The following is a 112053-nucleotide window of genomic DNA, read 5'->3' as shown; positions in this document are numbered from 1 at the left end:
GTGGGCCGGGCCCGGAGAGTTGGGGGGGGTGGGGGGACCACGGGGCGCGGGTTGGGGCCGGGGGCTGTGCGGTGCGGGCTGCTCTGCCCTCCCCCTCCTCCTCTTCCTCCTCCTCTCCCCCCCCCGGCGGCTCCGGCAGTGCGGGCGGATGAGCTCCGCGCTGCTCTGCCCGGCAGCGGTGCTGATAAGCGAAGCGCACCGATCCCCATCCACACACGGGTCGGGTGATGGGAAAAAAAAATACAACACAACTTCGATCTGTTTGGTTTTGGTTTTTTTTTTTTACGCTTCCCTCCGTTCTGTGCTGCGCAGCCCCGGAGAGCCACGCGAAGAGCCGGGAAGGATGCGCTGCCGTTGGGAAGCCGAGGAGGAGCCCCAGCTTTGCGGTCAGCTCCGCTGCTCCCATCGCCAGCGGTCTCCCTGCCCCACCCCAGCACTCCTGCGTGGACGGTTTCGTGCGGAAAATGCTGGAAATCGGCATATTTCCCTGCCTTGTAGGGCTGCGTGTTTCTGTCTGAGGTCTGCTCAGAGTCTGTTCGGGTGTTCGGAGTTAAAATCGGTCAACGCCAGCGGCAGCAACCGTGGGGAGCCGCTCACGGGCACCCCGAGGAGGTTTAACCTCATGCAGGGTCCGGGGAGGGCAGTTGGTGCGGTGCCGCTCGCAGGATCGAGCTCTGAACCAGCGCGGTGCGAGGGATGCTGGGGGGGGGGGGGGGGGGATTGGGGGCCGCCACGTTTGGTTTGGCAGCTCTTACAAAAATAAAGGAGTCCGTTGTTTCCCAGCAAGGCAGGAAGGACCTGCGGAGCGGGGCCGGGGTGGGCTTCGGGGGATGCAAACCCGCGGGGGTGGGGGGTGGGCAATTAAGCGCATCAGCATCTGGGCTGTTGGATTGTTTGAGTCGCGGGTTAGTTTTTAATTGAAGCAGCTCTGCCCTTCTCGTGCTCTGGGGGCCGCTCGCTATATCTCGGGGGGAGGAGCACATCGCCTCAGGGTCAGGCTTGGTCCCTGCCTTGGGGTGGGACGGGGTGATGTCACCACCCGAGGTGCCATCAGTGGGGCGCGATGGAGCTCTGAGCCCCACGGATGGGTCCCCCCCCCGCACCCGACAGAGGCCAGGAGGTGAATCCCACCAGCAGGAGGGGCACAGCAGATCCAGACGGCCCCGGATCACGCGGAGCATCACCGCTTCCCGTCCTCCTTCAGCCCATCTCTCGCACCACGGCTGTGTGCATTTAGAAGATAATTAGCACTTCCTAACAACGAATTCCACCCCCCCCCCCCCCCCCCCCCCCCTTCAGGCCGACAGCTTCTTACTTACTCCTAATCCCGTTTAGTACCGGTTGAGTTGTTACCCGTCGGAGCAGACCTGGAGGAAATGCCTTTTTCCCTCCCCCTGGGACACTTCCAAGCTGTCTGACCCCGCTGCCCCCAACGCGCTGCTGTGGCTGCACGCAGGGGACAGCTCTGGGGAGAGCTCTTTGCGCCGAGCAGCCGCGGGCTCATCCCAGCTGAGTCAGCAGTGGGAGATGCCAGGCTGCAGCCGGAGCATCCCCGCCTGTCTGCTGCTCGGGAGAACGAAAATCAGCGCTGTTTTTCGAGGTGGGGATGGTCGCAGCAGAAGGGTCGGGTTGAGGCAGATGCTGTGCTCGAGTGAAAGCGCAGAAGGGTCTGAGAAATATTTCCTGGTCTCAGTCTGTGCTGCGAAGCCGCCTTCAGCTGGAGGGCTGGGGCTGGGGGGTGCCCCACGGGCTGGGAGGGAGATGTCCCCAGTGAGCCGTGGGACCCGCTCTTACCCAGCGGTTTGGGATGGGACAGCAACACTCTCAGCCACCCCGTGCTGCCAGAATGCGGAAAGGTTCCTCGGGAGTGGTTTTGCTAATGAAAGGGGATGTGATGGCTTCGGGAAACCGCTTCAGAAAGAGCCATGAGCTGGTCTGAAACAGGCTGAGGGATTCAAGAAAGCTCAGGGTCACAGAGGTCTACGAGCACGTGGATTTGGCTCCAAAAAGGGGCTGAGCCCCACACCATGCTCACCATCCTCTGGGACAGACCCCTCCCCTAAACCACGCTGACCCTCGGCCCTTTGCCCTCTTTGGGATGCCCTCAAAGCTCTGTATGCCATTCTTACACCAAGGGGCTGCAGCTGCACCCAGCGAGTGGGACAACTCAGTGCTGCTCCCACTGCTCCCATGGCACCATTGGCCACTGTGGCTGCTCGAGGGGCTGCTCTCCCCTGCACCCATCTCAGCACCGCCTCAGCCTCCTCCTCCGCGTGGGGCCATCGGGCCAAGATCAACACCCACCTGGCATGTGCTGCACTGAGGTCACTGCTGAGGGAAGAGGCCGTCTCGGCGTCTGCTGGCTTCTCTCTTTCCCCTGCGCTGGGGAAGGGAAGTCCACGTCACTCCCGGCCTGCAGGAGTGAAGGCTGTGGGGTGGGGGCTGCATAACTGCACCCACTCCGTCCCAGCCGTGGGGAGATGCAAAATAAGTGAGGGTGAAGGGATGCTGGGTGTGCACATGAGCATGGTGGCACTGCCCGGGGGAGCCTTCATCCCAGGAGCCCTCACATCCTCCAGCACTGGGACCAGGCTCTGAGGGCTGCATGCTGGAGTAGGGGTGGGGGTGGGCATGAGCAGGGCTAACCGTGGAAATGCCACAAAGCCCTGTGATCCTTTCAGGTCCGAGGCTTGCTGAGGGCTCTGCCACCATGGGTTGGGGGCTTTGGCACGTGCCCCTGCTCAGGGCTGGGCAGGGGATCAGCCCTCAGCTCCAGTTTGCACCCTTCATAGATGAGCCCAGGGGTTCATGGTCATGCTGGGTGCCAGGGCTCGGCCACGCTGGGGACGCTGGCCACCAGCCACGTCCAAGAGCTCTGTCAGCCTGGCTCTGCTCAGCACCCAGCTGCGTGCGGACGGATGCTGGCCAAGAACGGCCCTGAAGTGTAAGGCAAGTTCAAGCTGCAAATTATTTATTAAAACCAGATGTGCTTGCTCAAAGCTGCCACGAGGAATTTCAGGGCGCTCCAGCCCTGGGAGGGCCAGTGCTGAGATCCCTGCCCTTCCGCCGCGGGGGTGAGACGGGGCCGGTGCTGTCTGGGAGGAGCACTGCACCGAACCCTCTGCTGCTGCTTCTTCCTCCCGGGGCACCCGGACAGGGGCTGCGAGGAGTTCCAGCCACTTACCAGAAATCCGACTGATAGAGAAAAACACTTTCTCCTCGCTCATGACTCAGACACGAGTAAGCAGCGCCTGATGTGGGGCCGAGAGGGGAAGGCACCTGGAGGGCGGCAGAGGACAGCACACGGTGCGTGGTGCAGTGGGGGAGCAGCAATGGGAGTGGGGATCAGTGGGATCACCCTGCCCCATGGCCATGCCCAGTTGGAGCAGCGTGGGTGCAGGACAGCCCTAGATCCTTTATTTCCACCTCACTGCACAGGCACAGCCCCTTCCCTCACTGCCCTCCCTCTTGTGGAGGGGTTTTGGAGTCCGACCCTTTGGTTCGGGTGTGAGCAGGCAGATTTTGAGGTTAGCAGGAGCTGGGATGAGGCAATGCTGAAAAATGTAGGGCTCTAGCGATGGTCTCGATGCAAAGCTGAGGCAGGCCAAGGGGGAGGACACGACCAAATCACTGTCCTGTCCCCCAGCCAACGCATGCTCGCAGCTCCTGGGCTGCAGGCAGCTTCAGTCAAGCGAGGACAGGGCTGAGCTGAGCCCCGTGTTTTGCTTCTTGTGAATGCAAACCAGAACCAAGCACTGCTCAAACCCAGCACCACTGCTTGTGAGGCTGAGCCTCCATCCCGCTCCCCACCCCGCCATTATGTTTGCAGGTCCAGTCCCAGTCCAGGCCAGCCCTGCCCGTTGGGAGAGGATGGCAAGCTCTGCTAAACCTTTCACTTCAGACTTGATCGGCCCACCTCAGCACCCACCCGCAGTGACCCAGCTGTGGAAGCAGGCTGACATTCAGCAATGAGGAGCAATGGGAGAGGGAGAAGAAAGGCTGCAGCAAAGCGATCCTGTGGCAAGATCCAGGGCCGGGAGCTGCAGAGCTGCACGGGGAGCGCGGTGCTGGCAGCTCCTCACCAGACAGCACGCGCCAGCGGCTTTTCCCGTCCTTCACGCCCCCCACACAGTTAATGCATGAAATGAGAGCTTTTCTCAGCCCCAGCTCCTGCCCCCCCACCCCCCGGCTGGCAGACAATAGGGTCCTTGTGGCCAAGGCTCATGGCCCTGGGCGTGAATGTGTGCGGGGAGGCCGTGCAGAGCGGCGTTTGCTTGGCCTCCTGCCCCCGGCCCTACCCAGGGCAATCGCTGCAGGGATGCAGAGATGCTCCACGTGCACCGTGGGCAGCAGAAAAGTCACCTGCGTGCTGGGAGGGAGTCCTGCTTCCACGTGCTGCAAAATCTCTCTGTTCCAGGCGGTGCCGGATTCGAGGCAGGGCTGCTTCAGCACCCAGAAAACATCATCCTCCAGGAGCAAACCCCAGGGAGACACAGGCAGCGGTAGCAAACCCTCGTGTTGAGGGTTTGCCAGGTCACAAAATAAACCGGGACTGGCCTATTTGGCAGAGGGAAGCTCGTTTCATAGCGTGACGCCTAACTGCTAACGTCGGAGGCGAAGCATCCAGCCCCTGGGGAAGCCTCGCTGCTGTTGGCACTGAGCAGCACGTGTCCCAGTTCCAGGCATGCCACGCACATGGCGTGTACCTACCCCCTCCCCCCCCCCCCCCGGGCATCGCCCGGCACTGCAAAATCATCAATCGCAGCAGCACAGGAGGAGCTGCACCGTTCTCGGTGTTCGGTTTCATCCGTGCTTTGCTGAAAGCTCTCCCTGACCCCGAGCGTGAGCGGGGTGACTTCAGGGCTGTCAGGGCCGTCGGGAGCAGAGCAATCTGCACCCACTGCTGCCCATCGCAGCTCATCCCGGCTGCTCCCTGCCTGGCACCTCCTCGCCAGGAGGAGGCTTCAAACTGGGCCCGGCGGTGCTTCGTCCACCCCCAAGCGGTCACAGTGCCTTCAGCTGCCAAGGTTTTCTTGTTTTTTTTTTTCTTTTCTCCCCTTTTCTGTGTTATGGTTTAAAAGCCGCTGAGGCTTGGCTGGATGAAACGAAAGGAACTGAACTTGTTGTTGCTGCGCAGCGCGGTTATTCCAGGCCAACTGCTTCCAGCACAGCCAGGGCAGAGCAGGAGGAGTTGGACACATTTTCATCAACAGGCACAAGAAAAGAAAACGTTTCTTTGTGGCTCAAATGTACAGAGCTTCTAAAGGAGGCCACAACTCTAGCAGAAACGAAGGGTAAACTCCACTCTGATGTCTTCTTCCATCTTCCAGACCTAGATCGACATCAGTAATTAAATAACTCAGTGATTTTCCTTCTTTTGACCCAGAGATCATAGAATCACCAAGGTTGGAAAAGACCCACAAGATCACTCAGTCCAATCACCCAGATCCCAACAGTCAGAGCTGCTGAGCATCACCCCCTCCATCCTCATCACCTCACACCAACGCCACGAAGAGCAAAAGAGGGAGAGCCAAGCAAATCAGTTTCTTAAAACTTATTTTAATATCCATGTCTCATCTGTTGGGCAGAGCCAAAACAGTCTGGCCTGGTTTAAGTTACAAATTCTTCATACACTTTTCTTTAAGTAAATGAACAGTGTGGCAATAGGGTCTGTTATTGGAAGTGAAACCCGTATTAACAAGGGAGGTGTTGCAGCTGGAATTCCACCAGGGTTCTCCATTGCTTCAGCCCCAGCAAAGGCCATCGCTGTGCCCAGGCCCCTGAACGGGTGTCACACAGCAGGAATAAAAGCATGACACAAAACTCATCACACCCACAGAGATAGCACACACTGTATGGCCAAGAAACAACGGGGCCAGGATACAAAAAACCCTTTCAGAATTCTCCCTGATGCGGACAGACATCAGATCACCATGTCTCATCTCATCTCAACCCCAACTCTGCCCAACGGACAGGTGGAATCGCTGCTTGCTCTACAGTTAATTTCTGCAATAGACCAGCAAGGACAAAATTATGGATGAGTATTTAAAGATGCAGTATTTCTTGTTTCAAATACTACGGTTTAGAGACCACTTTAGTGCAGCTGTGATAAAAAAACAAAGCACGGTTTTGCACTTCCCAGCTCAACTGCTCAAACCTCTGTCTTTTTTTTTCAGTTAAACACGAGTTGCTGAACAGATAACGCACGTTTGCAGAGGGTGGCTTCCAGTAAGGCAGGCAAGCACGAGTTCCCTGTGAAAGTGCAAGGCTGAGAGCACTGCTTGCCACGAGAACAGCTTGCAGGGACTGCGTGCCCCCAACCAGCCCACACTGCTGGGATGATCCACAGGGGCCATCATAGCCCACAGCACAGCGGTGTGGGTATCGGGATAGGAAGCGTGCATGGCATCATCTGTTCTTGAAACAAGGCCCTGGATGGCAGTATGGGCACTGCCTCTCCCCCAAGAAAAACTCTGAACACTGCATCTTTAAATTTTTCTGGCTGGGGACTCCTGCCACATGTTAGGAATGCTCCAAGCTGGCTGCCACATGTTCAAGCGCTGCGCTTTGTGTGTGTGTGTTTTCAGTCCTCCTTCAATGCAGGGGGAAAGGGGGCACGGTGGGGACAACAGGCTGATGTTTCCCAGTAGGCAGATTGCAGCTGGAGGTGCAAGCAGGCTCCAGGCAGATTACAGAAGGGTGACAAAAATCACTGCGATATCTGTTCCCTTCTAAAACATTATCCCCTTCCCCTCCATTTGTGATCTGGTGCAGCAAGTTAGAAAAGTCAGTAAGTTTTAAAAGGAAAATGCTAAGGGAGAGAGGAAACTTTCCTGCCAGCTCACCTAACTGAGAAGAACAAGACAAGCCTTCTTCCTTCAGCTTTGGACTTCTGTAATGTGAAAGAGATATGTACAGTACTGCACGAGCACAGATTACACCTGTGACCAACTGAGCTGTGCTCCAGTTCTTTCCTGTTCGCTGCCTGCCTCCTCAACAGCCAACAGATATCAGGCTCACGAGAGCAGAGAGCACATCCCGAGCACGTCAGGGTGTGTTTTCAAAAAGAACAGCACTCCAAATAAATTAAAAAGGTGCAACCGTTGACAGAGCTATGAAGCAGCAGCTGAAAAGCTGGTGGCAGTCTGAACTGTAATCCACTCTGACCACAGGAGATCCACGCAGGGCTGCCCATGAGCTTCACTGCACTCCTGAGAAGGTGAGTTATTTATAAGAGGCCACACCAGGGAGCAGAAAGCTGCACCATCTGCAGAATGCCACGAACCTGCTAATACGGGTTTCACTTTTGAGACCAGAAAACTGTTTTCTTCCAAAAAATTGTTATTTTTAAAAAACTGAAATTAATTAGGGGTAAAACACTAACGCTAGTGCCATGAACAGGCAGGATCAACATTTTTTCCCCTCCAAAGGGCAAAGAGTCATATACCATCCCCAGCTGAACCTTGGTGCTTCGAGCTTTTCAGGAGATGTTACCTAAACTTTATTAAAAGAAAAAGAACAATGTTTAAATATCAACACTGGACTCGACCAGTCTTTTTCCAAAGTCCACATTCTTCATATGAAGCACACACGGCGTCCTGGATTCCCCAAGGCTGCATGTTCAGAAGTTCACAGTACGTGGAACCATGTCTTTTATTTTTATTTTCCTTGAGCTTCCCCTCCTTGTTCAGAGCAGCCACACTTTGTGGTCATTTGCTGGACAAACCTCAAGCCACCTCCTATCCACATGGCTTGGCCTAGATGCTGAAGGTTTTCTTGATGAGAATAGATGTTGTCATGCTCTATGGATGGAAAAAAGCAAGAGAAAAAAAGCACCTGGTACAGGTTTCTCAAGACCCTTGCGGATTCCTCTATTCCAAAGCTGTTTCTGAAAGTCTTCTTGCCGGTTTCTCAAGCAGTTTTTGGCCTATTACTGTGTCAGTTTGAAGAGCTGTTATTGGATGATCCAGAGGTTGATGCAATCGCAGCTCCAGCTGGGCTGCTTGTGGATACAGATTTGCGGATGTGAGGCAGCAAGTACGGGTCACAGGCCAGCTGCTGGACATCTATCCGATCCTCCTTTCGGTAGGCCAAACAACGCCTGATAAATGCCTGCAGATACCCCCCAAGGCAAAGCAAGAATTAGCAGACTGACAGGAACAGGAAGCTTTCTAACTCTTTGGGAGCTGGGCCAATCTGACAACCCAGTGCTGAAACTCCTTCCCCAGTGACTTCGCAGACAGCGCAGCCGCCGTGCCAGAAGCACATCTTTTATCAGCAGAAAGTACGGGTAGAGAGACTCCATTCAACCCCAAGGCTGACAACGATGCAAAGCCACAGAGCACTCCACAGGAGGGAAGTGTTGAACACAAACTCCTTGCTAGTTTTAGGAAAACTGAGAGAAAGGAAGCATTGGTGTTGGCTGCTGAGGACTTACCTTTGCTTCTGGTGTGACTACTGGCTTTGGAGGGAACTGCACCTCGGTAGCTTTCAGAATCGTGTTCTCCTGCAGAATATCTTGTTGTGACTGGTTGTGGCCAAAGGGCTACCAAAAAAAAAACACCCCAAAACAGTATTAGTTAAAGACTGATGACAGGCCTTAAAAAGAAATCCCACAGTGCTTCTGTTAATCATCATTCAACATCAGCATTTTTCCAGGCAAGAAGCCCACGAGCACTGTGAAGGTGTTTGCAGATTCCAGCCAGATGAACATCTGACACACTGCTCCTGTTTCTGATCTGAACAAAAGGGACACCAAGCTGGAACATGTCCGGGGTGTCTCCAGCTCAGACAGGAAGAGCTCCATGTGCTTAGAGACCTCATAGGTCAGCTTCACCACATGCAATAAGACCTTCACCCATCTGAGCTGCCAGGAAATTCACCTCCTTCAACCCCTGCTGGGCTGTTTCCACTGTTTGTCTGACTGACACCGCAGTGTTTCTATCAGCCCAGGCTTTCACAATTCCTGGTTACCAAGGACTTGTAAACACAAGAGTTGATGGAATCCTTTTCCTGCCCAACCACCTTCTGTTGTCATAAAAAAAAAAGTAAGATTGCCTTTTCTCAGAACAAATCACTTCTTCCTGAAATAAGACTCATCCCTTTCCAAAAGACTTTCTAAAAACATTTAGAGTAGGTCTTTATAGCCACTTTTTATTTTAAAACACTTGCAAGCTGTTGAGCAATATCAGTCCTGACGAAGACTTTGCACTCACAGAATAACATCAGAGCACTGAAAGCATGATAAAACAATGTCAAAGCAAGAAGTCAGGTGCCTGGCCCTGAACAACACATTCATCCTGCCCATTACTGTCTCACTGGAAGTACAACCAGCAGAAAGATGTTCTGAAGAACGTTGCTTCTGAAAGCACTGCCATGTAGAACAAAACACAACCTAGCAAATTATCCTCACTCCATTAACATGGGCTCTGTCTTGGAGCTGGTGGCAAGGAGACAAGGCAGAAGCACACTCTAGTCTGGCAAGGAGAAGGGAGCAGAAGCCAGGGCTGCCTCCCAAAGGTTTGAATCACTGCTTGGAAAGGAGTGACTCCAACATGCTCTCTTACCTTTCTTCCATAGAGACACTGATAGAAGATGACCCCTACTGACCAGACATCAACTTTATTTGAAATCTTTGGAGGTTCCTTCCCAACCACGAAACATTCTGGTGGCAAATACCTGATTAAGAAGAACGGATGACAAGTTGTGAGTATTTTCTTCACATACTTTCAATCATTTTCTTCAGAAAAGAAGGAATAAGCTGCTGTGATCACATGTTGGCTTGGGATTCACAGAACCCAGTTTTGTCCCTGCACGTCTAAGATCACTATTGCATACCACTGCATTTCTTGAAAACCACAATCCCAAGAACTCTCTAGACATCGGTGGTCTGAGTTAGTCAGCAACAGTCATTTTCCTTTCAACAGAAGTACATAAAATAACCTTGCTTTCTTTTCATCTTCAAAACTGGTATTTGTTGTCAAAAGGGCTTGGTCAACAATTTCACAATACAAATTCACAGCCAAAAATATGTATTTCTGGAAACACAAGCCCAGTTGGCAGGTCAAAGAGTCTCAGCTTCGCTCAAACTACAGCTAGCTTTACTTCTGGAAAGGAACAAATCTAAACATTTTTCACACAATACAGAAGGCCTTAACAAACATTTGTGTACAACTGATGCCCACGGTGACATGCTGTAGCTTGGGTAACATCTAATAACGACATCCCGTGGTATCTGCTGCAGGTCTTGCTCTCAGCTGAGCAATACAGCAATGACATCTGGCACTTGGAGTCAAGCATTACTGCAAATATCTTTCATATGACACTTGGAAGTGAAGCTTCAGCTATATATAAGGTGATGCTTACCAGTAAGTACCAGCCCCCTGTGATGTCAGCTCCATGCCATCAACAGAGTTGTAGCTGTCATCGTCCATGATTTTGGAAAGCCCAAAATCTGTGATTTTTATCTCCCCACATGCAGTACCATTGACTAGAAGAATGTTACCTAAACAGAGGAAAGAAGCAATCTCTTAGAAATACACTTAGCAGGGAAAAGCGAGAAAAAAATTGCATTTAAGTCTGGTCCTCTACACAAGAAAACAAGCATCCTACAAAGCACAGCAAGCTGCAGCAGCCTGGGTAGGTGTTTTAAATTCAGTAGACCAACAAAGGCAACTCAGCTCCCGTTGAGTGCTAGATGTGATTTATCCATCCTCAAATGGCTCAGTCGCCCAACATTACTTGGAGCCTTCAGACTACAAGCCCTATTCTCCACATCAGCTTGATGCCCGTGCTGTTTTGACCCCTCCCAAAGGTCCTACTGGAAGGGCAGGTCAAAAAGGAAGACTAAGGAGAGAAGCAAACATACAAAGTTATGACTCATTCTGTCCAGAAGTCCTGACTTGCCCCAGTCTCTCAACAGCCAGAAACTCTCTCCCTTCCTGGCAGTGCTCCCCAGTGGCTTTCTAAGCTCAAAAAAGACAATTACTGCTTAAGCAAGAGTCTTTCATAAATCCATCAAGGATCAAGAATTCAGATCATCACTGTTTTTCTCAAAGCATACAATAAAACAGCAGAATTGTGTGTGATGGCAGCGGATGAATCACAGCTTTAGACAACTGCAGGCAGAGCTGTGCTGCATGCTCAGACCACGTAAGAACAGACAACAGCTGGGAGAAGAAATACGGTCACTAGAACCAGTGCAACAGCACCACCTCCTGTACAGACTCCTCTTGCTGATGCAATAAACCACATCACATGGAGTTACACAATACCGAAGAGGTGCCACCAGCAAAGGAAGGCAAACCAGAGACAACAGTCTGAAGAGGTGGTTGAATTTTACTGGATTAGGAAAAAGCAATGTAGCCACTTTTCATGACTCTAAAGCGAGCATTTCCATTTCTACTACTCTTTTTCACTACTCTATGCAGTGCTAAATAGAGCCCTGCAACATTTTTCAAAGGACCTTCTGCTTGGTAGATGCTAATGAATTCAAAGGAAGACCAGAGCATGCGTGTCCTCAGCTCTGTGAGCTGCCACGAGAGAAAAAACAAACAAACCAAAAACCTGAACACTTCCCAGTTATCTTCTGACCCCAAGTTTTCAGGCAGATGATTACAGAAAGAATAAGCCAGAAGAATGGGAACATAAAACACAGTAGTAATTATGGGAACCTTTCTGAAGCAACAACAGAAGCTCTCAACAGCAGAACACAAGCAGGACATTGAGAAATCAAACATAGACATTTGGTGGTTCAAGAGCTCTTTCTGAATAAGGCAGCTACTTCTGCTGGAATGTTACTTCCTTGTTTATGTTGCAATTCTGGGACACAATACCCTTTTCACAGAATGTTCTATGCATTATAGTTTTTTTCTTATTGCAAGTTTATTTTCCCAGGCAGGACCGTCTCCTTTTTGCTGTCTGACCAAAATAAACCCCTACAGTTTACTTATAACCCATTACTTTCAGTTAGCATCCTTAAGCACATCAGCTAGCAGCATGGCATACCTGGTTTAAGGTCATAGTGTATGATGGGAGGTTTGATTTCATTTAAGTATTTTAAAGCATTCACAATCTGCATGATGATGGATCGTGCCTCTTTCTCTGACATTAACTTGTGCTGTTTCAGGTAGAAGTCCAGATCGTTTCCCTCACAGTATTCTAACACTGTACAAAACCTGAAGGAAAACAGGAGCAGCTGTAATTAAGGCATCTGATAGAAACCAGACCACTTTGTTGTTGTTTGTCTGCAAGTCTCATCTACTCGATCAATACATTAAGAGTCCTCCAGCCAACTAACCTCTTTCCAAAATCAGGGCACCAGGATCCTCAAATGCTTAAAAGCACAAAGGTCAGATACGCCCCATTTAGCACCAGAGCAGAAACAGAAAGCAGTACTGGCTGGAGCATGTGCCCAGGTCAACAGTAAGGATTTACTAGCAGAGCATCACATCTGACGTAACAGGGCACGTGAGTCAGCATCTCTAGAAAATCTGTTCATGTAGGAACTGCCCCAGACAGACATCTCTGCAGCACAGCCTGCAAGGTGTGGATGTAAGAGGGAACTGGGCTCATTTAGCTTGGAGAGGAGAAGGTTCCGGAAAACCTCACTGTGGTCTTCCAGAACTTGAAGGGAAGGTACAAACAGGAGGAATGACTCTTAACATGGGTTGATAAGTGGCAGGACAAGGGGGAACAGTTTTAAATGAAGATGGGAGATTTAGGTTAAATGTTAGGAGGAAGTTCACTCAGAGGGCGGTGATGCACTGGAACAACCTGCCCAGAGAGTCTGTGGATGCCCCAACCCTGGAGGCATTCAAGGCAAGGCTGGATGTGGCTCTGGGCAGCCTGATCTAGTGGCTGGTGACCCCACCCATGGCAGGGGGTTGAAACTAGATGACCTTTGAGGTCCTTTTCAACCCTGGCCATTCTATGATTCTATGATATACTTTGGACCCTGCAGTAAGATTATGAGAGGTCAAAAACTTTGCAGTGGATGTGTTAAACTGAGTCAAAGCATACAGCAACACAACTTACGAGTCAGTATCCAGAGAAAAGTAGTCATATAGCTTAACTATTCGAGGATGATCCAGTTCTTTGTGAATTCTGTATTCTCTACACGCATGTCTGAAAATAGGAAAGTGTGAGCATTAGTCATACAAGTGACAATTCTAAGTTCTGCAGAAAGAGAACCCAGACATATCACTTGGCAGTCCAAGTTCAATCACAAACCCATGCACACCACACTGCTTAAGAAAAGGCAAGCAAATGAGGAGCTGCTCAGGATAGTTTTTGAGAAACACAGAATCCAAGTGTATCAGATTCCCAAATGCTGGCAGCACTACAAAATAACTTAATCCTGATTAATGGTACTGCTTGCCAAAACAGAATTATCTCATAATAAATTGCTATGGGATCCAAGATAGCTGAATGCAAAAATCAGCAAGTTCTAGAAAAATTCCAGGTTGCTGAACAGCCCAAGCTTCAATTTCAGCTTAGCTTATACCACTGACACGCTGAGGAAGTAAGATCACAGTTTTGTCTTTGAAGTTCTGTCAAAAAGAGTTTGGCTGTGATTCTGCAGCACTTATCTAATCCATGGCATTAGGAAGCAAGTGTTACCAATGCTGAACAGGCTTCCTGTAGTCCTCCTCTGGGCCATGACACAAGTTATTCCTATCACCTGTGAATAGCTCAAGTATTGTAGGAAACAAAAAGAAGTCTTTCAGGGAGCAGCACGCAGGTATGTACCTGGAAGATGGGCATGAGCACTCTTTCTCTGCAAGATCTTACACATTTTGAAATGAAACCACTTCAGCACTTTCTTTTTAGAGCGCTACTTGCTCTTTAAAACCTTGTGCTGCACTGCTTATACAAAACTGGGGGTGTGTGCACACATCAAAGGCATTTCTAACATGAATATAAACTTTACAAGTAGATTCTGGGATAGAGAGTGGCTCTTGAAAAGTGGCAAAACATAGGAAAAAGTGGCAGCCTGTTCACAGACAATGAATAACTAAATACAACATGGCAATGTGTCTGTCTGTTTTACAACCTTACTTACTTGTGATAGTTTTCTTTCTTCTCATCTCTCCAGTTTTTATTTAACTGGTGTATTTTCACAGCTACGTATCTCTGTTCTGTTAAATCAAATGCCTGCAGAGAGAAGAGCTGAGCATCAGTAGGAATTACAGCTTCAAGTGAATGCTGCACAAGCAGACAAGATCTAACAAATCAATCTCTCCACCCAGGAAATCAGCATTACAACACACCGAGCGAAGAGCAAACCCACATTTTGATGTAATTAGTTTCACTAATGAAACCAAGCAACTCTGAAAACAATTGAATATTCTGTGCTTTGATCTGACCCTCCCCTATGGGATTCAACTAAAGCTGCATTTATTCTGACATTTTACTACCAGTGCTACAATGGGATCAGAACGGCCAAATTACTGAAATAGTCACTCAATCACACAGGGAAAGACTTTGTCATTATTCCCCAAACCAGTTAACTTATTTTTCTACACTAAGTTAAAAACAAAACGAAAATCATGCAGAAGTTCTTTAATACTTTGCTTCATGCTGGTAGCTCAGCTCTCCATCTAGAAGCAAAATGTTTCAGCTTGTTTAGAAGCCACAGAATTCAAGGGCTGAGCTGTGTCATTCTGGTGCTGTGCCTCCAGTATCTTGCTTTTTAGGCAGCCTTTAAAAAACAGATCACTAGAATTGTGTTCATGGAGAAATGAAGAAGTCTGTTAACTTCATCTGAGGGCAGAAACAACTAATAATTTACAGGATTGGGTAAAATCCTATTGTAAGCAAACAAGGATAATCTGTATCCAGCTGAAAAGCTGGATACTTAACTCCTAATGCTTAACAGATCAGCACAGACCGTGGAGAAGAGAACTAAGCATTTCTTTGTTTTAGTAATATAATTATAACTCTTAAGCACAGTCAAGTATGAAGCATTCCTATCCCCTTGCTTTCACCTTTCACCTGTGGAGCTTAGGATTTCTACTGAGTCATCAGAGACTCCAAAGAGAAATTCAGAGCACGTGCAAGCAGCACTCCCTCTTGGCTACCTAAGCAGTATGCCCCCCTTGGTTTAGATACCTATTGTTACTATACTGCATCAAAACTATAAATCATCATGATGTTTCCAACATTTGCATTGGCGTAGTTACGTTAATTCTATCCAAATTCAACATAAATTAAAGACTACTGGGTGTAAGTGGAGAATATTTAGCGCTGGAGAGGATTTAAGTGTAATAATCAAACAGCAAGAAGCTCCAAAGTCTTGAGTCCTGGCTGCGCAGAGTGCTGACACACAAACAATCCTCAGTTCCAAGGACTACACACACACCCAGCCTGCTACTTCAGAGCGTAAATGAAGAAAAAAGCCTTTTACCCCCAGGAAATGAAGGCTTTGCTCTTATTATTTGAGTTGTTTTCTCTTTCATTTATAGCAAAGTTCAGACTTGCTATGCTATACTCAGTAAAACTCAGCCACATTCAGGTACTTGTGTGCAGCACTTGAATAAACGAATGCTACACTCCTGTCCTGGTGAAACCTGCAGATTTAGTACAATGCTTTCTTGAAACGTACATTTGCAGGATATTTGACTTCTGAGGACATGAGCAGAACCTAAAGATTTCAAGCCTGCTGTCTAATACAAGCCAGATGTAACACATTTTGTTCTTCTTCCTTCCACAACCACACACTCCACAGTGAAAATGACTGCAAGGTTCTGCTTACTGGGGGATTTCATTGCAAGCTCAGATTACATCAGATTGGCACCTTGAATTTACCTTATATACTTCACTGAAGCCTCCTCTACCCAGAAGATGTAGCAACAAATATCTATCGTTTAGCGTTGGATGGTCTTTAAATCTGGCAAAAAAAAAAAAAAAAGACAGTTTAACAACACTGACAATTATCTCTACTGCACAATAAATTACAGCTCTTATACTGCTTAGAAACAACATTTTTTATATTGAGACTGGAAATATCAGAACTGGCAGATCAGACCCTATTTAATCGTTTTGTACTGATAGAAGGTTATATAATGACACTTTGATGCACCCAGAAGCCTTTGTCCTACCCCCTAGACTAGTGAGGCATCAAGGTGAAACACTAATTTAAAAAAAACACAGCATTTGCCATTATGAAGGGGACAAATCAAGATTTGCACTACACTTTCTATGACTCCCATGGGCTTACTGTGAATTATCTTCATTGTGTATCCTTTTCAATTCCCTGATATGTAGATTTCTAACCCTCTCTAGCCGTTCCAGCTCTGCCTGGATCTCTGCTTCTTCCTGTGCAAGAGAAAACCAAAAGGAAAAGAGATAACAGTCAGCATTTCCACCTGGAACCACAAATATAACAGATTATTGGCAAATAACGTATTTGGGAACTTAAAAAGCTGCTCACAGTCAACTTAAAGAGTCAGATAGAAGGTGAAAGGAATGAAAACCAACTGAATAATTCTGTTTAAAATGGCAGCCATTATCTCTCAAAACCCCTCTCCCCTTCTGCAGCCGTGCTGTGTGATAAATCTTTTAAGATTGCATCTTCAAAAACTGGGACATGATGTTTTAAGAAAGACACACTATAAATATAGACTGGTGTCCTGGGCTTCGACACATAATTACAAAGATAACAAAAGTAATTGAGATTTTTCTGAAGAAAGTACAGACTTTGGACTCTGAAAGCCATACGAAAGGAACGTTTGAAGGATGCAGGATTATGTGGCCTGCCTGACACTATGGCTTACCCATTACACGTGCATGGTTCTAACTTCACGTTATAGAAAAGGAGATTTCCAGTACCAGATCCCATTTTCATCTTACAGACCATCACTGTGAAAACTATCACAGCACATAAATGCTGCAATAACCTTCCGACACATTTCAGGGTATTGTGTTTTCTACCCCAGAAATTTAAAAGCCACCTTAACCAAAAAATGGAAGTTACAGCAAACAGCTTCTGTTGCGAGACATCATTTGAATGGACAACGTGCACCACTTAACAAAGGCAAGGCAAGTAAAGGCTTGTCCAAACAGCAGTAACAGCTCTGACACCACACTGAACCACAGTGCAGGCCAAGTTGAGAAGCAGGAATAACTTAACACACATTTCAGTGGTCAGCAGGTGAAATTAAAAACAGCAGAACAGTTTAGTGTAAATTTGATGGACTCTTTAGTCCCCGGGTGGTTTCTTGTTTAACACCAGGCTAAAAGCCACGTCACCCTGCAAGCAGGGAGACCTCTCCCTCAGAGCTCTTCACTTTTAACTGAGACTGATTTCTTTATCATAGGGCAGGAGTGACTGATAAGCCAACATAAAACCTGAGAGAACTTTCAGCTGTTACTCACTAAGAAAGAGCAAAGAATTTTTCTCTGGATCACAAGAGATTTTACTGTTCTTAAAAGATTTGTTTCAGACCTAGAAACCAAGCGAGGAAGTGCTGAGAGGCTCTGCCTCCTGTAGGAACATGCTGTGTACAACAACTTCATCTCTGAGATGTGCAGCACTGCTGGTCTTGCCCTGTGAGCCATGTCAAAGTTCTGATGAACAACCTGTAGGGCTGGAAGGTCCAGTGCCCTCAAATACAAGACTCAAATTCACACTGATGAGGACAGCGTCGCAAACCTCAGTTAAAACACGTGCCATGAGTAGTATTATCTGGTACACATGACTCAAGGGACATAGTTACCCATTTGTCTTGTGACTGTTCCTTCCCTTTTCAACTTGTTCTATTTTTAGGCACAAAGAATGAGCCAGTTTCCAAAAGTGGACAAGGATAAGAACAGCTTCAGACAATGCCACAATCCCAGAACATTACTTCATTTTCCATTAAGGTCCATTTCCAAAAGGGATTCCTCTGTTCCAGGGTGGGACACTCCATGCCAGCACAGACAACCTGCAATTAATCCACTCCAGCAATGCGGAAGCTACAGAGCAAGAGTGCCCGTAGCATGCTCCTGCTCATATCACATATCTGTACTCACTGGACAATAAAATGCAATGGGCAGTGTGCCAGCAGATTCCATGTGCACTTTAACTTTCCCTCACCACTGAAAATAATGAGTACAGCAGCATTAATGAGGCCTTGCATTCAGCTGAAGTGTCAAGGTTACAGGGAAAAAAAAAACCACCTGAGAAAAGATGGAAGAGTAACAGGGTGTTGCATTTCCACTTTTCCTCTGTTTCACTCAGGAAAAAAGAATCTCTTTTGGCCTTAGTGGCCATAGCTAGCTAGGAAAAAGGCAGGCAGCCTTTGATTTTATTTTGACTTCATCTGCTAAGCATCCTTGAAGTTTTATTTATAATTTTTGCAATCATGTTGAAGGTAACCAGCAGCTTATTTAAATATAAGCTTACTTGCAGGTGTAACTCCTACTGAAGCCAACATATGTGAAAACAATCCATGCATTACAACTATCTAAACACTACTATTATTCAAAAGACTTTAAGGATCTGTTACTGATAGTGCATGACAACGAAATGGGAAGGTCACTGTTGCCTGCAATTTCTGTTTTGTTCTTGTCATTTCTCCCCCTTGGTCCCTTCCTTCATGTTCCCACAATCCCAGGAGCATATAGAGCCCAGCTCCAGGAAGCCCTATTGGCAGAATAAGATGCACTGAAACAGCAGAACTCCCTGCATGAAATCATAACTGTGAGGACACCATCTATTTGCTGAGGTAAAGAGCAATACTACCACCCTGGAAAATATGATTACAAAATCCTGAGCACCCTTTTCAAGTAATAAAATACCTCTTACTCAGCAATCTGCAGTGGTGACCTCTGCAATGAAATGCTACTGTTTGTAGAATACTGAGGCAGAAACCTACCCAAAACCCTTCTCTGCAGTTCTTACCTTTTTCAGATGACCTAGTCGGAGTTTGAAGATTTCCTCCTGCTCATGGTATTCTGCTAGCGTTAACCTACATGGAAGAGACAGATCCAACGTGTTACACTTCAGCACATGACTTGCAGCATACACCTCCTCCTATAGAAGCAACAGAGTACATCCACATCCTGCAATGGTGTTTTTGTTTTTTTTTTGTTAACTCCACAATCTGCTGAACAAGAGAACAAAAGCTAAACTTTAATAAAACGCCTATCCATTTCAAATTCAAGTCCCTAATGACACTTGTTCAGGACAGTGCCAGGATTGTAACACTACACCTGGCTACACTGACACTGCAAACTGAGCCATGAATTGGGATTCCAAACTACTTCTATTTAATCATGTCAGGAATTTTACTCCACTTTTCCACATCTTCGACCTTGCAAGCAGCTAGAGACAATGGGATAAGGAAACAAGCTGCATTTTACTGATGGCAAATAACATTCAATGTTTCTATTCTAAGCAGCAGGCAAAATTCAGCCTTACACCAGAACAGTGACAGATTCCATCACTAGTGAAATGTAGTGATGCCCTGAGATCTGTAAAGGTACAAAACCAATCATTATACTGATTTTCTCACTGCTGACGACATGGGTAAAGGCATCACACATGTGAACATAAGGTTATGAAGTCCACATCAATTGCATCTGTTTACTTTGTAAACAAGATAACGTGTGAACATATAAGTAACCTTTCTGAACCTAAAATGAAGTCTCAAGAGGATGGACCCTTGTTGCAGCAGTTATGCTCTGCACAGCACCCAGTACAAAAGTCAGCAAGAGTTCTCCACAGCATCAGTATCATGCTCAGCATCAAGAGAAGACAGAGCCCTCTGTCTGCAGGGCTGCACTCCCTCAGCTCACCATACAGCCAACTGAGAGAAGAGAATGCTAGATGTGCTTGTCTTGAAATGCCACTACTTCTCTCCACTGCTCACAATGCAGAGGGGCTGTACAGCTGAAACAACTTCTACTGCAGTTTTAATCAGGTAAATTTAATGTAAAACTCACAACATTCCCTTCGAAAGGATTTCAACCATAAGGAACTGCTTATTACAAATTAAAGGCACGTATAAAAACACCTGGTATCATAAATGTTTAGGTGATGCCTCACTTCATATGAAAGTGTGCTATTCCATGAGAAAAATAAGACAGTCTGAACTTGGATCAGATTTAGCTAATTTAAAAGGCTTTCCCAAATGTTTAGGTCTCTGGTTGGTGTAGCTGTACAAAGAATAAAAAGACAATTGAATAAACCAGCAACAAGCTTTCCACACGTTCTTGCGCACAAGAGAAATACAGAGCTAAACACCAACAGTCTACTCATTAAGCAAGAGACGTAATGAGTACCAGGCTAACATTGACTAAAACTGCCACATTTGCAACAAGCATTACAAAAAACAAGGAGGCTTGAAGATGAACACTGTCCTGTTTCAGAAACACGGCCTGAAAAAACGACTTCTGGTGCAGCTGAGACTGTAAAGCTGCCTGAGCTGTTCAACAAACCTCAAGAAGGTTAATCCAGCAGATAACACCCATGAATGACAATACGTATCTCATTCATTATTTTCAGAAGAGTGACATTGGGGTAGGGTATGTCTGATCCTACATCGTGAAACCTTCCCCTTCTTTCTAAGACACAGCAACAACCATGAAATTAAGAGGAAACAAAAACCAAATGAAATTATTTGGCCAATTATTCTTCATACAAGTTCTAGAAGCGTTTACATTCAACTCGCCTTGTAGACTCTGTAAGAATATCACAAAACAGTAAAACCTCCCTCCAAAATCAGACAGATGCTGTTCCTGAATCACATCAGTCCAACAAATGCATCTGTCTGCAAGTAGTCAGTTGCTGCAGCTGACTTACAAAACCAATATTTCATAAGCTAGAACACTCCACATGAACAGGCGAGAAGTTTTTAATCAAGAACACCACAAGCAACTCTTCTAATCCACAAAGATAAAACCTTATAATACAACAGGGAAGAATGACTGACCAGCAAGGAACGCTAAGAAAAAGACCAGGCAGCACAGAAAGTCTCACCAGCGTAACCACGTAGAGAAATCACACCAAAGCAGGCTCACTATGGGCAGAAGCTCACTGGATATCACAGATATGCATCATGACTGGCAGGCTACATCAAGATCCACGCTGCCATGCCAAGCAGCGAAAGTCTCCATGAAGCTGCAGCATTCTGCTAGGTAGAAACATCACTACAGGCATTGAAATCATTATGTTATCACTCAAGTGGGTGACCGTGTGCTATTTCCTTCTCCAAAATCCAACTGCCATTTAAAAACTCAACTTTAAAAGTGTATTCAAATGTTTTTAAGCTCTCTTGGCCAGAGTGAGGGGTCAAGATCTCTGTTCAAGCTATGTACTTGTAGAAAGCATATACTGCACTCCAATACAATAGACCCAATCAATCTGAGCATCCTACCTGGAGGTACCACTTTAGCAAGTGAGAGCATTTCCAACACACAGCTCACCCAGCCATGTGCCATCTTTGCTGCAAGTGGAAAAAAAGAGTGGGAGCTTTTGCTTCACATGCACTTTTCAAAGTGGAAAGTGCAAGAATTCAAAGGACTCCAGAACCTTTGAAGTAAGGCCATAACCAGGAGATTTAATAGTGCAAAAATGAGAAGTGTCACTGAGAATTATAGTATTAGCCAACAGCAATAAAATTAAGACTGAAAAGTAGACTTGTAGAAGCTACGGGAAAGTACTGACTGCCTGGAGTGGGGAGAAAAAGAAGAAAAGAGAACTAGGTCATGTGCCCTAGCAGCATGTTGAGAGTCAGTTTTATTTACAATAAGGTTACTTAATGTGATTTCCAACAAGAAACAAGCTGGTCAGGGTTTGGCTTCAATTTCTAACTTGCAAAAAAATTTTTAAAAAGGAATAGCAATGATTAAAAGCTCTCCTGAGAACCTTTCCTCTCTAAAAGCACCAGCATTCCTGAAGCATCAACAACGTGAAAAAGAAGAGAAAGTCTCCCGTGAGGTGAAAGTGTAGTATTTAAATAATGCTTCCATTTCCCTGACCCAAATATCTGGAAAGAACCTCTTTGGAGATACAGTTCTATGTCTTAATACACTGTCTCTACAGAGCACCTTCTCCCTCAGTATACCACATTTATTCTGTGAAAAGCCTCACCAGAAGGCATGGACATAAAAGCTTCTTAACGTTTGGTTTTTTTTTAAGCAGTGTTGAACAGCGACAGAAAAACTAAGGGTGAAGTCTTTTACTTCTTTTGCACATCACTTTTTCAACTCTCTCTTGCTGCATCAAGTTTGAAAATTTAACTGCGTTCCAAACAAATTAAGCTCACAAAAATTCTGGACTCAGCAATGATCCATGTTTTACTCCAATGAAAACTATTTAGAACTGCAGCCAGATGTTTCTGAATGCCAGGCTAATTCCACACTATTCATTTGTGTGTGTAGTGAAGCCTAGAGGCAAGGGCAAGATTCCATTTCCCAGTGGATATGTTGTGCTCTAATCAAAGCATGCAGCTTTGCAAGGCACAAAGAAGGCCACAGAACGTACGTTTCATTTTCTGCTCCGTTGGTCTTGTTCTTGCGCTGCTTCTGCTCGGTGCTTGCTGGAGGGGTCTGTCCCATTGCAGGTGGCTTCCGTTTCGCTAACATCTTTCGTTGCCTTTCTATTTCTTCCCTCTGGGAATTTATCCTTTCCTGTTGCCTGGAAAGATGAGGGCAGAAAAAACACAAAGCAGATAAACTAATGGAATGTACTCCGTTGTCCTCAGCATCTGCTTTTAAGAGACTTGAGCAATGAATTCAAATCAGCTGTGCTCTTAGATTACCAACAAAATATTCTTGTTCAGAACAGGGGGGGATGTGCCAAACATTGACTCAGATTTTTTTTTTTCCAAGGTATTTTTCACATAGAAGTGGATTATTTTCCCGGCCCACAGAAACCTTTTAAGTGAAAGGTTTTATTCATGCAGAGGATATCCAAAAACAAGGAGTTGCTAACCTCATGGAAAACCCAGGGATCTATGGTAAGTCACTAAGTTTCCACATGCTTTTTTTCCTAGAATACTCTGTTCTCAATCTTAGACTTTCCTGTTTGAACTGTTCCTGAAGTCTGGCACTGTCTGAGAAAGTATCCCTGTGCTTCAAAGGTACAGTTCAACTATCCTCAGTTTTCTGAAGTGTAACTACCACCATCTCCAGTTTCAGGAAGAAAATAATCTTTTTGTTTCAGAAGAGAGACTATCATAAAGCTGTCTTGTTCTTTTATAGTGATAAAAGCATTTGTGGAATTACAAACCTAAACGACTTGAGAACTTAGATGCTTAATTCACATTTTAAAAATAGATCGAGATTACAGGGAAGGATTCCAGAAGTATTTCTTCCATGTCTTCCAGTACAAACTAAGAAATCATGAACTTCACAATCTGCATCTAACAAGACCTGCACCTTCTATCAGCCCATAGAAAGTAAGATGATTTTAAAGGATCATACACAGCAATTAATTTGCCACGTCCTACTTAAAGGTCGAGCCAGGTGGGAATTTACTGGATCTTTCCATTAACATCCTGCATAAAAGGGTCTCTGATCTTCATTTCCAGGTTTCTACAGCTACTTTGATCACAGTTTCCAGGAGGCAAAAAAGTTAAATAGTATGGATTTTCTTTTTTAAGCTTTTCTACCCTCTTACTTTGAAAGAAAAAACGGGGGGTTGGGGAAGGGAGATAAGTAACTTTTCTGGAGTAATATAAGCAGGTACGCAAACCAAATCGATTGACTCAGGATATATGTGAGAATCTGGCCTCCCCCTTCCCCCCACTCTATGCACGGCACAGCCAGACAGGTGCAGAGAACACCTAACAGGGCAGTCTGCTTCTTTCCTATCCAAAGGCCAACTCAAACAATCTGACTCCAGCTTTAAGTCTCCAGAGCTAAGTGGAAGCATATTTCTCACTTCAACGCTAAAAGATTCCCCGCTGCCTGTAGCTGAGTCCCTGTCTGATCCTTTCATGCATCAATCACACCATTCTCACATTTTGACATGCAAAACTTCACACACAACTGCTCAGTTTTTCCTTCTCTGCCTTTGAAGGTAAAGAAAGCTGTCCTCACTTGATGAGGTTCTGGAAGGCATAGCCATCCGTCCACTGCTCGGTGAAGGACGCCCCGTGCCGCACCGTAGTGAAGTGACCTAGCCTCAATCGATCCTGCATGCTCTTATCTCTGCACGCCATCTTCTCCTGTTTTGACTGAAAACAAAACAAGTGTTCAAATAAAACTCACGAATTAGCAGTTAAGTGCTATGCCATGTCCAAAGTCACTTCCAATCCTTGACACCTTTTACTTTGTTCCAGCACTGCTTATTCGAAACCAGCTGAACTTTACTGGTAAAATTACTGATGGTGCTTCTGCAGCCTGACAAGTGTTCATTTGATAGCTTCTTTTCCAGCATATCAGCTTCGTCTTTTCTTTCCCATTATTGCTGGGGCAGCTCACCCATTCTAGCATCAGCTGAAACTCAATTTAGCAGTAGGATTAAAACTATCTCTGTATCAGCAGCTTAGCTGCACTCCAGATACATCTCTGATCAGGCCTTTATTCACTCTAATAGGAGGTGAAGGAGGAAAACACACCCCAAATCAACGTTAAGACTAAGATACAATGATAAGCCAACTCAATCCTAGCCAAGCACCACTCCCAGAAGAGACAGACTCAATTAGGACTCCAACACTAAAAAAGTGATGGTGGTGTCTGTCACAGAGTATTTTCAGTAAATGAAAGTAAGTTTCAAAGGCCTGAGATGAGAGCAGCAAAGCTTCAGTTAATTAAGATTAACGATGAACCAGCACAGCTCCTCACTGGAGCTACACACTACTTATCTTAACAGCAGATCTATATAACACAGCCAAGAGTTCAAATCATCCCAGAAAACTGAGTCCCATTCAGCCAAGAACAATCAGCTCTGTGACAAAAGCAAATCAAACAGACTGCCTATACTGGCCAGCACCCTGGTATTTGTGTCCATCCAGTGCCCACGAACAATAGGTGTTATTGGCCAGCAGGTGAACGAGCAATCAAAACCCCACATTATTGAACTAAAACAAAATTTGCAAATCGTTCAATAGCAAAGCAAGCTGGATGCTTGTAAACAACAGCTTGGCACTTTCTCAATGTCTTTATCATGTTATTATGAGTACTGTACAAAGCAATGATCTCCAACCTTGCCATTTGAAAGAAAAAAAGTTTTAAATCACTTGCCTATGTCACAGAGCATATCTGGCAATTTCGCCTCACAATGGGATACCACTCTTGTACAGCAAGTGCTGGACAATGGTTCTTGTCAGGTATACAAGTTTCAAAGCAAACAATGCCCGTTGCATTTACAGCTCAGACTATTTCACTTAAGCAAGGGAGATGTCTCTTTGAGACTCAAAAATAACTGAACTAAAATATTCTGAACACTTTCAGTTTCAGATTACGTTCCTGTTTGCAGAGAAACAATTCAAGACAAAATTCCAATTGTCTCTTATCACTAGAGGAATAGGAACAGGTTTTCACTGCCCGAACAGACAGAGAAGCTTTCAAGTGCACAAACTGTGACTGCAGAGTCTGCTGCTCACCTTTTCTATGAGGAGCTTCTTGCTCATCGTTACACATCTATTTAACCGCTCTTTGTACTTCTCCAGCATCTTCTGCTGTTCATCTATCTGCCGTCTCAAATCGCAGTTGGCCTAGCAGTGAACAGAGAAGACAAGCCTTTAAGTCACTCTGTAAGAGCCAACCTGAGTGCCACCTAGAAAGAAAACTAGCTCTAGGCATCAGATTGAAGAAAGCAAAGCAGCAGGATAGAGGAGAAAAATCAAAAATAAGGCTACATTTCTATTTGCTAAACATCCACGCAAAACTCTTGCATTTTTAACCCACTCAAATCTTAACACCCTATAGAACAGAGAAGTGCTATCACCCTTTTACATATGAAGAACTAAGGTACAAAGAAATGAAGCACAAGGATTTTATTTTATTTATTTTATAGCAATTGACACCTTGTCACAGCTACCAAGTCTCAGAATAGCTTAGTCATCCCTGGACTACCCTCTCCCTCTTAGCCACAACACAGTGGCAGTCTAAAAGGATGGACTTGGCATTTCCAATTAAGTTCTCCTTCAAGTACTGTCCATCAGCCCTGCTACACAGACTTCTCCCAGTAACACTGACATGGCAGTATTTGATGTGCCACCATTTTCACTGATTAAAAAGTTAAATTTAATCATTCCTTTTCTAACCAACAGCTTCTGATTTAACAGTGGATAGTAAAAATCCTGCTCCATGGATTGTTTTCCCACGAGGCAACGCATGCTTCCATGTATATCTCTAAAAGCATGTCTTAGTTTTTAGGTACTGACACCAGACACACACAGGGCCTTTGCTCTTCTCCCTTCTGTTTTCTAATCCTTTTCAATACTTCACAAGAGATGGCCCTACAGTTGATGAAACATAGATCAGCTAGAACTTTTCAATTAAGTAAAATACCTTTAAATCAAGGACCTCCTCTTTTACTGAAGAATACTAATGAGACCGAGAAGCTTTATTCTTCAGATTTGACCAAAATAAGTGCTCTTCATCTCTGTACACGTCACTGACTCATAAATCAACATTTCAGAATAAACTCTGTACTGAGAGGTTGCAGAACATGCTACTAAGCAAGCAGCAGTCAGCACCCCAACATTTAGAAGGGGATAATTTTGAAGAGAAGTATGTTAAGTTAGCTAACAAAACTCACAGCTAGAGTGCAACAGATCAGCAGGGTTGGCCTTTCTTTGAGGAGACAAACAACTGACCTTAGCTACAATGACTCCACGCCACAGAACCACACTGTTACTGCTGCACTAGTTGTGGATTCAAACAGGCCAGAACAGAGTATCTACTGCAAAGTAATTATCTCAAAAGGCATGACTGATTTGTGAGTGTTGGTTCTACAAGTGGTACAGTACATAAAATCCTGCACTGCAGCCCAGCTGGTGCAGGAATTCTGGGTATCTTTAAATAGCAGCTTTTAGAAGAGTTGTCCCCCTTCAAATACTTACTCTTAGTAAATCATCTATTCTCCCTTCCTTCTTCTCCAAGTCAGAGTTCTTACTGTTTTCTAGTGCAGATATTTTTTCCATTGTGAGGTCCGACTGTAGAAGAAAACCATCATAAACTACATTTAGTAAGAACAGCTGATATCTCAGTTCGCACATTTCATCACTGTGTAACCCTCTTGAACCTGAACAGATTTAAGAAGGAACTGATCCCCCCTCCATTTCTCAGGCTAGGGGATGTCCTCCACTCTTCATTTCCATATTGCATGATGGGGTCCCTCAGCATAGGAGGTTTGGACAATTAGCACAAAGGTCTAACAGTCTGCTCCAGAGAAAGGAAACACAGCAAGCTACAACCACTTCCACGTGCTGCCAATTTTGTTTTTATAGCTGAATTCTGCCCAGCCTGTGGTGGTCTCTATCACTCAGTGCCTTTTCCTGAAACAAAACATAACCTGCACAAGGAAAAAAAAACCAACAAAAAAACAACAATCCACTGAAACTCACCCCTCAGCTGGAATACCAAATTAATGGGTGTGAACAACCATTGGTGAGACAAAAGACTACAATATCTATGTGTTTCTGTTTATTTTTTTAAGACGTCTTGACCAAAAATGCAGGTTCTTATTTTAAAGTATAATAAATTAACAGCAGGGGTATTAGGCACGAGCTTTTCTTTCTGACAAACTGACGTGTTAGTGCCTGCTGGGGTCAGAAACTTTAGTGCTTTTGAGTGAAATCTGTTTGGAAAACTGTACCAGGTGCAGCACATCTCAAATACCTTCACCTCATGAAATGCGTTATACCCATAAACAAAATACACGCTATATTTTGCAGTAACAAGAATATTTCAAACTCAAATAAACTGGTAGGGAAGAAAAGAGGAAGAAGAAGTCAGTATGCACATGAATGTAACATCTAAAAAAAGCCAAGCCAGCTCAAGGGAATCTTGCTCCTTGTCTGCAAACACAAATTTCACATTTATAGCCAGCAACACACTATCCTGGTTCTGAGAAGAGTTAGCAGAGACTTACCTGCAGAGTTGTCTACAGCTGCTCTAAAATTTTAGGCTTGCCTGGAAGCTAACACCACGAAGCAAGAGACAAACTTGGCAGACTAAACTCTGTTACTTCTCTACCCAGTATGGGAAAAATGAAAATGAACACCTGCCAGCACTGCATATCAAGCAAGATGAGCCCAAATCCCACAAGATAAAGAGGAAGCTTGGGCAGGTCACCTCACTGCTGCCTTCACTTCATTTAAGCTTCCTGACAGCTCGCAGGAGGCAGGCAGGACAAAAGCTTTTGTCACTGAAGGCAATGAGAAGGCTGGCTGTTGAAAACTCAAGACTATATCCACCCAGCCAAGCAGCAAAAGTTTCTTCAGAAACTGACTATTCCATCCATCTGTCAGATGCACTCACACACTTGCACCGAAAGATGATGTCATGCTTCAGGATGTATGCTCTTATTTGCACAGTGATTTATTTCATCACAACTCACCTTGCCTCGGAGAACTTAGAAGGCCCTCACACTGATGGAAAATGCTGGGGAAATCATGTTCATGCTAACTTGCTTTTGGCATTGCCATGAAATTCAAGCTGGAAATCTCTGAATACTTTTTTTTTCCCCATCTATCAACCTCAAACAGTTTGAGAAAACATGAAAATGTACACATTCTCATCGCACAGGCAAGCAACTTTACAGATTTCTTGCCTTAAGCACCTACTACATCTACATCTCTGAAAAACACAAGGAAGCTGAGCACTGGCACAAAGCATACTAAGCTAGCATATCACCCTTCTTAGGGAAGATGGATGCGGATGTCGAGCACAGGAGATGATAAAAACATCTTGCTTGCTACAGCTGGTACCGCTATTTTAAGCAGCAGTGTTGGGACAGCAGAAATTGACATCTAAAAACTCTCTCGGGCAGGTACTTGAGCAAAGGCATCATCTGTCAGAAGTGCTAGCAAGACACAGGGATCTTCACAGACCAGCATTTTAACAATACACACAACAGAGCTGACCCCAGTGACACAACAGGTCTCAGAGACGTTAGCCAAGTCAGCATCCCCAGCTATTTTTCATGCACAAAGAACTTGTACCACCTGCTGGGGAAATGGAGAATGAACCTCCCCCAGCAGTGATACTAAATGACACAGACTGATGAGTGAAAGTGATTGACACAAAACTGATTGTTCAGAAATCGCTCGAGGGAAGGGTCACTGACAGAGAAATCAGAGATGAAAACCACAAGATTAAGAGAAGGCGTGGAGAAGAAATGAGCAAGATGCACTGTAGGTAAAGCTTAATGTCCTTATACACAACAGGGGAAGATGATTCAGCTAGAATTATATCTTGCTGTAAAGCCACGAGAAGAATCTTAACAGATTATAAAAGGAATCAAGAGACTGGCACAGACAAAACAGCTATTCCTCTCTTTGACTCCAGCTCACTGAACTTGCTGAGAAGTACCTTAGAGAAGACATCACACCCCACCTTCACAGGGTAAACGACATCACGGGTGTACTCCCAACAACTGCAGAGGACAAAGGACTTGCAGCTAGGCTGTGGGTATTCGCATTGTAGTCAGTGTGGATGCACCCATGATTGACAGCACTTGAACAGAGGTATCCATAATTATCACTTCATGTCTTCATTTACAAGGACAGGGAGAACATACAACACAACTGAAATGGACAGGGCAAGACAGAGCTACTCCTCCCCTGAGCATGCCCTCAAGCAGCTGAAGAACTGTCCACAATACTGACACAGAAAAGCCTCAGTAACAGATCAAGAACAGTCCAGTAGCAGCAACTGAGAAATATCCTTTACAGGATAAAGAACAAAGTTCAGTGTGATTCACCTTTAATCAGTACAGTTACAGACTAAATTGGTACCACCAGTCCTTTTGAAATAACTTCTATTCCAAGTGGTGCAGAAGACAAGCTACACCAAGCTTAAATGTCATATCCAAGAGATGTTATCATCTGGTAAGCTATACCTGTGACTGTTTGTGCTGGATGGAAATCTGTTTTTGGGAAGTGCAGGAATGCTCAGTGTTCCCTGATCCCGTAGAAGATGGGCTGCCTTGCTGGGCCTGCAAAAGAAAGTCAGGGTATTGTTATATGCCCCTCAACATGATTGCTGGTGCCCATGCAGATACACTTATCTTCACATGGGAGGTGTAGTCTGGCCTGGGTACCATACTTTTAAGGTTTAAGAATGCTCTACAGATTTAGTTTATTAACACAAGAGAATCAGCTGCTCTCAAGAAGTCTGGCCCAACCTTCTAAAGGACAAAGCTTTTAAAAAACCTAGCATAAGGTTCATTCATGCCAACTGAGATTAAGTTAGGCCAAAGTTTACTCTTCTAAAAGCAAGGCTATACTCCATTCTTTTTGATTTTCACAATCGAGTAGGCACTCATACTATCATTTTGATCCACATAAGATTTTTGAATTGTTAACTTAAAACTCAACTCATTTTATTAACAAAGCCTGGGACCTAGAACTCTTCACAAGGAAGAAGAACTTACCAGAAGATGGTAGACTTGGTCATCAATAAACCAGGCTGCACTTGAGCTCCTTCAAATGCCCCATCCCTTAACTAGAAAACATCCCCTGGCATTCAAGTCCTTTCAGAGCTGCTCACCGAGACAAAAGTAAAGCAGAGGCCACCTCCCCTCTGTGCCAGCTGCTCATTCTCTAGCCGCTGCTTCGCCAGCATCACCGACATCAGCGTTGGCAGAGCAGAGTGATCCTCCTGTGGTTCCTTTGCTGTGCTGCCGTCTACCCCATACAGCGGCTGCTCCACTCGCCGCTGTAACAGTCAAAAAAAAGACAATAAACTTTTTTTTTTCCTTTTTAAAAACTGACTCTCTGGCTCTGCCAAAACTGTTGTCAGTGAAGCAGCTGCTCAGGAACGGGCAGGCAGCACGGTGAGGATCTGATCGTTCAAACTGGATTCCCAGAGCATTTGTTCCAATGTCAAACATGAGAAAGAAGATGAAGTTAGCAATTTAACAAAACAACAAATGAACACACAGGACAGAATTCCTTGTCAGTTGACACACACCCTTCCTCCGTGAATAACTGTATTTTGGAGCCAGTGGGGCAAAATATGTCGGAGATGCAGTCGTCACAGTACACTGTAACTTTGCTTGAAGTTACAATACTTTGTTTATTGAGGACTCGTTTTAACACTATCAGTTGTCACAATAAATTGGTTACTCCGATGAAGTAAACTAAGTCATAAATGCTAAATGCAGCAACCTAACCATGCACAAGATCCAGACATCATGGTAGCCTCCTTTCTGTCATTAAGGCAGAGATAAACCACTTGCAAGATTAGTAAAACACTGACACATTCCTAAAAATCTTTACAAAGATGTAGAGCATCTGTAAGCGTCAGCTACCTACTCATACAGTGGACTCATTTTCCAAAGGTGAAGTGGGGTTCAAAAAGAACAAGAGTTATCTGAGCTACGTTGATTACAGTACTCAGACTTCAAAAGCCAGCCCATGACCACTGGGACCTGGCAACCTGGGTAACACTCATCTAAGTCATCCCAAGCCGTAACTCCAGGCCAGGCATACAGCACAGAGGAAGTAAGAAGTCAGGTCAGGCTCCAGTTTCTCTTCAAACCTAAATTACAACATGCAGCGTGTTTTCTGCCTAACATTACAAATGTCAAGAGCACACTTTCTTCCCCAACAGAATGTCTGTATATGAGAGCAACCTTACAAGAGGCTGAAGACCTGCACATCCTCCTTCTGATCAAAGGAGAAGAAAGGCAATTCAAAGCAGTCAAGAGATTTGAAGACAAGAAGCAACAACACCATGCCATTACAATTCCTCTGTAAGTTCTCCCTGCAGAAAATTTCCAGTACAGCATACATTAACTCACGGGTTTGGAGAAGGTTTGTCTCACTGTGAAGGACATTTTAACACTGCTCTCCTCAAATACCACACTGACACATGCAATGGATAAGATATTCCATCTTCTCCAGTTTTCACTCATTCCCTCATTTTCTGATCTTAGCTCAAACCATTGTTATTCAGCTTGTAAGAAGATGACAGACCTTGCAAATGCACATAATAGTTTGTTATGAATATGCAAACATTGCAAGATCAGCTCTAAGAGTAGAGAAGAAACACAAAGAGCACCTGCACAAGTGGAGAGAAAAACTGACCTAACTCAAACTAACTGTACCTTCAGCCTTCACCACATGAGAAATGTTCAGCTCAAGCTTTTACCTACTCAGTATATAGAAGCAGAGAAGAAGAAAGGCAAAGGAAGAATCATCTGGTCCCATCATAAATACTTGTAGTGTATCTCATCAGCTGGAATAAAGAGCTGTCCCTGCGTTCAGAGATATTCTTTCTTTCATTAACTTCTCTTTAAGGAGGAGTATTAGTGAATTACTAAGACAAGGATGATCACTTAAAGATCCATTTTATTCTTGCAGATATCCAAAACACCTAGATGCACATCTGAAACACTCCCATAAAGCAGCATTGCAAAGTTTCAGTATCTACTAACATATATTGAATTCAGGGTTGGGATTTAGTTCAGTACACATTCATGAGCTGTGCAAAGGTCTCTGCAGAATAATGTAATCAGTGAAGTCTTTGCATTTGGTTTTCTGGGTACTAACCTTTCCCATAATGCTCTGTAATTCTGTGACACTCAACAAATACTAACAGATTTTGAAGAGGGGCGATGGCAATGTTCAAAACTAGAGATGAAATACCACAGCCTCTGAATGCTGCTTTCTAGTTGGAAGAATTTTCTTTAGCTTGTGCTAAAACAGCTTAAAAAAAGTGGTTATTCCTTCATATTCAAATTGTGCAGAAATGCTCAGACAGCAAAAACAAATTATTTAACAAAAAATAGCAACAGATGTTCTTGTATACACATCTCCTTGCAAGCTTTTGCTAATGCTCCTCACAAGTCATATGCACAGACAGAAGGAAAAGATCTTCCCAATCTTTCAGTAGACTCAAAGGGTGAAATCAAGATCAGAAATTCCACTGTACTGCTGCTATACAAGCATGTGTGATACTCCCAGTTTCATGCGGAAGTTCACAAGTCACACCGGATTGCAAGGTAACTGCAATTATACTTTCTTTTATTAAGGACAGCAACCCATCCGTAACCACACAGTACATAAAAATACTGATTGGCATGCTTTAAGCTCAGATTGTCACATCATTTACAACTGGACTGCAGGATCCTAGACATCTAACTTTGCTGCCCAAACCCAGATTCAGATATAAAAGAAACCACAAAGCACAACAGAATACAAAACAAAACAAAAAAAAAACAACACACACAGAGAACTGATTAAAAACCAAGTGAAACCACTCACCAAGAGACCCTTCCTTCCTGTTCAGAATATTTTATCACCTGCCTGAAGCACAGCCACCAACATCAGCCATGTGCCACCCCCACCGTCCCCATGGAGAACACTTACCGGCAAGGGGTTGGATAAGGAATGCTGCGGTGATGATCTGGCAACTGGTGGCACACTTCTACCAGGACTGGTTCCTGGGCCACTTCCCCCAGCAAACTGGCCAAAGCAACAGATTTGATCATCAGTAATTCCACAGAGGTACTGTACTTAAGTAAATTTAACAGAGAAAGAAGCAACACAATATTAAAGATGAAGCCACGCAGGCTCCAGGGACTCACTTAAACAAACTGAAGATAAGCTGGGAGGAAAACTTTAAAATTTCATGTGCTGTTTTCAAAAAATAACAGCAGAAGTACGTACTTCAGACAAACATTTACATTTGCACTGGGTACATTTCTCATTTTAAGACAAAAGCCAGCTTGTTGCTAATGCTTGGCAGCACACTAATTATTTACTGTGCTGAATTAGGAATTCCATTCCCTGTGAGGACGTGGGACTGTGTACCATGGAAGCACTTGTGCCAGTCGCTGTCGAAGATGAGATATGTAAGCAGCTGGGCAACTGGTCTAGTCGGTACAGGAATTGTTCCTGCACTGCACAATCAGAGAATGGCTTGGGTTGAAAGGGACCCCAAGGATCATCAAGTTCCAACCTCTGCTATCTAGGCAGGGCCACCAACCTCCAATACACCTCACTTATCAAAATCTTAAACAAGGAAAGAAACGAGCACTAATAAGCAGTTAATTTCTGACTCCAGGTTAACGAGTAAGATAAACTGCTTGGGGGAGGTTCCAAGCACAAAACCTGTATTAAAGTAGGTTTGCAAACTAAGAACTCAAATATCCTCATCCAAGATCCAGGTGCCAGGGGAAACTGGCCCACACTGACATGACTGCTCTTTAAAATTAAAAACCAAAGCTGCTTTATCAACTGTTCAAAGAGAAACTAACTGAAAAACCAACTTCCAAAAAATCTCCCATCCCTTATCACATTTGAACGTATCAGGTTAACATCATCAATCAGTGACTCCAAACTGTTATTTAATATGATAGATCAGTAACAGCAGTTACATTACAGCCCTCCATCTGCAGATTATGCAAATTCAATCAGATTTCTCCAACTATCTAAAGATGCTTACCTCAAAATAGTCACTAATTTTATGTCCTCTAGGAGTGCCTTTTCCTAAAAAGAAAAACAAAGAATGAAAATCAAAGAGTTCATATATATATATATATGTACATATTAAGTACAGAAATTACGTAGTAGTTTTCTTAAAACTATCCTATGCTTTGACAGTCCACTCCCTGTACTCCTTTAGGTGCAGCATGGATTGTAACAGAAGCTTCTAAAGAACAAAAGACTGCCCCAGGGTAACAGCTCTGTGCGGTCGTTGGGAGGGTTTAGAGTTGACAATTCAATTAACTCTCAATTCCAAACATGACAAATCTAATCAAACATCATTTGTACTTGCTGAAGGACTCAGGAAACACAAAACCTCTTTGGACTTTTCACAGTTCTCCAAACTTTCCTTCAGGATGAGGGCAGAGCAAAGGGTGCTTTTACCTCTACTTTACTCCATCACCTTCATATAAATTACTGCACATTAGATTTCTCACAAGCATTCCTGTAAAAGTTAGAGATAACTAGCAGTGGCTTAATAGCACCTTATTAAAAATTAGCCCTTCTCTCTTATTGTAATATTATCAAAGCCATTCTGTCAACACAATCCTCAGTACTTTCTTTTGAAGAATAAAAGAAACAAATCTGCCCCTATGCCCATTCCCTACAAAATCCGAACTCGGACTGAAACGCTCTGGTTCTCCTCAGTACTTTGAGTCAGCACTGCCTGCTTTATACTCAAGTACAGTTTGTTCCCTATTTGTTATGGTGAGAACCTACTTTTAACAAAGCAAGCATACGTTTCAAATAGGCAAGAGAGAGTACATCCTGTATTTTGAAGTCTGGCTGCAGTATACGTAGTGACATGGGACCAGAACAACACTGCAGAGATGCCATATTAAGCCCTTGGGCAGTCTGTCCCATAAAAATCTAATCATTTGGGCAAATAAGCTGAAGATGAGTGTTTTCCTGCCAATAAGGACAACAAGGCTCCCAGAAGAGAACTACACCATCACAGAGTAGCTCACAACATGCTGCCTGACACACCCTTGAGAAGAGCCATCAGTTTCCTAAGGCACTGACTGTGCAAAACGTACACAAATTACCAACCATTCAGAAATCCTGCAGCTGGGTCAGGAGAATGGATTACCTTGACTGGTCTCATATGCTTCTGCTTTCCTTTTTCTATTCCGCTGGTCATTCTGTTTTTTCTCAGGAGTCTGTTAAACAATACTTCAAAATTAACATTTCTGCAGTTATTCCAAAGTTTAAAGAAAATGCCAAAACACAATAATCTGCTCCATATCCCCAGTGGCCATTTCGTTTCTCTGGTGCATTTGCTTCTACTGCTGGTACTTAAAGAAACAATAACTCTCAAAGAGCTGCTACCTTTGGATATAAGCACTGCAAAATGAACAGAAAGTGGTTAGAAATCAGGTTAACTTCCTCCCCACCTTTTCAGTTGCAGTATACCAACCTCACAGTTAACAGAATAAATTTACATTAAAAAAAAAATAATAAAACTATCTGTGCAAACCATTTCAGGGTGACTGCAGAAATGGCACAAGGGGTGTAGAGTGGCTGAGAACAGGACAATTCCCCTTCCTGAAGCTGCTTGCATATGGCTGTAAGAAGTTATAATAGCTCTATCCCATCCATTGGGGCACATCTGCAACCTTGCACAAAGGCAGAGCTCCCTGAGATAGCAGCAAGGAGAAAGCTGCCACAGGTGCAGCACTTCATCTGGATTTGGTTTGTTTTGCATCTGTTCTCAGTAAGGTGAGAGCAGAAGGGACCCTGGCACTGTGCACTCTGCATCATCAGTCACTTATGTGGCCAACACTGCTGATATCACTTGGAAGCAGAGCACTGGAAGCAGCTCACCAAGGCTGATCAAGGCTGGAAAGAAAGATGTTTTGTCATTTCCATCACCGTGCCATTAAAAAAAAAATCATTTGGGACCCTTTAGGATAAGAGATTTCCAAGGCTTTGCAATCGTTTCAGTCACTGCTAAACTGTAGCCCAGGGTAGGAAGAAAACCACAGTGTGCAAAACAACACTGGGGGAGGGAAAGGCATGGGCAGAAAGTTTGTGGTAAACCTAAGCTCCGTGCTCTTTGGAAACCAAAGTCCAAAGTACTCTGTTTAAGACCTCTGCCGAAAGACTTGTGCACAGTAAGCACAGAAATCAATCTACCTCCTTTAATAGGATGGAAAGAATAAAGCTGACACAGCCAGAACCCAAACCCGGCTGTGTCCCCAGGGGATGCTGGACACCTGCAGTCCCACATCACCAACCAGGCCATCACTGACACGTTATCTTGGTAAGATGATGGAAGGGCTGTTAAGACAGAGGTGTGGCCATTGTGACTGCAAAGCACTTTTTAAAATTGAGAGACTAAAAACCTCAGTAACAATCTAGAGACTTGCTGCACCAGCTCCTGCACGTGTACAAGTGAATGAAAAAGCCTCCTCAATGCTGAGTGAAGATCAACTCATGTTGGAGTGACTGTAACAACACAAGCTCCACATTACAGCCTCCATGGAATTCTAGGCGTATTAATGAGAGTCAGTTTCAGTTGTTTTTCCACTCAAGAACATTTATATAACCAAAATTACACACAACATTATCTTTTATAGACTGAAAAGCCAGGAATGGAAGATTTGATTATGTAAGCTTGGTCAATTTAAATCATTCCACGCAGTCTGATCAAAAATCAAGTAAAATAAGGCTTAATGCTCAATCTTTCACTCTCAGTTGTACTTACTTGTATGGATATTTTGTTCTTGAGAGACTTAGCTTCACCAGACACATCATATCAGTACTGCCACATAACAGGAGGAAATATGACCCACAACTTACCTGGCAATTGGGTGGAAAGGTCTTTAAAACCATAAGAAAATGGCCCATAATTTGAGACATCGCTATACAGACGTGTGATTTTAAAACACAAAAAATTAACTCTCCAATTCATTTTACTGCTGCTTTAGCAAGTGTTCAGAAATAGCTGACGCTAAAGCAGTGAGTTTAAACAGGGACAAAGGATCAATTTTCACCTCCCCACAATTCTACAAAATGATTCATAAAAATGCTCAGCTTCGTGCAAATCCACATTTTTGATAGGTAAGGCAAACTTTTCCATTAATGCTCTCCGACTTTTTGTTTGGCCAAAACTTTATCCAAAACCCACAAACAAATCACAATGCAGCTGAAAACAATTTCATAAGCTGAGTTTTATGAATACTGTGCTTTTGGGGGTTGGGTAAAATTTTTCTGCTACAGTGGGAAGCTTCAAGAGGAGCTGTTTCACAGCGTGGTCCAAAGGCAGCACTCACTCCCATAGAATTCCTTTTCCATTTCGAATTCAATCGTGTTTAACACAAACTGGATTACTGTCAGGGTTTGTGCCCACTTACCTCCAGTTCTTTATCACTGAGAGAACCCACGCTGCATAAGCTCTGGTTGGAAGACTCACTATTTAATGGACCCTAGTGAAAAACAAGCAAATAGAGTTAGAAAATTTCCCTACAAGGCAGATACACTCTATAACACATCACATCTCTGGGCAAACTATGCTGCTCTAAGCCACGTGGGTCAAATATCTACACACACGGTAGTGCACTAAAGAACTCCACAAGTCACGAGGAGCAAGACTGAAGCTGGGCAGCTTTTAGTATTTTGCCTAGGCCTTTGCAAGCATGTATATTTCTGAGTCAGTTGAATTCCCATTTAACCACAATCGCAAAGCAGTCAAGGCAGTATTCACAACGGTCTAAGACAACCAACTGGCATGAGAAACAATACTTCTCATCTGTTGGGCAGCATTAGTTCAAAGCTCAGTTCCCTGGGCAAGCATCTGCTTGGCCTTGGCTACAACTTTAGAGGCAAGGCATCCATTACTGATAGCACATGCTGGCAGCACCACCATTTTTAATTTTATCTTTAAATTTATTTTTTTTTCCTCTAGGAAAGTGAACAAGTGAAAGTTGCGTTAACAGCAGTAAAACTGTCACCCACACGACAATCCCTCTCCCTGGACTACTTTATGGGCCCACAGCTGAACTGCCATAAGAACAGTTGCTCCCACCAAGCTAAAGCACAACCCCAAGAGGCTGGAATAGATTTATCAAAACAGTATCCAGTTACCTACAAGAGTCTGACTGCATCTCTGCAGGCTCTGCTGGATACACACCTTCAGCTTTAGGTATCCAAGCATTTTTGAAAATTATTTTCTAAAAAATCTCTTACCAAAGTTGTTTTTAAAAAAGAAAAGTGAATCATGCAAAGTCACTGTTTTAGCCCAGCGCTCTGACACAAAAGTGTCCTCCCACGGACCGAACTTAAAAATCTAGACAAATTTGACAAAGATATAAAAACAAAATCCACAATTACCGATGGAATGTATTAACGGGAAGAATGACATGATAAAGCCACCTCTCCATTAATAACTTGCAAGCATCTTTGCCTGAAGATTCATTCTATTTTGGCATTCTTATTTTCGCAGTAACCACTTCCCACCAATCAACCCTTCCTCAAGGCAAAGCTGCTTCTCATTACATGCTTGACCAGAAGACTTAGGGGAGGGTTAGCGCAGAAGCCTTAGCACCCCCAGAAGGATCCCACAATAGATTATTTTTGAGGATAGCAGCTCTCTTCCTCACATACAAAGAAGAAAACCAACATAAAATGAAGCTTGTGACACAAGCTAGCTATTACTAATCCCTTTTCCAAGCAGGCATCCACACCAAGCAAAAGTTCTGTTTACCTTCTGTGTGACACTGCGAATATTAACTAGAAAATGTGTTCCTCTTTAAAGGACACACTTAGATGCTTCAAGGAAAAATAAAATAAAAAAAAGAAATGAAACAACCCAGCAACCTACACTTGAACAACTCACGAAGCTCCGTGCTCAGGAATCTCTTTCAAAAGCGAATTACTTCAGAACATGACAGATGATACTCTTTAAGCTTTACTATTACAGAATCAAGGGGGTTGGATAGGGGCCCTTGGAGATCATCTAGCCCAACCTCCTGCTAAAAGAAGTCCCATTAAAGTAGGCTTCAGGAACCAACTCCCTTCAATTCATTATACAATTAGCTCAAGGCACTACACCTTGTGTCCTCAGTGATACTACAGCCTAAAATTTCAATGTTTCCTACACTAACAACCAAGCTTTCCACACTACCCCATCCCCAAACCTCCCCACCGTGATGAAGCACAAATCTCACTGTCAGTACTTTTGGTTGTTCCAGCCATGTATTTCTTGGCCAACAGGACTTAACAGAAGTGGCAACACTAACCTTAACCACATCTACAGGAAGCCCTCATTGATAATAAGCATAACATCTTATGGCAAACATGACACGAAGTTCATCTTTTCACCCATGTAAAAAGATTGTTTACAAACTACACAAACACTGTCCCCTCTACAGTCCTTCACTTTCTCTCATGAAATTAAACCTCAGCAGCATGTCCGAGACATCAACCTTCTGTGCAAGTGTGAAAGCTTCATTAGACACAAAGCATCTCAGCCAATTAGCATTCGCTGGTCTCAGACGGACAGGCTGAGGCTCTGACACCACGAAGATGAAAGTGAAAGTTGTTCCCACGTTTGCTTCAATTTCCTTGCCTCCATTTTGCACATGGATAGCAAATGACAAGAACAGCTGCTCCCGAAATGCCACATTTGAGCTTTTGAGGAACACTGCGGTTGAAGGGATGTCCTGCATGGGGTTGACCTGCATTGCAGCATAACCTGTCATAATAAGCTGATGAGGCCATCTGTAGTTAGAAACAATCCTAAGATTTTTCAGAAATCCAGGTTTAAATTTGTGCAATGGAACACTATGATCTGGATCATAAGCAGCCTCAAAAAACACCTAACACAAAATCTCTTTTTTTCCCCCCTCGAGACAGCTATCTGTACTATTCCATGTGTGCAATCTACTGTTCTAGAGGAGTTGGAATGAAACACTTCTTTGCCATCAACAAAAGAGCAATTCCACTTTGATTACAGATGTGCCCTTTACTGTAGAACATCCCCTAGAAACCAGACTGACAACATCATAAAACTGAATTCAACAAAGAAATAGAAATGGTGAAAAGGAACTGAGTACTTTGTCACAGCATCAGGAAAGCAAAGTTTGAGAGCTGTCTGTAACTATCTGCAAGTTCACTGTCGTATTTACTGGTTCTGTGAACAAAGGCAAAATCCTCTGCAGGTGATTTTCATCCTAATTCCACCAAATGAGTTCCCACTTCCCTTGACTGCCTTCAAGTAGGCCTTCAGCTTTTATTTCTTTTCCAGCAAAGCATTAGGCCTATCTTATAGGCGAGAAGCTAAAGCATCTTCTTCATGTCAAACCTAGCAAAAAAGACTTGTTCTGAGGTATTCAGACTATGAAGACAGTGCTCATTAGAACGTGTTGCACTTGAAGCAATGAAGATGCAGTACCCAGGATGGTTAAGAAATATGGCCTGAACCTCACCGCTGCTGCTCTTCTCACACAGTTACACAAGATGGAGAAGGGAGTTCTCATGACCTTCCAGCTAGATACCTACTTTCACACACAGCCTCTCATTATCAACACTTTAAAGCAACAGGTTGAGGCACTGGATATGAGAAGCTATACATCTGCCCTTCATTTAGCAGTGAGGGAGCGTGTGTGCGTACTAAAAAAACCTTCAAATTTATGTTTTATCATTCCTGGCTGTTTATATTTAACTCAGCAACTGACATTGGGTAAATGTTCAGTACTTAATTTAGCATACCATTTTAAGTGGTCATGACACAAAAAGAATTAAAGGAATGAACCTGAATTTTGGAAAAAAGTAAGCAAGCAGTGGCAAAGAATACTACCATTGCAATATAGCTTGGGAAGTAGCAGTAGTGAATAAATATGCAAAAGTTCACATAGGAAAGGCTTATGAATTTTATTTCTCAAGTCATCTGCAGCGGCATCTGGCTTTTCTAGCAGTCTGCTTTAGGAAAACTCTGTGCTTCCCTGCTATCACTTTCAGCCCACTCCTCATCAAGGGAAATGGCAATGGGGGTTAGCAAAAATTTGAAATACATGGGTCATCTGAAAGAAGCTAATAGTTCCTATGGTGTGTACCCAAATAACAAGTGTAAGAACAGCACGCACTTCCTCCTCCGTGAGGAATTTTTCTGAGATAAGCTGGCATGCTCTTTTCCCTTGTGATTCACCTTCCAGCTGCTCTAAGTGGCCTACCTATGCTCAATAAAACCTCCATGTTGAGAACTGGATGCGGGAGCAGCAGGCCCTTTCAAGACTCCCACTCAAAGGCAAGATTTAAAAACCTGTCCACTTACACAAGCTACTCAGTCATTTCTCCCTTTGCAAGAGTCTTGGGAATGCCACAAATGAGGCACAATGGCTGACGGTTCAATACAAACAACTCAGCCTGATAATAGATCCCACTGCACCTCCTGTAACAAAGTTAGTCTGACTCAGGCCTCCCTTACCTACCTCCTGTTCAAGCCTACATACTACCTCGCATGACTTGTGCCTCTCCAAGCTCTCAGACATGATGCTTCAGGCTTGTCCACACCTCTTCCATTGGGCAGTCTCCATTTTGTGTTCTGCATCTCCTCATACTGGAAGAGAGCTCTAGGAATCCAAGCTGCCTAGCTGGAGTTTCACGTGTGGAGTTACGTGTGTTGCAGAACTCTCTTGCTAACTCAGTGGCGGAGATCTGCTTCACTACCTCAGGCCAATGCAGCCCAAATTATTCTGAATTCTGCAGCAAATCAAGAGATTTCAAAGGGAAAAAGTCAGTCCTTTGTCCCACTAGAAGTTACTGCTGACTCCACACAGGCTTACAGCAAAGTGAAATGGTTTTCCATTTCCAACTGTTTAAGCCAGGTTTAAGAAATGTTTTCATCTTATTTCAAGATTTACTGAAGTGTGACAATTAAAGCCTGCCTTATTAATGGTGCTTCTACAAAAGCTCAATGTTAACCAATGTTATGGCCAATAAGGAAGCCCCCGTATCACCTATACGTTGCAGGTTTTTCTTTTTGCCATGAGAAGTTAAGCTACCATCAGCTGTGCACAGCTACCCTTCCTTGTATACCACAGGTAAACAAATTCACAACAGGATTTGCTTGAGTTCCATTACATCTTGAGGGTTCTCTTAGAAAGAAAAGAAGATGGTATTTTTATTCTACTGACAGCAAATTGGACAGAAAAATCAAACAGCTCAACATGAACCTCAGTTCAGGGGCAAGAACAGAACTGAGAACTGCTTCTGAACTTCAGCAGCTAGACAAAACTTTTGAAATAAGTAATACTGCCCAAAGAAGCATCCAAACAATGTTCAGCTATCTGGTGCAAAGTCCTGGCACTTTCTGTGGTAGCTGATAAATTTATTCCTAAGGTTCAAAACTCTTATTAATTAGTTCATCTGGCAGCATGTGACACCTGTTGGGGACTATCACCATGCAGCACTGCTTCCTTCCAAAGAAAACAATTATGCTTTCATGGTAATTCTCAACTTGGTTAACTTTTGTTACTGAAAACATTGCTATGTAGACTACACAGCTGGCAGTTAATGAACTGACCAAGGCTTTCTATTCTAAAGCATCAGAGAAAGGGTAAAAAAAACACAAAAACAAAGCCATGAAAATATGCTGCTCTTTGTCATGAGCTATTCCCTTCTTGAAGGCAGATGCTCGGCAATATAAGTGACACTCTTCAGGTTACTTTCATTTTCCTCTTTGTGATACCTCAAAGAGGGGGGAGCTGGAGCAGTAGCTACCACCAAGACCAATGCTTCCTCAGTCAACCTCTAGAAACACTTCAGCCTTTCTAGGTTTGCACCACTTTGCTGTAACACTCAGCTTAGTTTGAAGATCATTTAACACTCAACGTGCAGCCAATTTTCACAATGCAGACATGATCCAGCCTGGCTAAGCTATACGTAAACACACAAATTCATCCATCACAGCTGCCTATTCCAAATCCTCAACCAGCACAAGTCTCCAAAAATGACACCTATCCTTGGGAGCTAACCCACGTGGTACCTTAAAGCCAGCACGCAGGCATGGGGAAGTGAGACAGAAGGTGAGAACAGGCAAAACTAAACAACGTCATCTCCAGAAACAAACTACTTTTTGCCTTCTGTTCCTAATGACCCAAGGAAGGTGCCCAAGATGACTAGTCAGAATGATATTTCAAGTGAACAGGCTTAAATTTCCCCTGTATATGTAAACACAAACTAGACCCAGATAAACAAGAATGCTTGTTGATGTCAGGCAGTCACATGTTAATTCAAGGTCTTGCTTCGTGAATTTGGGGAAGAATGGCACTCTACCATATGGCAGGAATAGATATCTAAAGCACTGCTGGCTTTCTGAAGCTATCTAGTGACCTGGATGCACCACAAGGACTATAACAGTTGCCTAGAAACATTCCTTGCTCATAAATTCCACGTTAACTCCCAGCTTCTAGAGAAGTATATTCTCCAAATATTAAGAGAATCCATCACAGTCTTGCAATGGAATTTTGAGGCATTTAGGACTGCAAACAGCCTCAGCCATTGGGTTGTGCCTTCAGTTACTGCAGGAGGTGACAGCACACAGCTGCTTCCAAAACAGTTTAGGATTTCTGTGCTCTACTACTGTTACTGGAAAGCGCTCACAGAATCCCGTGACTGATAGCTAGAAGCATTTTCTTCCTAGTTTCTAGACCAAAAACTTATTCTTGATCAGCTTCCTTTTATTCATTCTTAGAATTCGGGCAGATATTCTTTACTTGTAAACTCAACGGAAAAATAGGCTTTAAAGCTGCAGTTATAGTAAGGACACAAACTGCACGTTAGTTTTACGCAGGCTCAAAACATACCCTGTATTTCTCAGTATTAAAGAAACCTAACTGAGCACACTGAGCAGTACAACAAGGCAGTGGAAGGCAGGAAGCTCAGAGCTATAACTGCCTGCCACATTCACCCAATAGGAGAGCATCTAAGAGGACATTTCTTCCTTTTATGCAATGAACAGCAACAGAATACCTTCTATCCCAGGAGGATGTGCCAGTCCCAGTCCCACTAGATGGCACTAACTTACTCTACGCAGCTTTCCTTAAACATTTAATTGGAGAGAGCTAAAAACCTTGTTGAATCATACAAATTGTATCACAGCTTTCCCAACACATTCCCTTTAAGACAGTGACCTACCAATGCCAGTGCGGAGCATGACGGACGGAGACTTGGGGGGGTAGGGAGGGAATTTGAAGCACCAACCTGGGAGGGAATGTAGTATCTGAGATTAATATTGCAACCAAGACTTGCTGCAACATACTAGAGTCATGCTAATTCATACCAACGGTTGGCTGATCTATTGCAAATCAGCAAGTATATATAAATATATATTGTGTAATGTAACAGTTTACTGACCAACACAAGGTAATACACTATACTGCACAGTCACAGGCAAAAACAAAACTCAGTGAAGAGCTTTGCTCAAAGTGCGCTCTACAAGAAACGAGGACTTATCACTTGGATATGTTTTAATTTAAAAAATGACTTTTCAGTATTCACCCGTACAAAGAAAGGGTTCAAACTGTTTCTAGACTGTACATATAGAAAACAATTCAGGCTTGCTTTCCTATATCCTTTAAAGGTCATTCCTTTAACAGGAGTAGATCCTAAGGTTTTTCAAGAGCACTGAGTATGTTGGCACTCTTTTAAACAAAGGCAGTCTCTATGCTTTTAAGTCTCAAGAAAGTTGTTGGACTTCATTTATAATTTATACTGGTAGCTATGCTGGGGGGGGGAAGAAGCAAGAATCAAGCGGAAAAAGTGCATAAAAAGCTGCAACTTTGTATAAAACACCTTTCAAGATCATAACTATGTTATAGAGCATAGACTTGCACTTGTAAAAGCCATGATTAAAAGTCTTAACAGTGGGAAAAAGATGAAAAAAAGCCCACGCTCCTACGTCAGTAACTGAAGGAGTTACTCCTTAATGACTTTAGTGTTAATTACCCTCACTACACTGCTTCAAAACTGAATCTTTTACTTCTTCATGCTCTCTTTCAAGACTTAACCTTGTTTGAGTCCTGACTGAAGTACGTAAACTACGAACTCAAACTAAACCAATTTAAAGTTCTGATTTGCTATCATTTTTCTAATGCAAATTGACAGCTTCTTTCCAAAACATTACTAAGAGGCTTCCAAAAATTCCATAGCAAAGATGGTGCTTTACCTTCCACCTTTCTGTTGTTCAAAACCCAGCACCTTCATGAAAAATAAACTCCTTATCACTGACCTAGTTTAAAATGAGTTCTGCCACCATTTCATTGCTCAGAGAGGAAATCAATTAGCACTAGCAACAACATCTGGTGAACTAATAACTTAATGGTAGAATATTAAGCAGCCACACAACTAAGACACACTTGTTAGGTGTCTTAGTCAAGAAAATCAGCTACTGGATAGTTTTGAAGTTGCACATGAGGACAAAGATGGGATTTACCAGCAGGCTGTGGATCACTGATACGGGGTAAGTTTACCTTCAAGTACTTTTTGGTGTGTACCATGCAACCAAGTAAGCACACAATTTCAACACACTGTACCCATGAAGAACCGGATGAACAAATTCCTGAAAATATTCAGCCTGGTTACATGTTGTATTAAACACAATCAACTTGAAATTGTATCTAACAAGGGGCCAAATCCAATTCCCAAATGTGTACTTGGAGAAAGGAAGATACAGGTAAGATTCCCAAAGACAAAGCTGTCTGTTTTTTGGTGGAGTGCAAGCTACCTTAAGATGGAGCAACTCCTGAGAACTTAATTAGAACCCCAAATCTTCTGTACAGCAGTGCATCTGCTCATAGAGATCCCATTTTCATTCCTCTTCAACATACTTCAGACAAATTAGCAGTCAAAACAAAACTACTGATACAAACACATTCTGCTGGCAAAGCAAAATCAGCAAGGTAGGGAGGAAAAAAGGAACGCAGTGCAGATGTCATGCCTTTTAACTGAAGGCACTGTACTCACCTTTGCAACACCAACTCCAGTGAACCTGGCCTCCAGTAGTTCCTGCCTTCGTGGATCCAGGCTATGCAATTCTTCCATCATTTCTGCTGCTGAGGGAGAATAACATTCAGATTATGCAATGCAAGGAAATGAGAGATTTAAGATTCTGTGCCACTGACAGGACACAAAAGTGCCTGTATTAAAGCATAACCATGTAGAGAGCACTTCCTTGCAAGAGAAATATGAGATTACCACGCAATAACAACCTGATTTTGTCACCATATTACTGTGTATAAACCACTACCCTGATGGAGAGTTTCATCTTCTCTCTGTAGCACCAGCCATTTCAAGATCTCTTAATCCAAGAAACCAATTATGTCACATTCTCCCACTGGATGCTTTATTAAAAGGAAAACACAGGACCAGAGCGTTATGACTAAAGGCTTCACAGCTTTTCATCCATACTGCATGACTAGGAGAAAAGAAAAAAAAAGCAAAGATCCTCATCCCAGAAATTATTTTTGGCCAATTCCTAAAATATAAGGTCTCCCAAAACTCCAGATTTCACTGACAACAGCTATGGATCTTCTGAACACAGAAAGGGATTGTAAGAGGAAAATAATGTACGCTTACATCTCTTTATCAGAAAGTAGTGGATACCCCCCCAGTGTATCAGCTGCATCTATACACTGGATTTTAGTGGGGTACCTCTCTGCATTCTGATGCAACGGATGCCATCATTTGGAGGGTTCAGAAAGAACCAACCACACACGCACTGCTACGTAAAGAGGTTAAAAATCATAAAATGTAAAATGCAGATACTGAAGTACGAAAAAATGGGACAAATTTCAATTTTCATTTTAACTGCGAATCGCATCTTCCCAACTGCACCAATCAAGTCAGTCATTTCCAGAAATGTCTGTTCCAGTTTCATTTCCCAGACGAAGGTAGGGAAAAAAGAGACAGAAGATAAAGATTTGCTGTGTGAGGAACGTATGTGACAAGGAAAGTTCCTGAAGGGCAGCAAGTGCCCTCTAGATCAGGCAGCTTACAGTTGTTCCTTTTATTAACTGTCCATTTTGTCCCTGCTGTTTCCTCCAAATGCTGCAGCTCTAAGTTACAGAGGGCTCAGTGAATCCAGCCGGGGACATCCACAAGCACTCACCCCAACCAGCAACAAGCCTCAACAACTAAACGTGGTCACCGGAGGACCCTATTTCTACTATTAGCTCCAACAAAGCTATCAGCCTAGTTTTCAAAACAAGAAATCTGTGCACCGAGGAAAATGACAGACGAGCCCTGAAGGCGAATGTTTTAAAGTACTCGCAGCTCAGTCCCCCCCTTTATGGGGAGGGAACCACGGGGATGCCGGGCTGGGGAAGGAGCAGCCTGGCTGGGAAGGGGCCGCACCAAGCTCCCCCTCCCCAGATTCCATCTGCACGCTGGGACCTGGGGAATGCCCTCGGCTCGGGCACCGCTGGAAGTAGCCCCCCCCCACTCACTCACCCACCCCCTCCTCCTCCCTCCATCCATCCATCCCTCCCGGCGGCAGACGGCATTCCCTCCCTGCCCTCCTCCCGACGGCTCCGAGGGGCGACGCGCAGCCCCTCTCTCCCAACACGGGCACGCGTTCGGCGATCAGCGGGTGAAGAGCAGCCTGTCCCACCGCCAGCTGCTGCACCGCCTCGGCCTGCCTCCTCCCGTCACCGCCTCACTCCCAGGCCGGGGATCCAAAGGCCGTGCCCACCCCTTCACCTCCTCACCGCGAGCCCCGCGTTCCCCCGTGCCGGGGCCGGGCCGTCCCCGCTCTTACCCCCCCGCCAGCCCCCCCAGCACTCCACCGGAGCACGCGGGGCCTCGCGTTGCTCCGACCACCCGCGGCCCAGGCCTCGCTCCGCCGCCTCGGGGCACGCACAGGCCGCGGCCCTTCCGCCTGACCCCGGCCCGGCCCCGCCGCGGCCAACAGCGGGCAGCGCTCCACCGCACCCCGCCCGCCCTCCCCCGGGGGTCGCCGCCCGCCGCCCCCTCCGCCCCCAGGGCCCGAGGAGGGAAGGCGAAGGGGGAACGTGGGGGGAGGGAGATGGGGAAGGGGGTCCCCGCCGCCCCCGGGCTCTCTCACCTGGCGCTGCTGTTCGTGCCGCCGCCCCGCCGCTCCTCTCCCCTCCCGCCCGGGCCCGGCGCTCCCCGGGCACCGCTCGGATCCCGCCGCCGCCGGGGGCAGGAGGAGGAGGAGGAGGAGAAGGAGGAGGGAGGGAGGGAACCTGCTGCGGCGGCGGCAGTGGCGGCACGGGCGGGAGGGGGAGGCCAGGGGCGGCTCCGCGGCCTCTCGTGAGCCGCCGCCGCTGCGGGCGCCCGGGGGAGAAGGGCGGAGGGGAAGGGAGCGGCGGCGGCACGGGGAGGGGGGGGGGGGAAAGGGTGGGGGAGAAGGTAGCGGAGAAAGGTGGGGGCGAACCCCTAGGCGCGCTGCGGGGCGGGGAAGGGGCCGGGGCGGGTGGCGGAGCGGGGATGGAGCAGGCCGCGGATCCCCGGCCTCGCGTAGAAGCCTCGCCCGAGCGCGGCGCGCGTAGGCCGGCGGCGGTGGCAAGGCCTCGCGGTAGGACAAAGGCCCGAGGGAGGGCTCGGCGGGTGCGGCGCCCGGGCAGGTGGGGGGGGGGGGGGGGATGGGGGGGTCGGGGAGGTGGGTGGTGGCGGGGACCCTTCGCTCGGCGGGGGCGGTGCGGTGCGGGCAGGTGTGGGGCCAGTGCTCCCCCTCCCACCCCTCCCCCTCCCGCGGCGTTCGGCCCGGCCCGGCCCGGCCCGGATCGATTGGTGCACACACACTGGTGAAAGCGCGCCGCGTCTCGCGAGATTTGCACGGCGGCGAGAGGGCGGGGGGGGGGGGGGAGGGCAGGTCAGCACGGGAGGGGGGAGGGGGGAGGGGGAGGGGGGAGGGGGGGGGGGCAGGTCAGCGGGGGGCGTGGCCTCGGGTGGGATGGGGGCGGGGCTCAAGCGGAGGGAGTGGCCGGGGCCAGGCCCCGGGGTGGGGGGGCAGCAGGTACGGAGGGGGTGGGGGGAAGGGCAGGGCGGGGCTGGGGGCGGCCTATGGGGGTCAGGGTCTGCGATGGGGTCAGCGGGCGCCATGCGGGGGGTGAGCAGGGCTGGGGGTCAGGGCAGCCTTTGCGGGGTCGCGGGTAACCCTGGGGGTATTTGTCCGTCTTCGGCAGTGACCTGACCACCCCCCAGGGTGTTCCTAGAGAGGAAAGTGGAGGGGGGGGCTCTTTGAAGGGGTGTCCATGCACCAATCTGCACTCTCCATCCACCCCAGCCAGTAGCGACCCCGCTCCCAGGAGCAGCTCCATCTCCCGGGCTGAGGGCATGCCCGTGTCCCCCGGACCTGTCCTCTCTCCCCTTCCGTCTCCCTCGCAGCTCCCCAGGATGGCGACCTAATCCTAACCGCAGCCCCCCCCCCCCCCCCCCCCGAGGATCCAGACCACCCTTCGCATCCCCGCCTCGGGGCTGACGGAGCCATCAGACACAGCCCCGCGGCTCTGCGCTCACTGCTGCCTTTCTAAGGCCAAGGAGCTAGGATCGAATAAATAAATAAATAAATAAAAAGGGGGAGGGGGGAATGGGGGGGGGGGGGGGGGGGGGGGGGGGGGGGCGGTGGAAAGAGGAGAATCAAAATGCAAAAGGTTCATCCAGAGGCGGCGTGGCAGTGCGGTCGTCCCTTTGGCCGCTGGTGCAACCTGCTCGCCTCCAAGGCTGAATCAGCTTTCTGAAAAGCAGGCGGGGGGGTGGGGGGGGGAGGATTTAAAACAGAGAAAAAAAGGAAAAAAAAATAGAATAAAAAAGCGTCGGGAAGTGGCCAGGCCTGTCCGAGGGGAGGCAGGCGCGGATCGGCGATGGGATCTGCGCTGTGTTGGGCTTTGAGAGCGAGGTGTCACGCCCCAAAACCGCGCACCCAAACCAGAGCCCGTCCGGCAACGGGAGGGGTGAAGGGGAACTGCTGAGCTTCAGCCCTGGAGGGGGTGGGGGGAAACAACGCTCCTGCAGCGTGATGGGGGGGAGGGGGGGGAGCTCTATTATTCTGAACTTGTTAATTTATCGTGCTCCGAGCCCGGCGTTATTCGTTAAGTTCGCGTTGCAAATGGCTTTCCGAGGCGCCTGCCTCTCCTCGCAAGCTGTGTTTCCTGTACTTTAATCTGTTCTTCGGTACAAGAGCCACTCCAGTTTTCAGCTCCTGCTGCGTGATTCACGTTTCCAGCACGGCCAGCAGCAGGAATTTGTTCAATAAATAAATAAATAACCTTTTTTTTCCTGCTTGCTTTTTCTTTTTCTTTTCTAGCATCCCCCCCATCCCCCCCAAAAAATATGAATCTATATATAAAATAATAAATATATAGATATTCTAGAGTATATATTCCATCAGCTGCTACACTAATCACAGCCATTTAGGGGTGTGCTAATTAGTACCATTTGCACTTAACGTGGTTCGATGGATGTATACATTTCATTTGTGCATTTCTGTTCGATTTTGGGTGGTTTGATTTTGAGGAGATGCTTCAGGGGCTGTCAGACCCAGGAAGGGATCCCTGTGACCCACAGCTCTCCCGGACCCATGGCTGCACCTACAGGATGAGCTTTGAAGGGAGCAATTCGTGTCTTGGAGCACTGAATAGGAAGCAGATGCTGCACTGCCAAATCCACTGCGCTGTCCCCATCTTTGTGTTCTGGAGGAGATGGGGGACACTTTGGTGAGGACTCCTGGAGCACACATTTCAAACGCAGACATTTTCTCCAATACAGTCAGAGCTGTGGGTGGTTACTCCTGATACAGAATGCAATAAGCTGAGGTCACACCATCCTCTTGTAACTTGCCCCATTCCTCTGCACTGCTTCGAAAGGAAAGCATCGTAGAGCTGCTGTTTCCACGAATTGTCTTCTGTGTAACACCTACAGCTTCTTTCCAAGATGCCAAAACAGCTCCCATAGCACGAGGCAGCTCACCTTTCTATGCTGTGCAATGGAAAGGAACCAACAAGTAACCGCATTTATGGTTGTGGGCAGAAATTCTGGAGAACTCCTCTAAGAGCATTGTGTGCTGTCAGCAAAGTGCCCGGTAGGTACAAGGAATGGACAAGCTTGTCAGATCACCTCTGCAGGAGGTAAGTTATCAGACAGATTTCCCACTCAGAGCCTCTAAGTCAGAGATCCTGGAGGTTTTCCTGCTGTACTCCATCACAACACCGCTCGGAGCAGGGGTGCACCATCTGTCCCTGCATGGCATTTCCCTTCTCACTGTGCAAGTCTGCATGCCCTGGCACAGCAATGAGCTTCAATGTAAAAATGGATTTTCTGATGATAAGACACGTCAGTTGAGTATTCTTTCCCACAGGACTTAATACCCCAGATTTGGACTCAGCAGAGATATGGTGGGCTTTTTATTTTTTATTTTTTTTTCCTAAACTGTCATAAAGAATTAAAACTTCACTTACTGGGATGCCCTTGCAAGGAAGGGTCTGATTTTGACTTTGTTGAGCAAAGAAAGGTTTTGCAATACAAAGTGGCTGGGATGTGTACAAATCTAAACATTTTGTTTAAGAAGATTTCCAATTCGATTTGAAATTCTAGAGTTAAAGATACTACTTTTAAGAACATCTAAAACATAATAATACAATAGGAAAACAAAGTTCTGTAATCTCAACACTATATTCCCCATGGTATTCAGTGGATTTGGAGCCTCTAAGAGTTCTCATGCAATAAACCTTCCATTTTTCATGTAATAAACCTGCGTGGCACACTAACTCTTCACTTTCCCCCCATTTCCATGTGAGAGGCTGCAGCCCCAACACACCAGTCCTTTTAGAGGGGCTGCTTTGAAAGCTGGCGGGCAGGATGGTTATGAGCAACGCAGGACATACAGGGCTGACCAAACATTATCTCATCCGTGGGGGCAAGCCAGCCCTCCTACACCCTCATCTGTGCCAGATCCCTCCCGTACAGCATCCTGCTCTCCAGGTCTGCCATCAGCCAGCGGCAATGCTTCCTGCTGCATCCCCCGTGGCAGCACTCCCGTTTTCACTCCCTGGATGTCAGCAATATCTTTGGCATGTTGTGCTTCTCTCACGGTTTGGAAGAACTACTCGGCTGCCGCAGCCATTTTGTCACTGAATTCAACTGGAGCAGCCTCCAGCCAGCACCGTGCTGAGCAAAAGGAGAGCAAAACCTTTGCATCGCTGCTTTGCTGCGAACCAACGTTAGATTTGGCAAAAATGTGCTGAGATTTTAGAGATATTGTAACACAGCGTGTAACAAGTTCTTTGTCATGAATTTTGAACAGATAAAATATCAGAAGGTCGTTATCTTTTTTCGTGTTATCAGTGCTTTGCCTTTGCTTTCCAGGCTCGTAAAAGATTCTAACTGCATTTTTCCTCGCGTTTCTGTACAGCCGTGAGGTGTAGGAATGCTCTGACACAACGTAACACACAGAAAAAGGAGAGTTGAGATTCCTCTGTAATAGCAGGAATCCAGGACCTGAGGAAAGCACCAAATTGCCTCAACCTTTAAAACATGAAAGCTGTCATCAGTGAGCTCAAATCTGGAAATTTTACAGCTGTTGAGATGGAAAAAAACAAAATCAGTTCACGCAACAGGTTTCTTACAGACTGAGCACTGGGGGATGATCTCACCTCGAGGCATCACATCCAGACGAGCCCAAGCCCTGCCTGCAGAGCAGGCTGTCCTACCAAGCAAGGCATGAGCTGCAACTGGAGAGTTTGTGAGACTCAGAACAGCTCACCCCGTGTGGATTCTCCAGTGTGTAATAGGCTCCAGCACAGCCTTTCCTTCACCAGGAAAGTTAAAAGGGTCTCTTCTCATTTTCATTAGTCGGAGAGAAAGCTGCTCCAAGATAACATGCCATCACCTGACTCCTTCCTGAGGCCATTCAGAGCCTCCGCCCTCACACACAATGGAGTTTATCTGGGAGGTTGTTCCTGCCCCTCCCTCTGTCTACACCTTCAGGTATCCCATTAGGGAGGCTTTGATACCCGAACCCAGTAGGAAAGCATCCAGGTCGCACAATCTCCACGCTTGCAGCAAGCTGAGCATAACCTCAGAGCAGTGCCTGAGCCAAGGCAGCGCGTGTCCTGCCTGCCTGGAGGAAGCACACGGCCCTGCCGAGCCCAGCCAAAACTCACAGGTAGGAAATGAATACCTCCATGATCACGTTCACTTCCCCAAAGCACATGGCATCAATGAAAACCATTGTTTGTTCTGCACGCGCCTGTAACACTGTGATTTTCCTTCATGTGCCAGCAAAGCTTTCCCTGTCCTCATTCACCACTACTTCCTAGAATGCAAGAGAATATTATTCTCGGCAGGATTTATCCTCTGCTTCTTTTCCTCCTGCTTAAAACAGGCATAATAACATCCTACCTTACAGGGCTTTCTTGAAAGCCTCTATTAAACAAACTGCTTTCAGATTTGTGTAAGAGGAAAATTAAATCAACATCCTATTGTAAGGCTGGAGTTACTGCATGCATATTTCTGGAAGTATATTCAGCCTCTATGCGAGCGTGTGTAAAAACATACCAACCCTCACAACAAGGGTTGTCTCAGCAGGGAAGAAGTCACTTGAACTTAAGGAAAAGATAGATTTAGTTTTCCATGCAACCTCAATCAACCTCCTCCTGTCCATCCCTGGTGATGGATACAGGAAAAAATGTACAGCTGTGTAATTAAAGACTGTAGGGAAGTGTATTTGCCTCGGTGGTTCTATCTTGATGAGGGGGACCAAGAGCAGTGCTTTGTGCTTGGATGGAGTTGAAGTTTCTCCTATTTTTTCCTCTAAATGAGGAAAGGCACATCCAAGTACCCCCCGGAGAAGGGTGACATGGAGCACCTCTCCTCTTCCAGCTGTACAGAAGATCCCCTGGTATGCTTCGTGCACAGGGGTGTGAGCCTGGCCCCCATGACCCAGGACTGCAAACAGAGGCTTTCCATTTCACATCAGCTGAAAGAAAGTTTCACAAACCAAAGGATTGACTTCAAATCACACACTGTCCCCAAAACTCCTCAGCCTCCAAATAAAATGAAAACCTAGCAGCTACAAGAGTCTTTTGGATTACAAAACATTAAAACAACTTGAATGCAGCAGTCATGCTAGCTCTCCTCCCCCAAATCAAGCTGCCACTCACACGTTCTGTGCTGCTGCTTACAGTGAAGACTCTGGGGTTTCTGCACAGAATGAGTCAGGGCAGCAGGGTCCAAATCTCACTAGGATGTTCTTTCTTCCTGGAAACAGCCATAAGCCAACAGGCTGGCAGCTCCAGACACGTGCTAGCAATCTCTGCCATCGCCGCTTTCCAACCACAACCAGGTCCCACTCCTCCAATTGTTTTCACATCTGTGTGGGGATCAAACACAGTATTTCCAAAAGTAAAAGCCTTCTGAGGGATGACATCCCCAATCCCACTGCATTACTTCTAGGCAGGAGGCTGAGCTTGTTTCTCCCTGCCTGTGCTCTCCATAACAGAGGTAGCTGTATGTCTTAATTCAAATAAGCACTTGCTCTTGCCTGTGCAGGTAATTTCCTGCCGTGTGTCCCACTTTCTCTGCAATACATGCTCCCATTCTGCAGGCAGTTAAGCACAAGAACTTAACTGCCTTCAGCAGGAGTTAAGGACAAACTTCAGAGCTTTGCTGATTAAGCACAGAATCGACAATTCCTTTCCCTTTAGAGCATCACACTTCACAGGAGACTCCTCTAAAAACTCATCCCTCTGCCCTGCACTTCCAACAATTTCTATCATGCCCTGAAAGCGTATGTGACAACACCGCAGAGTGAGAATGCTACAGATAGCTGTACAGAATGATGTGTGCCAAGCACACACCCCTGCCTTTGAGGATGAATAGCTACAACAGCAGAAGTGATACTGGGCATTCAACACATTCTCCCAATTCCTGAACATGCTTGTTCTCTTCTGGAATGATTTTGCTATAACTTGGCACCAAAATAAAAGCAGTTGCACTGCTCAGATTGACAAATAAGGTCCTGTTGGCTGACAAGAACAAAGAAGAGATCTCCTCACATCCCTGCGTGACTCAGTTTCCCTCCACCTATCTTCACACAGATGGACGGATGCTCAACAAATCCCTCAATAAGGTGGCCCCTGCTGTCTTGTTCCCATTAGCACTCTCACTTGCAGGCACTAAAACCTGTGCATATCTCATTTGTGCTCAGGAAAAACAGTTGAGTTGTTTGGTTCTGTGATTCCTGTAGGGAATCCCAGTGCTAACCAGCCAGAGGCTCATCCCAATGCTGAAGACAAAGGAAACTTGCTCAGCTTTGGCTACGATGCAGTGACAAAAGCCACAGGCATGCACAGAGGTTGCTTCTACTCACACCTCTTTTATTGAAAACAATCATGTTTCATTTATCCTGGAGCCCTGCAAGTAACTACACAACCAAAAATAGTGGTGACATACCCTGAGAAGGCGGAGCCAAAGCATTTGTGAGGGAAGACAATTGTGTCTGGTCTTGGAAGCATTTGTAGCCAGAAAAATTGTTGTACCCATAAAAATCATTGATTGCTGCTTCCTACATCCCTGTACTGTCAGGAAGATCCTGAGAAAGCTCTAATGCTCACTGGAATTTACAAGGTATTTATTTTTCAAGTGAGGATATCAGAAGCACTCCTCAGCTTCCTGTTCTCTTTGTCTTGTTCCCCTCCTGCCTCCCAGGTTCCAGAGCTCACCTGTGAAATCTGGAGGAAGAAATACAAACCCAGGGAGGCAAAGTGTTTCTTGCTATTTGCTGGACCTCTCAGCATCACAGCTGGATTGAAAGCCCTTCTGAAGGATGTTTTCAGGCTCAGCTCAAGTCATGGGCTTGATGCCAAAATCCCTACACGAAAGGGTTATATGAAGGGTAAGAACCAGTGATGATAAGATTCCTTTCCAGCCAAAATAATCTATAAACCTGCAAAGAAACCCACCAACCTCTGGCAAGAGCCAGGACCAGATTTTCTGAAGTGCAACAATGTCTGGCTCCAGAATCACAGGGGCAGTGCCTCTGAAGAGCTATGAAATCATCTCTTCTGCCTGGGAGGTTGGACGAGCTATGTTGGCAATGCCCCTCAGCTGCAGACCACAGGGCTGGAGCACTGGGAACAAAACTCGAGCAGATGTGCTCAGAATTGCTTTAAAATGAATGTCACACTGCTTGTGAAAAATAATAATAATAAAAAAGCAGTGAGATGTAGTGAAAGTAAACTCAAGAAATATTTGCACATGCTGGAAATACATTGTGCAACCCAGCCTGCTCAGCAGGCTCAAAGTGGGAATGGCAGAAGCTGCTGCAAGTCAGGACCAAGGTACCTGAGCAGTGGTGTAGGAGGCAGCCTGGGGTTGGAGGAGCATTCAGAGAGGATGGGAGCTGACAGATGTTAATGAAGGAAGCTCAGATGGTATCTGTCAGTAGGAGGCCTGGCTCACCTCAAGGCCACTAACTTGTTGCTCTCTGAACAGCACCAAAAAGGACTGGAAACAAAAGCACGCTGGCCCAGCATGGTTTATGTGCAGTGACTGCTTCAAGATTACAGGAGAATGAAGAATGCTGAGAAAGGTGCAGAGCCACTTGAATGGCTGCAGGCTCACAGGGCCGCAAGTTTTTGCATGAAGCCCTAGTCAAAACCAGGCAGACAACTGGGTTGTAGCCTTCAAAGTAGAAAGAAATACATTACTAGTCTTCATTTCTTCCCTTTCAGGAGTTTGAGCTTAAAGGGCAGTCCATCAACTTTAAATAAATCCTGTTCATAATTAAAAACATATTCTCCTGTGCTGCTTACAAGCCCCTGGATGATTAATAAGGCATTTTTCAAGCTACTTTAATTCACACTAATTAAGCTGCTTGTTTACCCTGGTCAATAATTTTTCTTCCAGGGAGTTAAAGCTATCCCAGGAGGTGGTCTCCCCCCAAGGGACCAAGAGGGAAAGGACCCCAGGGAACTGCCTAAGGCACCAATAACACACTGGGATGTTTCACTGAGAGCAACAGAGCTGGTTACATGAGCCACAAGACATCAACCCCTTACTGCCCTTCTTTTGCTAAGCCTGACTCTTCACTTGGATGAGCAAAGATGCTCAGCTCCTGGGGTCTTTGAGTCTTGGTTTGCCTGAACTTTGCCTGAGGTCCCAACTTGGCCAGGGACCAGACTCTGTAGGCCTAGCACAAAAACAACAGCAGCTGCATAGCTCCTGCATTGGGTCAGGCTTGTGGCCAGCAAACCATAAATACACTAAGAGGCAAGTGGAAGGGATAGAAGGGGAATTTACAATCTCATTGGCATTTTCTCTTGCTTTCAATACTTTCTTTTGGTCAGACCACAGGCTGACCTGCAGGATTCAGAGAGTAAAGGAACATGTGCTCCTCCCAAGCAGTGGTGCATCCATGCTTTGACTTCTGCATCCTACTGAAGATCCATCAAGGATCGAGATCAGTAGCAAGGGATGATTTTTGAGTTGCCTTTCCAAAACTAAACATAAAAGACAGGAAACAGAGAAGCATAAAAGGCCACAAAACTGCTGTGAAGCAAAACAATTTCTGTTGTTTTTTTTTTCTTTTTTCCAAAATCAACTGCTTCAAGTCTTATCTTCTATGTCACTTGGAAATGCTGCAAAATCTCCTAGCATTTCAGAAAAAAAATAACTGGGAAGAGAATTCTTCACATACTGCATAGTATAACAAATTGAACAAGAATGATCTTCCCAATTATGATAGCACAGAAGGGCTGAAATGTCCTGATCCAGGAAGCCTGCATTAGAAGTCAAACTAAGCTCTGTGGGGTGCCATAGCAATGTGGAAGTTATGAACTGACTGTGATACCACAAGCCTAGCAAAGAGCATGCCCCTTCTAACAGTTCACAAACCAGGATGCTCCATGAAAACTCCAGCAGACCCTCCAAATATGGCAATGACACTTCCTCATCTTTTTACTCTTTCTCTTTCCTTTCAAGATAGCAGTTATTTCATCATCTTTGTGTCCTTATAGTTGACGGTTATTCTTAGGCAATTGTAAACTACAAATACTAGTGTCCAGATAACAAAATCTACATGCTATGTACAGCACAAACTGCTCTTCAGCCAGCAGTGCACAATTAGAATGCATTGCTTCTTCGAGGGAAAAAAAAAAACAGTGGTTACCTAACAGTGGCTGAAATCCTTCAAATCAAGTGCCCACAGGCATGTGAGTTTGTGGAACCTCCATTTGTATTACTCAAACCAGCACTGAAAAACACCACCACAGAATTTATTCTAATATCTGTTGTTCCACATCCTAAAAGTAACAAAAAACCCAACCCAAATAAGTGGAGATAAAGTTGTTAGCTGTCAAAAGTGGATAATACCTTCAGAAAGCTGCACTTGGTTTCCTTTAAGAAATCAAACAGCGCTGGTAGACATTCTTCAGATTTCTTATCAAAGACAAGTGCCTTGTCTATTCTGGTTTAGCACATCACCATGACAGGGCAGTGCAGCTTGTGACCTGGTTCTGCAGTCAGCAAGAACACTTCTTGACTGTTCAAGCAGAAAAAACAGGTAATGGATTCTGCGCAATCTCTGGTCCCCCAAGCTGCTTTTGTTTCTATGCACACTGGAGGTGCTTCAAAACTGGCATCAGCCCTACATTTCTGAAAGGTTGAACTCTGCCTGATGTGAACTCATAGCACCTGAGCTATAGTGTGCTAGCTTCCTAGACAATCAATTTTGCAGAGAGTAAAAGCAGTAATCTGTGTTCTCCACAGGTTATCTGCTCACCAGGAGACGTCTATGGGGAAAGTGGCACAGAGAAACTAGCATGCTCTCAGCTCATGCCCTCAATAAATGTATTTTAACGTGTGGATTTGCACAGATCTGAAGGACTGAAAGAGAACTGAATGAGATAAGCTCGCAAAGGGATCCATGCTATACCTAGTGACCAGCTGCAAAGGAAACCAGATAGATCAACTGTGTCTTGGATACAAAAATAAAAGAAAGCACAACACACGAACAGGGTTGAAGATCTTGTTTCATGTAGAAATCCACAGTAAGAGAGACTTGCTACTCAACTTGCTCAGCTGCTCTTTGCACAACCATTTCTTACGTTGTTAAAAACTATAAATAACTTTAAAAACCCACCCTGGTATCAGGACACCTAAAATATTGGTTTGTCTCCTCCTAGCCCATCTGTCCTTAGCAAAACTCTTCTGAAGTGATGCTAGGCACTATAAAAGGCACTCAAGTTCTGTGCATGCTGACTTCCCTAACAACACATCTCACCAGGAGGAGAATGCACATGGCCATGAAGAGGATAAAATCTGACAAAGCACGTCCTGCTCCCTCACAGCTGAGGAGCAGCAGGCTTTTGGTATTTGCACTGGATCCATACTCGATACATTGTCATTTGCTTCCCACGGTTCACTTGCAGTCGCCGGTCAACCAGATTCTGTATTTTCTGCAGGCCAGCTTTTGTGAAGAGATCATCTAATTCATCTGGAAGCAGAGGGAAGAAGAAAAGGTTGCCACAGCTTTCATTTAACTGATACGTATTCACACTGAGGGCTAAACAGAGCTGAAAGATGGGCCAGAGAAAACTCTGGGTCTCTGTCTGGCAGGGAAATGGAAAGATCAGACAGGACTTAACTACTGTGTTACAGGGGAAACAAGACTACAGTCTCATAAATTTCCTTTGAATTTAACTTCTACAAAGGAAGGAAAGAAGTATTGTGAGGACAACTGGAGTAACAGAGAGCTGACAAAGAGACAACAGCAGCAGTTCCAGACACTGGTATTGCCTGTAGTAACCAATTAAAGGTTCATCTCCTAGTGAGAAGGGACAGATCCATTCCTTAACCCTCCCCCGTCTATTGCTATTTAAGAGTCTGCAAGAGCAAAGAACTGGATCAGATATCAGACCTATGCTTTTAAAATTGTAGCTATAAGATCTCTGCTGTATAAGCTGGAGGGAAACTGGATTCATTACGGTTATGTTCGGGGAAAAAAAAATCCTGAAAAAAAACACCACACCCAGTTGGGGCCCATTCAAAGCACTAAGAGCCCCCAAGGCTGCAACACTTAAACTGGTAAGTATTCCTGACCAAGCAAATAAGTATCATAGTGCCCCAGCACAGGAGCCCTGGGCAAAATCAGTCTGAGTCCTGCTGAGCAGCAGAGAGCTCTTTCAGCTGCAGTTTGGGAGCATGTAATTGGTATGGAGTTCCTGTAGTAAAGAGCTAGCAGGTCCCAGCTTGTGCTCTTTTATCAGATGTTTGCCATAGGGAAGTATTTGCCAAACACTCATTGAGCATTAATTTTGTTGTGACAAACGAGACTTGTGCAGTGGAGAACAGCTACGGTTCATTGCAGTTGTGCTGGTGCTCTAAAACAGACCATGCAGACAGGCCCTCAGTGGAAGTGACTGAGGGTACAAATGGTGATAAGGAGAGAGAAATTTAACTTCTGCTGAACACAAAGCAGCAACTGAATCATAGAATAGCTTGGGCTGGAAGGGACTCAAAGGATCATCAAGTTCCAACTCCCCTGCCACAGGCAGGGCCACCAACCTCCAGATCTGGAATAGACCAGGTTGTCCAGGGCCCCATCCAACCTGGTCTTGAACATCTCCATGGATGGGGCATCCACAACCTCTCTGGGCAGCCTGTTCCAGCACCTCACCACAATCTCTGTGAAGAACTTTTCCCTGAGATCCAATCTAAACCTTCCCTCCTTGTGCTTGAAACCATTTCTCCTTGTCCTATCACTATCTACTTGAGTAAAAGTTGATTCTCCTCCTGTTTATAATCCCCTTTTAAATACTGGAAGGAACTAAGGAACCTGCCCCAGCTCCATACTGAACCACACTCCTCATATTCCATAGTGTGAGAACAGTGAAGTTAAGAGAAGTTCCCTCCAGTTGTGTTCATCTCACTTCATACTCCTCAGGTGCAAAGATTCAAGAGAGCTTCTCCCATTCCTCTCAGTGTAGCACACATGCCAGTCTTAATTTAAAAAGATTTTCCACTTAGGAATTCACTGTGCATATTCACATCAGCAACCAACAGGCCCAGGTCCTTGTAGGATTGGGAGACACTTCACATTTCACACTGCTTCAAGAAAGGCTGGCTGGAAAGACCTGGCAACAAAACTTGGATGCATAGGGACAAAAAGAGGTGAGGATGTTTTTTCTAGCCTCCTACCTTGGGTGAAGAAGTAGACTCTGGTGCCATCACCTCTCACGTAGAAGTTATCAGACAGACACTGACCTAAGGACAAGAAGGATTCAAACAGTTAACAGCTATCATTTAAAAATAAACAACTGCTGAATATAAGGACAGAGGCACTTCTCTTCCCAGCACTTGTTGTGCTTAAGGGGAATTAATGAGCTGCCTCCCAAACAGAGCAGACACTACTCCAGAGAAGCATAATCTATTAGTGAGCTGTAAAGGCTCCCCATGGGAAATGAAAATACCTTTCTTGAACCGAAGCTGGGCTAGGTCGTAACGGCCATAATCTCGTAACAAAATCAGTCCTCCTGGTTTCAGAAGGCGACTCAGTTTGTTAATAACACACTGCATCCTGAGGAAAGAACAAAATGGCAGTTTTCAACAGCCTGCAAAAATCATGGCTGTCTGTTTAGCCTACTTTCCCAAAAGAAAGTTTGAGGTTCTGCATATGTTACAACTTCATAGGAAAAGGTACCAAAACCTAAAATTGTCTGAGCTCTGTCTGACTTGGATAGGTCAACCTTATCTGGCCACCTTTCTTTTCTGACAGTTTCCAATTCTGCCTTTTTTTCCCCTCCTCTTTAGCTCAGCCTTTTCTCTCTCTTAGTAATTACCAAAATAGCTCAACTGGTTTCTATAAAATAAACAAAAAGTGAATTTGAAGAAAAAAATGCTGCAAAATAAAACCAGGGGAGTAAGAAAGGGAAAACACGAATCTTTTATGTCATTTATTTGCATCTCAGTTGTTCCATTCTTCTAGGTCATAACACAACGTCACACTAAGATCACAGTACTTTCCTAAACTGTTTTCTGAACCTGCCCCCTCCCTTTTCACCACCTCACATATGAGAAATTCATCTAGTCTTTGAAGCTAATGGTCCAGAAGCACACTTCCCAAAAATGAGTGCTGACTGTGTGGTGGGGCTGCTGTTCAGAACAGAGGAACAACTGTGACCATGGTAAGATGACAACTACAGACAATCAGCACTTCAAAACTACACTTGTCCTGTAACAGAATTAGCTAAAACAAAGTACCTGCAAATTCCACTGTCAGAGCTTAATGGGAAACTAGATCAGTCACAGAATAAGCTGTGACTGATTATCAGAATAATTCTGATAAAAATTTTCCTTGATGGAATCTGCTTTGAAGCTTTACACATATCTAGAAAAGCTGTGACACACATTAATGCCCAAAAACTTTCTGACAGCTTTTGCACTGGCTCTACTAGCTTTATCTCCATACATTCCACTGCAGGTTCAGTTTCATCAGCCTAATCTTTAAGTATTGCTCAGCATTCAAAGTATTTTCCCATTATTTATTGTCTATCACTACCCACCAAACATCTCCTATATACTGCACTGCAGGTAGACACGTTTCATTTAACAAGACTGTCTTTCTTTCCTGCTCTTGCAGAGCTCATACTAACAATAATTCAGTTATTTAACAGCTAACAGCCACTCTGCACCATGTTTATAACAAAGGTGGTCAAATATTTCCTTATTTACCTGTTGATTAATCTACATAAAGGTACAGATGGCACAGCACACAGATGATTGTATTATCTAGCAAGTGCTGAAACTAAATAATTCATTTCATAGAAACTACCAGTCTCCTTATCTTAAAGATCTATGGAGATCTCATGCAGCAATACTGAGTACAGCGAGGTTATTTATCAGTCAGTCTAGTTGCTATTTTTTTGGCAATTTTCATACAGTATCACTTGAAAACAAGTGAATGAAACAGAAGAGTCTTCCTGATATTCCTGACATCAATAGCTAGTGCGTATAAAAGAGGTGCAACCTTTAAAATACATCAGTAATGCCATTTTAGCCCTTGACACCACTGTAAAACTGTAGAGATAAAGTAGTAAAGCTGTGGCTGTGAAGAACTTGAGACACATTAAGATTACAGAGAAATAGCCAGGGAATTTTAAGTCTGTGAAGCAGGTTATGATGGTATAACTTAGATTACTAAGAAGTCTTAGCTAAACTAGGTGAAACGGAAGATGGTACAACAGCATAACAAGTATTTCGCACTTGGCACTAGCAAGGCTTCAAAATTCTTTCTCTGTCTCCGCTCTTTTTATGTGTCCTTAATAAAGGCCTTCAGCTCTATGTGTATTTTCTTTGGACCCAGAAGGAATTTTTAAAACTTACTTCTCTGGGAGAATCGCTGAGAGGACAAAGATGAGAATGACAATGTCAAGGCTTTCATCTGGCATTGGGAAAGGACTTTGGTCATTGCAGAGGTCATGGACAAATGCAAAGCAGCGAGAAGAATCATATTCCACATTGCTCTGTATTTAAGGGGAGAGATATCAGAGCGTGAGCAGACGTTAGCAGCCTGTGCTTCAATTCAAAAAGCAAGCTACTCCCAATACCCCAAACTTCAAACTTAGCTCCCTCAAGTTACACTCCTAAAATCAGAAGTGTTCTAGAAGTCATTTAATTTTCTAAAGCTATTGCTATGGATTGTAGTAACTCTTATAAGCAGTACTTGTATCAGTTTAAAGAATGCAATGGCAAGCTGGATCTGCTGCTGTGCTCCCTATTCCATCTCATGAAATAACTGATTACATTTGATACTTCATAGACTCATTCCCAGCTCTGTTCTGACCTGAAATTTGTTAGCAGTGTTTGTCCTCTGATTAAATCTCAGCTTTTTCTCCACAGTAGCTGTCCTCAGAATTGTAAAATACACCACACTTGCAGAATTGTAGTGATAATAATGCACACACAAACCAAACACAACTTTAGTTGCTGTTAAAAAATAGCCTGAACGTTTTCAAGGTTCAGCAGTTACTCAACTAAAAGAGCACTGTGTTTTAGAAAAAGTGCTGCCAACCACAGGGGAAAGGAAATCTGGCTGACTTATCTGCTACCAATATGACATTTTGAGAACTATTGCCTCCCTCCTTTCCACAGTCTTTGGTGGCTCTTTTGCCTGATTTACCAGTACAAGGGTCAGCATCAGGGCAAACTAAAATAGAAAGCTGCCAAAAGAGCTTTACAGCTAGTGGCTGCTGTAATATATTTATGTCAGCCTGCAATTAGCACCAAGTACTTCCTACCTTTATAAGTCACCACTGAATTTACCTGGACAAGATCCACGGCTGTTGTAGAAAAGTCACAGCAATAAACAAAAAGGCCTGGGTCACTGAAATAAATAAAAGACACTATCATCATATACAGGAAGGTGTTTCCACAGGAATTACAGAAGTGCTTCAAATGAACAGAGGACAAAACTGAGAGTCAAAAATCCTGGCCTTTAGTCTCAGTCTGTCTGTCTCTTATCTGCTGTGCAAAATCTGGTTCATCATTTTGCTCTTTTATGTCTCAGCTATTCTCACATGGAACTGACTGCTTTCTTTTCCTTCAGGAGAAGGAGAGATACTAAAACCTGTATGAAAATGCAGACATGTATGTTTGTATTTTAATACCAAAGATTTCCACGCTTAAAACATAATTATTTGAAGACTCATAATTTGTCAGTTACATCTGGCCTTTCAACAAGAAATTGACTAAACTAAGAAAATAAGCAGCAGTTTTCCTATTGTTTTTCAGGGCCTGGTTTATCATGCAGGTAAAAACTTAATGAGAACTACTTACTTGTTGGTTTGTAAAATTGGGAAGACTGTATTTCCAGCACCACAGCCAACCTGCAGAAACAAAGCAGATGTGCACATAATGAAAATTATTCCTTCAACACACCCCATGCAGCTGATTTCAAATTAACTCTCTACAGCCACAGAAAAAAGTGCATCTCATAAGTAACATACGAGCATGGCAATGACCGTTTGCAAATATCACTGTCAGATCCAAATATGCTCAGCTCTGAGGAGCAGGCTTACATCCAAGCACTGTGGGAAACCAGTCAGTTCACTTAGAAATCTTACTAACAAACTGTATCTTGCTGCTCTTCTGAAAATGGTTATTGTAGGAATCTCAAGCATAACAACCGGTAGGTATGAGTCACTTGGAAAAAAAACATAGATTAGTTACATTTTCTTCCACAGAAAATCAAAGCAATAGAGAAAGAAGTTTGCTTCACTATAATTATATCCCACTGTTTCGGAGTTACCCTCACTAGATGGCTCTCCCTCGAGTTACAATTAGGCCTACAGTGATCGTTATTTCTTATGTCTGTTCCTATCTGAAGTTTCACACAACTGGAAACTTGTCCATGAGTATCTAAAGAATCTGTAAAACTGTGTTCTTTTTCTTCTCAGACTTTCAAAGGGCACACAGTGATATATGGCACCGAGAATACTCAGGTGAGACAGGAAAGCCCCCACGTCCCAAGAACATTCATCTGAGGAAGACTCAAGGGCTCAGATTAAATGTACATCTAAGAGACTCTTTACACTGATTCTCCCTGAAAGGGCAGAGTTTCCACAGAACAGGAGCACTCAACAAAAATGGCGATATCTACACTAAACAAACCAGAGGAGGCAGAACAAAAGGTCTCTGCAAGCTGTCAACAGCCTAAGATTTGTAACTACTAGAAATTTGACCTGGACAAGCATGATACCTACGTTAATCTGAGATTTTCTGCCATTAGATGGAACATAAGGTCCTAAACAGACAGCATTTATACACTCTTGGTTTCATTATTTCATTTCACACCTCCCAAGACAAACAAAAATCAGCACAAACATCAAAATCATAAAAGATAAGGGAAGGATTTATACAGACAAATAAAAGAATCAGCTTCTTATAGAAAAGATGACATTTAAAAGCTTTTTTCAACAACAGAAGATCAGAGTTTTTATTTTAAACTTGAAAACTTGTCCTTGTACTCTGTGCATAGTCCAAACCAAAAAAGCCCCAACTGTTCTAAGCTGCCCTCTCTTTTTACTGATGCAAGTTGATATTCCCATTCACTTGTTTGCCACAATACATATTTTTATATCCATCATCCAGACACACAAATATTCATACAAGAAACCATTCAGTGTGTGATTGTTTTATAGCTATTACCTCTAATATACGGTAAGAAGCAGAGGATCCTGGGTAATCTTCATAACTTTGTTTCAGCATCTGTGGAGCCAGCTCTTCTGTACAGAACGTAGGCCTGCTTTTTATCAGGTTTAACTGATTCTCTGCTCTGGTTTCTAATGTGCAATGTCCATTCTCACAGCTTCCCAGCCCTTCATTTCTGGATACCTCCTTGTAGCTAAGTTCACGCACAGAATCTTCATTTTGACTTGGGTTCCTATTTGGTGCCAGTTCAGGAAATTCAGTGAACAGCCAGTGCCTGTCCTTGAAGAAGCCATTTTCATGGATTCTATAAAAGTCATCCCAGTATCTCTTAGCATTCACCTCATATTCCTCTGTAAACACAAACAAAAACATCACCAGCAGTCAAATCAGAAGGTGTCAGAGTTTAATCAGCTCAGACAGTCAGGGATCACTGCAGCCATCTACTCAGTAATCTGTTTTAATAAGTATGATTATTGACTGAAAATCACCTTGATTTAAGTTGTACCATCTCAGGTGAACTCTCAACCTGCCTCCTTACTGTCATTTTGTTAGGAATTAAAACAAGGGGAAAGAGATAGAAAAGGAGAGGTAGGATTTTGTCTTGGTAGGATTTAAATGAAGGATTTAAAGGAAGTTGACAACAGAAAAGGCCTCTCTGAAGGAGACTGGAATGAAGATATCCAGATTTTACTTCAATTTCTAACACTAACCTATTCAGCTCACAGGAGCTCATTTGGAGCCCCAGTGACACAAAGTGAAACACTTAAAACTCCTAAGGAATTCTGTGACAAATGCCTGGAGCTGAAGTCTGATACACTACTTCGTTTTTCAGACTGAGTAGCAGAAAAGTCAGTCAACTCTACTGGCATAAAGCTCAATTAGCATTTACACAATACTCCAAGATTACAGGACATCATGTTTTACAAAAGTACTTCTGGAGTCCAGTCTGCAGCACTTTTTTTTTTCCATGGTTCAATGCAGGTTAGAGCATCACACAAAATTAAAACAAGAGGAATCAGATAAGTGACCACTATCACTAAAGTAATTGCTCAGAGCTAAGGTGGATAGCCCAAAGTTGGTAAGAATTAATTTAAACAGCAAGCAGTATTATTTTCACACCTGCTAGATAGAATCAAGTAGCAAGAAAAATGTTACAGAGAATCAGAATAACACATAACAGAAGCAACGATCTTACAGAATTTGAATCATCTACATAATTGTCCCTGCAGTACAAAGGGCTATTTATAAAAATAATCTTTTTTACCTTGATTATGAGGATTTTCTCCTTTTAAGCAGCTTTGTCCTTAAACAACAAGCTGAACAAAATTTTAGACTAGAGCAGTGAGTCTGTGTCATGATCTCACTGTACCTCAAAGTAAGCAGAGTCAGGTCTGACCATTATTTGCAGAGGAGGCAGTCAATGACTACTAATGTCAGAGGAACGAGTGTTATTGATTCAGCCTCTGTTGCACTCCTCCCATGCACCAGTAGGGACACACAAGGCTACTAAGGTTGGAAACCCTTTCAGCGAAGAAAAACATGAAGTCCCGATTCCTGCCAATCCCTGAAGATGCCACAACAAGCTCTGACTAAAACAGGATGTTTGCCTCAGGAATTGTGGCAGTATTCCAAGCCAGACACTCCAGATTACCCAAATTTTTACTCTTCCTATGTTAAATTACTGTGAAATTCTGCTGGATGCTATTGATGAGCTGCTATCATCCACCTAACATGTGGATGCTTTATTTAAAGTTAATTTGCAAAGCACTGGAATAGAGGATGGATAGCAAAATAAATACAAGAAATCAAGGTCCAGCTGATCGTGCAAGAAATAGGGTCAAAGCTAAAAATATTGTATTAATATTTCAGTCTGAATTCCTGCACCACTTATGCCATTAAAGTTTGCATCATATTTGCTTCAATATTCTTTTTGTGGTGTTAGCTCATAAGGACATCGGCATGCGGGTCTGATTCCTCCAGAGATTTGATAAGGACTTCTGACCTTTCTGCACAATTTTCTAAGGACACCCCCAAAATCAAGCCTATACTCACCCTTTCACATTGCAGAAGATTTGTAAACAAAATGAACCGTTCACAAAAGACAGGAAGAGGATTACAGATCCCCTGATTCACACGGAGACTAACTGTGGAGCTTCAAAAGAAAACCAAGCAACTCTTCCTCTTCTTTCCGTGCTCCCAGCCTGCAGATACACCTTCTATATAGCACACAGAACTTCTTTCCTTCTTCAGAATAAATTCTGACAGCTCAAGCCGTCCAAAGAATAATACAGCCATAATGACCAATAGCCTGTCTTTGTTCTCCTGCTTGGGCATTTCTGAATCTTGAAATACTAGACCCCTCAGGCTCGTTTGGCTGGGTTGACTTCCCTATGTTTCAGCCTTTCCATTGTCTCCACACGCTTCCTATTGAATAGCAGCCATCAAAATTTGACTGGCCTCCATTGTTCAGCCTGGGAAATACATCATACAGACCTGACAAACTGTTCTAACATCAAATTTCTCTGCAATTTCATATTTGTATATATGTTCTCAAGGCATGACAGAGAGCACCCTTTAATGTTAACCAGATTTTAAAATGAACTCGAGACAATGGGTATCACAATAGAAACTGCTGGATACTTCTGGGAATCCAAGAAATGAGGAGGATTGCTCTTTGGTATAATTAAATCTGCTATTGTGAACACAACTGGAAGCTATATGGGAAGTGTCTGAATAGCTCCAACAGTGCTCAGCATTACCTTACAGATGACACACTCAATTTAATTTGAACAAAAGGAGTGGATCCATCCTAGAACTCAGCAGGATACAACAAGATCATCATCAAACTAGTACCTTATCATACTAAAGAACAGGAAATCGTTTCACCATCATCTGAGGGACCTGATAATATCTAATGTGTGTGGAAGAATGGTTAATATTGCATCTATCTCAGAACAGTTTCAACCAAGTAACTTCCCTATAGAGCTGTGTACCTTGAGCTTGATTCCATTTCAGGTAAGCTTTGTATTTTACATGTATCAGTATCCTTTAAGCCAAATTTAAGGAAATAAAAAATAAAGATAAACCTTTCTCTGCCTCTTCGATGATTAACACTTCAATCAGAATAAAATCATTTCCCTTTGCTTCAGATTTATTCATTACAATGCTGTTTGTGAGCTTGGTAGAGTTGTATACGGATACTACTTCCTTCTTTTAAGAGGATCTAATAAAGTGCTTACAGCATGTAAGCAAACAAAAGATTAATTGTTGTAAGTTCAGCTTTGAACAGTAAAGCACTAACTGAAGCTGTTGCTCTACACTCAAAGAAGTTTGTTGACAGGAAACAGTAACAGGTACTTCAGCACACACAACATAAACAACGAATCTCTAGCCAAGATGTCTCCTCCCAACCAAGGTCACTTCTATTCCTGTGGAACAGTCACAAAAAGGTAAACTTAGGCCAGAAAGATTCCTCCTCTGCCATTTTTTCCCCACAAGGAACTAGGTAGTATATTCTGAATAATTTAGGAGAGGGTGAAGGAAAAGAGGAATAAATGAAGATGCATACGCAACTCAGACCAAACTCTTCTGCTGCTGTGCACACAAGTCAAGACGTACACGTTACAGTAACAGCGAAAAGTACCTTGTTTATCTTGTGGCAATAGCTGCGAGCTGTTCTCTTGAACTTTACTCTTGGCAGTGGCTTCCTGCTCTTCTGACCACTCCACATTATCCCTGTTGTAAAAATTAAGGTGAACTACTCAGCTGAGAGTTGTAAGGCAAAGACGGATAAAAAGAGGTCTAAATAGCTCTTCAAACTGACAGCTGTGGGGCTTTTCTGCCATCTCCAATTCCAGCTCAGCAGCAATGTAACAGCTATCAGTATGGAAGGACAGTTTCCAGCTCTGAATGAGCTGCACTTGCAGCATTCAAAAGGCGTAACAGGAAGGGATCCCAAGAGACACCAAATCTGTTCCCAAATCCTTTTACCTATTTGATGGTCAGCCAAGTTTAGAGGAATTACATTCTTACTATAAAACCGCTCAGCATGAATAGGCCTCTTTGGAGAGGAGCTGCCTTTCCCACATGGAGAACAAAACACTGTTCCTATGGAGGCAACTGCCAGGTTGGCATCTGCATACTTCCACTCAAGCAGGTCATCAAAATGGGCATTTGATTTAGCAGCCTTTGAAACTGCATTATCTTTCTCAAGTTAAAAGGAAAAAAAGCAGCTAAGGTTATTTGGAAGGCTAAGTATTATTTTAATATTAAGTCCAATTATGAGAAAAATAAGCATTAAGAACCTATTAATAAATGTGCATACAAAGTTGTGTAGTCATTAAAGTGATTCACTTTACCTTTTTTCTTTATAACAAGTGAATGAAAAGCAGAACACAAGGATCAAGAACTACTCTGACCACAGAAAGAATTAGCCTTTTGATATTAATTAACAAAACAAAGCCTTAAGTGTTGTGTCTCAAAAACTAGATTATTAGGAATTTCTGCAGGGAAATACCATTGAGGACACACTTTTGTAAGTCCCAAAATGAATGACAAGCTGATGCATGCACACATTACTTTATTACAGCTTAAACATAGCCAATTTTCAACAGAACATAGCAGCCAAAGGCTTGAGGTGAATATATTTACTTCAAAAATGCAAAATACCTTCAAGTTCCCACCAAATTCAAGAATTTGTCCACTTAACATCTCTGAAAAAAAAAACCACAAAAAAACAGCTTCCTCCAAAGACCTGCTCCACCCTAACACCTGGCATGACCTCACAGCATCACGTGGCAGCGGATGGGTGAATTTATCTTCATTCAATTTAAACACTAGCTGCTCGTGCGTGCAGACGTTAAAGAGCTGTAAACCTCACAGAGCTACAGCAACGAAACAATCGCCTCAAAGCAAGAGAATCCCGATGGACAGAGGGCACCTGCTGGATCCACCAAGGCAAGCTCAGGACCTAAGGGATGAGTGCTCCTCAGCAGCGGCCGAGCAGGGCCGGATCCTTCCTCACCCCCAGGCCCTCCCGCCTCCCTCACAGCCTCACTCCCGCGGCTGCCCTCGACCGCTCCACGCGGAAAGAGAAGCGAGAACGATGACTTAAGCCGCGAAGAGGAGCCGGCAAGGAGCGACGCTTGGGGAGCACAGGCCGCGCACAGCACACCAGGCCCTGAGGAGCGCAGACGGGCACCACGGTGCGGGTAGGAAAGCGAACGAGAGGACCCCCCGTGGGGGTGGGGAGGCCACGGCCGCCCTCACCAGGCGTTGTGCTGAAAGAGGCGGGCGGGGTCGGTGAGGAAGCGCCTTCCAAAGGGCCTCCGCCGCTCCGGCGCCTCACTGGGCGCCGCCATGACGGACCGGGCGCCGCCGGAAGCGGAAGCACCGCCCCGAGTCTGAGCCCAGAGGGGACTGGGCGGGAGGGAGGTGTCACGTGGGGCTGTGGAGTTGAGGGGAGCGTCCCGAACTGAGAGGAGCCCGTGTGGAGTCGCGTCCGCACAGCATCTGCCCTCTGGGGCTGAAGCCCTCCCTCACCCCCATCCGCCCCTCCCCTGGTGCAGCTCCGTGCCGTTCCCTCGGGCCGTGTCGGTGACACGGAGCTCCGCCCCATCGCATCTCTGTAGCCTTCCTCCTCTAAGAACTCTGTCCTTTAACTGCGGCGTGCAACGTGCACCCAATGCTCTAGGTGAGGCCGCACCACGCAGGGCAGAGCAGGACAGTCCCTTTGGCCAGCTAGCTGCCTGTGCTGGAGAGGATAAAAACAACAATCCCACCCTTCCCAGCTTTTATTTCACATTTTGAACGCCAGCAGGAAGGGTGGCAGCAGGTCTGGTCCAAACCAGCTTCATCCAACGTTCACCAACCTCTGCTGGTGCCCTGGAACACCCACTTCTTCCACGGTGGCTGCCTGGAGGCAGCGATGCTGGCTGTCCTGTGCTTGCAGCTCATTGACTGTCACCAGCTCTTGGCATGCGTTCCAGGACCAGGAGTAAGTGGAGAAAGCGTGGTAGAAGCACTTGCTGCCCGTCTGCCGGCCGATGTGAGCCCCATCAATCTTCTGCCACAGCTTGAGCAGGCTTGCTTGCGGAGGGCCAGGTTGTGCTTGTAGCGTTGGGCCACCTATGCCACCAGACAGAGGGGAGGGGAGCTTAGGGGGCAGAACTCCATGGGGGAACCATGCAGCTCAGCCCCCCTGGGGGTATGTGGCACGGACATGCATACAAGGCTAAAAAACACCTCAGTGCCATGCCAGGATGCAGTGGAGGCAAGTTATGACCAACTCATGCTGATGATTAACTGTAATAAACCAAGCTATTACTATACCTCTGGTTTAATTTTTCCTTGCACTTAGGATGAAATTGCTCATTATTACCCATGTCTAGTTAAAGCGCTCACCAGCCTGTTAGTACATGGGTTATGTGAGTCCAATTCTGGATTAACTGCAACACCTGTATTACCAAGGTAACACTTTGGAACAAGTTGCCCAGAGAGGCTGTGGATGCCCCATTCCTGGAGGCATTCAAGGCCAGTCTTTAGGCTCTGGGCAGCCTGGTCTAATGATTGGTGACACTGGCCACAGCATGGAGGTTTAAAATAGATGATTTTTGAGGTCTTTTTCAACCCAGGCCATTCTATGATTCTATGAACTTATCTACTCTGAGTTAAATAATATCTGCAGACCCTGTCTCCTTGCTACACTAAGTGTTGCTACGAAATATGACTGTATATTTCTGCAAGCTCTGCGTCTTTGCTACCAAAGTTAAAAAAAGAAGACCAAGCAGTTGAACTGTGTAACTGAGGACCACAGCAGAGAAGGGTGAGGAAATGTGGAGAGAGTGAGCACAGAGGTGGGGCTGGACTTCACACTCGTGTGCCATGCCCATGCTGGCTGTTGGTGGGTGACACTGTTTGGGCACTTTGAGTTAATGGCAGGGGAGCGTTTCTTCTTGCTGCTCTGAGCAGGAGCCTTGGGTGCAGCCTGATCAAACAAAACATAGGTTTTGACTCATCCTCAGGTTTCCTTCGGTTCTGTTGCATGTAGCTGAAGTATCAGCCATGTCTCTTACCTCCTGAACCTGTTTTTTCTTACAGTTGAAGCGGCACTCCTTTGAAGCTACTGGCTCTTTCTTTCTCTGCTTTGTCTGCTTCTGCTTGTCTTTTTTTGGCTTCACCCATGTCTTTGCATCTTGCTTAGAAATCAGTGGGAAGACGGGTACCTGAGCATAGGGGCTCTCTGAATGGGATGTGTGTTCTGACAATGGGAAATAAGAACAAGAGTCACTGACTGTGTAGCCACAGGCAACTACTGCTTGGTTTTGCTCCTCTGACCAGGAAGGTAGGTCCCAGATTCCACACATTTCTGAAACATGAAGCTAGTCAACCACCAGAGATACTTCTTGAGGGCAATTCCTTTCTCCCTAGGGGCCGCTGGAGCAAAACTCCAAATGTTCAATTTTGTATCTTCCCCTGTGAGTGTTATTGGATGGATGGACTCCCGAGATCTGTTCCAGCTCATTTTACTGTGATCCTCTTAGGAATTACTGCCTAGGCTGTAGGAAATGTAGAACCCTTGTGTCAGCCCTGGTTAATGTCTTGACTAATGATCTGGATGAGGGGATTGAGTGCACCCTCAGTAAGTTTTCAGATAACTCCAAGTGGGGAGGAAGTGTTGATCTGACTTGTTAGGGTAGGAAGGCCCTGCAGAGGGATCTGGACAGGCTGGATTGCTGGGCTGAGGCCAATGGAATGAACTTCAACAAGACTACGTGCTTGGTTGTGCACTTTTGGTCACACCAACCCCATGCAGTGCTACAGGTTTGGGGCAGAGTGGCTGTAAAGCTGCATGGAGGAAAATTTGAGATGTTAGTTGACAGCTGGCTGCACTTGAGCCAGCAGTGTGCCCAGGTGGCCAAGAAGGCCAACAGCATCTTGGTTGTGTCAGCAGTAGTGCAGCCAGCAGGAGCAGGAGGTGATCATCCCTCTGTACTCAGCTCTGGTGAGGCCATACCTCAGTGCTGTGTTCAGTTCCCGGCCACTCACTACAAGAAAGACATTGAGGCCCTGGAGTGTGTCCAGAGAAGGGCAACAGAATTATGAGGAGTGAGCACAAGTCTTAATGGGAGCAGCTGAAGAAACTGGGATTGTTCAGCCTGGAGGAGAGGAGGCTCAGGGGAAGGTTTTATCACTCTGCAACTATCAGAAAGAGGGTTGCAGTGAGGTGGGGGTCTTCTCCTAGGTAACAATGATACGTAACACCTGGTGGCATTCAAGAACAGTGGAGATGTGGCACTGAGAGGCATGGTTAGTGAGCACAGGGGGGATGAATTGACAGCCAGACTTGGTGATCTTAGAGGTCTTTTCCAACCTTAATGATTCTGTGAAACATTTGCTAATATAGGGCCAAATGGAATACAAGAAGCACAAATTCTCCAGTTTTGGAGAAGGCCGTGTGCCAGGGAGGAACAGAAGCCATGGCATAGACCTCAGTCAGGGTTTCACCCTCACAGATGTGAGAAATTCCCTTCTGGACATTGGGTGTGACAGAATGTAAGCATTACCTTTGAGTTGTGCCAAATAAGCTGTTGCCTCTCTTCATCAGTGAGATGCGGGCAGCTCTTACAAAGGAAGATAAAGGATAAACCAGATCTTTCCTGTTTTTGTTGTTCTTTTTGTGACTCATGAGGAAATCAGAACACGTCCAGGCTTTCTCACTAGTGCAGTCCCTAAACTTCTGCTGGTAGTAACTAGAAGAGAAAGACAAAAGAGGGCACCTTTGTCCAGTGAAGCACAGCCCAAGTCCCACTCAGTGCGGGATGCTGTACACTGGTATGCCTGGAAAGATGATATTTAAATGGGTACATGTGGTATTTACAACAGCACCTTTGTAAAGTAGCTACCAAAGCTATGCAGGTGCTTTTGGATGTCCAACTAGAAATGGGACACTTCAGAAAATGCAGTCTTGGGTCCCTATTGATTGTTTATCTAATTAGATATTGAGTAAATGTCACAGTAAAAGGGGGAACTCCCCTCTCTGACTTAAAGCACTAAGGAAGCTCACCTGGAAATCTGAAAAAGAGTTCTCTGGGGCAGAGCTTCCAACTCCACCAGCTTCAGCAAGACTTTGAGGAGGAGGATTCCTCTGGCATCGACATGATCTGAGTCATTTTTGTCAGGGACTGGAGAGGAGGAGAGCAGTCAGAGCCACAGCTGAGCCTTGTCTTACCTTCGCAGAGCTCAGGAGGAGCAGACTCTCCAGCAGTCCCCAGCAAGCTCTGCTCAGTGGGACCCATCCCCATTTTCTGCGGAGTGCTGGTTGGATGTCCAACAGAGAGGATAAGTCCTTGCAGCTTTTTATTAGCTGCAATGCTGGGTCACAGTGCTGATTTCTTGCTCAGTACCAATTAGAATGAGGATGAGGTAATTCAGATATCTCTGGATAAGTGAGAGTTTTGCTGGGAGGGGGAGCAACATGTACCTAGGTCGGGTATTACTTACATACTGTCTGGATAAAGCGATTTTTGTCAGTAATGACGGTCAGGAAGTCAGAGAAATTCATTGCTTTGTCTCCTGCAAACAAGTGGCATCTCTGTTAGCAAGGCAGATTTTTACTAGAATAAAACATTCAGGCGAGCAGCTCAGAGCTGGCTCTGCAGGAGGATTTGCTTGCTGAAAACTAAGGGTAGGAGAAAAAGCTTTTAGAGCTTTCACATGTAGCTGGGCTGTGGAGCATGCACGAGGGGGTCTGTAACAGTGGTGTGACACGTGTTCATGCAGGACAGAACCACCAGTGAGTGCTAAAACACAGCAACTCAAGCACAGCCTCTGTCTTAAAACACATTTCAGTACAGCAGTGCCCAGGGCTGGGAAGGCATAGGGAGGGGAGTCACTTTACATGCACAGAACAATCCATGCATGGTCTGGTGCACTCACCATCAGCATTTACACACACCAGCTTCTTGCCCATCAAAGATAATCCCCAGCTGCTCAGCAAGCATCCCCAGGTTCTGAAGGTTAATATTGCCATCCAGGTCTTTAGGGAAGAAGTTGAAAGCATTGGAGAATGCTGAGGCCAGGCAAAGAAAGGACAGCAGGTTAAACAGGGTGTGGGGGAGGAAGGCTCTACCTGTCTTAGGTTCTTTTGGAAGCAATGAACTATAACCAACAGGGATTTTTGAGTAGGTTGTTCCTTCCTGACTGCATCAAAGCATTCACCTCTAAATGGCTGCTGACAGAGCAAGAGAGCTGGGGAATTTGGGGAGAGGAGAGGTAAAGTGGTATTTAATGTGAGGGGCTGGGTGAGGTGGTTGGTTTAGATCCAGCTCGGTTCTCTTGAGATTCAGCTTTCCTTCTGCCAGAAAGGGTATTGATGGTTTTCCACATCTCTGTTGCTGGGCTCTCACATCCTTGGGACACAGGATTGGCCCTTCCTTTGTGTCCCCCACAGTGTGGTTACTGTGTGAGGAGGATCATGCAGTGCTGCAGGACCCACCTAAAGGTCCCACCACTCCTGCTGGTGCTGGCAACGTGTCTTCTGGGGGGAGCACATAATGGGGTAACATTACCTTTCTGCTGTTTCTTTGTCATGTTCTCCAATGCTACACACTCATCTCTTGTCTGAGGGATCTCTGGGAGTTCACTGCCATGCACAGAATTATAAAGAGAGATGGAGTGGCAGCTGAGGCATGATCGTATAACAGGTGACAGGCATTCCCTGTTTCCACCTTCATGCTCACTTGGTTGTATCTATTTTGAGGGGATTAAACACCTTCTTCTTTGGTGGAAGCTTCATTGCTACACAGGTTTGGGGATCATAGCCAGGAGCAGGAGCAGCTTTCTCTGGATGTGGAAGGACACAAACGAACAGTGTCTCAAGGGTTTCCCTCACACCAGCATTCACATTTTCAACATCCCAAGGAGGAGAGCTGGAAGGACCCTTTGATGACACTTTTCCTTGTTCTGTGCTACAGCACCACTAGCTCACTGGGTCCTTCTGGCCATGGGCAGCAGGACACCCAGCAAGGAAAATCCTCTGTCTCCCAGCACGCCCTGTCCTCTGCTGCAGCATCTTCCCTATGGGAAACCCAAATTCCTTCTTCTTGACACTTAAGACTATGTTGCCACATTTCTGGATATGAAGTGTGAATTATATCCCTTATATTCTCTTTGCCTTTTCCTTCAAAGCAGCCCCTCACACACCTGTACGAGCTATTTTGTCTGTTTTCACTTTCTCTGCCTCTTGTACACGGTGCCTCGTGGTAGCCAAAGGCTGACTAGTTACTGGGGGTCACTGACACCAATATTTCTATGATTCACTGACCATCCACATGTACCTCTTTCAGCTCCTCCAGGGCTGAGTGGATGTTGAGGATGGCTGGGATGGAGCCCTCACTACTGACATCATCCTTGTCCTCTATGAAAACAAACCAGAAAAAGCCCCCTTGAGCACTGCTTTCCTTCTAAGCACGGATGTTTCAAACACCATCTTAATCATATTAGGGAGGTGCTGCTGCCTTCCGTGCACACCCAGGGCATGGAGGAAGATGAGTTAAATAATAACCATGTTATTAATATCATTTGCCTTTCTTCAGCTCTGTCCTCCAGAGAATTTAAAATCTTTTCAGCACATTAGTGAAATTAATCTTGCCTGCTCACAGGGAGGAGAACAGCCCTGCCATCACTGCTAGGAGGGGGAAACAGAGCATATGAGGTGTCTCACAGACAAACCAGGCCTGTGCAGTGCAGGAGAGTTGCAGCAAGAAGGGGAACAGAGGCCAGAGTGCCAGGTAAATCTTTGCAGCCCACTCTACATCTGTGCTTTCCCACCCTTGTGGCTCGGGAGCTGCAACACTGACTTTGCTGTTGGAAACAACATCCCATTGGAAATGCTCTGTAGCTTCTTGTCTGTCTGCCTCTCCCTGCACAGTTTTGTTACCAGTAGATTTGCAATTCTTTAAAACATGTGGCCATAGAGTTTTAGTCTGAAGGGCTCTTGTCTGATCCTGCTTGTTGTTATCTGGCAGCAGGTTTCATTACAGAGATCTCACTCACTTTCTCCCAGGGGTGTTCGCTGGACCTTCCTCACCACCTTCATGGATTTACTCAGACTCATGTTCAGAGCTACAGGGGGAGAGGAGAGCTTTCAGTGGAAATAACAGACAGCTACAACAACAACAACAAGAACAAATTGGTGGAAATGACTGGCATTAGAGCACAGGGGGGACTAGGTGCTGGACCACTGGCAGCTGCTGCATGAGCCAGGGGCTTTCCTAAGATGTTTTGGTTAGAGCTTTGTTGCTTCCAAATGAAGGCATGTCCTTGGTGAGGTTTAAGCACTGAGAAAAGGGCAGGAGGAGAGTGCTGCTAAAGGAGCAATCACGTCCCTCTCCTGCAGAGACTTTCCTCCATGTCTACTTCACAAGAGTAGGAACTCTCTGTATTATTGTAATGGGATCAATTGTCTTGCATGTCTTTGTGCATTAACATCATGTCCTCATCACTTGATAAGCACCAGCATAGGTATGCAGGAGGCTTTTAACTCAGCTGTTGGTTTCCAGAGATTTTTAGGCTTCCTCCAAGGGAAAAAAAAAATGTCAAAAACCTGCCCTTACCTTCCATGTGTTCCCACATTTCCTGGCTGCTCAGGTGAACCTTGATGGCTGTGGCATCCAGGATGAAATCAAGGTCTTGAATATCTTCTTCATCTCTTACAACAGGGACTGGGCAATGTTTGAATGGAACAGAGATGCTCTCTGGGGACATTTGAGCCATGACAGGGACAGTGAAGGGAAGGCAGAGACCTTCACCATTCACAGCAGCAGGATCCAGCTCTTCTCCAGGGTCAGAGCTCTGACTATCCAAGAAGTCTGTGTCCTCTGTAACAAGAAAGTGTTGGAAACCTCCTCTCCATGCTGGCAGCCAGCAGAGAGAGACTTGGCAAAAGCATAAAGGTTAATAGTAATAATAATAATAATAGAGACTCCTTTGCCTTTCACCTACCCATTCTATGTGAGGATCTAAAGGACCATAGCCACAATAATGCAACGAAACTCCCTCCCTCCCAGGCAGGATGAGATGCTGAGGCCAAGAAAGATTAAATTCTCTCTCCATGGCCATTAATCACCCAGTACTTCCCCCCATACATTACACTGTGTGTAGCACTCTAGACACAAAACTCCTTCTCCTTTGATACACTGAGGAATGGTGTTTGTGTCATGCCAGGGCACACAGAGCCACTTGTGCCAAATAACGCAAAGCAAAAATTTAACACAAGATTAAAGGGAAGGGAGAAGTGGGGAGAATTTCACCTCTGCTGCGTGCAAGGCTTACCCAATTCCACGGCCATCTGCAGGCACTCAGCACTCCCCCCCCCCAGGTCTCTGGGTTTCTGGCTGCAGGGGCTGTGCAGAAGCAGAAAACAAGAGGGGGGGGATGCCAGTTCCCACATGCAGTGTGTCTGACGATCCACTGCAGCTCCTCGCTGGCTGAGGAGACCTCTGCAGTGCCCACACTGGAGTCGGGGTCCTGGCTGCTAGCTGCATCCTCTGGGATACAGGGGAAGATGGAGCATGGTTAATGGGGAAATACTCCTGAGGAAGGAGGGGCTGACAGTCAGACAAGAGCTTGCAGGGAGGCTCTTGGCTGCAGCTTTATGTTTTTCTACCAAAACAGGAGCTCACAATGCTGAGAACTCTCATGTCCACAAAGATTTTGGGGATTTTAGAGCATCTTGCCCCAGAGTCAATTCCCAAACTTTCTGGCCAGCTAGCCATCTAGGCTGGAGGTCCAGGCTTCCCTAGGCCACAGCATTCTCATTTCAAGCTAACCTTGGCTCTACAGTCTCGGAGATCCTATAAAGGATAAATCCCAGAGCAACCTGGTCTGATCTCAAAGCTGACCCAGCTTGGTGCAGGGGGTGGCACTAGAGACTTCCCCAGGTGCCTTCCAAAATGTCTTGTCCTATTATTTTGTGCCCTGGGAAATGTCAGCACAATGACTTTTATAAAAGTCAGTTTCTTTCTCCTGGAAAACGATCCGAATCCTGAACACCCCAAAGTGCCAACACACTCACCACCCACAGACACATCCCACAGTGCCTCCTGGTGATTCAGGGCTGGTAAATGTGTTTCTATATGGGCTGGGTGAGACTTCAGCTCTCCAACATCAATCTGCTTTCCTGCAACCAATGGGGAAATGTGTTTCATTTCAGAAAGTTTCCTAGATACCTGGAAAACACAGTTCTGCGTTGTGAATAGAGCAGGATGCACCTTGGACTAGCTGCATCAGAAAGGGCTTTGCTCATTTTTCGGTTTGTTAAAAGACTTCAGATTCTTGCTTGCTGCGGCGTTGAGCGATAAGAAGCGGGAAGTGTCTGGCTGAGTGCGTACAGACATCCCCATCTAGTGGTCCCCAGCACCAACAGCCTCAACACAGCCCAAATGTGCAGGTTCAGCAGGGCTGCAGCTATTATCACTTTGCAAATGGCTTCTCCTGAGGATCCGTGTGCAACCCACTGCTTCCCCAGGAGCACTTTTGGCTGCTTGTGCTCCTTTAGATCACCCAGCACAGCCACATGAGCCCTTTTTGGGGCTCACAGCAGCTGGTCCTCATGGTGCTGGGCCTTATCCTGCCAGCAGCCATGCTCAGTGGCATTAAGGAGCTGGGAGATTAGCTAAACACAGTCTTATCTCATGCCACAGCTCAATGAGAAATTGAGATTTTCTGTGTTACAGAGGCTCGGCCCAGTGTACCCCTGCATGGGATCCTGGTTGTGGCATGCAGGGTGGGTGGTGTCTGCTCTGTGCTGCGTACCTTCTTTGTGAAAGCCTCCATCAGCCTCTGGAAATTCATCTCTCTGCCTTCTAGAAGGGAAAGCGAAGTCTGGGGTTGGAGGATGCATGAAGACGCTTTCCTGCAGGTGATCCAGCAGAGGGCTGCAGCGTGGAGCAGCAGCTGAAGGGGGCATCTCATGGCTGCTGGAACTTGAGGCCACCTCATGACACCTGTGGGACAGTACTAGGCCCTGTCCCACCAACACTAAGTTTGAAACAGCCCCTGAATCTCGTCTCTAAATAACGCTGGATTCATTTCAGAGGGGCACACTAGAACACATGTAGTTATAAAATCAAAGAATCGTTAAGGATGGAAAAGACCTCTAAGATCAAGTCCAACAGTCAGCCCATCACGACCGTGCCCACTAACCATGTCACTACGTGCCACATCCATATGCTCCATGGATTTGCTGTGTCCTGTGCATACCTCCAGGACAGTGGCTCCACCACTTGTCTGGCAGCTCGCTGAACTGAATGGGGAGAACCAGGGGTTACCTTCTACCTCCAGCACAGCCTGGTCCTCCCACCCTTCCTCATCAGGATCTGTGCATGTGTTGGATGAGACATTGCTCCTCCTACAAATGGAGACACCCATGTTGAGTGCCTGTCCCTGAGCCTTGGGAACCTGTGTCACCCCAGGGGCAGAGCTAGGCTGTATTACCTGTGATGTGGTGTGACTTCAGGGGGGCTGGGGGTCCTGTGCCCCACTGCCTGGGCGAAGATCTCTATGGCACTGCTGTCCCTCGAGGCTTGCAGCTGATCCTGGTTGCTGCTCACACATTTGCTTTTACCTTTCTTCTTGAGCCAAGTGCGCGGTTGTGTGAGTGATGCATCAAAGAACCAGGGGGTCTGAAGTGGGGAACACCCATACCATCAAACCCCATGTGAGAATGGGCTGAGTCCAGAGAAAGGAAAAGGAGGAACCTGGGCCTCAGCAGCCATCCCAAGGCCTAGTTGCACCCCTGAGATTTTGGGGCATGTGTGTATGTGATGAACTCATGGTTTGCCCTCCCTCACCTGAATTGCTTTATCCACCCTTGGCATAGCTGTCCTTCACACCTCCTGCCTGAGTGGGTACATCTCAGCCATCAGGATCGTGCACTGCTGGGTAAACCTCCTGCCAGACAGGCATCATCCTGTCACCCTCCCCAGCTCATCCTGAGGCTTTTCTGCCTTTAGGGCGAGCAGGGAGCATGAAGGAGTCCTAAAACACGGACAGGCACAAGCTCCATCCATCCCCTCACTTACTTGGAGGTCCTGCTGGATGTAGAGGTCCTGCTGGATACAGAAATCCTGCTGGACATGGAGGTCCTTCTGGGTTTGAAGGCTCTACTAGACATGGACATGGAGGCTCTACTAGACATGGAGGTCCTGCTTGGTGTGGAGGACTTCCTGGGGGCCACCATGTCTCTGGAGCTGGCAGTTTCTTCCAAGCCACAATGTGGTGGCTGCTGCTGCTGCTGCTCAGTGTCCATGAGGCTGTCAGACTTCAGTGGCTCTTGGGGCTTCATCCCCTCCTTGACTGATCCTGGCGTGAACGGAGGCACTTCAGGGCTGTGCTGGCACCCAGGTCACCCCACTCCAGTGGCCTCACTACTGGCTTATCCTCTGGTCAATTGGTTGCCCTGGTGGCTTCAGGAATACCCAGACAGCATGCTGCTGTCCCTAAGCTCACTGCCTGGTGCCAGCATTCTGCCTGATGAATGTCCTGGGACATTCCCTTGCTCAGCTCCATTGAGCCAGTGAGCACTGGGTTCCAATGGGGACCATTAGAGGTCCATATGGCACTGGGATAGGGAGAACATTCAGGACCTGAGTACAGGTGCACCTCTATCCATCCAGCTGCTGCTTGCTGAGCTCTGCTCTACACCCATAGCCCCCAGCAGGATCAGGCCCCAGTGCAGCCACTCTTGGCTGGAGATGAGCCCTGATCCTCACCCAGCACAGCAGGGGACACTGAGTGCTGCCTCAAAGCCTCTCCTTGATCCACGGTGTGGGCACCCCACATCCCACAAGGAGAATAGGAGCTGTCAGAGCCAAATCCACCATTCTGCCTCAGCTGGGGGCTGCCCACTGAGATGACCCTACAGGACTCAGCCCCAGCATCCTCACAAGCCCAACTTTGCACCCCTTCAAACAATGTGTTTTTCAGCATCTCCTGTGCTCCTGAAATGCTACTTTGGAAGGTGCCACCAGGTGTCCCTGCAGCCCTTTGCGATGTGATGATGGGCGGGCACCCAGGCAGCACTCCACTCCCAACTTCCAAAACTTCACCCCAGCTGTCCCCAGCGGTGCTCCTGCAGTGGTCTCAGCCCAGCTTCCCCCTTTGGGGGCTTTTCCAGCACAAGGAAGGACTTTCAGAGACCTGAAGAAGGAGTTCTTCACCTCGCAGTGAAGAGTGGGAGCTGCAAGGAGAACTCCAGGCTGCAGTAGGCTTGGGGCTGCCCTGTAACCACAAAAGCCCCTTGGAGAGCCCTCAGCTTGCTCGCTCGCTCCATCCATCCAGGTTGGGCAAGGGCTGGATAATGACACCTCTGACCGTTTGAGGTTTTTTATTTGGTGCCCTGGGAAGCGCCCACAGGTGCAGCAAATCTCTGCCCACCCACGGGCTCAGCCCCAGCTGCCACCCAGCACCATCCCTGATGCTGCCCCTGTTCCCATGCTGCTGAGGACCGGCAGGGGACACAGCCACCACCTGCAGGACAGTCTTGAGCACTAGAGGTGGGCATGGGGCACAGGATCTCCATTGCTTTTTGGTAGAACCTGGAGGAACAGAACCACCAAGATTTGCATGGGGCAGGCAACTCAACAGCTGACCCAGCTCTGCCACCAAGATTTTTTTTTCCACTGGGGAGAAAACCATGGGAGATGTACAGCTGTAGGCAGCAAGATGCAGCCCAACCCCTGCCAGCTCTTCTGGACCCTGAGCCACACAGAAAACCAAGCACAGTATCACGACACAGCCCAAAAAGCACATAAAAAGGCTGGGAGGCTGCTCCCCAGTGTGCCAGGCTCAAGGGATAACACATCCATGTGCTTTGTGAAGGGGGACAGAGGTGGGAGACACTGGGACCAGCACAGCTGGTGCTACATGAAGGTGACCACTGGTGACACATGGAGGGATGGAGGAGGTCACACAGAGCCCAGACACTGCTTTGCACTGTCCCAGACCACAGCAGTGTCAGAAAGGTGGAGGCTGTCCGATTGCTTGTGTGTCCTCAACCCACATGGCAACACGAGGGCTGCAGCTGTTCAGTGGCTTTCTCCAGCACGGGCCATGCAAAAGGACACAGCTTGGCTTTGGGTTCTACCCAAATCCCCTCAGCCTGATGAGAAGTTCACAGTCAGTCCAAGGCAGAACATCCCATGTCACCGTGTTCAGTGTATGAAGGGGCCGCTGGCCCACTGAGGTAAGGACGAGAGGTTTGCTGTGGAAGCACATCCCTGCAGTACAGTGAGGTGATGGACAGTGGGGCTGGAGACAGCCAAGGGGTTGTTAAATTACACACAGACACACACATAAGCTTTTCTGTAAACTGGACTGCAGGAGATCCCATGGTCCTGGGCTGATCCCACAGCCAGCACCGGGTGCAGCAATCCTACATGTTCCCACGGTATGTGATGTTGGTGAAGGTTGAGGTCGCCTCTTTGTATAATGGGTTGTTGCCCTGGAAAAGAAGTGAACTGCATCACTTTATGGTTGGCATCAATCGGTGTTTGCTGCACTTGGGGATACTGAGGCATTGTTGGGTGTTGGATGCAGGGGTCAGAGCTTTGGAGCTATAATGTGCTGCAGTTTAACAGCTCCCCTTGAGGTTTTACAGGGAAAAATGGAAAGCTGCTGTGGAGGAAAGGCAGCAGGAGCACAGGAGTAGAGCCTTGAGGAAAGACACTCCATTTCTCCCATCTGGGAGATTAGGGACAGGCTCTGGTGCCATCTCAGCCCCTTTCCTCATAAACCAGTTGCCTTAGTCCATCCAGCATCCTATTACAGCAATGTTCCACCAGCTCATGAGGTGGAACATTGATGTGGGCTGTGAGTAAGAGACTCATGCTGAAGTGATACATTGGGAAAAGCAGCTGGGACATTTGCTGTGTCCTGTGCACAGCCCCTGGGACCACTGCAGGTATCCAGGCTGCTGGTGCCACTCCAGGTCCTGCTGTGCCACCATGCTATGCTTCAGAGATGAGCTGTTCCACAAGGACCATGGGCTGGGGACCACAGACTGGGTTCTTACACTGGGAACACTGGGATCTGGATCCTCTCAACCCAGAGGATGAAGAACTCGTGTTCTCATGTCCACCACACCCACCCCACTGGCCCTTACCATGTCCCATTTGGCCCTGGCTTTCTCTTCCTCAAAGCGGGCGAACTCCCGGCGGTCGTGGATGGTGATGAGGAGTTTCCAGATGAGCAGAGCAGCCAGGCCGATGAGCAGGATGGCACCCGTCACTGAGAGCAGCACCACCAGGATGTCTGGCCCCTTTGGGCACTCTGGTGGGATAGAAGGGCATAGCTGGGTGGTCTACAGGGGCTCCTCTGATTTCTTGAGTGCTTGATTATCCACCATTTTAGAACTTCTAACTTTGAGCATCCACACTCTTCCCCCCACACACTGCCTGTGCCTGCAGTGCTAGGGCTGGGGGGGATGGGTTGCTGCAATTAGACCTGGAGCTGCTTTCAGGACCTTGGATTTGAAGGCTCTGTGGTTACACAGCCCCCTGCTCAGGCTGAAAGCAGCCCCCAAGGATGCTGGAAGCTCTGCTCCATGCAGGGAGAGCCATACCCCTGACTATGGGTGCAATCACAGCATTATTCCTGAATGGCCAACTGAAGTTGAAGAAAATGAGACCCCTGGAGCCAGAATCGGGGTGGGAGGGCTGAGCTTGTCCTTGGCAGCTCAGCAGGGGGGTGAAACAACCTGGCAGTGTGGGGAAATGTGAGACAGAGGCAGGCAGTCACAGCCCAGGTACACAGAGCAGGGAACAAAGCAGCACTGTAATTCATGCCAGAGCCTGGCTGGGAGGTACAAAGCCCCCAGGTTAGTGCAGACCCCCCACAGTGAGTTGCAATTAGACCCTCAGCTGGGCCCTACCTGGCTCCTCTATGACATAGAGGACAGATTTGCCACTGGAGTCCTCATAGTATTGGAAGCGCACCACGCAGTCATTCTCGTCCTTGTAGGTGCAGTTCACAGCATCCTTGCCTCTGTCACCTGGGGGGAGTGAGCAGCTGTCAGAGCCCTAGTGGTGGGGGCACACATGGAAGATGCACAGAGCTCCAAATTTCCGTGCTTTAGGCAGAACCCTGTGCTGTGTTCTCCTTCCCAGCTCTTACCCAGCTCCTGCACTGTCTCTATTTCATCACGGCACACGCGGCCACAGGACTGCTGCTCCACCAGCGTGCCCCGCTCATACTTCTTGCACTCCACACATTCTCTGGAGAAGAGGGGAGAAGTATCGTGAACAACATCAAACATCATCAAGGCAGGGCACCCTCCCTTTGCTCTCTGCACCCCCAGCCCAAAGGAGCAGGGGGTGCTGACCCTACTACAGACACAAGGCCTGATGAAACCACCCCAGATCTCCAACTGAACTCACTTTTTGATGGTGCAGGCATCCGGGCACGTGGGACACTTCTCGCAGGTGTCCCCATAGGAGCCGGGCTGGGTGCAGTCGCACTTGCCGCAGATGCAGGTGCCGTGGCCGCTGCACACAAGCCCATTGCTGGACATGCACGTGTCGGTGCGCGTGGTGCAGTTGCAGTAGTCACCGGTCCAATCTGAGTCACACAGGCAGTCCCCGCAGCTGCACTGCCCGTGCCCTGGGGACAGCCAGGAGGATGTCAGGACCCTCAAATCAGATCCCTGCTGGGGATCACCCCCATGGGATGCTCCTGCACTTGGAGCACGGTGCAGCAAGGTGGGGCAACTGCCCATAATATCTTCATTCCACCATCCTTGTGGAGCAGCAGCGTCGCACCCTATCACTTTTCTGTTTGCCATGTCCCCAGTGCTCCTCTTATCCCACCCAAACAGAAAAACAGCCAAATCTCACGCTGAGCTGTCTCAGCTCCAGTGGCAATAGCTGGAGATGCTCAGTCAGCTCCACCTGAGCTACCCAAGCTTTGGGGATTCAATCAGGACATCTGGTCAACCCCTGCTGTCATTTCCCAGCCCTACACCATACATGGGAAACTGACTGCTGGGAAAAGCCCAGTCAGCTCTGTGTGCTTGCTTGGCTCGGTCAGACAGACAGACAGACCGACGTCCTCAAACCCTGCCAGAACCCGCAGCTATTTGGATTGTGGTTCGATTTTTGACTCAAGCACCAGACACAGCAAGAGGTGGAAATGCCACAGAGCTGGCACACACCAACCCTTCCAGAGCACAGAGTGCATTAGGAACTCTGCTCTCAGCTGGGGAGGGCTGGGCACCATCCCCTCACATGGCCCCGGGGGCACTGGCATGAGAAATAAATGTGTAACCCTGCTAACGAGGAACTGAGTCACAGGAAAACAGTGCCGTGTTGTGTGACAGGGCATGGAAATGTGGGGGAAGACTGGGGAGATAAGGAGAAGTGTGACATGACTGATGGCAGCAGGGTCAGACAGCACCGTCAGAGACAGGGTGGGTATCTGCCAAGAATGGGTTTTGTGGGTAGTGCCTCTGGGGAGGGCTTGGCCACTTCCCCCCACCCCACCCCCCCCATCTCATTTCCTCCCCAGCCCTTGGCACACAGCCAGAGCTGGGCCAAATGGGTGAAGGGCTCAGGCATGGAGCTGGGAAACAACGGAGGGGTTACTTAACAGCTCACCCATCTCAATCAGCATCCTTGCCCTCTGTGCCCGATATGGGTAATGCTTTGCAAATATGCTACACCACGAGAGCAGTCGTGGGTGGCAGCGGGAGGGATGTCACATCACAGCGCTTCTCCCCACCCCTTCCCTCTCCACCCTGGTGATTTTTCCTGCAGAGGAGCACCTCTGACTCAGAAGGGCTAGTGGGACTCAAGCAGGGTCTGTCACTGCAGAGCTGCTTCCCTTGGTGCCCCCCAGCCACCCTGATGGGGCTCAAAGGACCAAAGTCTGCTTGTACCCTTCAGAACTCATCACCTTGCCAAGGCTTTGGGGCACAAGCTGCCAAAACAGGAGTCGTTGCTTCACACCCCGAACTGACCCATGGCTAAGAAAGCCAACAATGGGGACAACTCATGTGCCAGGCCCCCAGAAACACCTCTCCAGCACGCCCCATGAAACAGGCAGCCCTGAGCACAACACTCACCCGAACACATCTGGCCCCTGAAGCGGACGCAGGAGAAGTCGTCGCACTCGCAGTACTTGCCCGTCACCTTGCCGAAGTCGCTGCTGTGGCACACGCACTGCCCGCAGATGCACTCACCCCGCTGGCTGCAGAGAGGCTGGCCTGGCTGTGGGCTGCAGTTGTCCTGCTGCGAGGGGTTGTATTCTTCCTCTGAGCACTCGCAGTGTGAGCCCAGGCGCCCAGGGTTGCAGCGGCACACCCCGCACTCCAGGCTGCCGTTGCCTTTGCTGCAGAAGGCACTGTTGGCCTCAGCCTGGCTCTCGCAGGAACAGTTGCAGTTGAAGTTCACCATCACAGTCAGGCTGTCCTTGAAGCCCACGGGTTTGATGGTGAAGGATTTCTGGTGCTCCTGTGGGCAGCCCCGCACCTTGGCCTCGATGCTGAAGCTCACCTGGGGGCAGAAAGGTGCGTCCAGGTGTTGGTATCCCCATGCAGAGCTGGGGTTCCCATTGTAGCCTTCTCCATGCCCAAGCTTGGGCAGCCCAGAAATAGGACAGACTATGTCTCTCGTGGCTTCTCAAAGCTGCCCCGCATTGAGCAGGACACTGTATCCAGGCAAAAATCAGTCCATAAACCCACACACTGAGTCCAGAAAGACCTCAGATTCTGCATCCAGTGGACTCATTTTTCCCTCTTGTGCCCACACACCTGGACCCTCTCTCCACAAAGCAGAGATCATAGTGTCCCCTGCAGTAACTTGTATCCCTCAGGAGATGGGAAGGAAGCATATGGTACAGGTGCAGTGTCAGATGAGCTCTAAGCACCACTGTGTAGAGAGAGAGAGAGAGAGAAAAAGGCAACCCACAGACAGGAGCCTCACCGTGTCCCCAATCTTGAGCCCCATGCAGGACTTGAGCCCAGTGATGACCTCGTTGTTGAGGCAGGTGGCATTGAAGGACAGGGACAGCTCTTCAGGAAGGTCACGCACCTCCAGCTCCACCTTGGAGCGGATTTTCTGGAGGAGTAGAGAGGAACAATGGAGAAGACAGCTGGGCAGAGGCTCACCCCCAGCAGCCTCCTCCCTGCAAGAAAGTGCTCCGTGACTGCGTAAGTTAGGCTATGCCATTTCCCATGGGGAATGCTTTAGGGGATGGGAAGGTACGGAAGTGATCTTCCATCCTCAAGGTTCCCAAGTGCATGAATGGAAGCAAATGCTCACAGCTGGCACAAGGAGACTGCTCAAGGCTTGGGGAAGTGCCAAGAGAACATGGGCTGTTTGTAGAGGTTATGTGGGGAGGAGGAGGGCTTCTTTGGAGTTGTCATTGTGCACAGCTCTCCTTCGAGCAGCTCAGGGCAAAGTCTACGCCCTGTGAGGGTGATTGCTCTTTCAAAATGAGGAGGAAGCCCCTACATCTTACTGCTCATGGGATTAGGATGTGGTGGGACTGCACACTCACCCCATAGGCATCCACAATGAGCTGCAGGACATTGCTGGAGTCTCTGGACAAGGTACCCACAGTTGTGCCTGGGATCAGCTCGCTGTAGTTCTGGAGAAACAGCATCAGAAACAGTCTGCTCATGACAGTGAGCACCATCGGGTCAACCTATTTCTGTTCACACGAGAGCTTCCCAGGGTGCTTTGAGAATGGAGGACAACCAGACTGTGCCCAACCACCTGTGGCCAGCTGCAAAGGATGCTCCTCAGGGCCCCACCAGCCACCTCCCCCCCCAGGTTTCTGCACAGCAGCCGTTACCTGGTAGAGACCAACGACTGTATCCGTCACAGCAAAGATCAAATTGATGTTCTTCTGAGAGAGCTTCTCGGTCATCAGGCCCAGAGAGGGATAGTCCTGGGGAAAGACTGTACCCTGAGAACAGGCACTCCCAACCACCCCATTGAGCTCTCTGAGCACAGATGGAATGCCCTTCTCATCACCAACATGAGATTTGGGCCCCATCTCACACATGGGTTGGAACTTACCAGAGTGGTGGAAGCTGAGTAGTAGTTATCCTTGTCAATGTGGCACTGGGCATCGTTGGGCTGCACGATGCCAGCCAGCCTGCCGTCCAGTGCGATGTGCGTCTTGGCATCCGTGGTGAAAACTAGCAGGTGGGATGCATCGTTCCTCCAGCCAATTTTCTCCTGCAGCCAAAGGTAGTTTCTAGCGGTGTGGCTCTGTCCCCAGAGCACCTGTTCTGCTCTTCTCACCTCCCAGGACCCCATAAAGGCTTTGCTCTTTCCTCTTCTTGGCTGAGGACCTAGATATCCCCTTGAATGTTCAATGTTCACCCTGTCTAGATCTCAGCCCAGCTGCTTATGGCCCTGTCCTGGTACAGTAGGTACTCTTTGCCAAGACCCAGCCTGATGACCCGCTCCAGCCCCAGCCAGGCCTTGTTAACCCTTACATCACACACGGTGGCCTGCATGATGGCATCGAAGCCACCCTCAGGTGCATCCCTGTTCCGTGAGACACTCTGCTTCTTCACCTCCTCGTTGAAGCGCATCACCTCGTCTGTGAGCGACAGGACGTGTTTGTATCCAAACATGGGCAAGCACTTATCCCCAATCCTGCGGGAAGAGAGTTGTCAGGGCACAAGTCTTACAGGTGCTTCCAGCTCCCATTTTCACCCTGCAGCCATTTTACATCCTGTGGTCCTCCTCTGGATGTTCTGGAGGGATACAACTGACTACCCTAGGAGCCTGAGGACTCAGCTGGTAAAGGACCTTGTAAAAATCTGTAATCTTACAGTGAAGCTGGGCTTAGGTCATCTCCTAGCCTCTGTACTGCTGGGAGTTTTAGGAGAAACTTTCTTAGATCCTCAACAAAAATGGTGTGTGGTCCCTTCAAAACCAAACACCAAACTTTATGCTGAAATTCATTTCCATGGATTTGCAAACACGGTTCAGTGCTGCCCCAACAGCTTATGGCCCTTCCCTTAGCCTGTCACTTACTCATAGCAAGGGTTGCTGATGGCTTCTGGAGGAGAGATGTACATGTAGGGGGAAATGGGCTTGTCCACAAAAGCACCAAAGCCGATGCGAAGGTTGCTGGTGAGCTTGCGCATCTCGCTGGCAAGCTTGGTACCCAGGTTCTGGATGTTCCTCAGATCATCCTTCATGGAGTTGGACAGGTCCATCAGGTAGTAGATGTCCACAGGGTAGTCTTCTACTTGGCGCACTTGGACACGGAATATTTGAGAGTCATCTACAATGGGACAGGGCAGAGTGGTAAGAGACTGTCCTCCAGGAGAAGCAAAGGGAGATCACAGAATTGTTAGGTGTTGGAAGAGACCTCAGAAGATCAAGTCTCATCACAAGACTGGAGAGAAAGCCAGCCTAGAAGATGGGCAGAAGCCCAAGGAGACGACCTAAAGCTGCTGGGAGGAGAATATCACAGCCAGGTACACAAACAAGTAACTTAGGGCAAGGTGGTTGCACATGAGGCATGCTGTGCACCCCTTGGAGAAGGCAGCGTGCCCTACAGCTCCTGTTCTCCAAGCCTCCCATTTCTAGGGCCTGAGAAGATTCTCCTGCTCAGAGCTGAGACCCCTAGTTATTCTGTGGTAAGTGTGGCCAACATGTGGTGGATGGAGTGACTGTAACACACTACAGGCAGGCAGACAGACTTACTGGGACAACCAGGGGACTTTGTGGCTGCTTCAAGAGCTCCTGAGGCCTCCAAGAACCTCCTAAGTCCTCCTCCACTCCTGTTCCTTCCTGCTCCCCTGGGCTCCTCCCAGTCTCTGCTGCCAAGGTTTTTGATGAAACATTTCCCATCAAAAACCGATATAATTAAAATAGAAATAAAAACCTCCTAACACAGAACCTTCTCGGGAACAGTCCAGTTTCAATGAGTTCTACACTTCAAAAAATAAATAAAAACACTGAAACACTTATGGTTGACCCTTTCTTTCTGCTTTTTAAAAGAGACAAAGCTTCTTTTTTCTTGTTCTTTGAAAGTACTTCTTGGAAATGTAAGCTGAAGCACAGCTGCAGCCTTCTCAAACCACCTCATGTGTCAAGAAAAAAGCTTTAATCAACTTTAATTATGGTTTTCATGTTTCCTACTCAATCTGCACATCTGAGATTTTGATCTTCAGGATGAGGAAGGTGTTTTCAAAATCAAGGAGAGCCCAAAGAACTCCAGCCCCAACCTGTCCATACCTCCATGCAGGCAGAAGTCCCAGTTTTGTCCCCACAGAACATCTGTTCTTCCTCATTGAGCTAAAACCACAAGGACTGAGCTTGTTGGATCTTGCCCTAGTTATAACCATCAGCATTTGGTCTTCATTCTTGAGCTGAAGACTGTTTCTCCCTAGGGTAGCACACTATCTCACTCCAAATGCCTTTAGACCTAGTGACAGTGATAGCTACTGAGCAGTTACACATTCAAATTGGATGGGGAGGCAGACACAGCAGAGCTGCTGTCACTCACTACAGGATCCACCTTGGCCAACACTAGGGATGTGCTATCAGCCACTGGCAGCTGGCCCTGGGGCTTGAATGAGCATAGAGATGCAAAATTTACTCCTGCTAGGACATCTATGAGTGGATGCAAAACAGGGGATGGGCTGGGGTATGCGTGTTGAAGGGCACAGCCACAGCAAAGGCACTGTTTTTTTTCCCCACTTCCCCCAAACCTCAGGTGAGTGACACCAAAGGGGACATCAGTCATGGGGAGTAAAACATGAACATATATTTCTTCAAAGTCCCTTTACATAGGTCTTGCATGAGAGCTTGGTGACAGCTTTATGGCACTAAGAAAGCAGTAGCTAAGGTTTAAATGTCTTTATAAGACAAACCCATGAGATGCTAAAACTTCATCCCATCCTATTCCCTGGGGTCCCAGAGGACTAAGCCGAGAGAATGAGTGGGAACCATCACCATGCCCAACTGGAGACATCACTGGGGGCTTTGTCACAGCCCCAGCCTGGCATTGTCCTCAACGGGTGTGAGACAACCTCAGCCAGAAGACTGTGGAGACAGTTTATCCATCATTTTACCCCTCTGGGTTATTCCCACAGCATCTCACAGGCTCTTACCCGGCCGCAGGTTCAGCTGAATTCTCTGGGGGCTCATTTGGGTTGTGGTGGACCCCCCTGAGCCTTTGTCACTGAGCGACCGCTCCTCCAGGACCGTGACACTGCTCCTGGGGAACTCAATGAAGTCCTTTCCGCAGCCATTCTGTAGGAGGTTGGTGAGGAGGTCGCAGCGTGGGGACGACTGTGCCACCACCTGTGGGACAGGACACAGTCAGAAGCTTTGGACAGCTCCTCCGAGCCAAAACCTCTGCTGAGATCTAAGAGCTGGAGCCTCACATTTGGGTTTTGCCAAAGAGGAAAATCACTTTAACGAGGTGGCTGTGTGCATGAAGAGGTGAAGTTGAACGACTGGGCATAGCTCAGGATTTTTTAATATTATTATTGTCTTTTCCAAACTTTGGTTAAGGATGACCCAACTTCTCCCCAGCGTTCAATGCAACCTTAGAAATTTTGCTGTGAGCGAAGTCAGCCCTGCGGGGAGCCTGGTGTTCCCGTCTGAGAGCAGCTCAGCTTATCAGCAGCTCCCTGGCTTCCTGCTGGAGCACAGCAGGGGAAAGGAGATCCAAATAAGGAGACAAGGAGCAAAAAGGCGACCAGGCTGTGGGAGAGGCAGTCAAGGGTCTGTCAGAGGCAGGAAACGGAAAGTGTGAAGTCACAGCAGGGCTTCAGCTCCCCCTGAATTTCCTAGAAAGCTTCCTGCTCTTATCACAGGGTATGCAGAGGGGCTTGTGTCAGTCCCGGAGGGGGTGATGTTTCCCATCAAGTGTAATAAGGGAAGGACTCCTCTCCCGCAATCTACTGCTGCCATCCCCTCTGTGGGGCTCCTCCAGTTCCCTCCCACAGCCCGGAGCTTTCTCCAGTCAGAGTCCTGGGAGGGGAGAGAAGCAGATCTGCCCTCCCCAGCACCACCCCAACTCCAGCCACCAGTATTGACTCCCCCGGAGCCAGGTGGGCTGAACCCAGGAACTAAATTTGTGTGCTTTATGCAAACAAGGGGAAAAGTGCAAACAGCATCAGGAGGCCCTCTCCAGCAGCAGTGGCCTTTGTCTGCCTTTTTCTCTTCCGTCAGCCCAAGCAATAGCCAGAAAATACATCAGCAGGCGTGTTCCTCCCTGGTGGCCTCCCACTCCTGCCTGTGCAGCATGCTGTGGTGCACAGGACACGTTGTCCATCCACATGAACTCCTTGCATCCTCTACTCCCCCAGTTCACCCCTTGGGCTCCTACTGCAGAGCGCAGAGCCCTCGAGGCCATTGAACCTCTGGAGCCATATCTTCCCATGGACACTGAGAGCTTTCCCAAGTGCTTTGGGCTCAAAAAAGACCCCATCAATAATTACATACAATCCTGTCCTGGGCAGGGAAAGCATGAGGGAGATGAGGGTGAGAAGCGGGATGGGCAGAAGGATTTTTAACTACGACTCCAGACTCCTCAGTGATACCTTGAGATGCTGGTGGCCTCCAGAAGGGCACACAGCTCCTTCTAGGATCAGCAGCATTATTCCTACTGAGAGGTACCCATGGAGAAGCTCTTTCATCCCCAAAATCTTTCTCCTTTCCCTATAGAGGTTGTCAACTTGGCACTCGCAGGAACTTCAGCTGGAGTGACTCAGAGGCAGCCCAGACCCATTAGCACAGCCCTGATGGCACCAGCAGGGGCTCCCCATTAAGGAGATGTTGCAGGGTAGGTGGTCCCACCTCCATCACAGGCCACCCCACAGCCCTCAGCAGACACTTCCCAGTTTCACATCCCTTCCAGGCAGCTGAACCAGTGACTTCCAGAGGTCCATTCCAACCTCACCCACTCCATCATTCCATGGCCAGGGTTTCAGTCCTGCAATTGGGTACCCAATGGGTTCACTCCTGATCTTCTCCTCTAAACCACATAAGAGAGGATAGGGCCAGGCAGGGTGCTGTCAGAGCCAGCCCCATCCCACACCATCAGCACTGCAGCATGTCACACATTCCCAGGGCATCTCTGCTTTCATCTCATAGGCAACCACGTATAGTGAGAGATTCTCTGCAGGAGAGCTGGTGGGAGGACCTAAAGCATAGACATCTCTGGATTAAGGTAAAAGCTTCCAGAGCTTCTCCAAGCCAAGCCCTGGTGCAGCACTACCTCCCCCTGCTCTCTGAGAGGTCTGGAGCAGATGACATTTTGGGTGGGTGAGATCCTGGAAAATCTGCCACAGTACTCTAAGGTGATTTTAGAGCTCTAAGGTTGAGTTGGCTTTTCCCAAAAAAGAAAGTGCACGGGTGGGCACATCCATTAGCTGGTAAAGGTCATCGATTCCCAAAAAATAAAGAGAACTCAGATGTCCTCTACTTCAGTGCTCAGCGATCACAAGAAACAGCAACAAACCTCTTTCTCAAAGCTAGGACGGAGCAGGAATAAATGTTAACCCTGGGTGGGAAAGGAAGGAGCACAAGAAAGGGCACTCTCTCTTTAAATAGAGAAAGGGAGAAGGATCAGAGACCTCCCCCACCCTGGGGATATTAAACAAACCCTCAGAAAAAAAGCCCTCATTTGCTAAATTAAGACAATGTGCTCCAGATGTTGGAGGCAGAGCTGTGTGAGCAGTTTGCACAGCCCGGCTCTCTGGGGCAGGCTGCTGGCAGTGGGACCTCCTTCACTGCTTGTCACGTCTGTTCATGAGCACAACCCCAAACAGTGCCTGAAATATTGCCTTTTTTGGAAACCTTTGCTGATCCGGGGAAGAGAAAAAAAACTACACAACAAAAACCTAAAACCGTAGCAGCCCCCACTGCAGTGTCAGTACACCGGCAGCCCAGGCTGGGAAGGAGCAGACAGAGGATTTAATCCTTATCACAGCACAAATTCAGCCACTCCTTGCAGGAGATAAGTGGGGCTAAGCTGCATGAGCACCTCTATGCATCCCGAGACGGGAAGATGAGATGGGATCTGCTGGGACCTACAGGTGGGCAGCAAATAGGTATCATCCCACAGCTCAGATCAGTATTCCTGGTCTTCTCCCCATCCCCATGGGCTGAATTCTCATCTGTGGAGAATTCCACAATTGCAGAAGCAGAAGACAAGACAAGCCTTTCCTTAGTCCTTTCTTGCAACACACAAGGAGCACATTGTTATGATGATGCCACACTGAGCCCTTCACCTTTTATCTCCCCTTTATCTGCAGCTCACCAGATGCATCACTGTTGGGAACTTCCCTTCTTACATCCCCGATGTACCAACCCTAAGGGCAGCATTTTAGGAGAGCACAGTGGCAGATCTTTCTGTGTCTCACCCACACCCAGGCAGTGAATTTCAGAGCCACAGCTCAGCTCTCGTGTCCTCTTTACCTCTGTAACCTAAAACAGGAACTTCATATTCCCATTTTCCCACTATTAAAGGACATTTAAACCCAAACTCGAGTTCTTATCAGTATTATTTTTCCTTCTCCTAAATCCCCTTCCCGCCTTCCAATGAATCAGATTCCTTTCAGTCAGAGCTTTCAAGAAGCAAACCAAAAGAGAACCAGCTTTCCAAGTGTACAGTTTGAGACAAAGTGAGCCTGCAATGAAAGGAAGCAGCACTTTCCAGAGCTCCCACCCACAACAGGGGCAGATTTTGAGAGCAAAGGAGGGAACCCACACTAAACCCCACAGTGCACATCATTGTAGTCAACACCAGATGCCACCAAGGTGTGTGTTTAGAAACAGGGGGAACAGTGAACAGATGGAGACAGATGTCACTGCAACACCACAGCCCAAAGCCCATCCCACACTCTGCCCCAGCACTCACCTCCTCCGCAGAGCACCATGCACAGAGTGGGCTGACAGCCAGGCACTGCTTGCAGGAGTTCACCCCTCGGGTGGTGCAGATATTACTCCCTTGGAACACCAAAACAGAGAGCTGTCACTGCCTGCTGGCCATCACTGCACAGCCCAACGAGCTCAGCCAGCAAGCAAAGCTCCTATCCCACCTAGATTCCCTCACCTCCTTTCCCAGCCCCAAATCCATTTTATTCCTCCCTTCTTCTTTAATAGCCACCTCCCCCAGCCTGGCACCAGCTGAGCTCCATCCTGCCCATCTCTGCTGACATCTCCCACCTGCCAGCCTGGTGCCAGGTCCTTACAGTGCCCCTGAGCCTGCAGTCCTGGGAAACATCATCCCTGATGTCTCTCTGTGGAAATTTTGAGGCTGGGGTGAGCTCAGGGTGCAGCACGCTGTCCCACCTGCCTCAGTCTGAGGAGAGAAGTGGAGGGAAGTGGCTGCTGTCCAAAATGATGCTGACAGCTGCTTGTGATGCTGCTCTGGGTAAAACTGGTGTTCCACCAGTGGAATTGGCAGTGAGGATGTCAGGAGATGAACATTCTGGTTGGAAGTCATTGTGTCCTATCAAGGGGCCCTGAAGACACCAGTGCCCACTCGGGCAGGAAGGGCAGAGGTGAGAACTGCATGGCTCTCCGGTACTAACAGCTGATGCGGTGAGGAGATGGGGACATAGTTGTGGTGTCATAACCCTCAGCTTTTCCTTCCTCTTGCAGCACAGAGGTTCCCAGCATCCCTGGGGCAGCTGGGCCCTATGGGTGCTGTGTGTCCCCACTGCAGCCCTGGGAACTCCCAGTACCAGTGTGGAGCTGCTGTAGTCCCCCCATGCTCCCCCATTCCCTGCCCATGGCCTTCCCTTTGCAGCTGCAATGTTTTCTGCACAAGTGGGAGGACATACTTGGTGAAACACAAGGAGGAAAAGACAGAACAGTGAGGTCAGGGCTTTAGGCAGTCATGGCTACAGCTACCTGTGTATGCCCTCTGGCACACAGCGTGTCATGCTGTGTGGATTCACGTTCCTGCATGAACATGGTGGCACAGTGAGCTGGGCACGGGACTGATGCTGGGACATGGAGGATGCCACTGAGCTTAGGCCCATGGCCCTACAGCATCCCGTGCTTGCTCAGTTTTGGTGTTGTATCCACACTCGGAGCTCTCAGCATATTCCAAAATTCCCAGCTGCAGCTTATCCCAATGAGAAAGCCTCAGTGGGAACTTTGGGGCTGTGTGCCCCAAGTTGGGAACAGTTTCTGAACCACAGGATGCAGGGAAGCCCTGTGCCTCACTAACCTCCCAGTGCAGCACTGTGCCCACTTGGTTGGGGTGGAAGAGAGGTGCCCAGGACCCTCCCTTCATGCTGGGGACCCCATTTTCTGGCTGATTTTGGCATACAGGACCACAAATTGGGTGGTCTGCCCCACTGCCTCATGACCAAGGCACATGATTGAGGATGTGGGACCATACCCCATGCTCCAGCACCATATTGAGCCATTCTTGGTGTGCTTGACACACAGCTGGACGCAGCTCTGACCCACTGGGAGGAGCCCAAATCCCCCAGGCGCCAGCAGCGCTTAAGGCAGGGCTGTTATCTCCATGTGAATATGATAGGGATTGTAGCCAGCCTCACCTCTTGCCTTGGAAAATGCCTCTTTTTTGGCACCTCCAGCTTTGTTTGTGTGGCTGGATACAGTGGGATGCATCAAGGAGCACGGAAGCTGCAGTGATTTGGACACAAAACCAGGGATGGATGAGAGCAGGGGATGCTAAAGGCTGAGCACACTCTGCTCTCAGCCCTGAGTGCTGCCTGGCCATGAGCAGGTTAACGAGATTCCAGTGCAGCCTAAACTAATAAACTCTGTGCATCTTATTTATTTTTTTTTCCCATTCATTTTTAGGTCTTGTATTTTTTTTTTTCCAGCCATAAAAGCAAATCAACCAAAGCACAAAAGCTGCATTTATTTGCTTTCAATACTAGGAAAACAGCTGGCCTCCTCTAACAATCTGATCCTAATTACTCAGGCCTTCCAAGAAAAAAGAAACCCCAACATATGGAACGTGGGGTGCTGACATGAGCAGCATGGGAAGCACCACTGGGGCCAAGGAGTGTTCAGACAGTGCACACCAAGTGATGCACTTGGAATGCCCCCACCGACGTCTGTGGCTGAGCATCCCTCTTCCCTGGCTGGGAAATATTACTCAGCCCTCAGCCTCCACTCCGTGTGCTGCATGAGCCAGCTTTTCCCCCTGCTAATATGCAGAAATCTTGATAGGGATGCTTTAGAAAACACGGTAAAGATACAAGCTGTTTTGACACCATCTCTAGGTTTTTTGCTTGACTAAGCAACAGGGAGCTTGGCTTTCTTTGGCTGCTCCTGCTCGTTTTATCTGGGACTATGTCATTTCTTGGAATATTTCCTTGTCCACCTTCCTGCAGAGGGGATGCCCCAGGCTGCTTACCGGGCCGGATGAATGTACAGTCCCAAAATGCAGCCCTATAAACTCAGACTCTCCCAGGGGTAAGTGCATCCTGACAGCTGGCTCAGCAGATCCCAGCCTCGGGCTGTTCCTGGGAATGCACCGAATCTAGCATTCTTTAACCAGAACAGCACTGACCCAAATCCCCTCGGGTCGGGCCTCCCAAACAATGGGGCTGATTTATAGACCGGGAGCAGAACAACGCAGCTTTGTGGCTGTGGGATTTGCTTTCTGGAAGCTCTGATTTCAGGAACACACCTGGGGAGGACATTCCCTTCCCTGGGCTGCTCCTCCACAACACACGGAAAGTTTTGAACAATGCAAACTGCATTTGTTCTGCTGCCAGAAATCAGGGCTTTGAAGGACAAGCACCAGAAGAACGGGAGAAAAATAGATAGGATCTATTGATGCTGACCCTCAAAATGAGATGGATACCGCAACCACTGACCGCAGTGCTCCCACTACACACCAGCACCAAGTGCTGCATAGGTAGAGGGGCTGAGCTCACTCTGCCCAGGGCAAGAACAAGGTGAAGAGCCCCGAAAATAGAGAAAATTCAGAAATGGGGATCTGTGCTGAGGTTGTCCTCTACCTTCTGTCTCTGATTTTCCTGAGAGAGCAGGAATGAAGAGAATCCCAGGATTCAGGAATGACAGCATGCAACCCAAGCAACCCCAGCGTTGCAGCCCTACACCTACCCCAGCTGCCAGCAGCGCAGAGCACCAGGATGCCGAAGGCAACGCGGAGTTCCTCCATCTCCTCCTCCAAGCCCCGGTTACAGGGGTGTGGGACAGCCCTGCTGTGCGATTTTGAGACGGTTTTGAGCTGTCCAAGGGATGAATCATGCGCTGGGTGTGTGTCACACACATACACACGGAGCGGGGCGGCCGGAGGAAGCTGCGCTGCTTCGTCACTCGAGTTGGAGTCGGGGAGTGCCTCCTCCCCCCCCGTCCTGCTCCCAGAGCTCCTCGTGCTTATTCCCTCTCTCGGCTCAGAAAAGGACTTAACGAACCTGGGCACAAAGTGCAGGACACCGGTGACCCGTCCTAACAGGCTTGTTCCCATAGGCTCATCTGCTGGGTTTAATTGCTTGCAAAACCTTGCTCCCTCCCTCCTTTTATTAACCCTTTCGGCCGCGCAGGTTTTAAACTTGCTGAGGCTGAGCTGCCTCGGAGCGCAATGCTTTAAGGGCAAACAGAGCATGTGTGTATTGCAACGACAGTGCGCGCTCTCAGCGGCCTCCCCACGTGGGGAAATCGCTGCTGGAGCTGTCCCGGAGCTCTGCAGGAGGATGGGTACAAACCCGACATCACAAAAGGAGGGAAATTCAGGCTGGGCTGCGCGGTTTGGAGCTCAATCCCCGCTAGCTGTGCTGCTTTTCTCCCGCAGCCAGCAGGCACGGATCCGCACAACCCCACACCGCACTGCGAGCGTGGGGCTCACCGCATCTGCCCGCACCCTCAAAGGGAGGAGACACGGGGACTGAGGCTTTCTCTGCTCCAGGAGCACGCACGTTTCTTGGCCATAAAAGAAATTTCGCAGCGTTGCCTCCCCACCCCATCTTTCCTGCTCCCCCCTCCCCGCGGAGCTGCTGCCCTCCGGCGGCCGCTGGGACTCTGCTCCAGGGGACATTCTCCTCCTGGGAACTCCTCCTGGCCTCGCTGGCGTGGATTTGGTAAAGGGGGGGTGGGGTTAAGAGAAGCTCATCTGCCCCCATGTCATGCTGATCAAGTGCTGCTTTGCAGCTGAAACCAGTTGGCTCAAAATCCCATCCAGCCTAGCCTTGAACACCTCCACACTCATCCACAAACTCACCTGGCAACCTGTTCCAGCATCTCACCACCCTCACAGTAAAGAATTTCTTCCTAATATGTTGTTTAACCTATCCCCTTTCACTTTAAAACCATTTCCCCTTGTACCATTGCTTCATGCCCTTCTAAAAGGGTTAGGGTTAGGGATGCAGTCCTGTGTGCAAGCAGAGTGGGATACTCCATCTCGTGCTTCCAAAGCCTTTGGAGAAGAAGGAAAAAGGTACAAAAATTTGGATTTAACTCCTTGAACCTTTCAATGACTGGTGCAGGCAGGTGCTGCTTGTCCTGCAAGCACTTCTGTGATGGGGATGTGGGGCATGAGTGGGTGGGAGGCACTGGGCACAGTGTGGGCTCTCATCGATGATCTCTGGGAGTTGGATGCTGCCTAGAGAGCTGGACAAAAACTGAGCTGGGGGGAATCAATGAAGGGATGCTCTGTATTGTGAAGCCTTTCGTGTAATTAAGGTGAAGTGCAGCCAGAAGCCGAGTTTCCCGTGTCCCTATGTCCCCAGGGGATGGCTGGTGACCCCAGTGTGATGCTGCAGTGCCTGGGTCCAGCATATAGAACAGGCTGAAGCTGGAACTGGAGCCAGCAGAGGGAGCAGAAACTCCTCCAGCCCGGAGGCAGCAGGGAGAGGAGCTGCCACTGGGATGCCCTGCTCTCCGAGGGGGATTTTTCCTGGCCCTGGGGTTAAACTCAGGGGGTTCTGTCTCCTTTTCCCATCCAGGCATCCTGCTTCATTCCTGCTTCATTCATTCTGCTGCAAAATGCCCCTATGGAGCAAGGAGAGCAATGCCACAAGGAGGAAAAAGCAACAAGTAAAAACCAAACCAAGCTCCTTTGGGCCCCTAAACACCACAAAAGCAAAATAAGGACTCAGCTCTCATTTCTGTAATAGAGAAATCATTGGCATGTTCCTGCCAAGCTACCCTCTACCCCCAGCCCATCAGCCTCCTGCTCCCGACTTTAGTTGCAATTTATCAATTCTCATTTGGGTTTATTATCTCTGGGGGCTGTGCAAGCAAAGGGAGCTGAGACATACAGAGATCAATCAGAGCACGGTCCCTGTGACATGGGGATCTCCTGTCCTGCACCACCCAGACACATCCTCACCCACGCACAGTGCATGGCCCATGGCTGCTGCTGCTGTAGGACCCTGAGTTGGGAATGGGGGTGGGGTGCAGAGAGCAGGGTGCAGCATGAATGTGCTTCCCTGTGATGGGGATAAAGGAGCACGGGAAGGGGGAGATGGAGGTGCCTGGCTGTGAACACCCCCCACCCAGAGGATGCTGATCCAGCTGTCAGCGTAGAACAGAAGAGCAGAGCAGAGCAGAGCTGGGGGTGGACGGGGCTGGATTGGGCCAGCGCTGCTCTAAGGAAGGAGTGGGTGGCACAGAGCAGCGAGCAGGGATCGGTGAGAGCAGCACGGACCTGAGGCTCAAGGGAGGGTGTGTGGGGGGAACAGGGGAGCTGCCGGTGACCCAGGCCCAACACCGACGTGGTGGGCAGCTCTAGGGAGCAGGTAGAGGACCGGGGGAGAGGATGTATTAGGACAGGACCTTAGGGGTCAGCCCACAGCCAGGGGGTAGCACAGGTGTTGCTGTGGTTCCCCATAGCAGGGTGAGGGGCTGCAGCAGCATGGGGAAGGGGTGGGCAGCCTGGGTGAGCGTGGAGGGGGGAGGAAGGCGGTCCTGGGGGGAGCTGTAAGGGGGTGGAGTTGCTGGTTTTTCTTTGAACACGGGGAAGACTTGAGCTGGGAACTTGCATCCGTGGAGCTTCTAGTCGGCAGGCGTCAGCCCTCTGCTCCTGCTGGGGGTCCCCACTGCATCGGGGAGGCAGCAGGGCAGGGAGCATGCGGCCACCTCCTGCTACCTTCCTCTGCCTTGTGCCCCCTTCTTCTTCCCTCTCCCTCTCTTTGCTCAGGGGACCGTGCTGAGCTGCTGGTGACAGAGGCAGCTGGCAGCCCTCTGCCCCTCGCTGCACACTTTGCCTTCCCTTCCAGCCCAGGCACTGGGAGCAAAGAGGCAGGAGGTGGCACGGAGCCCTTGGGATGTGAGCGCAGCAGGTGGGACCTCCAGCTCCCTCCTGCCTTCCTCTGACACTTGGGACCCCGCGTAGACCATGAATGGATCCTTCTTCAACCAGAGCCTCCAGGAGCAAGGAGCATACCCCAACAGGACCCGGGGTTTGGGGCTGCTCCTGGCCTGCTGCAATGGGACCGGCTCGGTGCTGGCACCCGACGGCGGCTCCTCAGTGCTGGCACCCGATGAGCGCAGCCTGTACATCACTCGGGTGGTGCAGATCGCCGTCCTCTGCGTCCTCTCCTTGACTGTGGTGTTTGGCATCTTCTTTTTGGGCTGCAACTTGCTCATCAAGTCGGAGAGCATGATTAACTTTTTGGTGAAGGACCGAAGACCTTCCAAGGACGTGGGAGCCGCGATCATGGGGCTCTACTGATGGCGTGGGGCAAGTGTAGGCAAGTGGCTGGAGCTGGTGCTGAGATGCACGTTCCCATGTGTTTGGGGCAGCTGGGGGGAGTGGGAAAGGGGGGGGAACGATGTCTTTTCATGTGTCTGTGTCCATGGGAAAGCTTTCCAGTGAGCAAACTCCGCCGTGGTGAATGGGGAGATGTCCCCAGCGCTGTGTGAAGCGCAACGACCAGCATCGTGTTGCATGCAGAAATGGCTTAAGTTTTGCATGAAACTTACAGAAACGGTGATAATGTGCAGATTTGGACTCTTGTCTGCTGTTACCTTGGATACTGCGACTTGGGATTTAGGGCTAAAAAAAAAAAAAGTGAAGAAAAATAATAAAAAAAAAGGAAACAACTCAGTACAGAATGAAGAGAAACCGGGGGGGAAGTGGAGCGTGGGGCATGGACCACATCTACGGCCATGGGGCAGGGGAAGGGAAGGACCGTGTGGGTCGGACAGCAAAGTCTGCATGCTATGAAACGTGTCAATCTGTTGTGTTCCAGACCTCGAGCATGCACTGTCGGGTGGTTTTGTAACAGGGAGAGCATGTTCTTCCTCGCTTTTCTGAACTGTCCTGGCAAATAAACTGCTGATTTCTTCTTTCGTGCTACACCTGAGGAAGAAAAGAAACCCTGATAAACACAAAAAGTGCTCCATCCTCCCCAAAGAGCATGTTTGTTTTGTATGTGATGGCTCTTTTTTTCCCTCCCCAAGCACTGTGTTGTTACAGTCTTTGAGGTTTTTGTAGTTTTTTTTTTTTTTTAATTGGTGAACATTCAGGGAAAAAGAAAAAAAAATCACCTGTTTCAAAAGAATTTGGTGTTGTCTTCGTTTTCTTTCCCTTTGTGTGTAGAGTTCAGGTATTTCAACCCCAGTTCTAGAGGTTAAATATAGCCATCCCACTTTGCAGCTGAAGTCCAATTAAAGATCGTTATTTCAAGCAGAAACTAACATGCTTTTTTTCTTTCCCAAAAGCAAGTATCCTTTTCCTGAGCAAATAAATTTGTCAGGAACGATGTGTTTTGGGTGTGTGTTAAATACCTGCACAGTACCAAAGCACAGAGATTTGTAAGGATGCGCCGAACACGTCTTGAAAAGCAACATTTCTGACTCTGAAATCTCCATCTCCTCTGATCCTGATGAGCTGTCAGAGCTAAATTAGGTGAGAGGAGGAAGACTCCCGACCTCTGCTCTGTGATGGAATGACAGCTCTGACTGTGGGTGTGAGATGGAAATAATCTGAGTTTTGTTGCGCCAACAATATCCCTGCTGGGTCTGCAGCTGTAGTGGGAAAGCACTCCTGGGTCCAGGAGGAGCTGCTGCTATGATGTACGTGGATGTGAATTCAAAAGGACAACTCTCTGTTTTTCCCAGTTGCAGGAGCAGGATTAAAGTAGGGTTTGTAACTAATCAGTGTTCGCTGAGCACCTTCCTCGAGGTTCCCATGGGAGACTGATGGGTCATAGAGCAAAATGAATGCAGGCAGTGCTGTCACTGATTGCTCCCAGTGTACAGAGGCAACGTGGCAGCAGGACCAGAGTTTGGTGGTGTCAAGTGTACAGGAGGTGGAGGAGCCATGCCCCGGGGAGCAGCACTGCTCACCCATCGAGAGGGGAAAGATCCCAAGGCACGAGCCCAACTTTGTGTTGGTTTATTCATCCTCTGCTCATGGCCCTTTCTTGAGCATAAGGGCTATGTCTACACTGCCAGGTGGTGGGGATCAAGAGCAGAGGGTCTGCAGGTGGAGCACTGCTGGCACCATTCTCGTTACCATCCTCATAGAATCATAAAGGTTGGACGAGAACACTGAGATCACCAAGTCCATCCATACCCCACAGCATGTGTCCCTGTGGGGTGGCTGGGATTCTGTCTTGTTTATGGTGAGTTGAAAGCACCTGCATGCACGTTACCTTCCCTTGAAATTCCCAATACAAAGAAGATTGCTCCATCAAGAGGAGGAAATATATGGGGAATCTGGAGGACAGATATCAGCACCAAGAAAGCAAGAAGGTAGCCTGCAGGATGCTGAGGGCACCATGGTGCTCCCAGCTCTCACACTGCCATCAGACTCTGCTGCCCTGCCCCAGGGACACAAGCCCTTCCCCAGACAGCAAGGTGCTTGCTCCAGGGCTTGTATAATGATGACAGCCCACAGTGGCTCCTTCTGCAGCCCTTCACCCACGAATATCCCTGCTTCCTCATCCCATCTCCTGCCCACTCATTCAGCTGAAGTTTGTGAGTGGGTATTGGCTCCCATGAAATTTTTAAGCGATTTTTTTTCTTCAATCTTTTTGAGAGAGGATATTTTAACATTATTTTGCTGGTTTATTAAATAGTTCATTAGCTGCCAGAACATCACTGGTGTGCCAGGAGTTAAGCAAGTATGACCAAGAGGCAGTGCTGGCTATACAATGCAGGGGAGAAGAGAGAGAGGGGATCAGCACATCACTGGCAGAGTGAGGACCAGACGTTGAGATTCATCTGAACTCATTTCCTGGTGGTGGAGCTCACATGACCCACAGCCACGCTGACCAGTGGCACTGGTGGGCTGAGCCACGTGACCTCCTGGTTGGCACCTTTTTGCTGGGAAAAGTTTGGCTTTGAGGCAGAATGTGAGTGATTGAACAGTCCTGCTAATGGGGAACTGCTTCTTGACCCCACAGCATGAGCAATCTGCTCCAGACCATCGTGGTCCTCCTCCAGTAGCAATCCCCAACTCATGGACTCTGTTCCAGCTGTAATTTCTTATTTCTAGACGTCCAGCAGAGGAAGGCAGGTGTGAGAGCATTTCCTCCTGCAAACAGCAAGCTGCCAGCTGATTGCACAATTGGAGAAATGAAGAGGTGCCTTGACCCAGTGGTGACAGCCAGCAGCCCTGGCCATCCCATCCTGCCTGCAGTGGAACAAACCCAAGGCAGCTCCTATCCCATACCCAGCCACTCCACCTTGCCCCAGCAGCCCAGGTTGGGGGCAATGAAAGAGTTAAATGAGATGAGACAGACAAACAGATTAGGGGGAGGGAAGATCCCTACCTGAGCCTGGCACCAGATGTACCAGAGTGCGTGCACCAAACATACACAGTATTTAATAATTCCTGTGAATTGCCATGGTAATGAAGCGCAGAGTCAGGTTGTCATGGCAACCATCTTTTTTTTTTAGGCAGGGAGGCATTACCCAGGTTGTAACCTCAATCCAGATGGAGCACATTTCTGAAAGCCCCCATACCCCAAAAAAAAAATAGTAAGAAAAAGAAAAGAAAAAAAAAAAAGAAGTAAAATAAAATCAAATTTGATAAGTAGCAGTTTCCTGTCTCTCGTCTAGCAGTTCTGGGCTTGCTCTGTAGGTGGGTGGAGGGAGCCACGTTGCTGCAGAAGCACTGCTCCCAAAAAAGCCTGGGAGCATCTTTAGAGAGTGTTGCTGGATGCTGGGCTGGGATCCTCCCATGGGGGTCTGGGATGCTCTGATATCCCCTGGTTTCCCTCCTAGATCCTGGCATGGCTTCTGGGGTTTCCCTGTAGAGACATGGGAAGTCCATGAGCATCTCTCCAGGTGACAAGCCCCTGTCCCAGCCAAGCCCAGTGAAGGATGCTGTGATCTCATCTGCCTGCATCCTAGCACTGAAGATCTCCAAGACAGGACAGGCAGTCTGGGGGCTGGCAACAGGTAGCACAGCACTTTCCCAGAGGCATATCTAAGAGGAGAGTGCCTATTCCCTGAGCACTGGCAAGGCCTCCATGCTGTGGGCTCCCTAAAGAGGCACCTGCCAAGCTGGAACGGAAATCTGTGTCTGCATCCCTCCTACCACTGGGCAAACAAATGCCACTTCCACTTCCTCTCCCCAGGCTACTGCTCCGTGGAACATGTGCCAGGTTTGTGCTGTCCTCCTATTGAATTTTAACCTAGCACTGGGTAAAACAGCAGCTTTGGGAGCTTGGCTCTTATTAAGGAGGCTGAGGCAGAGCATGCAGGGAGACGGCCTGAAATACACCATGCAGTGACTGAGGAACATCAGTCCCTGCATCCCTGCTGCCACCCAGCATGGTTCTCTCACAGTGTCTGTGGGAGAGCCATCAGCCCCCAGACAAAGCCTCTGTGATTCATTAGTTCTGATGAAGGGATGAGTTGATGCCACAGCAATCTGTGCCCAAGGAAGAACTGAGACCAAACTGAAGAGCCTCACTGCAAGTGAAGGCTTTGAATGGGGTTTGTCCCTCTCACTCTTTGCTGAACCATAGCCCTTCTGGGGGCATTCAGAGTCCTCAGTACAAAACATGGGCCTTACAGATCATGGCTGGTCACTGGGGCTTGGCTGATGATGCTGTTAACTTGTAAGGGTGGTTCAGATCTGCACCAACCCTGACCCACACAGTCCCTGGGCAGTGACAAAATGACAGTTACAGAGCACAGCGCTTTCAGGGATACTGCTCTGGACAGTGCTGTCTGTGGGGGGTGAGGATCTCATTAGGTTAGATGAGTTTTCAGCGGCCACATACCGATGCAGGCATCTCTACAGCAGTTTTTTTTGGCTTTCTGAATCCAACTCAGCTTTCTCAAGTATGAATGAGGGATTGGAAACCCCAGGGTTTGGACAAACACTGAGCCCAGTGAAGCACAAAACAGCCTCAGCATCGCTGACAATTGCCTGTTTTATGGTGTGGGATAAACCTTTGGGCTCTCACCAGTTTCCCCATTAAGATGGCTTAGTCAAGCCATTCTCCAGCAGTGCGGTCAAGTTTGTGTTCCTCTGATTTTACAACCAGAAGTCTTCTTGGACTGGTTTGTTCCATGGGGATATGATTATGGAAAATTTAGTTCAGAGAAAATCAGAATATTGCCAACAGTCAGTACAGTTTGGCACATCCCTGAAGATATCAACACCATCAAAGTGCTGGAAAGAAAAGGGGGCACTGGCAGTGCTCAAAGACATGAGAAAATCTGAAGTGACTGCCTCTGATCTGCTCTGCATGTGGTTCAGGTTGTAAGTGTAACAGAAGTCCTGCTTCAGAGGTGCCTTTACAGGCTCTCATCCTTCCCAGAAACTCATTAGCGTGGAAGACATTTTCGCACCATTAATTTATGGCTGGTTAATCAGCAATAAAGCAAAAATGTCTTATTTTAATGACAAAGATTTTAGCACAGCAGGGTGAGAAGCCGAGAGGTGAGGCTGCATGGCTGTTTGGCTGCAGGTCCAAGATCCACCTGCTCAGGACCATGATCCCTGGCCATGGAAAAGTGCTCTCTGTTGGGGTGCAGCTATTAAATCCAGCAAGTTTCCTCTTCTTGAGTTAACAGAACCCATCTGAACACTGCTGCTCAGGTGAATGGAGCCCTCCTGTCCCCAGGGATGAGCTTTGAAGACACCATCTCTGTAGGTGGGATTTTCATCCTAGTGAGGAGCTGTGAGAATGGCTGTGAGGATGCATACAGGTGTTTGTGCACAGCACCTTCCAGGAACACAGGCTTGGAGAATGCTTCCCTTTCCACGACAGCTGCCTGGCTGTTCTGGGTGCTGGCTCTCTGCCCTGGCACAGCTCTCGTTTCATGCACATGGGGTTTAATCCAGACCCATCCTTGCTGGCAGGACCCACAAGTGTTCACATCACAGGTTTCTGTGCAGCTGTGAGCACTCCCCTCTTGCCTCACTCAGTCCCAAAATGCAGGTTTAAATGGGACAAGACAGCTGAAGAAGCGAGCAAAATGTAATTAGGCTTTAATTAGCTAACTCCGTTCTTTCAGATAATTGAAAATTGGACTAATTGGTTACAATGAATTCCTGGTACAGCTAGCCAGCAAGCTTGGCATGTGCTCTGCCAGCTGCCACACACTCCTGTCCCCACACAAGCACCAGCCTGGCAGCTGAACACAACTGTGACCACCCACTGTCCTGCTGCAATGGGGTGATGTGTTGGCACAGGTTGCCCAGGGAGTGGGGGTCAGTATCCCTGGAGTTATTAAAGGAACACGGAGATATATCACTGAGGGACGTGGTCTGAGGGCATGATGGGGTGGGTTAGGGTTGACCTTGATGATCTTAGAGGTCTTTTCTAACCTTTGTGCTTCTAATTTGTGCAGCTAGCACCTTCTCAGCATCCAGGGATGGCTCAGGGAGGCTGAACAGCTTGGAACAAAGGTGGTGTTGCTCCCTCCATCACAGCGTGTGATGGATCATGCCTAGACAAATGCTGGACTCATTCTGCAGCCTTGGCTCAAGTTCCCCTTCTCGCCCTCTGCTAGCAGTGTGCTGCGTGCCAGGTGGCTGCATTTCATTACAGAGTTTATAAAGAGCCTTGGGAAACAAGACAGGGGGGATGAGGAATTATGCACACATTTCACTCAGCGCTGACTGCTCATCATCTCATCGTACAGCAGTGTAATAATCACTGGGGTGGGCAGGGGGTGAGGAGGGAGGTACTAATCACATTTGCACCATTCCTGCAGTTCACAGCTTTTATTTTTCCATGTTTCCATCAGCCTGGGCTGAAGCACTGGGAGTATTTCTTTGCTTTTTTCGCTTTGGGGGTTAGAACCAATTTCCACCTTACGCGCTTCACAACTGAATGGGAACACTGGGTTCCAGTACTCCCCAACCATTCCAGCCCCATCTCCTTGGCGTTAGGTGCACCAGCTGAGAACCTGGGAGGAACATGTGCTGCTCAGGAATTGCCATGTGCACAGCTATTGAAGAGGCTCAGTCCTGCTGTCTGCAGGTGCCTTGCAGGAGGGCTTTCAGATGGAGAACTGCTCTGTTATCCACTCCAGGAGTGTACCAGGTGATCCTCTGACCGATAGCAGAGAGCAATACCTGGCACCAAAACACAAAGGGACGCATGAATGCACCAAGCATAGCTTCCTCCTCATCTACTGGGACTGGTAGGATGGAGAAATCAAAGAAGAGCAATGACGAGGCATCACTGCCTCCCTCTTTGTTAGGGGCAGACACCCCCCTGAGACCTCCAGTTGTGGCCCCTGCTCAGGGCTGAGTGAAAGCTGCAAGGGTCATGGCAGCTGCAGCACAGAGCATCCCCATCTCCCATCTCGTTGCTGTCTATTCATGCTTCCCCACTTCAGACACACAGGAGTCATGCTGTGAAAACACAGCAGGGAACCTGGAAAAAGCATCATAAATTAACCACAGAAACAGATTTACACTTTGGTCAGTTCATTCTTCACTACACCAAAGTAACACCGTGGGCACTGCATACATCCGCCCTGCTACAGAGGGAAGGGGGGAAAGGCTGTTGCATTGCAAAGGTGTTCCTCAAGCTCCCCAAAAAGTGGAGTTAGATGGGTGCTGGCAGGTTGGTCTCCTGCCCCATTGCCCTTGGTTAAAGCCAGCAATGTCTTCATGTGCTCTGGTGTCTCCTGGTTTATTCCCATCAGTCCTGCACTGATGGGTAGTTTGGAAGCTTGGGAAATAAGCAGAAAGGCAAAGCATTAAAATTCTGAGATAAAGCTCAGCTCGCTTTGCCATAGTCCAGCTGCCACATGTCATTTCCATTTCACAGTTGTTTTTTTTTTCCCTTCTTTTAGTCTCCATTTACTGCAACATGACATCAAAAGAGCTTCTTACAAAACAGACATTGTCACCTTGGCTGTGTTGA

General features: G+C 47.3%; 5 protein-coding genes across 9 annotated transcripts; 1 reads left to right on the top strand and 4 right to left on the bottom strand.

The window, feature by feature from the left end:
- Positions 1-7651: 7651 nt before the first annotated feature.
- On the bottom strand, positions 7652-48921 carry TLK2 (tousled like kinase 2). Of its 4 annotated transcripts, none has more exons than XM_065747246.1 (23): positions 48658-48921; positions 46560-46648; positions 44733-44798; positions 37952-38023; positions 35686-35755; positions 34555-34598; positions 33477-33572; positions 30652-30819; positions 30002-30097; positions 27000-27092; positions 25536-25646; positions 24028-24164; positions 22469-22621; positions 18884-18950; positions 16220-16317; positions 15808-15889; positions 14063-14154; positions 13036-13125; positions 12007-12176; positions 10366-10504; positions 9567-9678; positions 8438-8545; positions 7652-8112 (listed from the first exon to the last, which is right to left on the bottom strand). In XM_065747246.1, exons 2-23 carry the CDS (start codon positions 46638-46640, stop codon positions 7939-7941), a joined length of 2319 nt encoding a protein of 772 aa, XP_065603318.1. In that variant the 5' UTR covers positions 46641-46648; positions 48658-48921; the 3' UTR covers positions 7652-7938. The 4 variants fall into 4 exon arrangements, with proteins under 4 accessions (XP_065603318.1, XP_065603319.1, XP_065603321.1 ...); XM_065747247.1 differs by having other exon boundaries at positions 46560-46645; XM_065747249.1 differs by lacking the exons at positions 30652-30819; positions 48658-48921.
- Positions 48922-59638: 10717 nt separating this feature from the next.
- METTL2A (methyltransferase 2A, tRNA N3-cytidine) lies at positions 59639-72133 on the bottom strand. Its single transcript, XM_065747211.1, has 9 exons — positions 72030-72133; positions 70405-70496; positions 66759-67111; positions 65388-65437; positions 64875-64935; positions 63936-64075; positions 62024-62130; positions 61752-61817; positions 59639-60048 (listed from the first exon to the last, which is right to left on the bottom strand). The coding sequence occupies exons 1-9, from the start codon at positions 72119-72121 to the stop codon at positions 59897-59899; spliced, it is 1113 nt and encodes a 370-aa protein (XP_065603283.1). The 5' UTR covers positions 72122-72133; the 3' UTR covers positions 59639-59896.
- A 439-nt stretch (positions 72134-72572) lies between these two features.
- Positions 72573-83106, bottom strand: EFCAB3 (EF-hand calcium binding domain 3). Its single transcript, XM_065747222.1, is given in 24 exon segments — positions 72573-72687; positions 72689-72845; positions 72848-72887; positions 73628-73671; positions 73674-73746; positions 73835-74019; positions 75326-75360; positions 75362-75511; positions 75826-75943; positions 76263-76334; positions 76698-76726; positions 76728-76830; positions 77330-77403; positions 77501-77603; positions 78085-78177; positions 78816-78884; positions 79376-79483; positions 80210-80308; positions 80836-80940; positions 81576-81675; positions 82023-82170; positions 82257-82444; positions 82739-82799; positions 82844-83106. Coding segments are annotated over 24 exon segments (2481 nt in total). The 3' UTR covers positions 72573-72623.
- A 1031-nt stretch (positions 83107-84137) lies between these two features.
- ITGB3 (integrin subunit beta 3) lies at positions 84138-101009 on the bottom strand. Of its 2 annotated transcripts, XM_065747279.1 has the most exons (15): positions 100865-100996; positions 97655-97750; positions 93901-94083; positions 91811-92063; positions 91264-91426; positions 90839-91000; positions 90612-90707; positions 90315-90404; positions 89738-89872; positions 88879-89308; positions 87197-87419; positions 86934-87034; positions 86692-86811; positions 85924-86090; positions 84138-85263 (listed from the first exon to the last, which is right to left on the bottom strand). In XM_065747279.1, exons 1-15 carry the CDS (start codon positions 100920-100922, stop codon positions 85195-85197), a joined length of 2346 nt encoding a protein of 781 aa, XP_065603351.1. In that variant the 5' UTR covers positions 100923-100996; the 3' UTR covers positions 84138-85194. The 2 variants fall into 2 exon arrangements, with proteins under 2 accessions (XP_065603351.1, XP_065603352.1); XM_065747280.1 differs by lacking the exon at positions 97655-97750 and having other exon boundaries at positions 93901-94093; positions 100865-101009.
- A 2713-nt stretch (positions 101010-103722) lies between these two features.
- RPRML (reprimo like) lies at positions 103723-104510 on the top strand. Its single transcript, XM_065747215.1, has one exon. It carries the CDS (start codon positions 104100-104102, stop codon positions 104433-104435), a length of 336 nt encoding a protein of 111 aa, XP_065603287.1. The 5' UTR covers positions 103723-104099; the 3' UTR covers positions 104436-104510.
- The last annotated feature ends 7543 nt before the right edge of the window (positions 104511-112053 follow it).

The sequence above is a fragment of the Cyrtonyx montezumae genome, unplaced genomic scaffold, assembly GCF_038088225.1.
Source record: "Cyrtonyx montezumae isolate F1298 unplaced genomic scaffold, pur_monq_1.0 scaffold_43, whole genome shotgun sequence".
In the NCBI taxonomy this organism is placed as follows: domain Eukaryota; kingdom Metazoa; phylum Chordata; class Aves; order Galliformes; family Odontophoridae; genus Cyrtonyx; species Cyrtonyx montezumae.
The sequence above is the reverse complement of the archived record's forward strand: the minus strand, read 5'-3'. Positions and strand labels throughout refer to the sequence as shown.

Coding starts and splice junctions, on each gene's coding strand:
- ITGB3 (XM_065747279.1), bottom strand. CDS start 100,922: ATGGAGGAACTCCGCGTTGCCTTCGGCATCCTGGTGCTCTGCGCTGCT. Junction 91,427..91,810: donor ATCAGCAACCCTTGCTATGA/GTAAGTGACAGG, acceptor CTCTTCCCGCAG/GATTGGGGATAAGTGCTTGC. Junction 91,001..91,263: donor TGCAGGCCACCGTGTGTGAT/GTAAGGGTTAAC, acceptor CTTTGGCTGCAG/GAGAAAATTGGCTGGAGGAA.
- TLK2 (XM_065747246.1), bottom strand. CDS start 46,640: ATGATGGAAGAATTGCATAGCCTGGATCCACGAAGGCAGGAACTACTG. Junction 24,165..25,535: donor AGAAGCTCCTCATAGAAAAG/GTGAGCAGCAGA, acceptor TTTTGTTTTCAG/TCAAAACAGGAGAAGATGGC. Junction 8,113..8,437: donor TAGTCACACCAGAAGCAAAG/GTAAGTCCTCAG, acceptor GGGTATCTGCAG/GCATTTATCAGGCGTTGTTT.
- RPRML (XM_065747215.1), top strand. CDS start 104,100: ATGAATGGATCCTTCTTCAACCAGAGCCTCCAGGAGCAAGGAGCATAC.
- METTL2A (XM_065747211.1), bottom strand. CDS start 72,121: ATGGCGGCGCCCAGTGAGGCGCCGGAGCGGCGGAGGCCCTTTGGAAGG. Junction 64,936..65,387: donor CCAATTTTACAAACCAACAA/GTAAGTAGTTCT, acceptor TATTTATTTCAG/TGACCCAGGCCTTTTTGTTT. Junction 62,131..63,935: donor TCAGCGATTCTCCCAGAGAA/GTAAGTTTTAAA, acceptor TTCTTTCCTCAG/GATGCAGTGTGTTATTAACA.